At 42.8% G+C, this 144,179-nt stretch overlaps 7 protein-coding genes across 11 annotated transcripts; 3 read left to right on the top strand and 4 right to left on the bottom strand.

Annotated features, from left to right (window-relative positions):
- Nucleotides 1-64,607: 64,607 nt before the first annotated feature.
- socs9 (suppressor of cytokine signaling 9) lies at nucleotides 64,608-67,221 on the bottom strand. The gene is made up of 2 exons (XM_083685186.1): nucleotides 67,171-67,221; nucleotides 64,608-66,526 (listed from the first exon to the last, which is right to left on the bottom strand). The coding sequence occupies exon 2, from the start codon at nucleotides 66,338-66,340 to the stop codon at nucleotides 64,679-64,681; it is 1,662 nt and encodes a 553-aa protein (XP_083541312.1). The 5' UTR covers nucleotides 66,341-66,526; nucleotides 67,171-67,221; the 3' UTR covers nucleotides 64,608-64,678.
- Nucleotides 67,222-67,791: 570 nt separating this feature from the next.
- samd4b (sterile alpha motif domain containing 4B) lies at nucleotides 67,792-82,283 on the bottom strand. 2 transcript variants are annotated; one of them, XM_083685309.1, is made up of 13 exons: nucleotides 81,654-82,283; nucleotides 78,513-79,055; nucleotides 77,606-78,094; nucleotides 77,219-77,464; nucleotides 76,945-77,054; nucleotides 75,545-75,631; nucleotides 74,895-75,168; nucleotides 74,623-74,708; nucleotides 74,046-74,161; nucleotides 73,361-73,559; nucleotides 72,606-72,732; nucleotides 71,583-71,666; nucleotides 67,792-70,817 (listed from the first exon to the last, which is right to left on the bottom strand). In XM_083685309.1, the coding sequence occupies exons 2-13, from the start codon at nucleotides 78,706-78,708 to the stop codon at nucleotides 70,789-70,791; spliced, it is 2,043 nt and encodes a 680-aa protein (XP_083541435.1). In that variant the 5' UTR covers nucleotides 78,709-79,055; nucleotides 81,654-82,283; the 3' UTR covers nucleotides 67,792-70,788. The 2 variants fall into 2 exon arrangements, with proteins under 2 accessions (XP_083541435.1, XP_083541436.1); XM_083685310.1 differs by having other exon boundaries at nucleotides 81,820-82,283.
- Nucleotides 82,284-85,901: 3,618 nt separating this feature from the next.
- On the top strand, nucleotides 85,902-88,801 carry gmfg (glia maturation factor, gamma). The gene is made up of 7 exons (XM_083685348.1): nucleotides 85,902-85,975; nucleotides 86,548-86,644; nucleotides 86,863-86,912; nucleotides 87,026-87,077; nucleotides 87,308-87,388; nucleotides 87,627-87,700; nucleotides 88,181-88,801. The coding sequence occupies exons 1-7, from the start codon at nucleotides 85,973-85,975 to the stop codon at nucleotides 88,250-88,252; spliced, it is 429 nt and encodes a 142-aa protein (XP_083541474.1). The 5' UTR covers nucleotides 85,902-85,972; the 3' UTR covers nucleotides 88,253-88,801.
- Nucleotides 88,802-88,927: 126 nt separating this feature from the next.
- Nucleotides 88,928-95,156, bottom strand: paf1 (PAF1 homolog, Paf1/RNA polymerase II complex component). 2 transcript variants are annotated; one of them, XM_083685467.1, is made up of 15 exons: nucleotides 95,115-95,156; nucleotides 94,932-94,984; nucleotides 94,613-94,642; nucleotides 94,341-94,433; nucleotides 93,986-94,107; nucleotides 93,651-93,717; nucleotides 93,319-93,420; nucleotides 92,997-93,102; nucleotides 92,679-92,747; nucleotides 92,186-92,289; nucleotides 91,917-92,033; nucleotides 91,492-91,620; nucleotides 91,071-91,176; nucleotides 90,706-90,787; nucleotides 88,928-90,002 (listed from the first exon to the last, which is right to left on the bottom strand). In XM_083685467.1, the coding sequence occupies exons 2-15, from the start codon at nucleotides 94,979-94,981 to the stop codon at nucleotides 89,557-89,559; spliced, it is 1,623 nt and encodes a 540-aa protein (XP_083541593.1). In that variant the 5' UTR covers nucleotides 94,982-94,984; nucleotides 95,115-95,156; the 3' UTR covers nucleotides 88,928-89,556. The 2 variants fall into 2 exon arrangements, with proteins under 2 accessions (XP_083541593.1, XP_083541594.1); XM_083685468.1 differs by having other exon boundaries at nucleotides 94,932-95,155.
- A 1,993-nt stretch (nucleotides 95,157-97,149) lies between these two features.
- On the bottom strand, nucleotides 97,150-113,915 carry taok1a (TAO kinase 1a). 2 transcript variants are annotated; one of them, XM_083684433.1, is made up of 20 exons: nucleotides 113,354-113,915; nucleotides 109,861-110,100; nucleotides 109,523-109,594; nucleotides 108,717-108,818; nucleotides 108,460-108,505; nucleotides 108,221-108,317; nucleotides 107,969-108,082; nucleotides 107,717-107,808; nucleotides 107,315-107,408; nucleotides 107,123-107,204; nucleotides 106,849-107,016; nucleotides 106,400-106,603; nucleotides 105,950-106,081; nucleotides 105,295-105,531; nucleotides 104,878-105,006; nucleotides 104,543-104,746; nucleotides 103,850-104,089; nucleotides 103,521-103,733; nucleotides 103,063-103,245; nucleotides 97,150-102,898 (listed from the first exon to the last, which is right to left on the bottom strand). In XM_083684433.1, the coding sequence occupies exons 2-20, from the start codon at nucleotides 109,990-109,992 to the stop codon at nucleotides 102,344-102,346; spliced, it is 3,096 nt and encodes a 1,031-aa protein (XP_083540559.1). In that variant the 5' UTR covers nucleotides 109,993-110,100; nucleotides 113,354-113,915; the 3' UTR covers nucleotides 97,150-102,343. The 2 variants fall into 2 exon arrangements, with proteins under 2 accessions (XP_083540559.1, XP_083540560.1); XM_083684434.1 differs by having other exon boundaries at nucleotides 113,465-113,915.
- A 137-nt stretch (nucleotides 113,916-114,052) lies between these two features.
- tsr1 (TSR1 ribosome maturation factor) lies at nucleotides 114,053-121,783 on the top strand. The gene is made up of 15 exons (XM_083684436.1): nucleotides 114,053-114,361; nucleotides 114,646-114,749; nucleotides 114,951-115,179; nucleotides 115,849-115,983; nucleotides 116,207-116,661; nucleotides 116,878-117,022; nucleotides 117,340-117,524; nucleotides 118,754-118,959; nucleotides 119,059-119,218; nucleotides 119,340-119,450; nucleotides 119,750-119,882; nucleotides 120,035-120,151; nucleotides 120,309-120,449; nucleotides 120,692-120,766; nucleotides 121,156-121,783. Exons 1-15 carry the CDS (start codon nucleotides 114,142-114,144, stop codon nucleotides 121,332-121,334), a joined length of 2,595 nt encoding a protein of 864 aa, XP_083540562.1. The 5' UTR covers nucleotides 114,053-114,141; the 3' UTR covers nucleotides 121,335-121,783.
- Nucleotides 121,784-129,002: 7,219 nt separating this feature from the next.
- On the top strand, nucleotides 129,003-139,099 carry hic1 (hypermethylated in cancer 1; the record flags this gene model as incomplete). Of its 2 annotated transcripts, none has more annotated exons than XM_083684811.1 (2): nucleotides 129,003-129,036; nucleotides 136,765-139,099. In XM_083684811.1, one exon carries the CDS (start codon nucleotides 136,782-136,784, stop codon nucleotides 139,023-139,025), a length of 2,244 nt encoding a protein of 747 aa, XP_083540937.1. In that variant the 3' UTR covers nucleotides 139,026-139,099. The 2 variants fall into 2 exon arrangements, with proteins under 2 accessions (XP_083540937.1, XP_083540936.1); XM_083684810.1 differs by lacking the exon at nucleotides 129,003-129,036 and adding an exon at nucleotides 130,876-130,927.
- Between the last annotated feature and the right edge of the window lie 5,080 nt (nucleotides 139,100-144,179).

Raw genomic sequence — 144,179 nt, 5'->3', positions numbered from 1 at the left:
CGCCCGACATTTAAATACTTTTTAACTAGTTATACAGTAATGGCACCCAGCATAAGCTGGTTGGGGAAACGGGCCACCCTTCTGTGACCCTTTTGAATCTTATGGGTAATTTATGGGCTGTGGTTGCATGCAAGCCGCAAAAACAACAGGAATAGTATGTTTCAAAGTATTTTTGAGCTAGCTTCACATTTTAAATCAGCTTCATTGTTGTGAGCAGCCTAGACTCAATCCGGTCAGGTTGCCCTGCAAAAATAATAATAAGATCTATTCCTCCGTCTCACTGAATTGCCTGCTTAGGCACTTCATGACCTGTCAGGTTGATACCTTCACAGCTCAAATGTGGCAATCAACTTGCATGCGATAAACTCCCCTATGAAGAATTACATTACTGCACTTGCAAAGATAACTACAGTGTCAAGCTAATGTAATTGTCAGTAGTCTGTGTTCATCTAATTTCACATGACAAACTAAAGATTTAAAAATGATAACAAACTCCCAGTCACATGTCATGCAATCTCATTACAAACGACTGATTTGCATGATAATGTGACTGCACTACAAGATGAGTGAACTGTGTTGGACATGCAATATTCTCCTGTAGTCCACCATGAATCACGTAGCCGAAGTGTACATCAATGTAATTATCAGGGGGTAAGGAAAATGGTAAAACGGTGATAATGGTTTTGCATTTTTAAGAGGTAGATTAATGTTGCTGCATAGAATCACATTAATAGAAACAGAAACACTGGGTCTCTGTATGAAATATAGTCAGTCAACCAAATTAATCGTGATGACACAAATACATTTCAACAACATTTCATAAGGGGTTAATATGTAGTAAATACTTAGTATGCAAAGCTTGTGTACAAATAGATCCCTGAATCTGAGCATGTAATGTAGGCCTACTTGTGATAAGATTGATTAAGTTGACTAGCCTAGAGCCCTTTTGACATTAAGCCATTGTAAATGTTAGGCCAGACTTTTACTAATGGAAAAACTGGAAAATGCCAACTACAGCATGACCTCTCTATTAACTTTACTGTTCATTACCAGTGTTTTTGATTAATTGTCCATGCTGAGGCGAAGTGGCTAACAGCAGTAATGCATGTATAAGTCTTTCATGGTATGTATCCATGTAATCAGTTACAGAGTCACACAGCCCTACATACTGTATGTATTCATAACCTTCCTTTGAATTTGTTTTATACAAAAAATGATTCATTTCAACCAAATTTGACTCTAATTTGAAATATTTTGAATCAGATAATTGGACAATATGCTTATTTGCAAACTCGTATTTACACAACTTACTGGTACTGAAATTATATAAGGTTATATTGTGTTAGAAAAATGGTGCAACACTATTAAAAAACTATATATGACTCTCATATGTGACTCCATCATTTTCAGTGGCTAGGACCCCGAGTTCTGATGGCTGTTGAAAATATGACAATCTCAGCTTTCTAACCATGCCAAATGGTTGTCTCAGTCAGAGTATTATGGAACACTGAAATCCACTCCTGCAGGACCATGGCCACATGTGAGTCACGGCTCAAATGAAGATATATCAGGCATTTCTTATAACATAGCTATCATAGCTAGCTGGCTGTGTTCACAATGTGTTAGCTTGATTTTAACAGAACTGAACTAATGCAAGCCAGCCAGTTAGCTAGCCAGAAACCTCCTGTGTGTGACAAACCTCAATGTGGAAATAGGCATCTTTGAGACTGACCAAACAACCAATTGTTTAGTCAAATGGCTTCCAAGAGGGCCTTGTGCATAAGCATGTAAAACCAATAGGTCCACATGTGGCTGTTGAGGCGCCAGAGGTCCAATATGGGTCACGCACAACCCCGTTTTCTTTGGCAAAGAAAGTCAAAGTAACGGCTGTAGAACCCCTTCCAGGATTCTTCCTCGGGAACCACTCGGATCGTGCTCCTGGCCAACAGAGAGGAGATTTCCACTATGAGGATTTGGGCCGTGTCACCATGATTGCACCACCATATTTTCTCCACTTGGGTGTGTATGTAGATACAAAAAAAATGTATGTACATATATGTGTGTAGGCTATATACAGTTACACGAATTATGTCCATCAATATGTAAGCTCTTTAAAATACAAAACATGATATTCTAATGATTTTAAGTCCTGACTAAACACAACCAGTTCATTATTTTGTGCATGGTATTGATTTAATTTAATGATTACACTGTTACCTCAACAAATGGAAGTCTCCAGACGTCACTTTAGGTACTTTGCTTGGTAATGAGGGCCCGGGGCTTCTAGTGTTGAAGTGTATTTCGGGGCGTTCAGTGGCGTAGCACACTGGTTCGATTCCGGCCATCGACATATCCTGCATGCCATCCCTCCTCTCTCTCTCACCCATCCTTCCTGTCAATCTCTACTATCTCTATCCCAATAAAGCAGAAATGCCCTAAAAACATATATTTAAAAAATGTTTTTAAAAAAGTGTATTTCAACAACAGACTTTGAAAAGTTGTTGTTCCGTGAAGTCTATGGGATTTTCTATGGGATTTAGGAAAAGTATCACCAGCACACATTCCTTCTCAATTTAACTCATTGGTTGCGCTAAACATAATTGGCTTTCATTAGCCATATTCTTCAAGAATAAATGGGTATGTACCATGATTTGAAAAGACCAGCAAACAGAAGCACAAATCCCAGATTGTGTCCCATGTTCATAGAATGCTACCGTTAAATCCGAGCAAGCATTATGATTGGCAGAGATGTGTTTGAATCTGTACTAAAATAATAATAAATCAGGTAAATGCCTCGTTACTGTTATTTTTTAATTTTCACTGTGCACAATGTAACAAAAAAGATTTTCCCCGTCCCTCGCTTATCTGTGCAGCTAATACAGGAATTGGCAACTCAACAAAATGCATCCATGGAAATATAGACAGGCTGATTTTGCTTTATTAGGTGCATCTGCACACTGAACTGCAAGTGGCAGCAGTCACAACTGGTGTAGTAGTGAAGCCCTTATTGCTCGCAGGCTGATTTCACTTTTCCTCTGGATAATAATTTTTCAAACAGAGCAAGCCACTAAAACCGCTTCCTACTAGTTGGAATGAATGAAAAGATGCTACAATGAGAAAATGTTGAAATACTTTCAGTACTTGAAAAACTCAGTCAAGTAACTCTACAGTACGTATTTTAAATGTTTTCAAATAAATTCATAAATAGGTCAAACATAACCTTAAAGGTCCAGTATGTAGATCAGGTGCTAAATGGTAATAAATTGGCAGCGATCAAGAGATCACTTTCTAAAATATGACGTTGAGGTCGAGCTCTGGCCTTACATTTTTTTTTTTTTTTTTTTTAACTTTTTTTAACTTTTTTTTCGTTTAACAAGGATAAGCACATGTTTGCTGCTATTAGAAAACGCAGCATATGTACTGTACGTTTTCACATTCTAAGTATGACCAGAGAGTGCAGCAACACACAAAACCACATGCTTCACCTTTAAACTGTATTGTCACAAACGCATGGAACAATTTGGAGGACATTCCAAAACAAGATAGGATATTGTATTCTCAGTTCTCAGCTGGAACACCTGGAACAAAGTCTGAAGCTGCTCTCCTTCTAATGGCTGTTGAAGTGTCACATGTCCTCAAAGCCTGAAAGGGGTCATCTACCTGCAAGACTGATTGCACCATACAGTACAGTACAGGAGCTCAAAATGAATCCTCCAACAGTAGAGTCTGTGATTGATTTAATTCCTGGGTAGATTTGGTTTGCAGTTATGCTTTAAGCCTACAAACTTGCTTTCATCGATTCTCCCTCTGCTCAGAGCAAACATCACTACTTGTACAATGTTATAATCTCGAGGAGACAATTAAGTTAAAGGTCCTCACAAAATACATTTTAAGTCTGCTGTACATCTATCACCTTGTGACTTCTGTTTCTTACTGTAAAAGCCCACACAATAAAGCAACCAATATTGTAGAATGTATAGATTTTCATGAATAGACCACCCAACAACGGCCTTTGGCCAAAGTTAACAGTTATACTTTCACCTGTCACCTTTTTTTAAATCCGTCACACTATAACCACATTCATTCTATTTCGACTTTTCTTTCTACAAAGCAGCCATCACAACATAATGTGGAGACTCTCCCATGTGGGAACAAGCCTTTTTACCGTCTGCTATTCTTTGAACAATTTGCAAGATATTGCAACTGAGTTGAATGTAGATTTCAAGGGGCTATCGGGGATACGCATTTTGCTAATCTTTTTTCTTTGTTAAATGCCTCAAACCTTAGGTTTGAAAATAAAAATGTCTCATGGCTACGCAGTCCTCCTCTGCTCATGCTGATTTCCACATAAATGGCATCTTTGAAGACTGTCAAATGCACAACAGATCACACTGTCTCATTGCCAGAAGTCTTCTCCTACCAAAGCTCTCTGACTGACAGCCCACTGCAAAGTCTCTTCCTCTTCTAGTTGTCTGATTTTAAGATCACTGACATGTCAAAGTTCAAAGACCTGCACAACTTTTAACATGTTTTAAAAACACTAATGGAGACATCTGCGCTTTCATGACTTAAATACCCTGGTCTCCTACAATCAACTTGCTTTCGGTAGTTATATTGCAATGTGTAACTTGATCAAACTATTATGTTTGCTAGTAACTGACATTGGGGGACATGAATTTACATGAAAATACAACTTAGATTTAATTACCTACCTAAATATCAAAGAGAACGCAAGAAACAATGCCATCAACACAACCAATGTGCCCCAAAAATAGTTTGCCTCATGTCTATCACAGCCACTTAATCGACTTCTCCCCTACCATGGATCAAATGGGTATCCATGTGCTATTACTGTGCTAATGCCACGTGCGCAGTCCTGTTAAAGGATTTCTCTGCCATTATCTCATTTTTATCCTGTTGGAAAGCCTTTTTCCTCATTTTAAAGAAGCTTACAGCGAGCTCTCATACCGTACTTCAACATCTAATCACCCAGCAAAATAAGTCAGCACCAGAAAAAGACAATTTATCGAATAAACCTGACATTTCACAATACGTGAACATATAATATATGATTTCCAGGGCATAAAGTAAGAACATGAATCATTGTAATCACAGTAAGAGTCTTCATTTGTGTTCACCCTGTATAGGATTCTACATTTAATAATATGCACATACTGTACAGTACAAGTACAGTATTCTTCAATATTTGTGCTGTATTGTCCTGGGGGAAAATGTAGATTTTCTGTTTAACAGTTGTATTGTTTTTTACCAAATAATAATTCAAGATATCAATTTATAATAATGGTGACTTATACAGGGTTTATACACAATTAAAGCTGTTAATAGTTCACTTACGGATACCTTACAAATCACTGATAAACATCCAGTACTGTATATACGTATTAAAGGTTGAAATTGTATAATCAATAGTGGTTACCAAATTGTGGGCTTCTATTGTAGGTCTACTATTATTAATCATTCAAATAGCCATGTGCTAGACTTGGAGGCTCTCCTACTAGTCTGGAATGTGGGTAGTCCATTGTCAGGTAGAGGCACCCACATCCAGGTGGATAGTGTCTGACCAAGAAAGCAGTTCACCTGCAGGTTGTCTAATTGTTTGTACGATCTCTGAACCCTTTATGGACAATGCCTTGATGTAAACTGTTACAGAATTTAATTTAAAAAAAAGTACTTTCCTCAGCATTTAAGAACAATAAGCCTGCTGATCATCTTAAAACTATATCTCAGTGTGCTGAGGGTGGAGGTATGGGGAAGGTGCTGAGGGTGGAGGTATGGGGAAGGTGCTGAGGGTGGAGGTATGTGGAAGGTGCTGAGGGTGGAGGTATGGGGAAGGTGCTGAGGGTGGAGGTATGGGGAAGGTGCTGAGGGTGGAGGTATGGGGAAGGTGCTGAGGGTGGAGGTATGTGGAAGGTGCTGAGGGTGGAGGTATGGGGAAGGTGCTGAGGGTGGAGGTATGGGGAAGGTGCTGAGGGTGGAGGTATGGGGAAGGTGCTGAGGGTGGAGGTATGGGGAAGGTATTTTTTCTTCCTGGCAGATCCATTGCAGCTCATCCTGGTCACCCCGTAATGAGGTCCCTATTCCCAGCCCAGGCTATAAATACTGTATGTTTAGATGAGATCTTATGATAAAATAGACTTCTGAGTGAATAAACACCAGATAAACAATGACTGAGTGCATGAATCATTGACACTGAGCATCTCAAAAGAGGATGTTTGTAATATATCGCATAATGAAATAATAATAATAATAGTCTCATGGAAAAACATCAAAGGAAAACATCAATCAAAATCTAAACGGATGGCTGAGAGGAATATGTCTAAATATCTAGTGAGCTAGATATTCACACAGGCCTTATACCACATCCTAACAATTTTATTATTTAATTAACAATTTTATTATTTAATTTCATACAGATTGTTCTGTATAAAGCTTGCATGCTTTGAGACATACTTGCATCATTCCTATCAATGTGATGGCTGACCTTCTACTTGGCAGTATTCATGCCACATATTTTTCTCTGACAGGTATGACTGTTTGCTATGTCAAAATGCATTTTGAGAGACATGTTTGCTGTGGGCAGAGCCTGTTATGTCAATGCAATTTTCCCTTCCACAGTACATTTTGAGTTGGTGGAGTTCTTGTTTTGCCAATTCACATCTCATGCAAGTCAATGTCACCCATCCGTGTTCGAATGCAGCCCCTTGGCACTGTACGAAAACCTGCATGTCTTGAAAGACAGAGAGAATGTCATTCTTGTTAACCATCTTTGGATCATTTAAAGGAGCAGGGTGTAAGTTCATCAGAAATCTGCCACTTCTGGCCACCTCTGGCCACCTCTGGCCACCACGGCGAAATTCAGTTCAAAGTTCCAAACAACAACATCCTCCCTAATAATAATATAACCCCCCGAAATGGACAGTGTCGGACATTAGCTGTTGTGTTTCTGCATGCGCGCACGATTCGAAGAGGCAGCCACCAGAGACAGGAAGTCGAAAATCGGTTTACTCTCCTAGAAAACCCCTGGTCACAACATGTTTATATACAAACCAAGTATTGGGTAGGACACTCCATTTTAGAAAGAGCTTTAGCGGGACCAAAACCGCGTTCGTAAATGAAATATTTCTCATTCCCTGATCGCTACTGATTAAACATAGTCATTACAACCTTTAGGAAGCTTGAATGTTCCATACTGAATCTTTAACAATGAAGTTGTATTGAATTGCATTGACTGACAGACTTATTTATCAAAACGATACATTTACTGGTTTGAAACTTCAGGAATATTATTAGTCGATTATAATTAACATCAACAAGAAAATAACTTTTTTTTCTCAATCTGCCACAATCTTACATACTCAGTTTACCCTAACATCTAAGTAATGCTACACTGAAACGAATGGTTTAGGCAGTTCTAAATATCCCTTTTTTTTTAGGGGATGGACTAATTTTAGGGGGTGAGATATCTTGAGGATCAGCAAACGCTGTTAGGTCCCTTATCTGTGGGAACCAAGAGCAATGTGTTGAATCAAAACATTATTTCTAATAGCCGATGGCACTGAATTATCAGTTTGGGGATCTTGTATACATTTCAGATACATATCAAATAATACATGCATCAAAGCATCATACGTGTAGTCCATTACATGGATTTAGGTCTGTTGCATATATTCAGTTATAATAATGCTAAGACTGAGTCTCCATTAAAGTTCCTTTGAGCTATTTAATGATTCCTTTACATTGTTCACTCTCTTTGTGATTGTCAATTCCACTACAGTACGTAGCCAAGTAGCAATGCTCTTCGATGGCGTTCTGTACCAGAGATGTCCATTGCTGCAATGCAGGAAAGAGGGAAGACTCATGTGATATTTATAGCTTATGTACGTTTATTAGTGCATAGCACCCCACCCAGTTTACCAATCCTCAGAATTACCCTGATCATATAATCTATGGTAAAAGACAATAACAGGCAATCTCTCTAAAACTCCAATATGCTGTTTCATTTAGTGTTCAAAATGAAAGGAAATCATTGGGAACAGGGAGGCACAATATTACCCATACAGTATCTTCTGATTTATTTCCAGCACACTTTTTTTTTCTTTTTTTTTTTTTTTTTAAATCTCCTTTTTGTGGGTACAGCACATTCATAGTGCTGAGTTGACAATAAGAAGCAAACTCTCTCCCTACCCACAGAGTTGCCTTAGATGAGGCAAGTACAAACACTTGCCACATTTGAGACAATTGGTTAACACAAGTATGGCAACTGACTGACATTATTCAGGGAGTGCCTTTCCTGCTCAGGTAGTCTACATTGGATAAGTTACTGTATGAATATCAGGCAGCCATCACAACATAATGTGGTTGTGCTGTCCCAACACTGGCTGCACTAGGATAGTACATGTTCTTTTGTGGTTTGATTGCAGAAAGCAGACAGTAGAGATGTCTACAATAAGGCCTGCGACAGAACTAGGTGCAAGAACGCTGTATGCTCTTGGCTAGAGTACTAGTTTTTGAGCCACCAATCAATACTTTCAGAAAGAGTGGGTCTTGGCCAACCAGAAATGTTAGAGTGCACTAAAAATATAAGTGCAACACCTCCTCTTATCAAAATGGGGCCCATTATGTTAATGCGCTCATCAGTCCTGGATATCAGGGCCTGTGGACCTTTAATAGGTAGCCTCTAGCCGCAGAGAGCTTAGTGAAGTGCTAGTCTGGTAGTTCAGCATGATCAATATCATCTGATGCAGCTACTGAAAGCATATCAAGATCAATGTCACCTTCACATCGACAGTAGCAGCTACACAGTGGTTAAAGGCACAATCTGGGATCTTGCAATCTCTTCAATGGTAATTTCATGATAGCACTATAAGTGGCCTGCATGAAATACAGTATAGCCCTTGGAGAATATGACTTACACAGTATATGCCCAATGAGCTTAGTCAACTGACTTATCATAACCCAAAATATACTGTGAGGTTGTTTTAGGTCATTGTTTGAAAACAGTCTTGTTGTAAACAATGTATAGCTCAGAAATGTGTATAAAACCATAATTTCAATCATTCATTAACTGTTTGTGAGCTGTCAAGAGGTCTGTCTATTAATTTGAGAGTGGAGAAATGTATCCAGGTCATCGCCCAACATCATACCAAAACAAGTGGCAGAGCAGCCAAATTAAGAATTGCACCTTTAAGAGAGCTTCACTGCCACAATAACAAACACTCCAGGTGTGATTTCTTCATTCTAATGCCCATATAAGGCAGTGACATCCAGCACCAGTTATCAGTAGTCTAGAGCCATGCCAATGGCAGGATGGTCATAGAAGAGAGGTTCCTAGTGGAGACAGGTGCCAACAGTAATCTTGTTATCTATGCTCCATAGAGTCAACAGTGGGAGAGAATGGGAGGCTGGCTGGTATGTGGCGAGTGTACAAAGAGGTTTTTCTCTTTTGCTGCTAAAGGGATGGTTCAGCCTATTTTCATGTTCAGGTGAAATATGATATTACCCTGAGTTGTCCTCATGGGCCGGTATTGAAAGCTTCTCCGGTTCTCCATTCTCTACTTTGCTACCGCAGCAAAGGCTAACAGTTAGCTGCGTCATCTCCAATAGACTGTATTCCAATGACCCTAAAATAGCATCTTCTGAATTACACACCCCAAATCTCATCAGAGAAACATGGAGAAGCTTTCACTTTTGGCCTATGTGGACAACTCAGGGTGCCCTACCACCATATTTCACTTAAACATGAACATAGGCTGAACTGAACCATCCCTTTAAGGTATCAGATGCTCTGAAGAGGGTGGCATGGACAATTAATTTGTCCTCCACCGGATCAAGGTGCTTATTGCCATTCAGCCAGCTCCTGCATTGAGGTATGTATTGTATGTTTTCATTGTTATGTTTATGGATCACAGATCTCCCTGTAAAACGGTGACAATGGTTGCTGAGAGGACTATTCTAGTTAGATTAACACAATTAAATGAGGTCAGCCTAATGTCGTCACCTGCTACTGGTTCCTCCATCTGATTACCAGCTCCATCTCCCAGTCACTGACATCTCCCTCTCAGCATCTGCTACCGCTGCTCCAAAGATAAACCAGTGACGCAGTCAAGGGTAAATAGACATAAATGCTGTTTACACACCTTTTTATGGTGAATAGTGTTTACCCACCTTTAGTGGTAGAATTTCAACGTTAACATTCGTCATTCTCTCCAGTGTCCAGCATTAACCTCATTTTTTTTTCTCACCCCTGCTCCTCTGTTACCCCTCCCCCACTGCCCCTGCTGCCCTTTGCCCCCTGCACCATTGTTGGTAGCTGCTCTCTTGCTTCATCCTACATGTGATCCTCTGCATGCAGCAGGCGGCAGAGACAGCCCTTTGGCATCACAGCTCCCAGGGACCTGTCTGGTTTTATCACTTAATGCCAGAAGAGGCATTGCTTTAGACCTGGATGAGATGCAGGCTCCAGGCATACACTCATCACTCGGTACCCCTGGGGATATGAAGAGCAATTTCCCCTTATTCAGATTTACTACTCAAATGTGGGGGTGTCTAAAGGAAGGCCCTGCGGTATAAAAATGATGCATCATCCAATCAGTCTAGAACTTGTTCACTTAGAATACCAAATTTCATAATAAGAACCGACTACCAAATGTAATTTTAAAAAACAAGGAAACCAAGACATCATCTAACTGTTTATAAACTTTATTCCCATGAGTGTTCATCAAGCAGGTATAGGCTAAAACGGGATAATTGATGCATTTTCACAGTTGTGGAAAGTTATTGTCTGTGTATGCAATGACACTGTCATTACTCATGTTTGGAATTTAGTTTTGTAGTACAAATTGTTGGCAGAACTACAGTATGGGTGTATTTTTGCATTACTGTAATACTGTTATCCTGGGAAGTTGTCTTCATACTAACCTAATTCTATATGTACAATATTAATGGATACTGTCTGTCAATGAATGTATTTTCATATACATATAAAATAAATGTTTTTTTATTAAATCATATGCATTTCTTATATTCTCCCATTTTGAATTCAACAGCTTTGGTGTGTTGTTCTCTGCTTATTTCTGCTGTGGCTGACAACAGCCATATCAGTCCTGGTTTCATAATGCTAACACATGACACCAGTACCCTGAGCAGCTGCTGTAACACAATGCAACAGACTGCCAAGCCAGAGAGACTACATTAATCTCACCCTGCTGCCCATACAGCGACCTAGAAAGCAGCAAGCCAACTTTCCCACATATCCATATCAGGTCATAAATCATTTTCAGGTATTACCTTCTGAGAACAGAAGTTATTCTCACATATGTCTTGATCTTGTGTCATAATGCCCTAAAATACCAAATGAACATGGCCAAACCTCCAAATATATGTAATGCCTGATAATGAGTGTCTGTCTAATGGCTGATTTCATAAGATGAACACCAGTACCCTGAGCAACTCTGTTAACAGAGTGCAATACACTGATACACACAAGGCAGTGATATCCTACTGTGTCTCAACTAACCGCAGTATCGAAGATAGCAAAAATCTAAATACATGACAGGTGTGTCGCCTGCTGTTTACAAATTCGCTGTCAAATTACAAATCTGATAAGGCTCAAGCGAGTAAACCCTCTTAAGAAAAACCTTATTAAATGTATGTAAATGTGCAGATGTGTATCTCAAGCCAATGTAGTAATCGCTTATAATGCAGAGCATTTAGAAAACACAGTCCTGGTGCTGCACTTTAACAGGTCAATGATTCTGACTAACAAATGCTCTAGCATTTGTCCATTCAAATATTCATCCCACAAGCTGAAAGAATACATCTCTTCTAAACTCCAGACTTGAGGCTATTGATTACCATTGTTGTAGTCTTGGTTCCCGTAAAAGACCCAGGCTATGCTCCGCCCACGGGTTTTTTTTTTTTTTCTCAGTGTTGGATACACGCCTGCCTTTTAGAAAAGAAAGTTCTACCTGGAAGAAATAACGGTTCTTCGGCTGTCCCTTTAGAGGGGAACACGAGTGTACAGTATGGACTCATCCTTCATCCAGTGTGGCCAGCACACAGACCATGAGACAGCTTCACTCCTCTCAATGCATCATTTCAATCGGCAGCTGTGAGGAGTGGCTGCTCCTGCTGTGCTTGGGGCACTTTAATTCAAATAGTATTTGAAATCATATGAAATACTTTGTTGTGCTTATTTGAGTTTGCCTGGCACTATGGAGCCAATGGAATAGTCCCCTTAAGTACAAACTCTGCCCACCTGGTAATCCAGGCAGGCTCAAGCAAATGTTCAGTGTTTAATAAGTATTTTGGCCATTTGCTCCCTCAATGCTGTCCGTGGTGCTGAAACTCTGAGTGCTTTTCAACCCAAGTCTGGTGTTAGAGCATGGAGTCCCAAGGCTGATTGGGAAGGTAAGGTAGAATCAACCAAGGTAGAACTAACCAATGACAGTGGCACTGCAAGCTCCTATATAAAATGCATAGTCCTACAGCGTACTGCACTGATATAGCACCTCAGCAAGCCAATGCATACAGTTTCCCCAGGGGACAGCATGGAAAGGTATAGTACAGTTGAACCTGAGTGATATGAGGGATGTATACTTCACTTAACAGTAAGCGTTTTGACATTTAGCCCCACCTGCCTTTAATGGGTTTACAACCTCACTACCTCCATGTCTACAGTACAGTACATCTGACACCCCGTTTTCTTCCATCTACATTGCCTGAGTGAAAAAAAGATATGCCTATAAACTTCACACTAACCTCTTGATCCCTCTCTGCTGTGTTTGAAGGTTAGGATTGGCAAGGCCACAAAGTGGCGCACAGCACTGGTTTGGCTTGATTCTTGAAAAATGGAAAAGGATAGAGGAGAAAATCGCCTTTGCGAAAGTAAGGACCTGTAATCATTTAGGGGCCCCTATGACTGTATGACTACTTTCAACTATGAGCCTCATGAAGGTTGCCTATTATGATGATTACAGTATCACCATTTATTCTGTAGCTGCTCGACATTGTCATGCTTGGCATGTTGATTGGGTGTTTTTAACTCCATCTACAAGTCATGATTTCAGTTTATGCCTAGACAACAAAACATCTCATCTACATTTCAAGACATTGTCACTCATAACTAATTTCTGGGCAGATACATGGGTTGTCAACTCACTCAATGGCTTTTAACAAAGTGTAGGACTACCGAACACATAGGCCTACTGTAGGCCTATTTATACACGTGGTGATGATTGCAACAACATTATAAGTCGACGCATTATGATCATTTGTTATAAGATTGCAACCAAATATTAGAAATTGTTCAATGTTATAAACGAAATGACTGATCATTGTGATTTGTTTGACTAGAAGGGTATATTAAAGTCAATGTACAGATGTATGGATAGAATAAGGAAACATTCACATTCATTACTATCTCAAGTTCGATTTGGTCAGTACTTTACCAAATATTACGGTTCTAGCTTAGCAGTCAGTGTCGCCAAGCGGCCATTGGGCTTTTCTGCACTGATGAACATAGCCTACTCCAGTGCAGCTGCTAACTTGTGAAAGTCGGCGTCGTGCTGATGCAGACACGCCCGTGCCATTCGACCACTTGCGCTTCAATCTGCCTGTTCAACCAAATATATCACTTTGATGGAGGATTCAACTGTAGCCTCGTGGCCCATGAAGGATCTTCAATGTTCCACGCAGTTTCACATTCAAGGCTGCATTTTTCACAGACACCTCTCGTAATTTAATTACACACATTCACGTAGCAATTGCCTAATTAGTGTCCATTACAACGAATCCACATGAGGGAGTTTCGTAGGAAGTCGACTTCTGCTCACGGATGAAATTCCCACACTGGGTGAATGACTGTCAAAGGTCAATCGAAATCCTTGTGTGCTGTACAATGTCAACCATTTGATATGAAAATGGATCAGAAGAAACTATCAACATTTATAAATAATGCTGTTATATCTATTTCTTGCGGATTATATGATATTTTATCTCCACAACACTTCATGTGTATTGCAGTTCGTCCCAATCAAAACATATTATTATAGATTAGCCTATAGCGCACGATCTTAATATTAGGCCTATGCAATTAATCAGTGAATAATTTACATCAAACAGACTATGCGACATGAATAATCTATCCATGACCACCGCCAACCCCCCTTTTTGGTCAGGTTGATCGAGTAGCCACTGTAGTGACAAATATATCAAGATGTTATAAATAAAATCACCTGAACAATGTAGTCTACGCCGTATTCACCCGACGTCTGTCTGCTTTAATGTACACGACATCAACATCCACAAAAGTGTCGGAATTTAAGGAAAGTAGGCTAGGCTACCGCATAGTAGCCTACATTGCTTTACATCAAGGATAGTAAATAGTAAATAGACTGACTTACCTTATCCAATGCAATTAATGTGGTAGGTTCTGCCGTAGTTGGTGAGAGGCAGGTGTTCGTATCACATTGGCATTATTTCCACTGTTCAAACATTGTCTTAGAGAAGCATTTTAGGTCGCAGAGGTGTTATTTGAATGAGAGAGGTACAGTAAGACATCGGGTTGATTTAAACTTTTGAAATGCTCTCCAAATTGGTAATGGCCGGCGAAGTATTTTTTAAACCACCGTTTTCAAAAATCCAGTTTACATGAGCGACAATTGGATACATCTCTTCCCGTTACCTGCATCTGGTTCAAACCCCACCTTTATCCCAATATAATCCAAGTGACACAGAAAAGATATAAATGAAACCACAAATCCAAAGCTATTAGTCCCAGAAAAGTGTCCGGGTTGTCAGATAGCAAGCCTTGGTGCTTGAATTGAATAATAAACGTTGGACTGCAACAGAGCTGTATTGAAATTGCGAATTTGCCAATAATGTCATTATGAGTAGTAGAAAACCATGCAGTTTAGGGTCCTTTTTGAAGCAACGTACAGTTTTCTTGAACAGACGTCCTGTAATGAAGCAGACGCATTGAAGGTGTTAAATTCTGACACGCTCACTCTGCTTCTGAAAAAGCCGTAGATGACCGTCAAGGTCGACGACTAAAAATCTCTCTTATTTTTGAAATATTAATTCACAGCCGACAAACCCAGCACTCCTTGATAGGCTACTGCTGTTGGTTATGGTTTGTTGTCATAACTTCCCTTCTCGTTTGAAGCGCAGCCTAGGCTATAACAAATCCCACCCACGCATAATTAAAACGTTATTTTTCTTATACCTAAACATATGAGAATACATGCGAGCTATTCGTTTTCATACATGGCTTGCCTCTTTGTCCACTCCTTCAGCAAAAACAATGCGGTCGATTTTTCCGGGCAGGGTTGTGGCAGAATGTATCCCGATTCAATCCATGGAGCGGGGAAGATTTTGCAATGCGTCTCTTCCCAACAACCAAGCACCTGCGTAATAGAAGGATGACGACCTAAAATAAATAGCTATTTCCACGCCGTGATGTCTTGAACAAATGTAGAACTGAGAAAAAGCTTACAAAGTGACCCATGGACTAATTCCTGTTTAAAATAAGACCACTTGCGACACCTTCTCAATAGACAAGTAGTCTACAGCAATGCAGCAATGTGATGTCACTTCATTTAAGGTAGCATAATACACCAAACAATGTTGTCTCTGATATCTGGTGAGTTGAGCCATACTGTTGTGGCGGGACATCCAGGGTGATATGGTACAGTATGGTAGTTGAGGATGAGTTGTCTGTTGTGGACCATCACATAACGAGGTGATGCGTGGGGGTTGTCTGAATTCCTGTTGAGCTGCATGTGCGTCGTACATCTGAAGTATGGATTTCACACACCCATGGTACATAATTCTCCAGAGAATCCACACATTAAAGGGTTTCTTTTTTGGACAAGCGGACAGCATCGTATTTTAGAGTTTGTAAACACCCCTGTGTACGATGCTGTGCAGTAAATGATGTTAGTTGGACAGGAGGATTACATTAACACCCACATGATGCTGTCTCTAAGACACCTCATAGGTTTTGACACACTCAAGTCCTGGCGGGATCAATGGAGCTGGCCGCACAGTGCATTGAGAGACAGCCTCGTGAATATCCATCCACCCACCAGAAGAAAAGAAAAAAACCCAATAGATAATCCACTCAGTGTTGTTGAGTAGCCTAAGGTACAGCCACAGCAGCTTATGAAGAAATGAATTGTGTGCACTGTAATGTGTTGTTCTCTCTGTAAGAGGAGGAAGAGGTTTTCCAGCTGAAAATACTGTAGACTATTTATGCCTTTAAGCATGTTAGTTGTAACAAAGTAGGCTATGGTATACAGGAGACACTGCTGACAGTGCAGATATACTGTACTGTATGTATAGTTTTAATTTGGTAGAGAATAGTTGAGTACAAAACTTACACCTTCTAAAAGTAAACATAGGATGGCAACAAAAATACCTGGTTGTAAATAGTCAGTCAAATGTAAATAGTCAGTCAAATGTAAATAGTCAGTCAAATGTAAATAGTCAGTCAAATGTAAATAGTCATGGCATTGTGTGATTGCATCAGACCATGCTAATGACATTGTTATAAACATGTAATGCTGCCTTATGTAGGGTGCTAGGGTCTAAAAATCTTAATCTGCTACTTTGTATTGTTTGAGTAAACTACATAAGAAATTATTTGTTTCAATCAATTGTTTGTTTCTTTGTTTATTATTAAAGGCATAATCTATGATTTGTTCTGCTGTTCAATGGTCATTTAAATTAATGATACAGTATTGACAATTGAAGAATATGACTTACCAATGCCTAGTGAGCTTAGTACAATTTACCTTATTTTAACCCAAAATATAAGGTAAATTAAACAAAAGTAGCAAATCCACCATGACCTTGACTAATAGGTAGCTTCAGCATCATAGAAATATTTTCACAATGTAGAAGTATGTTGCCTAGAATCTAAAGATCAAGAGATGAAGAATTTGGACTCCATGAATGAGCATGTTCATGGGCTTTGGTGAACGCATAGGCCCATGCTCTGCATACTGATAGACAGGGCAATGAAGGAAAACCAATCCACTATTTATGTCAGACTGCACTCCATGGGGCAAAGCTCCCTCTCACAGTAATGCACTGTAAAAGTGATTGATTGGTATGATATTGAGAGATTGTCCATCTGAACTGTCTTCACTCACCAAAGTGATGAAATTACTCCAGAGCACTGGTCTTTGAAAGCATAGTTGCAGATTAGGTCAGTGCTATCCATCTATTCTAATAAGGAAACATGCCATTTTCCTGAAGTGCAGATCATAAAAGTGAGGACTCCACGCACAAATCCCGAAACCCACCACCCCGGCCACTAATATCCCTGAGAGGGTGCATGCTTAATGTTCTGGAACATATTAGAAGTTGATGTTTTCACCGATCCTGGTTCAGGTGCACATGTGCCTGATATTGGTCCAGCTCAAAATGCCATTTTCTGACACAACATAGTTGCACTTGCTGCTGTTAGAGCAAATGGCTTAGATCAATTTCTATTAAGAACACTGAGGTCTCCAATTTCTGCCTCATGACTGAGCCCATAGGACCACTAATCTGACGCTCCATCAGTTCCTGTGCTCTGTGTATGTGGCTTGAATTGTGAATTATTCTTATCCAAGAGGTTTACTACAATGAAGGCTGACTCCCATGAAAACAAGTCATAATGAGTAGTGGTCATACAGTAGGGGTAGATCTGCTTTTGTACAGTATCTCAGTGAGCGCATTATTGAATCACTGGTCAAGATGCACTCTCATTGTGTAAGATGTTCCCCTTAATGCAACTTAAAATCCTTACACTTCTGGCGAGGGCTGCAGTGGCATCACTGTGTTTTCTATTATACAGGACCTGTAATTGGCTTGTCAGCTGGGTTCTTTACACCCTGGTGAAAGAAGTATCCTCTGAGAACAGTGTGTTTCCTCAGAGGTCAGCCTGGCTGTATGTGGTCCTCTGTGTTCTATGTAACTTCTGTAGATTAGAACGTGCCGCTTGTGGATGAACACAAATATTTTATTGTGTTTTTAAATAGGTCATTATGGTATTCATTACCCATATTATTCGTGTGGCATTCCACAGGGGTCTCTGGTTTTGTATTGTCGCCTCAGCCTGCATTTGGGAATACTGTAATGATGTCTCTCAATCATAAATGATTCAACTGGATTTACATCAATTTGAACTGGAATACATTGTCCCCATAGACCCTTGAACATAATTGAGTATTGTTTACATACAGTATATTTAAATCCTCTTGTCTTTTTTGCTATTCTATAATCTTGATTTTGTAAATACATCTATTTGATGTTTTGATTTATGAAATAAATAATTGACTCGCAGTGACACCAGGTGGTCATTTCATAAAACCATAAGCCTAATCAAGTCTTGATTTAATTGTTTTTTTATGAACCCCCAGAACAATACTTATTTAAATAACACAGTTATTTGAAATAACTAAAACTACAATAGAAGGTGTTTGGGTGCTGGTGTTATTCATCAATTACTTTTCCTCAAATTAAATGTTTTTCACCTATTGTGTTGTAATATTGCCCAAGTAGAGCCAAAGGTCTGTCTTTCTGAAGTAGGCAGATATAGAGAAAAAGTCAGGATCCCTATCTGAGGGAAGAAATCTCAGCAGTACATTTTTCAGGGTACCATGGCAACCGGGCATTCAAAAGAATTTTGATGAGAGCAGCAGGGAAGGAGAGGCTGATGACAAGGGAGACAATTTGTTACCCCAATTGCGGGAGCAACAGAGCCTGATTGCACACACAAGCATTGTGCCATAGTTCTTATCCGGACCATTGAGCAAAAACACTGTTGTCTTCCACTGTCCTATCACAAAAGCCCTTCTGTCAGTGGATGACTGAGACGGGCTGCAGCATCTTGATTTCCATGGAGATCCACTCAGGTAGTGTTGCTGTTGTATCAAGGAGAGTGAGGCTGCAAAAGCGTTGGCATAGAGTTAGGAGGTGGATACTATCGTGATTGGCATTGCAGCAGGATGAACAAAGAACATGCAATGGGAGGAGACCAGCAGTGCTTTTTGAGAAACTCAATTTCAGATCGCACGGGGGGAAGTGGCAATCACCATAGCGGTCCAGCTGTCTATCTTGGGCAGCCATTCTATACCTTCCAATCTCACTCTTCAGTGCTTGGCAAACAGAACAACGTCCTGACAAACATAATCACACACAAACACTGAGATCCAGCGAGCGTCTGTCAGCACAGCACCAGACGAAAAAACGCTACACATGGCCACAGTTACACACTCGTCAATAATACACAACCCCCAGCTGAATTATTATCAGTTGATGATTTATAACTGGGAACACTTTCAGTAAAGTCTGTTTCAATAAAAAAGAAAACAGAATTAGCATTGTTTAACATTCATTAACATTTTTATGTGACAAATATTGTACAGCTTCATTTCCATGGGTGTAAACACGCTGAGCCTTCATTGAAGGTTGGATGAATATTTATGTCTGGTGTTTTGTGAAGTGTGTGCGGGAGTCATGAAGACCTTATGTCAAAAAGCCTAAGTATTGCCTGTTACAGTGTCATTTGATCACATGCTGCACCTTCATTTGTACATCGCATTTCTAGAAGATCCAAATACACTATTACATTTCCGTGTTTACTTTGTTGGCAATCTACCAACAAAGTGTGACCAAGTCTTTTAACATTTTGGGAAAATGTTTTAGTTAGTTAAACATTATTTGTTGTTGGTCGTTTTTTTTTTTTTACATTAAGTTGTGAATCTGGTAACAACACTGTGTAACAGTACCATGTTTTTAACCCTTTTTTTTTTTTTTTTTTTACGTAATCCTCATATTACTTTGTTATGCAGAATTTGAGGTCAGACAAGAAAAGCAACCTAAAGTCTACTTTGCAATGTAATCTCATCAAAATGGCAAAATCCAATCGAATAAAGGCTTAGAGGTGCAACTAATGAAGCAGCTAAGTTCCCTCCCAAAGGTACCAAATTGAGCTGTAAAGTGAGGAGAGAGAGGGTGGGTGACTAGATGAATGTTGAAGCCGTCTTCGTATTGGATGATGTAGGGTTCCCTTGTGGTGATTTTATGGTGTAACATAGATGAGTGTTAGGGTTCAGTGGGTGTATGGAATAGAGGCTACCAAGGTTAAGGTAGAGGAGGATGCTGGCGAACACACTGGACTATGGCAGTGACAGAGAGCCGTACCTGAGCACGGTGCTACATAGTGCAGGCCTGACCCCCTCTCCTTTCTCCTCTCCTCGGGCTGAAGCTCTGATGGAGTGTGCTATCAGTGCATGCAGGCAGGCTCAATCACTGGTTGAGCAAAGGTTAGAGAAACTGGACTGTTCTTGTGCCTGGGAGGGCAATTGGGTGAGTGACAAAGCATCCTGAATCACAGGGGGAATACTCTGATAGATAGATAGATAGATAGATAGATAGATAGATAGATAGATAGATAGATAGATAGATAGATAGATTACAGCAGCGTTACAGCAGCTCACATCACAAACAACAACAACAAAATAAAGTGACAATAGTAGAATAAAATAAAATTGACATCTGAAACATTATATACAGTAAGAACAGTCAACTATGATTTAATATCCCCCAGCCTGATCACCCCAATCGAGTCAGCCGGAGGAGGAGTTGTACAGTCTTATTGCGGCAGGCAGAAAAGATCTTCTATAGCACTCCTTAGTGCAAAGTGGTTGTAATAATCTGTTGCTAAAGGAGCTTCTCTGCTCTGCCACGGTGACATGTATGGGACAGGAGGGATTGTCCATGATGGCCAGGAGTTTGGTCCTCATCCTCCTATTGGCCACCTCCTCTACAGTGTCCAGTGAACCAGCTGTCCTAATAAGCTTGATCAGCCTCTTGGTGTCACCTTCCTTGATGCTGCCCCCTCAGCATACCATTGCATACAGCACTGCGCTGGCCACCACTGACTGGTAGAACATGTTTAGCAGAGTTCTGCACACGCCAAATGACCTGAGCCTCCTTAGGAAATAAAGCCGGCTCTGGCCCCTCTTGTACAGGACATCTGTGTTACCAGTCCAGTCCAGTTTATTGTCCAGGTGCACCCCCAGGTACTTATAGCTCTGGACCACCTCTATGTCCTCTCCCTGGATGGAAACAGGAGACAGGGGGACCCTAGTCCTCCTAAAGTCCACCACCATCTCCTTTGTCTTACTGATGTTGAGTAGCAGGTGGTTCTACTCACACGACTCAACAAAACTGTCCACCAGTCCTCTGTACTCCTGACCTCCACTGACTCCTGACCTCCACTGACACATCCCACAACAGCAGAATCGTCCGAGAACTTCTGCAGATGTCAAGTATTTATGTTGTGCTTGAAGTCCAAGGTATAGAGGGTAAAGAGGAAGGGAGCCAGAACTGTCCCCTGGGGGGCGCCAGTGCTGCTCACCACCCAGTCCAACACACATCCCTGCAGCCATACAAACTGTGGCCTGTTGGTCAGGTAGTTTGTATTCCAGGAAACAGTGGGGGGGTCCACCTGCATCCTCAGCAGCAAGTAGCAAGGGCTGTATGGTGTTAAATGTACTGGAGAAGTCAAAGAACATGACCCTCACAGTGCTGCCAGCCTTATCTAAATGGGAGTGAGCTCTGTGTAGCAGGTAGATGATGGCATCATCCACACCAATGTCTGCCTGGTAGGCAAACTGCAGGGGGTCCAAGGATGTCTTCAGGAGGTGGAGGGTGGAGGGTGATGCTAACCTTCCCTAAGCAAACACTGTGATTTACACATTACTAATGCTCCATGATGCAATGCAAAATCTAAATCAACCATATGTGTGTAATGAATAATGTGTAATACCACCAAGTTTCCCCACTGTTGATTGTATGAGTAACAAATTAAAAACTATGTTTTTCAAGCTTGATGTCACAACAAAGTGCTAAAAAAAAATACAATAGTACCTTTACATCTTAAGACTGTTCACCTTCTCACAGTCAAGCACAGTCATTTGTAAACATTGTCAGAGTGATTAACTGAATGGCCAACTCTGTACTCTATGGAAGCATAGTTTAACTAGATTAGTAATACACTAATCCACTTCAGACTTTTTACTTGAGACTAAATACTTCTACAGAAGTACACTTTAACTCTGCATGATTTGTATGTATTCTACTGTTAAACCTAGTTTACTAATTATCTTGGTTTTCTCAGACTTACTGTATCCCTTTCTCCTGCTTTGACCTCAGATGACAAAAAGATTGTGAAAGGACATTTGTGATCAAGTAATTGCCAATCCTAATTCGTCTGATCTGAGACCGGTAATACATGAAACTATGCAGGATGCTATTAGTACAGCTGTTCAACAGAGATACATTCTGTTCAAGACTTCTGTACTCCATCACTGCTATGGAAATAGTAAGTCATTTGACCATACAGCTTATTCTGCTTTATTCCAGCAAAAAAGATCTAATGGGATTCCTCTGTGTCATTATTACTGCTTACATCTTTTACTACTGTACTTCCTTTGAGGGCATGTTAAATCACTCTCTTAGATGTTGCTAGTTGCAAAAGACGAGTTTATATAGCTGTTAGCCACACAAAGAGCTTAATCCTCATCATTATACAGTACATCAGCTCATGCTAAAGTGTTCCCTGACTGACAATGCACCATAGGCTTCACACTGTGCCGCATTTGATAGTCCTTTATCCATGAATCCCCAGTTGGACAGTGGTGCTCCAGGTCAAACAGCTGTTGTTGCTCTTTCTGCAGCGCCGCAGAGTGTGTATACAGGAAGAGTAGAGAGCGCTGAATGGCTCAGAGAGACGGTGTCAGCCCCAGGCCCCGTGGTCTCGGCAACTTCAATAGATAACACTCAGTCCTCTCAACCATGTTTTTGCCCCTGGTTCTTTTTCCCTTTCCGCCACCCTTTCATTATTACCAGAGCTGCGATAGAGCCCAACCACTGTAATACCCCATTAATTTCCCCTGGTGCCCATCATTCAATATTCAATAGCTACTGTTCTGCGGCGCCAACTGTGGATCAAGCTGTTGAGGTTGCTTCCCTCCGTTTTCTATCTGACGTTATCAATGCCTAAACAGGCATTCCTACAAAGGTGTACTGTATCACTTGCTTTTAGATACATACGGCGTTAGATACAAACTCACCAGTCACGATTCTTCAATAAAGGTGCAAACTTTAATTCAAACAACAAAGCGGGCTCCTCGCCACTTTTTTGGTAAACAGCTGAGGGATGGGGCTGGGGAAATGTTAACACTCTCAATTTCATGGACCCATCGATGCAAGGACTGACCGTTAATGAGAAAAAATAATAGTTTTAACCATGTTTTGAAGCTATAGACCCTTTTCACTCTTTACAAACATTGTGCCATGGGGGCAATGCACGCACGAAAATAGGTTGCAGAAAACTAATATGGAAACTGCTGTACATGTATGGCTGAATATGCACCACAAACGTTACCTTCCTAACATAATTACCTGTACATTATTACTCAATGAAGTGAACCATCTTAGTTTGTGTCATTCATTTTCATATGATGATAGACCTTCAGTGATGCAGTGGTGATAAATTCAACCACCTATTTTGCCAGACTGTTTATTGGGGTTTACTTACCTATTGTTTTTACCACTACATCCCTAATTGACTTGCTCGGTGGCCATGTAGTAGCCTAATTTAATTAATCAATTATTATCTAATAACTGCAGGTTAGGGTCATGCTGCAGTCATGCAGCTGCACTATTGTTTAAAGTTGAGCTATATGTCAGGATGGGAAGAACAGAGAAGGCTTGTATTTCAGGTGCATGTATGCGGAATGTGCACAGGAGAGAGGTGAAGCCAGCCTCACTGAATTAGATCAGCTTGAGAAAGCCTAAGCCGGTTGACAGGCAACTCCAGGCAGCCATAGCAAAACATATAAAGCTCAATGTCAGAGGCATATAATAGCCCACTTGCAAATCATTACGTTCACTCAGATAATACTCTATGAAAACTGCATCATAACTGCAAAATGTACGCCATCACCATCCACTATCACACATACAGTAGTTACCATAAAAACATGTGACAGTTACATTGTGCCATGGAAACAGCTGATGATATGTTTGTTTACAATTTTACAATTCATAAGAGTATTAACCAAATTAGTTGTCTAACTTATCTTTTATTGTTTTGTTATTATCAGAGCTGACAGATGAAGACATAGCAGAGCTGGATGCCCTGGAACCCAAAGCAGCTGTGCTCACCAGCATGGGCTTCAGTGACACAGATACAGTGTCAGAGTCCAACACAGAGACCGGGGACCCGCCAGAGCAACTTGCAGCTCTGTATGACGCCAATCTAAGAGCCCTTTCAACACATGAAGTACAGGAGAGAAGTCAAGAGACTTTCCACAAACTGAGGCGAAAACTAACTCATGAGCAGTGTGTAAACCTTGAACTTACCTCTAAAGAACAGGACAAATGCCAGGCCTGGCACACACACAGAATGGGATGAATAACAAGCACCACCTTCTATCATGCATGCACAGTAGACAAAGAGACAGCCAAAAACTCACTTAATTAAACAGCTACTGCACTACAATGACAAATAGCTGTATGTCCCAGCAGTACTTTTGGAGAAGAGAGATGGAAGACATGGCCAGAAGCTCTCTGGAGGACATGGTTGTGAAGTTGTCTGGTCTTGTCTCAAACAGCATCTTGGGGCATCGTCGGATGGAATGAACAAACTGTTCTTGGTGTGGGAAATACATACAAATACTGTGATGGCCTTGACTGGATGTAGCGACGATTCACAGTTTTGCCAGGACAAAGACATGCATCTAAAGAAGAATCATCAATACTTCTACCAAGATCTACTTCACATGTTTATTTGTGATGTCCAGTACTGTGACTTTGTGGTCACAGTAAACAATCAAGTGTTTTGCCTGAGCTGGAACACAAAGCCATGATTCTCTCATAGAAACATCAAACAGACTTGGTAAGATGATTAACTGTGTCAATTGCAAGACCCATTTCCACTACACGTGTGCACAATTTAAAAGGAGGCCTTTGGATTGGCATTGCCAACTATGTAAAAAATGAACTGAACTTGAATGGTTTACATGTACATAATATGTAACTGACAATCAAAAAGAAAGGAAACATTTACTGGACTAGAGAACAAAAATGCGTTTAATGCTGAATGCTTTAACAATTAATTTCAATAATGTTGCATTTAAATATGTATATCAATTATTTTCAATAAAGGCAGAATGATATTTCATATTTTGACATGGGTGTTGCAGTTTGAGTTATTTGTTTGCACACGCCCACCTTAACCTTGGGACAGAAGGGAAATAGCTCCTGCAGGTGTAATTCCAACCACATGCTTGATAGTGTTTATAATTAGACCATGTCTGTGTTCTAGAGTTGAAATTCATAGGTCTGTTAATGAAAACCTCTGTGCAGTCAATAATGCACCTGCATTTCCTTTTTCTTATGAAACATTTGGGCATGTTCTTTAAAACTGAATTCTTGCTTGGCAATCACAGGGAGAAAAATTCAAAACCTTTCAGAGATGACACATTCTGTAACATTAAACCTGAATGCCATGTCCTGGTTGCTGAGACCTATTCAGAGTTTCAATAGGACAAGCAATAAATTATCCTCCAAGCTCAGATATCCACATACCTCCACACTGTTTTTAAGGTTTTGGAACAAACACTGAAAGATTACAGTGGTTAGACCTGTGAACAACAGAAACTGCACTGCTTTATATTTCATAGAGCTAAAGAAAAAGCAGACATTTTTGAGTGTTCCTTTCGTTGCTGGTTCTCAACTTTGAGTGTGTGGATGTCTGTGCGTAGGTTGAGACACTCAACTAGAATGTCAGTCGTGCTTGAGTTTGAGATCATCATAGATGACATTTTGGGACCATGGCTTCTGAAAGAGAGAGAAGAGCAAATAGTAGTTTAACCCTAACGCCAACCACACTAAACCCTTTTCACACTACATAACCAAGCTGACGTGAGCCAAGCTGTACAGGTACGGCCTGGTTATGCATTCAACACAGTTGCTGGAACCATGTTGAAAAGAACAATATGAAACCAAAATATCAGAGCTACAGTACAGTTCGGGTTGGCCGAATCAGGCTCAGGTCAGCTCAGTTCAGTTCGGCCTAGTAGTGACTATCCTACAGTACGTAAGACTAACGTAAGTATGTAATTTCCCAGTGATGTACTAAATCAAGTGGCCAAATGTTTGTATTACTTAAACGTGGGGTGTGTTGATTTCACTCTGGGATGAGTAGGCAGGCAGAGAGGGGACAAAGTCTGGACTGTTGGTGTCTATAGATGCCGCTCCTACAAATAAAGTGTGGCTGATAATTTCAGTGGCTGATGATACATTTTGTGTAAGAATGCAGAGGTAGGACAACTAGTCGCCAAATCTAGCTAACTGTCTAGCTAGCCTAGCCAAGACAACAATAACAACAACAACAACAACATGGCTAAGTTAACCTACTAGGCTCACATTTGTACAATCTATTGACTACATCGACGTCTAGCGAAATGGCCAGCTACAATTTTGTTAGTTATTTTTGGTCAATCAGTAACTTACCTGATACAGTATGAAATGAACACTGCAAAGACGGGCATTCTACATGAGGTCATCTGTCCAGTCACTTCTTCTAAGTGCTTGCAGCCACAGATGTCGGCGGTTGGCATTAAAAGGAGTTGTGAGTTGAAGGTATGACATTATATATAATTGAAAGTCAAAAAATGTATGTACTGGTTACCGATTGCCCCTTTAAGCTTCTATTATTTCCAGATCTGGGTTCAAATAATGAAAGAATTTCAAATAATTAGCCATGCTTGGTTGAGTTTGAATGGCACGGAATGGCATGGAACCAATGAAATAGTCCCAAAAGTGGATCAAAGGAAACACTCAAAGTACCGTAGGTCTATTATTTCAACAGGAAGCAGTTAGAGGTCGCAACAGGTTATCTGATAGTGCTGTTCGGTCAGAGACAGGCCTGGGAGAAGTCACTGAAACTTTATACAAAGAATGGCAGCATCAATATAGGGTGACATTTGCTGTCACAATGGCCGTGCAGTGATAATGGCTGTTGCCACTGCCAAGTCTGAGGAGGGTAGTGTGGGATATGGTGCAGATCGAGTTGTGAGTTGTGCAGTCCAAGGGTGACTGGATGAGTGCACAGTGGGGTATGAAATCCAAGACAATGTGAAATCTGTTTTTAAAGCCACTGTCTAGGATATTTTCCAGTATTTTTCAAATAATTAAATATATATGGTATACCCCTTAATAATAATACACATTTTAGGAGACAGAGGAGACTATAAATAAATTATGTTTCGTCTCAAATCATGTCTTTAAAAAGTCATGTTGCTCTCACAGAAAGTCACTCCTTGAGCACAGCAGATATGCCATAGCCTCAAGTGCTATTTGCATGTTAAATGCATCTGCTCCAATATTTACGTTCTGTTGGCGACACTGCATACAGAAATCACTGACAGTGTATTTTAGTGTAGAGATTGCACTCACACAGCAGAATCAGATTCAGATGAACGAGAAGAGAAAAAATATCAGATTACATTGTGTGGTAGTATTCAAATGCATTCTCCTCCCTGTAGACTGCAGATACTGTAAATAAATGAATATATACAGGGGTGTATCAGTAAAGACAGTAGATTAAGGTCAAGTTGGTCCTCTGTGGCTCAGTTGGTAGAGCATGACCCTAACAACGTTTAGGTTGTGGGTTCAATTCCTGCTGGGACCATATATACTGAAAAATGTATTCACTCACTGCAATGTAAGTCACTTTGGATAAAAGTGTCAGCTAAATGGTGTATATTAGTCAAGTTGAAAGGCCAGTCTAGACATTAGGCTAGATAACAGACTGTCTGAGTGAACCTGCTATAGGTTCCTCTGTAGGTTGCTAGCTTCTCTGAGGCACTAATTTCAAACTGCTAGAGTGCCATCTCAGTTAGTGTTCTGGAAAGCCTTGGCAAGGTTAAGATTCCAAAATATAATAGTTAACGTGCTACTCTTAACTTCAAATTTAGTTTTTCGGGGAGGGATTCATTAATCACAATCCGGTTTAATGAGGGCACAGCTACATACCGTTGTACTTTGTTCTCCTACTGGTACGACCCAATTGATGTTCCTCTCAGTACAGATCTGCAGGGGAGAGATTCATATACTGTAACTATACAGGCTCAAGGTTTGGTTCGTGCTGTGAGTTCATGAATTCCACATCGTATCTCTACTGAACTAAAGAATTCTTTCTGAAATCTCACCGTGGGCAGAATATTGCAGAAAGGCACAAAAGGTGTTTACTTCAAGCAACAAAAGAGAGCCCAGTACTCGAGATGAACAAATTTGAGAGGCCACTGGAGAGACTAGCTGTGATGAGAGAGAGGGAAAAAACCCAGAAATGAAAGCGACTTTTACAGCTCACAATCTGACCTCACATATATAGAGCCAATACAATCTTTAAAGGTATGGTTCACTATTTCTTCGATCGCACATCATTTTCCACTTACTCTGGTTGTGGACTATGACCCCCCCCCCCCATAGCTTGTTATAACTAGCTTTCTAGCTAGGTGAATCACTTACTGTAACATTAGCAAACATTTGAGATTTTTTCTGTGAGGGAACTTTGCCACGGTAACAAGATCATTTTAGTTACATCATTTTCTGCAGTTGCAAAGCTGAGTTGCTGTGTCCTATCACAACGTTCTGACACCGGGCAGTTTTCATCTCATCTCATCGTGGTGTACCCGGCTTTACAGTACCTTAAATGAAACACTCTCTCTGAAACTCTCTAAATTGCAATTCTTATCAGTGTTCCTGCTTCTCACTGAAAGATGGAGAGATATTAGAGTTTTTAAATACCCATGAAATTTGTGATGCATTTGATGTCTCTTGCCTCAGCAGAAGACACCAATATTTATTAAACATTGTTTTGCATGTTTATTTTTGTTTATGTTTCTGTAAGGAGAAATTACATCTTCAGTAGGGTCTTCTGCCACCCTTAAAAAAAAGCTGATCTGTGAGTAAAAATGCATAATTTAGTCTACTCTGGTGTAACTTTTAAGAACTGCCTAGTGATTATTCAGTTTATTTAATTGTCCTCCACTAATGAAAATTTCTTCACAGCTCATTACCAGAATAACATTAGTTATACTTCAACAAAGACAACAAAAATGTGCTTAGGCAGTTGAACAGTCGAAAGGGCAAGTTGAAGCCCCTGGGACATGGAGGGCTTACTTGCATGGATGCAGTTTCTTGTGCCGTTGGCTACCACCGACCTCCAGCACTAAAACCTGGTACCTGGTGGAAGGGACTAAGGGCTTCATCCCTCATTTGAGATGAAGCATTTGAGTGAAGCATGCTGTTAGGATGTTAGGATTCTGACTAACGTATCTATAGGAAGGATAAGCCTGTATGTATGTCCAGTTTAACATTTCATAGAGTGTAATTTCCTTGTTGTAGATGGCAGATACTGTATGAGGTGAAGATACTGCTTCTTAAAGTACAAGTAACAATTTGTGTTTGATGGAAGAAGTAGTCATCAGACAAACAACAGCTAGTAGGATGGATTCTTGGGACCTGGCGGGCACTGGATTCAGAGCACTTGGGAAATTAAATGGCGACACTCACTAAAAACATATGGCATTCCTGAACTATACACCACACCTTAAGTCGTCCTAATATACATACTGTATATATGATTTTATTTATTTAGAGTTTGTTTGGGCAGGATGAATTTATTGAATTAATCAAAACTGATTCATCTTTGTCTACCTACATATTTCCAATTAAGCAACTTACAATTCAAGGTCTTAGAAGGGCAAGCATGCTGACAATAATCACAAGATGTCTCACACAAAACCCACTCTGTCGCTAATGACCTTGAAGCAGCAATTATCTTTGAGCATCTAGGACAGACACTTAGAATGCTACACCGACTTCCGTTAGGCCATGACTGTAACACAGACTTATGAACAACAGCAGATGTGTCAAACAGAACGATTCCAAAGGGCATCCCTGGTATTTCTCACCTATCACCAGGCTTCCTAGCTGTGTGTTCAGAGAGGAGGTAGGTGGAGGTGCCGCCGTATCAGAGTGTGCCTCAGTGCCTCCAGCTCCTTCTTGATTGCCTGACATTCTTTATCAACAGTGAGGTATTTCTGTTCCCTTGGCAACGGCTTCCCACTGATACAAAGAATCAGCTCTCACCTTGAAAGTTTAGAGAGTGCCTGGCAGCCCTTCTGTTTCCATACACACATCCAACTGCACTTCTGTTTGCCAGGAAAGGTCTGGAGTTGTAAGGACTGATCCCATTTCAGCCCCCAACCATCATTACCTCCCCCGTTTAGGTCATAAAACCCCTGGTTTCTTCTGCCTTTCTACTACCATTGGCTGAACATCACTTAAGGACAGGATTTCTGCTCTATTATCTCTCTTATACTGGTACAGGTGAATGGCTCTGCATTTTGCACAGCCTGCAGATTGGCAATATAAATGTCTCTGCATTGAGGACATGATCTAACTCTGACTGAGTCGATATGATGTACGTGCAAAACTTGTATATCTGAATAGTTTTGGCTATATCTTGTCTATCAGTATTGTTCGGGTCCACACATAGGCCTACTGTTAAGTGAGGAATGTGTGAAGACCACTTCCAATATCCACTTGGCAGACTGGAACTCTCATGCATTTTAACACTGTAATTCAACTAAATTTGTTTTGCATTATTGGACCCCGTATCTGATCAAACTGAATTTGTTTATAATTTAATCTTAATTTACAATACTCAAATAATACACCAATACAATTTTCCATTGATGCAGTGATAGTACTGATTGAATTGAGTTGGATTTCCATTTATTTAATAGCATCCCACTGGATATTTCAGAACACCTTCATGTGACACATCATGCAAAATACTATTAAAGGTGTTACATTGTTTTTAACCCTAACCCTCATTTACTGTAATATCACTTGTTAATTGCAGTAGACTTTATAGTCGAGACCGGGTGGGGTCAGTCATGCAAAGCACTCCCGGCTTGTTCCGCGCGTGATTGAACAGGGTTTCAGAGAAAAGGGAACACAGGAGTGCATATCCCATGTCAAACCGAGTCGACTGAACAAGAACTGCTCCTCAAACAGCGAAAGTGCCAGGATAAATGTCACAAAAGTATGTGAATAATTAATTTTTTCCTCAAACTGAAAAAGGTAAGATTTGTGACTACATATGCAGTATTGATAACAAGCATTAATGGTTCCCAAGGTGGTAAAAGAGAATCAAGAGACTGAATGATGTGGCCTTCTCTGCCCTCAGGTCCCTTACATACTCCTGATGCTTCCAGTTGGCCTCTCAATTATTCACATCTGAAAGGTTAGCGCGTGTCAAACGTTATCAGGAGGAGCGACCTCCCAATCTCAGAGAGACGACTGAACTCACAAAGGTGGCCCAGAGGGCTAGCTGATTATCACGGGTCAGACTACTTTTTGAGTATTCACTCGACACACTGTCATGCGCATCCACATATATGGCTGCACTCATGTGCACGGACATTTTAGTTTTAAGTTTATAAGAAGGCTATAATTGACTGAATTAATGCGTTGAAACATTGAGTTAGATTCACCCAGGCAGTGCGTGTTTGCTTGTGAAACGGTTTAAGTGCGGTTGCTCTTGCCCATGTAATGCCCAAGATGTAGCCAAGGCGCACAACCCAAATGAGCTGCTGTCAAGAAAATGAGACTCCCTGTGCTTTAACCACTGATTCGCAAATAATTCCCTCCAGTGGCTTCTTTCAGATTCAACATTAGCTACGCTACTACAGGGAAGACATTGAGTCCTCCATCTTGTCTTACCCATTCTCCCAACAGCAGCTTGGAGGTGGTGGGGAGGGCAGTCCAATTGTGGTGGTGGTGGGGGTGGGGGGGGGGTCTTGTGAGAGCCGCAGGCAGCAGGTTTACAGCAGACAGGGGTGTCACAGCAGCCAGGAGATCGGAGGAGTTTGCTGGGCATGTTGATCGGGTGCAGGACTCTTGTGCCATTGAGGTGGGTGGTGGAGGATGTGGGGGGTCATGAGCCCATGGCCCCCCAAGAGGGAGAGTATTAGAGGGTTATTAGAGGAGTATTAGAGTTAGTAGAGCAAACCAACATAAAAAGAGCGTACCATGGCCCACAGTCCACCCATAGCCCATAGGTTTTGAGTCTTGATTTGAAAATTGAGACTGAATCTGACTCCTGGACATTGTATGGCAAGCTATTCCATAGAGAAGGGCCCCTATGGGAGAAGGCCTTTTCCACCAGTCTTTTCTTTGATACCCTAGAGATGACAAGGCATTCCGGAATCTTGGGATCTAGGTGATCTTACAGGACTGCGATGAATAAGCATGTCATTTAAATAGGCATGAGGGGACGGAGAGCTTTACAGGTTAGCCTGTAGTTGTTCTTAATCTGAGCGATAATGGACAGGGATATGATCACATTTCTGGGTTCTATTTAGGACTTTGGCTGCTGCATTCTGTACGAGTTGTAGGTTTTTGAGCGAGGTTTTTGAACGGAACAGCCAAAGTTCTAACCGAAATGTAATGCAGAAATATGTCATTCGCAGTGCCATCAAAAGATTTTAACTTCATTCTGGAGAAGGAAAAATGCTGCCCTAGAGATGTTGATGTGAGCACCAAAGGAGAGATCAGGGTCAAGTGTAACACCAAGTGTAATCAAGTTTACTTGGCTTAACAGTAGCAACTGTGGCAGATTAAGCAGTTCTATGATTTTTGGTCCTAAAACACTTTTTTCAGTTTTGTCTTTCATTTTCATTCATTCAGACTTTGATATCAGAAGAAATACAAGCCTCTAAGTGATGTGTATATAGTATAATATATGACAATATATGCCATAGCGCGTTATATATGCCATTTTGTACTGTAAGCCTAAATATGAATTTGAGGAAGGGGGGTATGAGGGCGAGCCAACAACAGCTCTTCTTAGATCTCCCTCCTCTGCATCATATGGCTAACTTATGTTTGAAGTGATTTGTATTGGAGGAAAACATATTTAAACTTTCGGAATGAAATACAACTGCTTGCTTCATAAATTTCTTACAGAGGGTCCAAAAAACATTTGTGCCAGACCACTTTGTCATTGGCTATTCAATTAACAATGTAATTATACAAGTGTAAGAAAGAGATATGGAAGATAAGAGATGAGAGAATTTGGATAGACTGTAATTGGTCACATTGTAATTGTTGAAAGTCAAACATTGTAACCATCGCTTTTGTTGTAACCATTGCTTTTGTTTAAACTAAGGGGCAAGCAGTATTGTGTTAATAACTGATAATATTACATTTCATTTAATATTTTCATACACTTCCAAGAAGACATTTCCATTTTTACCTCATACATTTATTGTATTACTGTGGGTATAAATCTATTGTATTAGAGATGAAGTGGAGATGTACTGAGGTCCCAGCTCATGGATTGCAGGAGCTGGGTCACTGTCAGGGCCAGGGTAAGCCAACACCCTTGGCTTCAGCCCCTTTAAAATGTGATTCCCATTTGAAGAGAGATTTGTCAAGGCATCATTGATTGGAGGCCGTGGTTGGGAGGGTGACATGCAGAACATGCTGAAACAAGCATCTCCTCAGCCCCTTGAGCAGCAATGCCAATATTTCATCCTGATCTCTTTCCAATAGGGACTCACATCCACAAAATCACAGACACACCGGATTTACTACCGTTCAGAAAAAATGCAATTACAAATGTTGATAATGAAAAATCTCTTATCTGTTTGTTTGTAAGGTTTGGTCCACAAATGTAGTGGTAAAGGTCTCTCATATGTGGCACTATTCAGTATTGTGGCTAGTGGTTATTTATATTCGCAATAATATATATATGCAATAATATATACACTTTATTAGGTACACCTTGCTAGTACCGGGTTGGACCCCCTTTTGCCTTCAGAACTGCCTTAATTCTTTGTGGCATAGATTCAACAAAGTGCTGGAAACATTAGTCAGAGATTTTGGTCCATACTGACATGATAGCATCATTGCTGCTGATTTGTCAGCTGCACATCCATGATGCGAATCTCCCGTTCCACCACATCCCAAAGGTGCTCTATTGGATTGAGATCTGGTGACTGTGGAGGCCATTGGAGTACAGTGAACTCATTGTCATGTTCAAGAAACCAGTTTGAGATGATGTGAGCTTTGTGACATGGTGCATTATCCTGCCGGAAGTAGCCATCAGAAGATGGGTACACTGTGGTCATAAAGGGATGGACATGGTCAACAACAATACTCAGGTAGGCTGTGGTGTTTAGACGATGCTCAATTGGTACTAAGGGGCCCAAAGTGTGTCAAGAAAATATCCCCCACACCATTAGATATTTGCATTAACGAGCAGTAGAACAGGTGTACCTAATGAAGTGGCCGGTGAGTGTATATATATGCAATAATAATAATATTATTACACCAAAACAGAAATGAACAAATGACACAGGGCTAGTGTTTGTCTTCAAATTTTATTTTATTTCCTGTGCAGGGTGTAGCTATACTGTCTCTCAACTGAAGATTATTAAATGACTTTGACTGATACCAGAGGGCTTTTGGGAAGTCACATCTGGATACAGAGATAGATAAATAGATTTTCTGGGTAGATTATCATGCATATTCAAATGTAATGAATTCAAATATATGTACTCAGAACCTAGTCAGCAGAGAAATGATAGCCCAATTCTGGCCCAACTCTCATCCAGGGCAGGCCCCCCACATTCGATCAGGTCTGGCCCATATACCACTTGCCGTTTCCGGCACTGAGCCATATGTGTCACCACAAGACCAGATCTGGCCCACAATTGTCTGCTGACTGGATTGTATGCTGACTGGGCATGTGCACATTATTTGACTTTTTAGTGATATTTATAAATTCAACTACATTTGTGATTTGCTATATGTTTCCTGAGTATTATCCCATATTGGCATTTTCCAAGTGTCCTTCCACAGACAGCAAACCTGTATATAAGCACAATAACAAGGACCTTTTTTATTTCATTTTATTTTATTTTCAGAGGCATTGGTTGCCATGGTAAATGTGTCACATCAATTTACAGTACTGAAGGCTCAAGTGACATTCACAATTAGTATACATATTCTGCTCCTCAGACCACCCAAGACTGCTATGCTTGGGAAGGGCAATTATATATGAATATGTGGACAATTAAAACAAATTGCACTAATTGCTTCAATCATCAATCCAATTTTAGTTATTTATGAAGCCACATAATGGTTAATTTATTTCCTTGGGAAATGAAGGCTTATAGTGGCATAAAGCATTTGTTCCACTTGCACTTGAATGCTCCCTAACTTTCTGTTATCCTCTGAGCTTATACATAAACAGCAGTGAAGATTTAAGCATTTTATTTCATTTAATTTCAGTATGCACACAGCATCCCTTCCTCTAAAGCCTGTAACAGAATGCATGCACCTGCAGTATTATGTGAAATTGACTGAGCACGACAAACAATCTCTTGACCCAGAATATACCGTTTGAGTAGCTCACCGTCATTGTGAACAAATGTTAACAATAACTATCCCCCTGAGGTAAATTGGTTGGATTGTCCATGGTGAAAAAAACATAGGAAAACAAATACAAATGTGGAGGGCCAGCAGCAGATGCCATCATAGAGGGTTTGTATCTACTGTATCTATCATGCAGGGTTGAGGTGAATTCAAATTTCAGTTAATTCAAAGCACAAAGTAAATTGAAATTCAATTCATAAATTCAATTCAATTAATTACCCACTGTTTTTGATTTGTCAATTCATGTATTCAATTTCAATTCACTGTGTGCACCTAGTGATTTGAAATTCTGATTTACCCCAACCCTGTATCATCACCTATCTCCGTAGAACGTCAGGCAGATAATACTTCAGCACTACAGAGTGACTAGGAAGCAAATGGCCAAGCAGGGGTCATGAGGAGCTGATGTGGTCCTATCTGGAGTGCGAGATAGTTGGGGTTTACACTTTTGGGACTGTTCCATTGGTTCCATAGTGCCAATCAAGCACAGCTACAGTATTTTAAGTTGTATAGGGTTTTGGAGACATGAGACATATGGTCTGGTTTGAACATGTGCCCTAACCCGAACCCTAACCCTAACAACAAATCAAAAAAATTAAGAAAACAATGCTTTTAAGTATTTATTTTGTGAAAGATTGTGGTGGTTTCTGCCCTGCCCTGAGAAATATAGAAAACAACTAATGTTTTCAAGGCAACGTGATAAACAAATATACTGAAGCTCATTGGCAATACTCTTCTACTGTCCCTTCTAATATCCCACTCAGGACACTCCTGGTGGATGTCCTTCTGTGACAATGATGTCATTAGAAAAGACTGTATAATTGTAATTGTGCTATTTGAATGTTTTAAAGATCTTCTGTAAGGATGACTAGTTTCATTTTGAAGCGTATCTTACATTGACAGTTACCTTATTACTTTCAGTTTTGCGCCTTTGATAATGTTCCACGGTGTTTATTAGTCAAGTCCTCTCATCTTCCAGGCGGATCTCCTGCCTCGTCTGTAGCAAATGCCTTGCTTAATGTTCCGTGGTTGATTATGTATGGTTTGCCAAAAGGTTTTGCCTATTTGATACAGTATTTGATGTTTATTGTTCACTGGGAAGGTATGGTGGTACCTGATGAATTTAGGTCTGTGAAATAGTCTCAGTCCTGCTAGAATAGACATGAGTCATGTTTTTCACTGTGTCCATACTGTGTTTTAAACAGTGACAGCCCTTACAAACTGTAGCAGAGCAGAAAGCTTCCCCTGTAATGATGCAGAGCACTTTTCTTTTTTATGATATTTATTATTTATTTATTACATTGATGTATTCTTTTTTTTTCAGGCTTAAATCTAAATTAATCACCCTGTGAAGGCGTCACGCACCAGTAGCCCTGTGGATTTCTGCCTGAGGCTCCAGACCCAACACCCAATCAACATCCTGTCTCTTATCACAGTGGACATTAATCCCCTGAACTTCAGCGCCTCAACTCTCGCCTCCGACAAACGAGTGAACGGTTGATAAGGATGTCCGGAAAGAATCCTGCGTACTAGTGGATCTTAGCGCCATTCCACACTAAAGGTTAGCTTTTACCTTTTGTGAGAACTTGCTTGTCTGTGTCGCAAAAAATATGGCGTTTTTTTTCTCCATAGATGTCAATACAAATCTGCTTCAATCTTGCACCAAACATCTTCCATCAGCCTCAACACTCGACTCTTGGTGCGGTCGGTCAACCAAGCTGACTGTCTCCAATCTTTGGCTTGTTTTACCCCAAACTTCCGTGGCGTAAGTGGAACATTTGTGTCCCGTCAGGGTTGCTGGGGAAGCTGCATCAGGCCGGTAACAGAAGCGTGCTGTCTGTAAAGCAGCAGACCAGAGAGAGGTTTAGGGCAGACTGAACTTATGTTGTTTCCATCTGGATGGCTATCTACGCGCCACTTCAGTCTGGTGACTCACTCCCAAACCACACTGGACACAGCAACAATAGTTACCAGTCCACAGGTGTTCCAAATTGCGGAGCACTCAGTCAGAGCCATTTGATCCTGTAAGTTCCCTGAATAATAGAAGACGCATGCAATAAATCGTGTGTATCTGTGTGTGCACTGTGTTGCTTGTGAAACAGCAGAATACTCTTTCTCTGAGAAATTGTTTTTCATAATAACTTAGTACATTACATCGGGCATCAGTGGTAGACAGAAGCTGAATTTCTTGGCACAATTTACAAGTTTGTAAATAGTTGAAATAGCAGCGAAATACACAAGAATACAACAACATAATAAAAGGACCATGAAAAACAAAAATGTGTTCAAATGTTTTTTCCTGATATGGTTGACATGGTAAGTTTTACGCTGCACTATGAACGATAATGAAACAATACATCATTTACCATTTAAAAAGATTGAAAAGTACAGTACGGTCCATTAAAATCTTAATTACACTTTTTCAGTTGTTTCCCAAAACCCTCCAAAATGGGAGTTGCCAGTTTAATCCATCAAATTTTAGGGTGTATCAAAACACTTTTCTTGAACAGTGTAGGCCTTGTGGAGTTGCCTTAATGAGCTTCCTGATGTAATGCAGGTCGATATTCTGCTCAAAGAGTGCACTCCATACACTCCATACACTCCATACACTCCATGCACTGAAGGCCCATTTCCCCCTTAACCTATAAAGTGTCTGCTGCTGTGCTTTAAAGTGGAAGGCAGGAGAGGCAGGAGAGCATTTGTATCATTTTACCCTTTTTTATTGAACCTGATGTGTGCATTTTTTCCCCCAAACACCTCACAGCCTGAGGTTTCAGTGAGAAGTGTACAGAAAAACACGCTGTTTCAATACTTAAGTCTGAGGCATGTTTATTTTATTGATTTGTTTTATTGACATGTACAACATGTCATTGTACCAGATTTAGCTAAATAACTAATTTTCATCTGGGCTTCCCCTGGGAAGGAAACAATCAATATCAATACATCACCAATACTACAATATAACATTATTTAATGAATTTAAATATACAATAGACAATATAATCAGAGTTTAAAATGCCCCTTGGTCCTGTCTGACAGTTGGAATCAGAATGTCTTAATGTTCAAATGATTGGTTTGCCTTTAGCCAAAGTCTTGAAATTAGCAAGGGTACTGCAGTCTCTCACACTGGTTGGCAGGGTGTTCCATAATCCAGGCGCTCTGATTGAGTAAGCAGTCTGACCAAATTTAGTGGACCTAAACTGTGCTGAGCAGTCCCCTCTTGTTGAAACTCTTGTTGTCCTGGTATTGCCCTTGCAGTACAGAACAAACCACTTAAGAGGTGGTGGGGAAAGGTCATATAAGAAGCTGTCAAAGTAGGTTATATTTCTTAATGTTGGCACTGTGTGTTCGCCAAATGTGAAACGTAAACAGCCACACAATGTTACTGTTAAATTCCATGACTGTCATGAAAAAAAATCTGTTACTTTACTTGTTACTACATTACTTGTTATCTGCCATACATCTGGGGTCTCTGTCTCCAGCCCTTGGTGCCTCTAATTAAGAAAAGAAGTGTAGACATGCCAGGCAAACAAACTAATTCATACAGTATCGTGTGCATATGCATAAACTACATTTTACACATTCTCCAATGTTTCACAAATACTTTCGGTTTGTAATGTTCAATGTTGGCTCCTCTGACCATGAATTCCCAGAGAGGGACTGTGGTCAATTTCTAAAACATCCCTCGGAGGTCTGGGAAAGTTCCTGGACTCACAATGATTCTAATCCAAGACCCGCAGGGGGGAAACTAGGACAGAGATGAACCAGACAGAGAGGCTACGCTCACCGGCTACTAAAGTGAACTCCAATGTGGGGGCACAAAAAGTGTTAACAGTCTGGGCACTTGGTTCACTGCAGCATGTCATAGCTCTGCACCCCCGGCTGCATTTATATTTCCCAGTGGCCTCAATTTGTCAAAAGGGATTCTGTAAGTGTCAGGAGTTTCCCCCCTCACAGTCACCGACAGCTCGGCAGTGTGACAGAACCCTGTATAAACAGCTGCAATGAAACTGTTCTCATGCCCACCCTCCTCCTCTTAGGAGAATATAATCACTGTCAAACACTGTGCACTGTGCTCCCCTCCTTTTCCACTCGGCTAGATTAGTCTAAGGGTGTTTGCATGTCATGTCCAGCATGTAAATAGAAAACAGCACTTCCATCTGTCTGCTAAACTACCAGGGTAAGCTGTTACTTCACCCCCATAGACCTTGTTATAGATGAGCTCCTTTTGTCTATTCAGAGGTGTCCATGCTAGGATGAATTGAATTCAGTTTGTTTGACATTATCATATATTTGATTGTAGGTCAGGGGTCGTAATATTGCATGAATGAGTGAGGATGTATTTTATTCTGTACTTTCGCCGATGCACAAAACAAATACTAAACAAAGAGGCCCTCCATGTTTGAATAAGTACATGGTCGTATGAATTTGCAGTCCTTCATGATGAAAGACCATTTCACATAAAACTATTTATTTCGGTGCATTTGATAGAAATCAAAATTCAAAGGCCCTCTTGCATATGAATAGTGTTTTCCAGTGCTTGGAACTGGAGCGATAACTTGTATATGCCTGATAAGTAGTTTATTTTAAAAGGCTTTTGAAGGATGCGGATGCTGCTTTGATGATTAACGTGCTGATATGAAACCAAGTAAGTATGAAAATAATAGGCAACAACATACAGTACACCCTGTCAGAGGCACCCCACAATCTGATACTAAACAAACCATTCAATGACAAATTGTAGGACTTACTACATCTTTTGCATAAGGATTTACTAATCTTATGCATAGTGGAATTACAGTATATCTTGATGGATAATTTTGGGACAAATTAATATGATGTGGTGACACACAGAGGCTTAGTAGCATACACTTTCTTTGTGTCCCAGTACTTCAGAATCTGAATCTGAATTATTTTATTTGGTAAAAGTATATTTGCACATACAGGAAATTTACTTGGTGAGGTTGGTGCATGGGACATAAAGAACAATATATGAGCAACATATTAACAAAAAAAATACAAAATAGCAAAATATTAACAAAATAGCAAAAACTAATTTACAAAATAGAACAATAAAACAATAAATGATGTAAGCTGTGTGAGGCTAAGAGGCAGTGAAATGGGTAGAATAATTTATAGTAATGCTATAGTAATTACTCATAAGTGTGCATTAGTCCATTCCCCTGCATGGATTTAAAAGCATAGCATTGGTGTAAGAGATGTGAGGTAGTGCACAATTCAGCTAAAAGGGTGGAGAATTGGGACCCAATGCCTGACTATTACTATCCTGGGCTGAATTCCCAGTAAGCTTTGTCACACTAAGATCATCTTTACCTCTGGAGCCGACAATGGCTTTCAGGAAACTCATCCCTGTTTAAGCAAAGTAGGGCTTCACTGAGGAATGTGTTAACTGTAAATGACACGTGTAACAAGGACAGGGAGACAGCTATGTTGTGGTAACGTCGATCAAAAGAGGCAAGGCTGACGGCATTGCAGATATGACAGTCATCTCTATACAGAACTTATTAGCTAAACTAATCAGCCACCCCTGCTGCAGGTAATCAATGCAGACGGGAGCATATGGCCACCCCTTTGATTTGTTTTCTATTGGGATAAGACCTGCATTACAAACCCCACCACCAGTCAATGCTTGGCAGACACTTCACACACAAGTGATTGCTTTTGGGGCTACCGACACTTGTAATAACAACCAAGAATCCATTCGACTCTGTTCATTGGAGAAAAGTTGGGCCGCAAATAGGCATTTTCTCTCCCATCAAGAGAGAGGTAATTTTGTTGTGTTGTGGAATCAAATCTATTTCTTATTACAGAGGCTGTGTTTGAGAGGGGTATTATGTACCATTTCCATGGGACACTCTCCATAATTTAAATGTCAAAAGCATTTTTTTCTCCCCCAAATTCACTAGCTCATTTTCTGTTTTTTAAAGTCTACCAGCCTCAGTCTACCAAAGACCTTAATAAAGCAGATGTTTCTTGACTATTTCAACCGTTTCAGTATTTAAATGCAAAACATGCTATGAGTTTGCATAAACACTGAATTTTAAATACAGAACTTTAAATACACTGTAATGAGATTGAAATTGCCCACAATAAAAAAACTATAGAAAAAAAGCACTATCTGCCAGTTTGATAACTTTTAAGCTCCTTGTTGGCACTGACATGAGCCCTAATTAATTACCAAAATGATGTAATGAGTTAGGGGAATAATGAAATACAGCTTTTTTTTTTTAATAGATACAATTATTATTAAAACAGATTATATCCTGTCTAGACAAAGACATAACATACTATTCCTACTGTGAAACTGAGAGAGACAGTGAGAGCAATAGAGAGTGAAGATAGAGAGATAGAGAGAGAGAGAGATAGAGAGAGAGAGAGAGAGAGACAGAGAGAGAGAGAGAGAGAGAGAGATAGAGAGAGAGAGATAGAGAGAGAGAGAGAGAGAGATAGAGAGGGAGAGAGAGAGAGATAGAGAGAGAGAGAGAGATAGAGAGGGAGAGAGAGAGAGAGAGAGAGAGAGAAAGAGATAGAGAGAGAGGGTGGGGGAGAGATAAGCAAAATCAACAGTGCAAGCCTTACTACCTCAAAAAATACAAAACCAGGGTTCCATGCACTGCAGTTGTCACAACCATGGACTACAGAGCACTTGATTTAGTTTTCAGTTGTTGAGTGTTCAATTCACAGAGAGAGATGATTAGGACCAAAGGTCTGATTGAAGGCTAGATACTGTAATCATGCTGCAAGGCATTTTTATGTTTTTGTGACAATCAATTTTTATTACAGTCAGTCTCAGTGTGCCGCTGCGCTTTCATTCAGCTTTGCCTTCAACGTCAAATTCAAAACATAAATACATCCTGATGTCGGAGTTCAAACAAATCAACCCACATATGGAAAAATAGCTTTGGGTCATTACATTTGTGGAAATTAGGGGGGGGGGCTGATCTATTAGGGGGGGGGGGGCTGACTTGTTATCTATCCTCTTCACGTTTCTGCTGCTTTTACGACACCAGAATTTAAATGCAGAAGCAGACAGTGTGAAACTGTTTCCTCTGCCAGCCGAACACAGGCATCATTCATTTGTCGTCGAAACGTTACAAGTTTATCCATATCAAGGACTCTCTTATGTTTATAAATAAGAGTTTAAACATTATTTACCTCTTTGTTTTTTTCTGTGGTGATAGAACACTTGGAATGTTGAAGAGTGCTTGTGCCAAAAGGTGCTTGTGCCAAAAATAAGTGAATGAAAGCAGTCAGAAAATTAGTGTTGATGTGATCATTGTCAACTAACCGGCACTAAAATACACTTTAAACACACGTTATTCACTTAACTGATTGTAGCGTAGGACTGTGACTTATCTGTATATAAACTATACGTATGACTCATGTATCCTGCACACACGTCTATGTTCTATGCAACTGCTGTTATTATGGTGATTACAGTTTAATTTAAACCTTTTAAATATGTATATCAACCATGCTCCAATGTTTTTAACTTATAACACTGTATACATGTAGATCAGTTATTTATCCACTGCACAGCCTTTTATACTTTTATACTTTGTGTTCTTGTACTTTGTTATGTTTTTGCCCTTGGCCTTTGTGTTGTGATTATGTGTCACTGGTGGCTGCAACATTATCATTTCCCCCCGGAGATCAATAACCTGTCTGTCTGTCTATCTATCTATCTATCTATCTATCTATCTATCTATCTATCTATCTATCTATTTATCTATCTATCTATCTATTGTGGACCATTGTGGACAGCTAAGATATTTCTTTCTAGCCTGAAACGGCAAACTGAATAAGTTATAGTAGAGTGTATGGGATTACATTAGGATTGGGTCACACTGTGCAAAAGCAATAGATATATTGTTGTGACATTTGTTATGGCTTTCAGATTTATTGAGATGTTTGGTAGGTTCCACTGAACCTTGGTAGCTTAGGTATCAAAAAAGACAATGAGTTGGTGAATGAGTTTCCCTCTCTGTTAGACACCTTGATGAATACACATTTGAAATGAACAATGTGGCGTTATTGATATGTATGTCCAGCACACACATGGGTACGCTGCAACTCCCAAATCAAATTTCAGTGAGACAAACAAAATATGATCTTATCATTGGAAAGAGGGTATAATGCCTGGTACTGCTGTGGTTTCCACACAGGGGGTTTAAAGGAGGTTAAAATAGTACCAAAGAGAATCCATTCTCTTGACAAGATACCCACATAATGGATTTCTCAACAGAAAATCACTGTTTGCACTCGAGAAAATAGGTCTATACACACATGCTCAGTGACAGTGTGTTTGTCAGAAAACATGAAAAATGTGTTGGGCAACACCGCTACAGAGGACAGTGACTTGTTAACTCGTAATCAGGCTTGGTTTTGGTGTGTGTAATTACTTCCAATTAGAATAGAAATACCTGCCAAACATTTCCTGCTATTGTTACAAAACTTGTTTTACAGTTGGGTAAAAAAACTAAACATCAAACAAAAAAAATAACAAGAGTGGAGGGTATGTAAACAATGAGGTACGATCTTGTTTCTGCAGCCTATCTGTCAGTCTTCAACCGTCTCTTTCTGCTACACTGATGTTAATGGTATCTCAGTGGCCCCTGCCAATAGCTACAGCCCCAGCAGCCAATCCTGGCTGGCGCTTTGTAGATCTCATTTGATTTTCACTGCCGATAGTGAATGCGGTGATTTATGCCAGCGTTCATTCAAGGAGTTGGAGATCAAAGAACCTCTTCCCCTCCCCCACCCTCCTCCTTCTTTCCCTCCCCTCTAACTCCACATCTCTGGTCTCATCAGATCCGCAGCAGGACTACTTAGAGAAGCTTTCTGATGCACCACATAAATAAGGAGGGTCAAACTCAATTCCTACAGCGCAAAGTGTACGAAAATGTTACCTGCCAACAGCTGCACTTCATGAATTTGCATTCGAATTAGCATGTTTGTCAATCACTGGGTCGTTTGAGAGTGTTTCAAAGTGAATCTGCAATCCCCTCGCCTCTAGCTGTAGTTCACACTCGCCTCTAGCTTGAGCTCAATTACTCAGACGAAAATACTAGTGTTTCTGATAAGCATATGTTGAAATTCAGCCTTTTTATGGATTTTTGAGATTTAAATAAACATCCATATGCTCATATGGTGCTCATAATTGCAAAGATTGCTGTCCATGATTACTCATACAGGTATATTACCATCAATTCACTTCATCTGTCTGCATTGTGTTCTAATTAAGGTTCATTCTGAGAAAAAAAACAACATTAAATTAAATTGTTGCTGCTCACTCGCTTGTTTCTTTATGGTTGATGTATTTGTTTTATCTGTACCTAAAAAGCCAATATGAAAATGAGAACATGGTCACAACCTGTGTTAGTTAATTGGCTGAGAACGTGACCATCTAAAATGACATGCAGAGTATTAATGTAATTTTGTCCAGACATGAGTTCAAATAGTATTTGAAATGATTTCAAATACTTAGCTGAGTTTGCCTGGCACAATGGAATCAATGGGATAGTCTCAAAAGCGCAAACCCCACCATCTGGCACTCCAGGCAGACTCTGAAGTAATCATAAAGTATTCGTCTGGTATTGTCACATCCTTACAGCTCACTTCTGAGCCTACTCTCAGTTTCAGATTATAATCGTATTTCTGTAAAAAAAGAAAAAAGAAAAAAAGAAAACAATGAAATATTAATCAAAGTCATATTCTTCACTTTTATTCAGTTTGAGATGCACTTACAGTACATAGAAAGATAAACTGAGAATGTCGTAATAACAACATGTCCTGTAGTATTTAAATCAGGGATATCCCACCCTATTCTTAATTGCTATTGGGATTCAGCAGACTCGTTAAAGAGGTTGTTTATAGATACCGCAAATGGTCTAGACTCACAATTTTCTAAAGTAAATTTCATTCATATATCATTTTCTTCTTCCTGAAATGCTTGTTGACATGTATATAAACAAATCTGAATTCAATTAGCGGATCTAAATTGCATTTGTTTGTGTCCAATCTGGTGGCAGGTGTCTATTTTGATTGGACAGGGGGAGGAAACAAAATGTTATTGCTTGGCATTTGATAACCGGGACTATATTTGTAAATTATGGTGCCAAAACTTGATCTGACAATTACAAATATACATGTAATTTGGAATATCCCATCTGCCTTATCTGTATGATATGGCAGGTTATTGTCACAAGCCTTTTTCTATTCCAAGTTCTAGCTTGCAAATAACAATAACAAATCTGAGCGCTCTTCTATGATAGAGAGTGATGCTAGCAAGAGAGATACATAATGAACACTTGCCCAGATGCCGTATACTGGATCTAAACATGAAAACCAGTATCAGCGAGTCAGCAGGAGTGAGAGCTGCAGAGCACACACCAAGGGTATACAAACAAGACCTGACACGTAATAGACCATACATTACATGAGATATTGACCCTTCTCTGCTGTAGCATTTTGTGTAAAAGCAACAGTGACCAAAGAAAAGAAAACCGAACAGGCCTGCAAATGTTACATCTTGTTTGTATGCAATTATAGAAAAGTGCAGATGTTGGTCCCCTAATATTTGTGAAAGTAACATTAAATCTACACAATCAATCTAACAATAGCAAGAGCAGAGAAAAAGGAATTGTTTCCACATTAGCATATGCTGAACATAACAATAGTGGCCAAACACAGGGGTGGTGTATACATAAATACTACTTAAAGCAGCCGTTCTTGGTCCTCAGAGCGAATGCCCCAGTGGTCTATACAAAGAAGACATTCAAACACCTCAGAATAGAAAAAATGATATCCTGGAGGCCTTATCGGATATCCGCTGGGAGGCTCTTCTGGCGTAGAAAAGGCAGTGACGGCAACTAACAATGTGTTTTTTTGCAAACAATGAGTCTTATCAGACAATGAGGTGCTCATCGTAAACTCTTGTGCTTCGAGGTAATTCATGGAGGTGTGGAAAAGACAAGGCGCCATGATTTATCTTCACATTATCGCACACAGCCCTGGTTCAGGATTACTCTGTGGGAACCCGAATGGAGATTGGACCTGGAGAATATCTCATGTAGTGGGGTTCCTTATTAAGCAGATGGCGCAAAGTGTACTCTTTTTGATCCCCCTAAATGGCTATTGTGGTAGATAATAGAGCTATTACTGGACATGTTGTATTGACTAAATGGAGTAACTCCATCCTGCGTTCCTTGTGGCATTGATAACGACACAAAATGTGCTCATACCAGAGAGGACATGTAATTGGGGTGTGCAATATCATCAATAAATTGATAGCTGTAGCATGCTGTTTTGTCTTCACATTCAAGGTGTTTTATACCTATAATATTCTTTCCCTTGTAAGCTCCAAGTTGTGTGCCTACCGGTTTATATTGGCTGTGTATCTTTTCCTCAGATTGTATATATCAGAGTGGTGACACAAACAGGAAATTGTTGCAAGCTGTGAAAAAAAATAAGAACCAAACAAAAAAACATGAAGAGGGATTGGTTCCCTTGCTTCTCTTGCAGTGACTAAAGCTGCCCGAGTTTGACTTTCAGGTGTAACTTTACCTCAACGTATCCACTTGTTCTGGGGTGTCATAAAAAGTTCGACCTTTAAAAATGTCAGATGTGTCCTACAGGCCACTGTAAAATAAAAATTCAGTGGACATGGTTCAGGCTGCACCAAACACAGAATAATTTCTCTCCATTTGGGTCATCTTAACAAACAAGCATCAGGGATGAATGTCTTACAGACATAGTAAGACAATAGTTCTGGGTCTGGCATTCCAGTGGTTATCCATGTAACATGTTGGTCACACTTAAAAAACACCTACAGCTTTAAAGGCTTTGTGAAGCCTTCACAGCCCCTTTATAAGTCCTATAGATGCTTCATAAACCATAAGCAAATGTCTTGCTACATGGCAGTTGGCAAAGCCACATTTTGCAAAGCGTCAGATGCCAGGATCTGTTATAACACCCTTAAAGGGGCAATCTGTGATTCAAACAACAACAAGGCAGGGTGAACAGTTGAGGGATGGGGTGAAGAAATGTAACCACTTTCAAATCCATAGATAGAGCTATGGATGCAAGGACTGACCATCTGTGAGACCAAAATGATGAGCTTATTGCTCTGTGGGCAATAGTTATGCCAGCTAAACCCAACTGAGACACACATACAGAATTTAGACTCACAGCTGCTTAACCGTGATTGCTCTGTACTCATCACCTGTGGTTTAGAGCATGCTATAATTTGACCTCGTTGCTAGGTAATTCAGAAATCAACTCACTTCCACAATCATGCAAAGTTGCATTCTTGCTTAAACTATATAACGAGATGGTTTAAGCAGAGATAGAGCTATTTTATTTAGGAATATAAACCACTTTCAGGGGGGATTTTTCTGAAAGCTTTGTAGTGTTTGAAGCCACTATTGCGAGCCTTCGGCAGTTCAAGCTGGTTTACCGAAACCCTTTGTAGTTCATGTCGTACTTCAGTTCTCTTGTGAATTCATGAGAGTTGATGACCACTCATGGAGCAGCCAAAGAGCATCGTGAGGTGAAATTTGCACTCCTGATTCACTTTACACATTGACAATACACCATAAACCTTGCGGACTCCAAAAAGTAGGTCTTAGCAAGCAAATTCTTTTTACATAAAACATGGACGTCTGTGAATATCTTGATTTATTGTGGGACATATTATTGAGAAAAAAAGATGCAGCTTCTTTTTACAGCTCAGCATAAAGTCTACATTTTGGATAAAGCATTGAGTGTATTGCCTACATTTGAACTGAATGGGAAACACTCGCCCAACTACATCGCATGTTAGCGAAGTTCTTCGTGAAGTGATTCGTGAAACCCAATCGGAAAACTCACCCCTTACATATTCATTATCATAATATTTAAAACGTCCAATCATGTATTGGCTTGATTTTGGAAGTGAAAATGTCTTTGTGAAAAACAAATGTAATTACATATTGCCATATTATTTTGTGAAATAGGCCTACAAGACTACACCCAATACATTTCACAAATTGCATAGTCTACTATGGACATTTTCCCCTTTAACTTTCTTTTTTTGGAATGTGTGGTTAAGTTACTGTGACATTGAATTGCATTTGCACTGTACTGCAAGTGTAATAGAGTTATCTATCTAGCTACTGCAGCCGCAGTTCAACACCAATTTTTTTTAAGTTGTAGTGACCCCTTTTTGCTGTCATGTAGAACCCTCTCTATGGAATGGGTTCTATATGGCACCAAAATAACCCTTTTTGGTTCTAGATAGAATTTTTAATAACATTATTCTTTTGGTTTCAGAGAGGTCAATGCACACAAGCTATAATACTACTACTACTACTACTACTACTACTAATAATAATAATAATAATAATAATAACAATAATAATCATATTCATTTGATGGCTCTCATGAAAGGTTGTCATCACTGATGCTTTTTGTGCCTGCTCAATTTTGTTTCCTTAGCTGTCACGTGACTCCACACTCAGCCAGCTACAAACAGAAAAGTGTAAGCTTTGGAATTAGAGCCCAGGGCTGTAGCTGCTAGACCCCTCTCACAGTCTTTTGTCACCCCACTGTGATCCGGTCTCTGGTACTCCCGTATGCTGCTGTCCTATCATCACCCACACCCGAGGGCATGTTTCTGTTTCAAAATTGATGATGGCTAAGCCAAGTTTTGAAGCAGGAGCAAAAGCAGCTGGAGAAAACAGAATGGTTTGTGGTGCCACGACTAGGGTGTAACGACCTGCAGAACATGTATCATAACTGACTTCCTGTTTCCCTCAGGCCGTCCCCTTCCTGGACTGTGGTAATGATCTATGGGTCATGGCCGACGGAGATCTAGAAGCAGGTCACTGCAATAGGGCTTACCAAGATAGCAGTGAATCCGGATTCTCTAATCCTACTATAGTGGGGCTGTATGTTTGTTGCTAACCCGTTAAGTTTATCAGATTCTGTAGTTACGCTGTTTACATAGCAGACTGTGAAAATGTTGTGGTATTGTTTGGCATGACAACGACAGCTAGCTAATAACACAAACAGTCCGGTGAGACCAGGCAAAATGGTACCCACTAAAGGGTAAATTAACATGTATAGATTATGCAAAATCTCTCATTTGCTGACCAAATGGTCTTATAGCAAGCAACTGAATTGGTAATTGATACTGACATTGTAAATAATTAATCAGTAATTATAATCAAATGGATTCATCCTTTAAAAATGTGCAGTCAACAACTCAGCGCAGTAATGAGCATCTTATTGCATTTATGTAGAAAAATGTTTATTAGTTGCTATTGCAAATATTCAGGGGGCAATGGCACAAATACATTAGAAATGATTACATTTCAGCATTATTCAAATAACAAAGCTGTTACATCTAATTCTATTTGTTAATTATGTGAGCAAAGGAACATTCTTTATCATGAACGCAATTACAATCCATTATCTTCCAGTCAGAAACCACTTTCTTGCACTTTGCCATCATATTGTCTGTGTGGTATTTCAAATGGTTGTTCTCATTTCTCTTAAAAGCTTAAAGTGATGCCAGACTGAGAGAATCAAGTGTTTGAATTAGTGCTTTAAGTGGGGCTTGAAAGTGCTACCTGCAGGACGGACGTGGTGTCAGATGCCACCTGCTTGGCAGTGATTGACATCAAAGCACTGAGCCATGGCACCTTAGACAGCTTGTGGAGGAGTGTCACTTGAGACTTGGTGATGCACAGATCATTTTCAATCTTAGTAATCCCAAGTGTCTTTTACAGAGAGAAGTACAGCCTTGCTATCTCCAGTAAAGCATTGATCTCATAGTCTCAGGGTAATTCCTCCGGAATATCACCAGATAAGTAGGTTCATTGTCCAAGATAATTTGTTTTCTTTGCAAAAAAGTGGATCTCAGGATATGAATTATGCATCCTGTAACTAGGACTCTTTAATGAGTCCCATTGCTAATGATAACCTCCTATTGCAAAGAAAGACCCAAACACTACACTTACTTATGAATTATAAATGATGTTGGCTTAAACTCCATTTAAGGCATCAATGGTGAAAACACACACAGAAATGGCTGAACAGTATTCCCAAAAGATAGTTCCACTGGCAAGTTATTGAAACTGCTCTCTTGCAACAGTAGAACAAGGCAAGAAATGAGGCCAAACCACTGTACTATAAAACTCTTCCTCTCAGAGATGTCTTATTCTGTAATAATGTGATCATGATTTGTAATAAGGCCATACAAACTTGATTAACTGTTTAACAGATGCCGCACTTTACTTAAAAAGATGATCAATTATTATTAATATAGTTAATGCATCGTTTTCTGATCGGCAAACATGGGCAAAGTATGCGATCGCCTATGGCCCCCAAATTAAATTATTTATTTCAGATTATTTGTGGCTCGTGCTTATTGTTTCAGTGTGAGCCGTTTATTTGCCACGACTAACAGCGAAGCAGCTTAAACGTGAAAGGTGACAGTGGAGTATGGATGGGAACCCAAGACCTGCACATAAGTCAAGACCAAGACAGGCGGTCTGACTGAGGTCTGAATCCCAATTTGAATGGAACCTCCACAGGCGCCTGTGACACTTTATAATAAAATACCCTGCTGTTATGAAACCCATGTCCCCCTTCTTTCCTGGCTTTTCCTAAAAATGTGTTTTTAACATAATAGCATTGTTACAATTTCAAAATCACATATAGAAACAAATCTGGAAGCATTTTCATGACTACCACTGCTTTTTTTGATAGCCAACATCTACAAGTCATAGGGTTAGGGTGTGATTAACACCTGCTCCGAAAAGGTGCAATTGGTCCATTAAGGCGCTCCTCACCGTAGCCTTATCATCATGGTAAATCGAAACTGACCTGACAGTTATGAACGTCTTACCCAATCTATCTGGCGATATCAGCAACAAAGACAGAGAGACAATAACAGTTATCTGCATGATCAAAGTACATCTGAATAGAAGCCTGCATAGCGCACACCCAGCATGCGAAGAACAGACAAGTACCCATCATCACACCTGTATCATAGGCTTATTCCATTTGTTTTCCTCAAGCCATATATTTGCATCAGTCTGTTAGAACTTATTTTTCTCCGCCTGTGTGTGTATGTAGGCTACAGTACCCTGTGTGTGTATGTAGGCTACAGTAGCCTGTGTGTGTATGTAGGCTACAGTAGCCTGTGTGTGTCCGATAGATGATAAGGGCACGATTTAAATGCGCAGGGAGGCAGACAAATTCTTCCAAATTACAGACATTTGGAACACTTTTGTGTGTAATTCAATGGCTTGTTGTTGTAAGCCAGGAGACAACATCAAGATTTGTTTTGAATGTGGTTTTCATAGAGGAGCATAAGAGCCGCCGGATTTGTCTGTGGACTTTACTGACACATTTGCGTAAAGGCAAATAAAAGAAGAAGCAACTACGTGTCCGTGCAAAAAACCTGCCCCTTTGCCCTGCTCTCCGGTATGGTGTTTTATTTTTTATTTTTTTGTTGTTCGCATTGCAACACAAGGGGGAAAAGCACCTGCCCTTTCATAAGTCAGTGCACGTCCCTGGTGCCACTAGTTAACTCCTGGCCTGAGTCCCTTTTCTTGCTGCTAACAAAATGATAAGTGTAGAGTAGAGTAGAGTAGAGTAGAGTAGAGTAGAGTAGAGTAGAGTAGAGTAGAGTAGACTAGACTAGACTAGACTAGAGTAGAGTAGAGTAGAGTAGAGTAGAGTAGAGTAGAGTAGAGTCAAATGGTATAAGCACAGCACACAGACTTGAAAGTATTTTCAAGAACTCACTGAATACTGTATGTTCAGAAATAATACATTTGCCTACAAATGAACTGGAAGGGGTACATTGAGGAAAATTATGCTACATTATTGTAAAAATAGCAAATCTCATTAGCTCCAGTATCAAACTGCAAAATGTCTTAGAATGTATCTACGTTAATCTAACTGATCACATCACAGCAGTAGGCATGGTGCCTTGGAACTTCCTCAGTAACTAGTCCTAAATCAGACTACTGATGCTTTTGATCCTCCAGCCGTCGTAGACATGCCTGCAGTGCTGGCAGCAGGTCGTGCTGTGAGGGTGAACAGAACACAGAGAAAAGGAATGAAGGAAAGGGTACCTTATACTGCAGACCTTTACTATTAAAGTACTGTAGCGCTCAAGATTGCCAGGATATATCATTGTATTCCAGTATAATAGTGACTTTTAGTATCCCCTAGGCTCGCCTTCTGGCGCTGTGACCCCACAGGTTATAGTCACCTAATTAATTTCCTCAGTGCAGGGAGTTATATTTATCACAACAACGAGGAGAGCTAAAACAAAGGGTCTGTGTAATCATGTTAATGAAAGTATTAAGGAGGAGTGACAAGAGGTCTGGAGCTTGGGGCTAAGTGTCGCCTCTCTGACTCACCCATGCAAATCAGGGTTAGGGATATTGGCACCACAGGCTTTCATACCCCTGCAGCTTTTCTTTTTATTATACTAAGAACAGGGTCAAAACACTGAGACTTTTCTCTTCGAGTTTGAATCAAGCAAAACAAATATTTTAAGTTTTTAAGATGCAATTGTGACTTCTCAAAATGTTAGGTTTAGCATCCATTTATATACTCCCCGAAGAAGTCGGTCCATTCAGTCTTGTTGGAGTCTAAATGGCAGTGTATGAAGAGAAAGATGACTCATCTAAGGACAGTCTTTTGAAGAATGAAGTAACAATGCTATGTGCCTACCGGGAAAGAGAGGCAATTAGCTAATAAGTTATGAGCTAAATATCTGATTAATTTATGGACGTTTATAAGCTACTAATTAAGTCTTCATAAGCCATTATAATAGACAATTCTGTAACAGTTTACATTAAGTTGCCCCTATACCTATGTAGTCATTTTGTTGTAGTAACTGAGATAGTAATGCTTTGTAATTGCATGGAATTGAGTAGTTTGTGTTATTACACAGTTACTTATTCCACTAATAACACAAAGCGCTCAACTCCATATACCCCATGCAATTACCAGACTATTAAACAGTGCTGGGACAATATGAGTTCTCAACAGATTTTTATCTGATTCCTATCTGTCTGTAAACAAATGGGAGTTGTGTGCCATGTGCCTGCTGCCATGGTTGTATCCTACTCACATGATACATATATATATACACCATTTAGCTGACGCTTTTATCCAAAGCAACTTACATGCTTAAAATACATTTTTCAGTATATATGGTCCCAGCGGGAATCGAACCCACAACCTAAGCATTGTTAGCACCATGCTCTACCAACCGAGCCACAGAGGACCATATGAGACAAGCATGAAATAACTGGAAGGGACCATTTGTGAGGAGGGCTGGCGCTCATTAACATGCGAGCGCCTGACCGACTCACTCAGCTCTGACCGACTCGTGCACATCATTGTCATTGTGACCCCCCCGCTTTAACATTTTAAGCATTTTAATCTCACTCCTGGTTATCTGATCATGATTATCATCCAATTACAAGTATCAAGTCCTAATTAACAAATACGAGGGGCAACTTATTAAAACAATTTTGACATGACGTGTGACTTTAGTAATCCTTGTAATTTACCCGACAGTAAGTGTATGTGATCCCATGACTCATCTCTGCTGTAATGAATGGAGCATGGAGCTAACAGTGTCCTTGGTTTTATCCTTACATGTAGATCTGAATAAATTACTACAGCTCATGTTTGTAACCATTTAATGTTGATTGTGTTCAGCTGGCTGTAACAGTAAGGTATTTAGCTACAATTCTTACACCAGTCATACAGGTGACATTTCCAGGGGGCCTGGACCATAGATGTTTATTTAACCTTTATTTAGCCAGTCATTGGGAGCAACACATTCTTTCTTATAATATCAACCTGGTTAAAGCACAATGTGAAGCTTTTGGATCGGCCCAGGCTATTTGTGAAGCTCAGAGATTGCACCATACAGCGTGGCCGTTCTCCTGAGAACACGGTGGAAACGCTAGGACAAGGATGAATGACTTAATCTTATTTTATTTTAAAAGGTTATCCTTTCCTCCACCTCTTCGTACCCCTGGCCTCTTCTAGACCACCCGGGGTCCCTGTCTCCCCTCTCTCGGGCGAGCAGCAGTGTGCCCTATTTAACTAGACATTTAGAAATGTCACAGGCATTAACAATCAAAGGGCCTTTTTATAGAGCACTCTTGCACAAAGGCTTATTATAGATTTCATACATTACATACAATGCACTAACCCCAAACTCCTAATTTATCTGTATTAGAGAACATTAGCCATCTTTACACAACATAAGCCATGTCAAAGCCGGCTCAGATGCTGCTGTAATTTGGGCCAGAGCATGCTTTACACAGAGTTTTTGGCAGTAAGCCAGCTTAAAACCTATTTACACTGAAGAATTCAATTTGGCGTTTGGCCAGTTGTGAACACTATTGATTCGCCATGTCCCGTCCTTAGGCTTGTGTATGAACGCCATCATTTATACCTGCAAATGGCCCATCGGTTACATTTCCGTGGCTGAGCATGAAATTGTGCTCTAACACTGATTGTTTATCTAATTCTAAGGTATTGTCAGGCAGACAAATAAGAACTGAGCGGAAGTCACTCTCTCCCGCTGCTGCAATCAACCATCAGTGGCTCCCCATTGTCCTCTAATTCCCCCTGCCATGACAGCGCATCTCTAAAACCTTCCTATGACAACTTAACTCACTATCTTCACTAACTACTGTACTGTATGTGAAACCAGTCAGTGGAGCAACCTCAGAACTATAAGAACCTCAGAACTATAAGAACACTAGAACTATAAGAACCTCAGAACTATAAGAACCTCAGAACTATAAGAACCTCAGAACTATAAGAACACTAGAACTATAAGAACCTCAGAACTATAAGAACACTAGAACTGACATGTAGGCTCCAGAAACATGTAACGTTGTGGTATAGTAAGCGGACCCAGGTGCGGTGCATATAAAGGGAGGCAGATGAGTAGGTAGCGGTACCAAACGAAAGGATCTTTACTTAAAGAAGTGCAGACAAAACAGGATACAAACACAGACTTAAGCTCGAAAACAAAGGGTGAGAACAGTCTCCATAAACTCGTATAGTTCTGTAACTCGTAGAACTTACGTAATCTAAGTGACCAACAAACAGTGAACACACGGTGAAGACTAAGCGGGGAGTGAAGGGAAGTGAGGGTACATAAAGCATCAGTGCCAATTACACACAGGTGCAGGTGATAAGTCCGTGACTGAGGCGGCACAGTGGACGGCCGTCAAAAATGTACATTTTTGACATTTAACAGACGCCTTTATCCAAAGCGACAAAAAAAGTATATTTGTCTAAAGTAAGTGAATCATCTATACATCAGTCATCATAAGAAAAACACATCTATGCTAGGACCAGGGGCCATTGGCAGTCACAATGCTAGGAGAAGGAAGGATTATTGTTATTTTTTTTATTATTTACAGTAGAAACACTGTACAGGGTTGGCTATTTGAACTGCAGCTATACAGTGTATATACAGTATGTGAAATCAATGGGTGATGACGACAATGCTACTTTGACATAGTGTGATAACATGTTCATAAAGTCTTTGTGTGGGGAATGACCTTCAAAATCACAGTTTGTTTTCACACACTGTCCTCACCCTGGCAGACCTGCATGTTTTTCCAATATCTCGTCTTTTGACTGTGGAATGTGTTTTATACTGGAGCTGCTATCTTGGCCAGAACTAACTTCAGCCTAACTCTTGGAAAATAAGTATTGAATCAATGGAACTTCAATGGAAAAATAAAGGTTACATTAAAAAAAAAAAAAAAGATGAATTAAATCAATAAAACAGGCTGGACTCAATCTCTTCATAAATCCTCTGCATTAGTAAGGGGTTCTCAGAGTTACATAATGAGACAAGAGGATTAATGCCACAATGCAATACCAGTACATCCATCTAGGTCTATCCTGCTCTATTCCGAGAGACACAGTAGGATGGAGATCGTTATGAGCCTTAAATAAACATTTAATCACGTCATAATCCCAGAGTATGAACCATCATCTACAACATCCTCTCAATAAATTTGAAGGCCCCGAAATCTGTAGATAGACATAAGGAAACTGGCCTGAAACTCATGTGCATGCCAAAATTAAACAAAACCAAATGGTTGGTTTTCTAAGTAAGTGTTCCTCAATTGTGAATACAATTTAGTTCCACACTGACATTAGTGAACTAAGCAGGAACTAAGAGAATCGCTGGTCCCTGCCCTGGAAGGTGCAGTGAGCAGATTTCATTTGCAATGTCCTCCAAAGATTCACCATTTAATTCAAAGTAATTTATGAGCAAATGAGGTCCCTAGCTGACAGGTTATTGTACACTTTGAATGGGGAGAGCCCAAGAATTAAATTTTGAGACCATGAACTTGCTTGAGCTTTCACTAGTAATTAAGGTAAATCAGCCGGTGTTGGGATGCACTGCATTTAATCAGCTGACTTGAAGGGCTGGTTGTTTTGAGTCGCAGTTGTGAGGCCAAGAGGTAATTTGAATAGACACACACAGAGCATGCTAATGGCTGTCCCTGGTTCATTACCTCAGTCTGGTCTTGCAGTGCTGCTGAGGGACTATAATTGAATCTCTCTCTCTTTCTCTTTCTCTTTCTCTCTCTCTCCCTCTCTCTCTCTCACTCACTCACTCACTCACTCTGTATTTCTCACTCATTCTGTATTTCTCACTCACTCTCTTCTAAAAGTAAATGTCCTTTAAGCAGGCCAGTACATGATAGTAGCGACCGGCTAAGTGTGCGCACGCATGTATCAGGCAATAGCAACCGGCAGATGCCTACCAAAAGGAATATTGGCTTGCTAGGTGGTAGGTTGGGGTTGGCGAGTGGGCGTATTTCTAAGACTTGCGACCAAGGACTATATTTTAATGGCGTAAAAACCAGCGCAAACCCGAGTGCTGTCAAGGTGCTGGCGGTGGCGCTTAGGGGGGGGTGTCTGAAATACAAGTGCTATTTTCAAGGCCAGATTTCAGCGCACATGATGGCACTTGACTTGCTTATTGTCATAAACATGCTTCTATTTACTGCTGCTCCACCCACATGAGCACAGGCTAGACAGCACAGTGCAGTGGTATTTTAACCTATTACTGCTGACACAAATTGCCAATATGCCTGCGTTTGGACTTTTGTGGCAGGAATATGCCTGCATCAGTTTTGCGGCAGCTGAAAATAGAGCCCCAAGTGGGCGTTGGGGCAATTTTGACAAAAGTGCTTTTAGTGATTTGGTTTGCCCATACCAACATAACCCTAGCTCTGACCTTAACCACTCAAAGTCAACGTCCAATATGAAGTATTCCGTAATTGCGTTGCTAACACAGTGATTTTGTTGTTGTCCAAACTCACACCCCTTAAGTTGACCTATGACCTCTTTTTCCTGACCCTTCATTGTTTTTTACCTTTTAGTAGTGCTTTGTGGATATGTGCAGATTCCGCCCCACATTAACGTGCAGATAAGCATGAGATTCAACTTTAGGGGGCTATTATTGTGATGTGAATGTTTGTAATGTGCTGGATCGGCACACTTAATTTACAAAGTCATGATTAGATAGTGGATTATGTAGAAATGAGAGTTGCTCTTTGTGAAGTGTTGAAGATAACAGTGTGGTGATTCATAGCCTTTCAAAGGAGATCACAGCTTCCTGTGCTTTTTTACGACAGGAATTTGGGATTTCCTCAGTGTTGGCAGTCAAGGGCGGAAAGCCAACAAGAGTCCCAGTTGGAATACAAAATGAGCTTTGGTTGAAGAGTAAACCTTGCTCTCAAAACTCATTATGAATTGTTTTGCTATTCACTGTTTCATAATTCTGTCATGTATTTGTAATTTAGATGCCAATTAAAAAGCCAAAATGTACTATTGTACTATACTACTAGTGTAACTATTTGATGCATTTTCTATGAAATATACTACATTTAGAGCTGGAGCTGATCAGACATATAATAACACAAAAAGCACAGAAAACATATTCCAATTTATTTGTAAACATCTAACTCCATACCAGAGGATGCTAATACACATTGTGCAGGATAACCCAAAACAAGTCAATTGGGAGACATGGAAATTCAGTGACAAAAAAACAAGGAGACGTAAAGGTTAAATACATCCCCTTCCCTCCTTCCTCCCTGTTTCTAATTATTGAGCAAGTGTGTGAGAGAGCAGTGGTCCTGATTGCGCTTGCCTGGTGGCTGCAGCATGAACCAAATCTGCTCTGTCGTTTAAAATAATGAAAGTGACCAAAGCCACAAGCGTTCCTCATTCCTCTGTGTTTCCGTGGACTGGAGAGACTGAATGGCTTCTGCTGTTGTTGAGCACTGATTCTAAGTTCAATGTGTCCATTCGACAGACCTCCTTTCTTTACAAATGAATCAAGCTCTGTCTTAATTTCTAGCCTACATCACGACACAAGATAGGAATGAGAACGTCATGTTGTCAGAATGTGAGTGTGTATGAATGTGCACTGCGAGTCATATAATGACATTTGTATTGAGACAAGATTGTCAAGTAAAGCTACATTTGAATGAGTCTGTAAATGCATATTGGGCAAGTGTATACAGCATGTAATGATATACTGCCAGAAGAGAAGATATACATGTCAGCAGCACTTAGAACTGTTATCCCACATGGCTTTATACAAGAGCAACACATCGGTAACTATGGAGCATATTGCTCTTTGAGCTTAGCATAGTTATGACCACTGACTGTAAATAAGAATGTACAAATGGAAGTCACCTGATTCATTTCTATTAGAGTAGCTTGTTGTTGTGCCACGCTGTCATCGATCTCATTTGGCCAGGAACAACACAGATTCTGCCATTGGGATTAAAACAAGATTCGCATGGGAGAATTCAGATAGGAACACGAAGTAGAGCAAACCTAGAAATAATGAGAAGAACTAACTAGGGGTGAGTTTCCCGAAAGCTTTGCAGCTAAAGTAGTACTTTATCTCTTTTGACAATCCCGGCCCACTCTTCCCCGAGACCGGAGTTCTTCATTTAACAAATGCTGTTAGTTAACACACAGAAAATTGACCTGCAAACATTGATTCTCTTGTGGCTTTGAGGCTGGGTAGCCGGGGAGAAAGCTACTACTACTTAAGCTACAAAGCTTTTGTGAAAAAGTTGGACTACTTGCTGTTCTCCAGACAGTTCTGCTGAAGGTTATAAAAACCCATGATGATTTTACAGAGCAATGACAGTTTACACACTCACAGGTGCAGCGTAAACCAGTCAACTGTCAGTTCTTGGGGAACACACTCACAGAGCAGCTGACAGAGCAATAGGGTCATCATGTTGATCTCATAGATCAAAATGGTCAGTCCTTGCATCCGTCTATGAATTTGAGTGGTTACATTTCTCCAGCCCCATCCCTCGCTTTTCACCAAAAACAGAGGCGGGGTCACCACTTTGTTGTTTGAATCCCAGATTACTCCTCCACCAATTGGATTTGTCAGTAAACTGTAAATACAATTCTGTCAAATCTTTATTACCAAATTGTAGTAATGCAAATGGAAATTATGGTCCATATTAGTGTAATATTCATTTTACAGTAATAATAATCTGAATTGTATTACTTTCTATCAGGCACATACATATAACACATTATAACTTGTGTGATGCCTTAAAATGTCTTCATGACATTTTATAATCATATAAAATCATATAAAAGATCATAGTCTATTGGACGACTGATGGAAAATGGCTGATTATAGCTCAGGATCTATGAGATAAGACAATAAAATGTAGTTATACATGCACAGAGCGCGTGTAACCATCTGAATTGGCAAAGCTTTACAAAACAAACACAAATAAAAGGATCACAATACTTCTGAAAGAATTCTTCTCTAACACATTCCCTTGGTGAAACAATTTCCGGGCTATGTGCGGTATTTGTTACCTTTCTATCACGTCTGTGCACCATCCGCAGACTTGAAGTGGCATAAAGGACGTCACTGCAAGATAAATGGAGGGGTTGAACACTGGCAGGAAACTCTGCCTTGAAGATCCGCCAGATGGAAAGAATAACGGAAATGCAAACTATGAAGAAAAGTAAATGTGGTTCTCTGTGCCAAATTACATAAGACTCTTACAGAACGAAGAAATTAAAAATGTATTTGATTACAAAAAAGGAAGTGGTGCTCGATGGAAAAAGTTTGCAGGGAGGAAGACAACTGTTTCGAATTCTGTCACTGCTGGACAATATGGAGTTAATAAATAAATGAAATAGTTCTTGGGGAAAGCTGTCACCCAGTTCAGCAATGTTTTTTAGACATCTGTCAGTACTGCAACTATAATGATGCTGCTATAATGTATTTGCTGATTGTGATGAAAATGTACCAAGTCAGAAAAGGTTCAGTGATTCAAAATGCATAGGATTCTTCCAATTAATTCGCGAGGCTGAATTTCAGTACGATTCATTTACGAACATAGGATATGTATTTGACAGCTGCAGCCATGCCAATGTCTCTCCTCTGTCAGTAGAACTCCTGCTTTGTGGAATATACATTCCCACTCTCTGGACATAGTAATAAGTCACCACTTTGTTGTTTGAATCCCAGATTGCCCCTTTACTCCTCCACCAATTGGATTTGTCAGTAAACTGTAAATACAATTCTGTCAAATCTTTATTACCAAATTGTAGTAATGCAAATGGAAATTATGGTCCATATTAGTGTAATATTCATTTTACAGTAATAATAATCTGAATTGTATTACTTTCTATCAGGCACCTACATATAACACATTATAACTTGTGTGATGCCTATCTATTTTGTGGAATATACATTCCCACTCTCTGGACATAATAAAGACAGACACCATACCACTCCTGAGAGACCCATCCCCTGTTGTTCAAATCTCACTCTCAAATGAGTTGCGTCTGTTCCAAAGATGAGCAATTTCAGACCTGTTTTGTTCATTATTTGTTGATTGTTGTGATAACCAAGAGATTATTTGAGGTTTGTATTGTTTTCAGGTGTTGTGAACATTCCAAGCTTACTCTCTCCACCCCCATGATGTTCCACTCTGTAGATTAGGCTCAAAGGGCTGAACATCTTCTCCCTCCAAGGATTAGGGGAAGAAGAGGGGACGATACAGACACAACAGACTTAGTATGTGTGGCCAATCAGCTTTCTGCCTTGCTTGTGCCTGATGTTCCCCCCTGGGCATGTTGATCCAGGCCCGGTAAAGTCCTCCCTCTCTCTACCAGTGCCTGTAATACCTGCATGATGAGAGCCAGGGTTCTGGCAGCTGCAGCAGTCACAACCACCCCAACACCCCACCCTAGCACACCCACGCATGCACACACATACACACACACAGGCAGGTTCAAACAAACACACACACACACACACACACACAGGCAGGCAGGCACGCGCACACGCACACGCACACACACACACAGGCAGCTGATATGAAGCTCTTCAGAGCCACCTACTGTATTCCTAGCCGTACAACAGCCTTATTGCATTATCTATTTGGGTTATTGCACTGTTGATGTAAACCAAAATGAGAGATTGCAATCGGAGGTGTTGATTGAGGTATCTAATTAACTCTATGGTAGATGTCTGGTGGGATGATTCCAATAAGGCTACATTTGGTGAAGTATAAAATCGAATCGATAACGAAGACAACCACAACAATACAAGAGGGAATTCATTTCCTCAACTATCTGGAATCTCTCCTGTAGGCTATGGATGGAATCCTAACTGGAGATCCGCACGCATACATTGAATCATGCAGATTTCCCATTGACATCAATGTAAGGTTTACGTGAAACCAAATGCTGTTCACACACAGCAGCCAGGCACACACACAGCACTCCAGTGCATAGGTAAATTATGCAATTAATCATTGAATACGCGTGCAGATCTCGAGTTAGGATTCCATCCTATATGTTCCCCCATGTTGTAACCAAAACATCAGAAGAAGATACGATTCTATTAGTGACTGAAAGCCAGCCTCAAGCATAATTCAAGAGTTCACATACATTTTTTTAATCTGCCTGGGCTTTGCAGTAGAGAGGGAATATGTTAAAAAGTCAAGCAAGGCACCATGGTGTCAGCATGTCTCAATCCCCCATATGGACTAAACCTCTTAACCTTTCATTAACCTCACACTTCAATTATAGCAATGTGTGCTTGGGAATGTTTTGTTATGTTGTTATGTTAAAATATTTATACAATCCCTTATGGAAAAATGTATGAGGTCGCCTCACAACATGCATTTTAAATGCTGGCTTGATCGCTAACATGGAACTGCCATTACAATATGTAACATGGAGCACCCCCAATCCATAAGAGGTTGTTAAAACAAACTTGCAAATTTACTTGTTTTCAAATAATCCATCTCAAATGGTGCATACTGCCGTGATAATTCCAGAGATGGTCGCCCTGCAGATCCATTCTCCACGCCCACTCATTAAAATTGGGATGGCTGTCCACTGCGATTATTGCTTAGTGCACACATCAATTAGCACTGGGGCCTCTCTTTGTGTGTTTTCATTAATACCAAATGCTGTTCACACACAGCAGCCAGTCAATCACCCCAGTGCATAGGTACATTATGCAATTAATCCTTGAATAGGTCCCAGATAACCAGTTAAATGAAAGTCCTTCCAGCATGAAATGTTGTTTGCCCTCTGGCCAACTCTTCTTTGGGAAAATGACACCAGAACATTTAATTTCTTTAATTTACTAAAGGGACAGAGTTTCGATTGAACTATGCAAATACGTTTCCTGTCTGTCACAGGGGAAAGTGCAGATATCAGATAAATACAGCCTCTGAAGTCCAAACACTAAATGTGATGTAAATTCAACAATAGCGTTGGTGTGTGTGTGTGTAAATGTCAATGACAGGTCTAGGGTTTTTTTTTTTTTGGGGGGGGGTGTAGATCGGAAATTACTAGTCATCGTGGAAACCAAACAGTGCCCTACTGCCCTTTGGATGATACCATAATTGACAAGGAAACATAAAATGTGTTTGTAAACTGACAAACCACACACACAAAATACAATCCCATGGTGATAAAATGATAACATATTTTCTTTATGTCATAACATAACATTGGGATGTTGTCTCCTTTGGACCATTGCAATATGAGGCATGTGTTAAAACACCACCCTCTTGGAATGTCTATTTTGGACCGAGCTATTGCCTCCTCGATTTCTTTGAAGGTAAATTCAAGAGGTACTGTAGGGTCGCCGCTGCGTGCTTACATTCATCATTCCTTTAATTCTAACACAGGCTTAATGGGTAGGATCAAGGGATCAATACGCCAAAGAGTAATAGATTCACTTCCACACTTCATAGAGGGTGGAGCTCCTCTCAGCAAGTGTCTCATTCTCCGCACCAGACTGATGAACAGCTCTGTCAGTATCAATTTTATTTCGCTTTCACACTTGGCCCCAACTGTCCTGCAATTAGATCACGTTTGTGTTCAGCCTTCAGCAACGGCTTCATACAAACAAACAAAAAAATGATGTAAATGGAACTTCAGACCCTTGTAGATAGCAGTTTAACATTCCTAATCGTTACTATAACATACATTTTGGTCAGAGCCATTTCAACAATTATAAAAATTGTACTCATTAACCACATGGCTGGATTCTCCTCAATACAACTCTGAGACAAAAACATAAATTGGGTTGACTGTTAATATCTGGTAGCTATAGAATATAGATGACTTGAATAAATTGATACATTTCTACACACATTGTACCATTAGAATGAGCCAGAAGTTTAATGTGAGCAAAGACATTTTGAATGTGCATTGTTGTTACTGAATTAAACATATGATCCACAGCGTTTAAGACAAGTGTAAGACATATACATCAAAAAATAAATAAATAAAACAGTTATACAGTGTAGTGTACATTAATAAATGGAAGATAGTGGAGTGAATCAACGCATTGTCCCCCCCCCCTTCCCCCCGCCCCCCCAATCATGCTTCCATGATGTATTAAGTAGCTGTGGTGTGTAACGTTAGTTCAATTATCTATCAAGTTCCTTATCTATTCCCACCAGGTGTCCATTCTCCGTACACGTACTCTCTGCTTGTAGTGGTACTCCTTCAGGTGCTTCTTCAGGGAGTTGGGGATGGGCAGCACATTGATTCCGTCGTAGGTGGTTCGGCTGCTGATGACCGCACGGCAGACGTGCTGCATGCTGAAAGGCTGGTTGCGGTGGATGGGGTTGGACAGCAGAGGCTCGAAGAACATGCAGGAGTTGGGGTCTTTATAGTGCTCCAGCAGGCCCGTGACCGTGGGCGCATGGAACACGCTGGGGTCGTGCACGTCGAAGCTGAAGTTGTGGTTCCACTGTTCGATGCGTGCGTGCAGCGAGCGGCCGTAGCGGCGGAAGCTGACAGAGAAGAGGTAATCTTCCTGCGCCGAGTCGCGTAGCAGGAAGGTGCCCTCAGGCTTGCCCTCTAGCAGTGTCTCTGCCTGGTAGCGGTCCATCACGCCCCAGTAGCAGGGCAGGTTGGTGATCTGGAGCAGGTCTGGGACCAGGCAGTGGATGTAATCTATTTGAGTGTGAATGCGATAGCCGTCCTGGGATTTGGGACACTCTGTCTGTGGGAGGACAGCTCTGGCAGACGGCTGGCTAGCTGGGACGTCTGGGTCAACCACAGGTTCAGGGATGACATCACAGGAGGGGACAGGGACTGAGGCAGAGGAAGCAGAGGAAGCAGAGGAGGAGGCCACCACCTCATCCAGGGTGTCAAGACAGCTCTGCAGGAGCAGCTGGTGCTGCTGCTGCTGCCTCTGGAGAAGGAGCTGCTGTTGCTGGTGGACGGTGGCCCTGTCGTCACCTGCCAACTCGTTCATGCCATGTGCCAGTTTGGGGCCCAGCTTGTAGAGAGGGTTTATTTGGGCCGTCACCTCAAACGTGTGGATCTCTGCGTTGGGCGGCGGCTCGACACCTTGCTCGATGCTTATGCGCCTGCGCTCTCGCAACCTGTCGTCCACGTCCTCCACCACAGGAGCCATGGCCGAGGGGGACGAGGCGCCGCTACTGACCACCGGAGAGTCCAGCAGAGGGGGTTGGGAGATGGGGGCTGTGTGCTGCTTAATGAGGTACCACTTTTGTGCCAGCTCCGAGCCAGGAGGGAAGGGACAGTCGTCCAGCATGAGCTCAGTGAGGTGGATCTTGCGGCGCGAGGAGGCAGCTGCAGCTGAAGGTACAAGGACAACCTGCGGAGTGGATGATGCGCTGTGGGTCTTTATGGGGAAGCACTGCCCCATGGCATCCTGGATTTTTTGGCGGAGTGTGCGGCTGCCACCTGCTGGCCCCTTGCCCTCAGCCTCACTGGGTGGCGATAGCTCAGAGACTGTGCCTCCTGTCCCTTGAGCCAGTCTGGCTGTTCCCCTGCCCTGTCCTGGTGAAGCTGTAGCCTCCATGCCCTGCCATTGCCTGCTGCACTCCTTTAGAGGTGAGGAGGAGCATCGGTCTCTGGACTCCAGACCACTCAGCAGCTCCCCGTATTGAAACCCATCACTGACAGGGCGCTCGATGGCTGGATCTTGGGACGTCAGGCCTTTTTTCTTTCCTCGTCCTCCCTTTCTCCCCCCACCAGCGTCCCTTCTCTCCTCAGATCGGCTTTGTCTCACCTTGGGGCGGGCGCCGCGCTCCCTGTCTTTTCCACGGTCACCTGACTCTTTTGGTAATGACATGACAGTTTAGCCTAAATGATGGGCTTAAACAACTGGTAATTGCAGTGGGGGGTCCACCTCTAGCAAAAGGGAAGCTAACTGATGATTTGTGGTGGCAGTCTGTTCTCAGCAGAAAGGTTCTCATCCAGAATTTTCCCACAGGCTGTCAATATCATTTCCTCTGCATTGCTGTCCTTTACTTTGGGGCTAGAATGGAAACAAAACCGTTTTTAGCTGTAGCATTTAATATGAAATTATCTAGCACATGTTGTGTGAGAGTGAAACAGTGTCTGTATAAGCAAACTGAATATCTATCTTCACATATAAGATTGTGTAAGAACACCGATATCTTCATCGTTTGGATTGAGCAAGGTTTTACGGCTGTCGGGACTCTCAAACTTAACAAAAGAGCTTCCGTGCCGGGTGAGTGGTAGTGTGTTCCGAGGTCTACAGACTATCACCGTCCTAGTCTACTAGTAGAGAAACAAGAGTTACTAGATACACAAAAGCCTGCTGCAGTCCGTCGACTTCGGCTATATTGATGCAAAGGAAGCCGGCTACTTTACGTTGCCAGGACGTATTTGAACCTCAGAAATGTAATGAATGACAGAACTATTCTGTTTCTTTCGAACAACACACTTCTTCAGAACTGTTCGGTGTTACGCTAGCTACCAGCAACGGTAACAACAATCAACAGGAATGTAGCTTAGCTAGCCGTACCACCGTCTGTCGCTCAGTATGTGTCTAACAACTTCAAATGCAAATTGACCCTCTGCATATTTTCATGACATTATGGTATATTGTGTAACTAAATATTTGCATAATTCCAAAAGAAATGTACTTAGGCCTACCTCAGAAATGGTTTCACTTTCTGCTCTTCACAAAGCTAATTAGCAATATTGAAACCAGGAAGAGGAAGAAAAATACCCAACCCGGAAGTGAAAATGATCTTCAAAGTAAAAGCTCATTATAATTGGAGCCCTTTCTGAAAGCAGTCTCCTCTTTAGTAGCCAAGCATAGCAGAAAAACACAGCAGCAGTAGAAAGGGAACGTTCACTCAAAGAGTTCCAAAGCACCTCAACCAAGGACACAGCACAACTAAGAGTGAACATTGCTTTGCATAATGCAAACTCAATGAGTATGAGAGATGGAGCAATGTATTAAAAATGTATCAGGGTGGAATCATTGTGTGGCTGGCAGTCAGAGGACATAGTATGCCAATATGTCAGTTGGATAGTCTCCAGATGTTGACTGACTTGGCTACATGGAATGCACTGAAATCAGAAGCGTATCTACATCTCAAATACATCTTTCTTAAATACATCTGCTCTGACTGAGATGATATGCACAACAGAATTGAATTTTAATGAGTGGCTTACTTAAACTCAATATAATGAGACATTATGCTGTTATAAACTGTCCCGTCGTACTGAGCCAGGAAGGAACTGTAAGAATGACACCACAAACATAAGTCAAGTAGCAAAAATGTTTAACTCCTTTATTTGGACTGTCTATCTGATCAATGCTGCAGTTCAGATCATTCAAACATATAATGTGTGACAGTAGAAAAGTAGTGTGTGTAAGCATGGGATGCAAAATGTTCATTCATAAAACATTAGAAAATGTTTGGGGAGTCATTAGAATTAAATATAAATTGTACTAGACAGAGATGCACAAGAAGCCTACGACTGACTGCTTATATCAATTATGCCAGGCAGGGACGTTGACCACATCTTGGTAGAAGGAGTCTTTATGACACAGGCTATATGTACCTTATAATAATTCTGCTTGGCATGTGAAAATATACCCAGACTCATGAATGAAGTGCATTTTATAACCCATTTCACGCATCACTGGAATGTAAACATGGGAGTAAACATATTCCTTTGCCTGTTGTTAGTGTTAGGCTATACTCACAATTGCATACATTATGGCTCAGATTGGCAATTTCACTTCCCCCTGCATCTTAATAAAGCCCTGGCATGTGTGGACTTCAATAACCAATGAATCATTTCAGTTGCCATTTTATGTATGAACAGACAATGGGCTAGAAAATGAGAATCTGAGCCGGTATACATGCAAATATCAATAATGTATTATCATACAATGTATTATCAGTTATCATCAGTAAGTTAAGATTGAAATAATTGGTTGGCCTAAATGAATCTGAAATTTTTCTACATTTTCAAATATATTTGACTCTCCGTGGGATGAATCTGATGCATTAATAAAGTCAGATCTATCCAAGAGCCAGCTCTAAAGAAAACCTTGACTACCAGGACACTACTCAGGCTCAACAGCCAATCAGAGACAAGAGAGGAAGCTGTGGCTGTGCATTTCAGGTGACACATCCAACAGTTTTATCAGCTTCTGGCATCTGACATTTCCAACCCACGACGCCAGGTAATATCAGTCTTCTCGTCACTCCGACACTCCAGAAAGGCAGACGGTACCTGCCCCACACACAGGTATCACATGACAGATCTACTGTGAATCATGATTACAGAGCGTAGGGGGTAGAAGGCATCTGTTGTCATTCTCCACCCAGCCAGCTCATTGGTTAGAGGGCTTACGTACTTAACACATTACCGAGCGAGGAGATGAGATGGGAGTATTCATGAGCACTGCCAACCAGCCGTCTTACTTTCAGATCCAATATACAACACACAGCACGGAATGGGAACATTCCTCCAGAAGAAGTAAACAGTGCCATCTCAACATTTAAGTATTAGTTGCATAATTTCTGCTTTGAGTATTTGGTGAAATTGAGCATTACCGTGAGCGTTCAACACTGCCCTCTCACAATATCTAAAACAAGTGTTCACTTAGTGAGGAAAGACATGCAATTCTGGGGGGGGGAAAAAAAGATAAGTTATTCATATCAAGGGGAGAGTAAAAAATACAAGTGGAAAAGAGAAGTTGGTAAATAACCATATTTACTAAAGAAATAGACCAGCCATGGCTCTGCAGAAATAAAATGCAAATGGATATCCCTGCCTTGTGATGCAACCAAAAGTGATCCAAGAAGTTAAGACCATATACGTACATGCACCTCCGCTCTGCCACATTCAAAGACAGAGGCTGTATATAAGACAGTTTCTGATTCAACACTGATACCACATGATAATGTTAGGGGGTTTACAACTGGGAACATATAAAGACACCCAAACAAAAAAGATGGACATATTTCCAAGCACCTTAAAAAAAAAAGTTATGATTCATCAAATCTCCACACTTTTTGAGGAGAGGGCTTGGGGGGTGAAGAGGTGTGTACTGGGTTCATTCTGAATGGCTTCATTTGCATTATTCAGAACCAATCATCATGGTGCCAGAGGCTGGAAGTGGATTTAATTAAGCTTCCTCACCCGGCATTACATTTGTGAGGTAAAGAGCCTGGCTCCCTGAAAACTAACTACTTGAAAACAGACACACTACCCACCCCCCCTCCCCTTCTTTACCAATGCAATATCACATCAGCTCCCACACAGTACAGACCTCGCCAGCCCCTATTCAACCCTGTGGGGTTTCCTCTGCGCTTAAACTTGCAAATGAGATTCATCATCATTTGTGTAGAAGGGCACAAAATATCAATGCAGACAAGTTGCTTGCAGCTGGCATATTTACTTCAAACTGCCATTGTTTTCAAACAATTACCATACCAGACAGTTGCATTGGCCATTCCAAAATATCATTCTAGCATCAGAATGCACACAGTGCCCCTTCTCTTTGGCCTTGTAGAGGTGGGGTAGTCAGCCATTTCTACCCATTTTGGGGCTTTAATCTATTCTGGGTGCACTAGGGGATTGAGCTGTGGTTGTGTTTGAAGATCAGAGCCTTGCTACAGGCTGAAACTGTGTGTGTGTGTGTGTGTGTGTGTGTGTGTGTGTGTGTGTGTGTGTGTGTGTGTGTCAATTCCACAGCCACAGGGTCAAAGGGGGTGTGTGGGGACAAGTGCCTTTTGCTCCTGGTTGGGAGGCTGTGGCTGTACAGTAAACGGACATGAGGCATGGCTCTCAGTGTTTTTGGATAGGGGCCTTGCTTCAAGGCTGTTCCACCACCTTTTGCATTTTTTTTTTTTTTGCTGGGAGGAAAAGGGGGAAAAACATGTAGGGTAGAACCCCTTTAAGACAGCACCAATCCTCCATTTTCCTCTCAGAGCTCAGCAATCTGAGCCTCTGCTCGTGTTAATGTCACAGTCCTGCAGAAGACATTGAGCAGTTTGCACACCTAACCTCTTCACTCTCTCCTGTAATATAATAGTCATCTGTATTCCATTTATAATAAACTTAGTTAAGTATAATAAAGTAGAAAAATATCAGAGAACATATACACAGTTAGTTTTTGTCGTTTTTGTAGTGACCATTTTCGCTTTGTTTCGGTTTTTTTGAAGCATATATTTTTGTGTGCTGGGCTACGAGTAACTGAACAGGCCTCAGTTGAAGTGAAGTGTTGGTTTTCATTTCTTTTTTTCATATTGTTGACGTTCGGTCCATTCCATCTGAGAAGGTCGATTGGGAAACAACAAACATATTCAATCATTAGTGCTGTATTTACATTTGCCTCTCTGGTCTACAAACCTGGGTCAAATACTTAAGTGAAATGCTTTCAAAAATAGGGCTGGGCGATATAGCCACAGTTTTTCATATAATAATATGAATATATTTTTTCATATCAGTCGATAGCTAATTATCACGATATGCATTAAATAATGTACAATTTCATGAGCATGTTTCACTTAGGTCTGAAGCCTGAATAAACCAGAGGTTAAATATAATTATTTGTTTTCAAAACAGTAAAGAGAACCAAATTGTCTCAAGGCAATACCAGACAACCAAAAATAGGCGTGATAGGCAGAAGGCGTCTACCTAGAGGTATCTTTATCTGTTATTCTGTATGCATGAAATTTTAAAAAGCCATTAGCCATTTTCAACCATATCGGTCACTTCACCAACTTTTATTTATAACTTCATGTGAATGAATAAATATATGTTCCCAACAAATAGGCGAAAGATCGCTCTCCCCACATTCCACGGCTCTCTCCGCTGCCTGTGTGTGTGTGTGTGTGCTCAGCAAAGGGAGAAAAAAAAAAACCTCATGCGTTCTGCCTCAGACAGAACTCCTCAGAAATAGAATAGAATCAATGGAATAATCCCTAAGTTGCAAACTCAATGTAGTTCAACATATCAGTGCCCATAATTTGCCAAGCAGGGATGTAGTGGGTAATGTGTGTGTGTGTGTGTGTGTGTGTGTTGAGGACACTCACCCCCTAAGGCATGCTCTGTCATACTGAGGCACAGTGACTCCAGCGTGGGGTTGATCTCCAGGTCCGCACCTGGTACTTGGCATTCTGAAGGAGTGGAGGACAGACAGAACACTCAGTTACAACTGTGTGTGTGTGTGTGTGTGTGTCTGTGTCTGTGTCTGTGTGTGTGTGTGTTTGTGTGTGTGTGTGTGTGTGTGTGTGTGTGTGTGTGTGTGTGTGTGTGTAGGATTAGATAAGGAATAATGAAAAGAGATTGGATGTATAAGGAATTATACACGGAGATCATTGAGATGTGCGTGGGACGTGTAGGGTGTGTGTAGGGTGTGTGTAGGGTGTGTGTAGGGTGTGTGAAGGACGTGTAGGGTGTGTGTAGGGTGTGTGTAGGGTGTGTGAAGGACGTGTAGGGTGTGTGTAGGGTGTGTGAAGGATTTGTAGGGTGTGTGAAGGACGTGTAGGGTGTGTGTTGGGTGTGTGAAGGACGTGTAGGGTGCGTGGAGGGTGTGTGGAGGACGTGTAGGGTGTGTGGAGGACGTGTAGGGTGTGTGTAGGGTGTGTGGAGGACGTGTAGGGTGTGTGGAGGACGTGTAGGGTGTGTGTAGGGTGTGTGGAGGACGTGGAGGGTGTGTGGAGGACGTGTAGGGTGCGTGGAGGGTGTGTGGAGGACGTGTAGGGTGTGTGGAGGACGTGTAGGGTGTGTGGAGGGTGTGTGGAGGACGTGTAGGGTGTGTGTAGGGTGTGTGGAGGACGTGTAGGGTGTGTGAAGGACATGTAGGGTGTGTGAAGGATGTGTAGGGTGTGTGAAGGACGTGTAGGGTGTGTGAAGGATGTGTAGGGTGTGTGTAGGGTGTGTGGAGGACATGTAGGGTGTGTGAAGGATGTGTAGGGTGTGTGTAGGGTGTGTGGAGGACGTGTAGGGTGTGTGTAGGGTGTGTGAAGGACGTGTAGGGTGTGTGGAGGACGTGTAGGGTGTGTGTAGGGTTTGTGGAGGTTTGGGGCGTGGAGGGGGCTGAGATCGCCCAGTACCTTGCTGCTGGAACAGGAGCATGGTTTGCGGGGAGGTGTGGACAGGGAGTGAGTGAGTCCGCTGTACAGAGCTGCGACTCTGGCTTGGCATGCTGTTACTGCCCCCAGGGTTGGCGAACCACAAGTTCTACAAGGAAAATGTCAGATTTCATTAAAAATACCCTACTCATCCTCAATGTTCGACACTTTTCCCCCGCACAATGATTAAAGTCTCCATGCTCTGATAATGAGTAAATATTGAATCAATATATCTCTGCCCTTGCCTTGTTTATGGCATTGATTAAACTGTCAGCACTTTTTGCAGTTTCACTTAATATGTCAAAACACATTTTCACTTGGGAGGGTGATCACTCTTGGCCTTAATAAAAACATGCAGATCAATAACTTGGACAATAGCTAGCTGAAACTCCTTGTAACCTTTCCTGGAGGATAAAATATCTCACATTCATATGATTTGTTTCACCTGTGAACATAGACAATTGTTTTTCAATGGTGGGTGTACATAGTGTAATGCAGGCAGGATGATAGCCAAATAGTGCCCAACCCTATGCAGACCTTGACTGAATAGTATTTTAAATACTTTCTAATACTTAGCATTGAGCGTTTGCTTGAGCCTGCCTGGAGTGCCAGACGGGCGGAGGTTGTTGCACCTCGGGGCTATTCCATTGGTTCTATTGTGCCAGGCAAATTCAATCAAGCGCAGATCAATATCGGAAATGATTTCAAATTTCTGATCCTATGTTCGGAGCACTGACCTGTCTGCCTTGCCCCCCCAGTGCAGGGCTGGTGAGGGTGTGGCGGGGGGAGGCGCCCCCAATGCCACCTGGACTCAGAAGACCCATGCGCCCGGCTGGGAGCCCGCGGGGGGGCAGCTGGAACTGCCTCTGCCCCCTGCGTGCCAGACCCCCACTCACAGAGCCTGCTGTGGGGAGGGAGTTGGACCCATATGCCCAGCTGGGGGAGAGAGGAGAGAGAGATAGGGAGGGAGTGAGAGAGAGAGAGAGAGAGAGAGACAACCCACAGAGAGAACAGATGCAGAGAGCTTGATGTACAAAACACATTGAGGTGTTCAATAAAAGATCATTATTATAATCATAGTGATTACGTCTTCATTATTGAAGAGTCTGAGAGAGAAGCACATGCAAAATTACAAGGTAGCAGAGACAGAGAGCAGTCCATGAAATCTCCTCTGCACTGAAATCTCTGCTTCAGGTGAGAGATCAGCGTTGGGTGCAGTTGAGTTTCAATTCACTCACACTTCAGGAAGTCAATTGAAATTGCAATTCAATGATTCTAAATCTGGCATTTACATGAAATTATAAAAAAACTAAACTGTTCAACTTTAAATTCAAATCTCTTCCTGAATTGACTGAATTGAACTCATCCAAACCCTGTGAGAGGTCGAAGGTAGAGGAGAGCGTTAATGGCGGACTGGCTCACCCTTTCTGTCGGTACACAGGCATGTCCAGCATGGCTTTCCTCGGGAACAGGCGGAGCAGCTTCAGCACCTGCTGCTTCCAGGACACCAGCCTCTTCTTCTGAGTCTCTGTGAAAGCCTGACACACACACACACACAGGCACAGGCACAGGCACACAGGCACACGCACACAGGCAGGCACACGCACACAGGCAGGCAGGCACACACACACACACACACACACACACACACACACACACACACACACACACACACACGTGATTCAAGAAGCAAACAGAGCCACATGGTTTGTCAGAGCCACAAATGGTTTAGAAACTCCACTCCAGTTGTGAGGGAGAGCTACATTTATTTTAAAATAGAGAGAAAGGTTTTTGAACTCTTGGTCATGGTTAGAACCCCCAATTTCCACTAAAAGACATTCCATAGCTGAACATGTTCCCTGTGCAATAAAAAATCCCCAATGCAGAATACATTTATTTATTAGGATACATTAATTTTTGTTGGGAGCACTGTCACATTTTGTATTCACAGCCATGTGTGTTAGAACAGTGTTATATTCCCGGATTTGCAGCCTCTCACCTCATGTGTCAGACACTTCTCAATGAGCTGCAGGTAACAGCTGATGTTCTCCTCGTCTGGCCTTGACACCAGCAGCTGAGTGCACACTGCAACACACGGTCAGGGGGTGTTCACATTGCTACATCAACACACAGATGCTCTGAACATCACACACATTCCTAGCGATGAACACCAACACCTCTACATGCATCAACGTCACACCTCTAACACGAAACAAGAAGAAACCAAAGCGCACAATCGCACGCCCAGTAAAACGCACAGTGTCATCTTACCTTTACCCATGACACGCGTGAACTGGCCAGCAATGTCGCCGTCTGAGATGGGTGTGGCTGAGGACTCGCCATCGCAGGGAGGGGGGTTGTGGGGTTGGAAGCCCTCTGAGGCCAGGTCCTTGTCCTCCCCGGGCTTAGAGGCCTCTGAGGATGGGCTGCCGGCCTCTGCGTCTCTCTGGGCAGCGCTGGGGGGGCTGTAGGATTTGATGGGTGTGATGATGATCTGCTGCAGCTCCTGGAGGGCATTACGTAGGTTTCCCCCCTCCAGAATATCCTGTCAGGAGCAGACCGGGTTAGCACCGTAGCATCAGCTCATTAGCAAAACTCGGGTTAGCATCGTAGCATTAGCTCATTAGCAAAAACTCTAATGGGGATCATAAATTAAGTCTAGTTCTGGATAAAATCCCACTCTCAATGAAGATTCTCTATTGAAAATGCAAACTGTACAGTACTAAACACACCCATAATAGCATTAGGGACGATGACATTAATTCAAATGTACTTCAATTGCAAAAACATCAAAGCCGCGAGCATAAATAAATTATAAGTGACAAATAGGAAGCTGTTCAGAATAGCACGGGAAAAATAAAATGTCACTGACATGCTTCTGAAAAGCCTCGGGAACGTATCACCATCCGCACGCCCCTTACCTTCTCTAAGGACTTGAGAACACTCTGCCTCTCTCTCAGTTTCTGAACACTCAGGGCTATCTTGTGCCGCGCCCCTTTAGTCACATTCTAAAAGGAAAGGAAAAAGGGAAGAGGGAAGAGAATAGGGAAAGGGCACGAGAGGCAGGAGGGATCATTTCACAAGGGAGCTCGGACATCCACAGTCACTAAATAACGACCCGAATCACCATCTGTTCCTTTAGAGCTAGGGAGCAACGCCAGAATCGTATCGTTTATCTGTGCAGGTCGCCCTTTATAACTGTAGGGTGCATTGGTTAATTTCATGCCTCGTTAAGAGTTGAGGTATCACCATGCTGGAGGACAATAACATTTAACACTGGAAGAAAGGGGACTTTACGAGCCGACCTAGGGCTGAGCGGTACGGCCAAAAATGTTAGCACAATATATTTGTTCATTATGGTAGAGAGCGATAATTATCACAATATACATAAATAATGCTCAATGTCCAGTTTGAAGGGCATTTTTTGCTTTGGACTGAAGCCTGAATAAACCAAAGGGTTCATTGTAGTTTAAAATCACACATTTTTACTGTGTTTAAAATCACACACAATAACTTTTGCAATGATTTTCAGAACATTAAACAGAACCAAAATGTCTCAAGGCAACACCCAACAACCATAAATAGACATGACTGGCAGAAGGTGTATAGTTGGCACAACCATCCAGATCTTTACAACTAATATAATAATAAAAGCTTAATGATAAAAGAAAGTGGTGCTTATCAAACATATATTTTTGTATAGGGCAAAACTGGAAGCTTTTAAAATGTTTTGGTAAACCGGATGGCTTCCTTGGAGAAACAATTGCCAATGTTCACTACTTAGCTGAAAAGCTAGCCATTTTCTGACTTTTCAGTCACTTTACCAACGTTATTATCCATAACTTGAAGTGAATAAATAAACTGGCATATTTTCCAACAAATAGGCAAACAGGGAAAATATCGCACGCTCCACAGCTCCCTCCACTAATGTGTGTGTGACGCTCTCATCTCAGCACAGGGAGAGAAAAAAATGCGTCAGACAGAACTGTACTGTACAGAAATGATACATGATGTCTAGGTTGAGGAAAAACAGACACAACTAAAAGGGAAAAAAAAAACATTTTATCGACAATGAATGCCAAACGTTTATTATCGTTATTGTGGCATATTTTATCGTGATAATTATCAAGATAAAATGATCTCCCAGCCTTAGGCCCACCCGAACCTTAATGTGCTGACTTGGATGTTTTCCTTCCAGCAGTGTTACAGCAAGTGCAGCTCAGCACAGCTCAGCTCAGCTCAGCTCTGCACAGCTCAGCTCTGTAGTGTAATGAGGGTAAAAAGGCTGGGCACAGAAGATGTGAAGAATTGGCTGACAAACCTGTGATTCCAGGTGATGCTCCGTGAGAATCATCATCTCCTCATAGGTCAACTGGGAGAAAAGTGCTGCGTATTTATGAAGACGGAGACTCTTCAGCCACGTGGGAACATCTAGAACACACACACACGCATACACACACACACACAAACACAAACACACACACACACACAAATCAACAGAAAATCAAGGGGGTGAGGAAACATCATTCCGCTACACGTAATGATTACGTAATCCTGTGGCTGCCTGCCCCTGGTATTGGGGTTGAACTCTGAACCTTTCATGCCGCTGCCATCCTCCTGGAAGGTGTTGCGCGTCAAGCCCTGGTCCTCTGTCTGCTCGCTGCCTGAGGAGGCTACGCTGCTCTGGGGGGAGAGGGGTGCATGGTCGGTGGGTAGAAAGGCCTGCCTGCCACCCCCCAGGTCGTCCTGACTCAGCCACTCAGAGCCGCAGGCCTGGGGACTGGAGGGGATCAGGGACATGGACCTCTTCAGAGGGCTAGGCTGGCTCTGCCCACCCATGCCTGACACACAGGAGAGACAGGAAGGAGACTCAGAACACAACCACAAAAAACATGGAAACTCACTGAATCCTGTCACGGTATATCTCTACCAGTTCCATGTCTTTTCTCTCCCTCTTGTCTGGTAGGAGATGAGAAACTGACCTGCATTGGTGATGCTGTTGATGGGCGAGGGCATGCCTCCCTGGAAGGAGAGGTGTCCGTTCTGTCCTGCAGGGGAGGTGCTGGAGGAGGAGGGGCTCTTGTCGTGCCAGGCGTGGCCAGGTTCCAAGCCCTCTGCAGAGCCGGGCCACTCATCTGAGCCCTGACGGGGGTGGTACGGTCCGGAGGGAGGCCGGGAGGAAGGGCAGGGCGCGTAGCCGCTGGAGAGGTGCTCCTCCAGGTGGTTGAGCCACATGGCCAGCGAGGTGCGGTCGTCCAGGGTGGTGGCGGGGTGGATGAGGGCGTAGGATAGCAGCTGCCTGCTCTCCTCCACAAACAGGCTACTCTCGATGGTGTGGCTCAGCACCTTCTGCAGGAGCTTCATGTACTCACACTTGGCCTCGCTGTTGCGTGGCTGCAGCAGGGGGAGGTGAGACAGCAGCAGAGACACCGCCTTCTCCTTGGGCTCCTGGTGCCACTGACTGACAATGGCTGAAAAGAGAGGGAAAGGGAGGGAACTTTTGAAATTAAAAAAACACCGGCTATCTGATTACAAGCATCCTTAGACGAGACACCGAAAGGGACAATCTAAAACTAATTTGGACTAATCCAGCAGTGTTTCAACTGTGTCACCATGAAGACCTGTGTTCAGTATTTAAAAATACGTTTTCAAAACGTAGCTGTGCTTGATTGAGTTTGCCTGCACAATGCAGCTGTACAAACCCCGCCCATCTGGCACTCCAGGGAGACTCAAGCAAACGCTCAGAATATCTGAGAGTATTTTTAAATACTTCATTTTGATCGAGGTTTACCACATAAAGACCACAGCCAATATGATTCGAATTAGAATATCTCTCTGGCTATTTTTCATAGAATAAAAGGGAAGGGAATAGAATAAACAATGCATTACCTGCATTATTGGCCTCTGCCTCCAGGATGTGGATCTCTGTACAGTCTGCGAGCCAATGCTCCAGGCAGATGTGGAGGAAGCGGGCCTGGGTGCGAGAGGCCCTTTTCAGCAGGGACAGCAACGCCACCGTCTGCTCGCACTCATTCCAGCCCTTAAACCAGTCTGTAAGGACGCCCACCTGGTCTCGGAACATCATGGCGAGTCCCCTTGGGAATGGGGAGACGGGAATCTGTGGGGTGGGGGGTAAGGGAGGGAGGGGGGGTGGGGGAAGACTGCTTTGCTCACACCACTGGTCAACTCTGGCCCCGCTCGGCGGCGGTGGCGGCTTTTGCAGAACAGTCTTGGGATCCCCTCAGAGTGGAGCAGGGAGGGGCCTCACATGGTTCAAGTGCAGGAGAGGGTGCTAGTGGGGGGGGGGGCCTTGGTAGGGACGTTGGTAGGGGTGGTTTGGGTGGGAGCTGTGTGCCTCCAATCCAGTGGGTAGTGTCTCAGACAGGGGGAAGAGTCTCTCTCTGGTGCATCAACGCCAGCATCATCCAAATCCTGCAGAGGGATGGGAAAACAACATGTGATAGATATTTTATATCAATCCATTTTTAAGGGTCATTCTTATTTAGGTGTTTGGGGGCGCTGAACCCTGGTCATGGGCCTGATTTGCTGATAAATTATAGATATAAATCTATAATTTTTAATATATAAATCCTAAATGTTTGTATATATTATTTCTTTCCTTGAAAAATGATTGGCTTATGTTCAGTTCATACTTACAGTGTCTGTAATGTGTCTAATGAGAAAATAAATGTTCTATCATCTTTCAAAACCTTTTAACCCTGACACACACAACATGGGCCGTGAAGGGCTGTCCCATAAGGTGGTCAACACACATTTACTTTCACACACTTACTGTAACATAACATCATACCTCATAACTCACTAACCACAGCTCAACATAAACATAACCATAACTCAATGTTACATAATATCACACAATTACACAGTACAATTACCATGAACTGAAGTATAATAGTCAAACATGTTGATTTAAGCCAATCTATCATGGAAGCCAGAGACAATTCAGGGGATGTGGGAAGACATTTAATTTGTACGTGCCGACATTATATAGGTCCTTATGGGAAACGTGTTTATCATGAGGAGATGCATGTATGTCCAAAATGACATGACTGTAGCTCGAGATATGCTTGTCAAAGTTCTAAAGAGTCTAACGAGCAGAAAATCGAATGGGCGGGGCTTATAGGTCCTTATGAGAAACTTGTCGCTCATGAGGGGCGACAAATATGTACCAAATGTCCTGACTATAGCCAGGAAATATGCTTGTTCAACTTTGGTAATTTCAGTTGTTCATTATAGCAACCCCCTTGGGCCAATCAGCATCATTTTGTAAATGTCGGATCTCTATGGCAAGATGCATAATTCACCCAAGTTTCGTAAAAATTGTCCCAGTGGTGTCTGACATATGGCGTGACATACAAACATATGAAGGGACAGAGACAGATCCACATACCCTTACACAGGCGTATACTTTTGGACTGACAGAGTGCCCAGCCATGAAAAAGTTGAGGTTCTAAGCCTTTTAATTGGATGTTCACATTTTTACCATGGGAAGATGCTTCTGTCCTTAGGAAGCTATCACTTTGACAACCCAATGCTGAGGCCTCATGCAAATGAACAGAGCTAGAAAAATTCCCATTAGATTAAAGCAATTGACAGCATTTTTCCACAGTGCAGTCTTGGCTGCAAGCCTAGTTTCTGAACAACAACAAAAATTAAGAAGCTTTTGCCTGTATAGCACTGAGCTGCACGTGACTGTACATGGACTGGAGTTCTTGTGCCCAGTTTCTAGAGTAACTGGCATTCTTGTTGGCACATCTTGCCTGGTCCTTCAGTAACTAGCCAGTAATTACAAATGTTTCATCAGTCATTTGCTTGTGCAAAAGGTCTAATGTGGCACTAACGATTGTGGCTAGGCCTGATATAGTTTATTTATTTATTTTAATGGCCAGTATGCCTCTTAAAGTCCTTTATGTATCAAGTGCCCTGATATTGGGTCCATTCCCTAATGTAACCAGCTTACAAGTGAGTTTCAATTTCTAAGCAGATGTGCCACATTCATTCTAATGGGGAAGTTGTTGTTTTTTTGCAATTACAGCAAAGCTTAATCACTAAAAACAAATGTTGAAATGTACATTGTTGAGGGTCACTGTAATCTCATGGTTGTGATAGAAAGCAGTAGGTAAAAGACTGGATACATTGATACATTCTACAATCTAGAGGCACATGAAAGATGGTCCTACATACTCTTATGCATGTCCTTTATTTAGGCCAGCTAATCATAATGCAGAGATAATCAGCTTCATGGTGCAGAGAAAGTAGAGCACATTATTGCCAGCATCATCACTTCCCATAACACATCATACAGTCGATTATTTTCATGCAGTATGCAGTCTTAATACGCGTTTCTCCTTATCCTTAGGCCAACACCCTGTAAAAGAGTTCTCATATCTCAAATCCAGTGGTTATCTTGCGTATATTCCATGGTGAAAATGTCCGCATGGCTGTCAGTAGATAAAGCTTTTAGGGGGAACGATTTACCTTGCAGCAAGTTACCTGGCAGAAGTAACAACTTTACAGTTAGTCAGCCATGATCAAACGTGAAAGCTTCCATCCCTCGCAGTGCCCACCGTAGTGAATAGTCAGCCTCTAATTGTGGCGAATCTGATTCCCATTCCATGTTAGCAAACCCATGCTGCAATATTCTGGATCTTGAAATCCTGGCCACCTAATGTTAACCGTTACTTTACTTAGCTCAGATCTGGGGTAATTAATTAGAGTTGCTTACTTACTGTGCTGTTGTGGTAATTAGCCAGCTTGCTTACTAGCCAGCAATCATCAGACACTAGCTAGCTTGTTGCTGTCAGGCGTAGGTAGCTGTACAAAACCAATTAAACTGACAAGTTTGGTATTTGAGACTACACTAATCTGTATCACAGCTAGCTAACGTTACTCCTTATGTTAGCCAGGTAGCTAAATTATGTTTGACACGTAGCTACCTAGCTAGCTACTCCAACATGTAGCTAGTAGGTTAGACTTACGCTAGCTACTGAGAAAACGTAAAACACAAACCTGGACTGACAGTGCAGTGGTGTTTTCAGGGCACTGGCTGGGCTGTTTTGGTTACTCGAGCACAGGGGTGGGTTTGATGGGCTACCGTAAATTGGCTAGCTCGTTAGCTCAAGCTAGCATCACAACCAAAGGCCCTCCGCTGTGACACAAGTCTGATGTATTTTACCGTGCAAATGGATGAGTAGGGATTCAGGATTGGTATTGTTTTTCGTTAGCAACGTAGCTGTCGGAATCCCTCTCTCGTATGATTTGTTAAGTCTTCAAGGCGAAAATGTCCCCCAAGCTTCATTCCGTAAAAAGGAGGCCCATCACGTTACATTAATTATATCCACATTATGTCAGCCGAAAGCTTCTCCCTGTTGGTTTGTTTACGTTTGTGAATTGTCACTTGTTAGCTTGATAACCGATTAGCTTAGCACTAGCAAAGCTAGCTAGCATATGAGCTAGGCTTCATCCATAAATGAAATATCTTAACTGGTATAACCGTAGATTTCGATCCAACCGCTGTCGTGGTGCTCTTTGTTTAATGACTTCCGATTGATTTCAAAGACATGTAAAATAATCTATGTACAAAAATGTTTATTTGAACACAGACAAATATGGAGAGTACGCTTGGAGAAATCTACTTCGACTGGACGCAAGACGTATCACGTAGGGATGAACGTGATGACGAGGGGCCTAGACGCGAATAGGTTGTGCAAAGCCTCTGGAAGCCCGTGTCACTGCCCGGTTCACTGCCGCCATCTTGGCGACGCCTCTTTGGGCGCTCATTTTCAACAGAGAGACCAAACGCTGGCTGTGCTCCAAAATGTGTCCTTGCACTCTGTCTAGACTCTAGACTAGAGCATATACCGTACTTGGTATAAGCTCAAGATAGAGTGCAAGAACGCATTTTGGAACACAGCCGCTGTTTAGAAAGGTCTCCTTTGAGAGGGCAGTACCAAATCTCTTTAAAAAATGATAGCAACTTATCCTTTTGGTCTTTCATACCACTTAAGTGTGTAGAAACCTTTCGTGCAGTACATTTGAACGTTAAAAGTTGTTGTAATGGCTTAAATAAATAATAAATGGTTTATTTATGTCATAGCCCTCCCTTATCCCCTCCCTCTAGTCATATGGGGCACATTTACATTTACATTTGACATTTATGGCATTTAGCAGACGCCTTTATCCAAAGCGACTTACAACAAATACATTTGTTTCAGTAAGTGAATCATCTACCCAACAGTCATCATAAGACAAAGTAATCAATGCTCACACCAAGGGCCATTGGCAGTCGTAATGCCAAAAAGCATTTTTTTTATTTTTATTTTTTTTATTATTATTATTATTCTTTTAAAAATCCACCAGATCCGACTTCGGATGGCGATATATTGTTTCCATTCATTTTCTATGGAAGGCAAGCAATCTGATATGCATGACGGTATTGTGCACAGGCGAAGTAGGCTGGGCGGTGCGATGAAAAATGTTGCATATGGCTGAATATTATTTAAATTAGTGTGAACTTCTCGCCGCGATGACCAATCAGGTGAGTGCAAAGTGGCTTCTGTCTAGTTGTCATCCGACCAGAGATCCGTTTGAGAAATATTGGTTCCGCTCACCCAAGTTCCTACTTGACAAAAATAATGGAGGACAGAGAAGTTGGTTGTAGCTGTCATGGCTTATCCCGAACTGTACGATGCCTCTTTGCCAGTGTACAAAGACAAAGACAATGACAAACACTCGTTGCCTGAGGGAATATGTTTTTTTGTATTGTTTTTTTTAATGTTTCTACATAATATAAATTACTATTATGCATTATCAAATACATTAAATCGACAATGTATTTACATGTTATAAAGACATGCAAACTTGATTGCACAACAAACTTGAACCCGAAGCGTACACTGACAGCAGTGTTGATCTCCTTATTGAAAATAAGCGCCCAAAGAGGTGTGACCAAGATGGCAGCGGAGTGAACCAGTTTCCTTTAAAGAGGCTTTGGTAGTGCTAAATTATAACTGTGTGGTAATGGGTCACAAATGTATCCCTATGTGGACTGGCACAGCTTCAGCATCTGCTGCTTCCAGGATACCAGCCTCTTCTTCAGAGTCTCTGTGAAAGAGACACACACACACACACACACACACACACACACACACACCGAAGCCATGGTGGAAAATTCCAAACATGGCACTCCGCATCAGAATTGCATGTCTTTGTTGTACATAATGCGGAAATGCGGAATGCCATGATTGGAGTTCCCCACCGTGGTTTTCGGTTTTGCCAGAGTGGTCTTGGCTTGATGTGGAATGTACACCACTGTACACCACATCACAGCTGATGACTCCCTAGGGAGGTAGAAGGATTGCATTTGATTGTCAGATGTTCGAGGTTGGGTGAACAAAAGGTCAAGAGTATCTCCAAGTCAGAGCACCAGGAGATGTTGATCATAAAACATACCCCTCCCCCTCTTTTCTTCCCCGAGTCCTTTGTCCAATCCATCCGATGAATGGAAAAACCCTCAGGTTGAATGGCCGAATTGGGTATCGATGGGTCAAGCCAGGAAAAACCAGGACGTTGCAATTCTTACTGTTCCGTTGGAAAGTAAGCCCCCCTGAATTCGTTCATCTTATTGTCCAGTGACTGGGCATTGCCAGTCACTGGCCAGAAGAATACTCCGAAAGGGGGGACGATTTCCATGTCGTTTTCGCTTCACCACAATGCCAGTTCGCCTTCCCTGCTTGCGCCAGTGCCACTTACGACTCCCACAGGTAGAGCCAGGTATGCAAGTGAATGGATATTCGGTGGTGGCAGCAGATTCCAGGTTTGGCAAGTCCGAGTTGAGAGTTGCTCTTATGTCCAAAAGTGCTTAGCGGTAACAAATGGTCAAAGAAACAGTATGTACAAAAAGATGTAAAATTAACACTAAGCAAAATACAAAGTTGATGAGGAGGAGCTTGTAGATCAACCATCAATCGTTGGCGCCATCTTGGACACATGCAGTGTTTGTCTGACAATTAAAGGCCCACGCCAGTAAGCTTCGCTTCTTGACTTTTCTTGAAAAAAATGCTCAAAGAACAGATGGTGATGTTAGTCATTCACAGCACTATTTGGAAAAGTAACAGATATAGCTAGGAGCAATTCTCAATAAAATGTGTTGTGGGTTTAGGAAGCGCTAACTTTACAAACAAGCAAGCACAGTCACACCTTGGAGCTCTGTAGCTGTATGAAATGGCATATGACACAGCACATGGCACAGTGCGTTTTAGGAGGAACTAAGAAAATCTTATATATCGCCCAAAATACACATACTTTGATCTAAATGGCAATTTTCTGACATGAATCATTGTGCAGCACCAGGATGTCATATATCAGCTAAAACATGTCAAATTACTAAATTACAACAAAACACAGTGGAATAAACAACCTGTTGCCTCCCACAAATGGCATAGCTCCCGGGTAACCCATATGCTGAACTATTGGCTCTCCGAGTCCTATAGACAGAATGGAAATATGACTACTCCTCTGAGCCCCCTTTGCTGATTCCTCCATTTAATTCTGAACCCTACCTACCTAAACTCATCATTTGGCAGAAGAATGTCTGCCTCCCCGGAAGATTATTTTCTCCCCTCTCGAAGTTCTCAAAAGCTGGATCCATTTTTCCAGACATACCACATTAGCTGGTACGGAGGGCTGCAGACTAATGAATCACAATGATGAAGCCCAAACCACATTGAAGGCTTTGATGATGTATACACGGTTAAGGTATAAATTAAGCATTGAATTTGGAAATTGTCTGATCCATTCATGTTTTACTGAATCAAAGAATTGCCATCTTCAAATAATGGCTATCTTCAATTGAATCAAACAAACCTGGGTAAAGATAATATACAAATTATTTTAATATATATAAAAAAATATATATTATTTTCTCACTATTGCTACTATAATAATATTCTCAATATACACATATAGGCCTATAGCAGAATTTTTAGGGATTATATACCAGAAATGTACATTTTGAGACATCTCCTCAAATCATTGTCTTGTACATAGGCCAACAGTACATACATGTACACACAAGTTGTTTCTTTTAAGAGTCCTATTTATTAAGCAGCGTTGTTTCTGTTTCTACCCTACCCTACCCTACCCTACCCTACATTGCTACATTGTTACTCTATAAATGTCTGCCCTTCCCGATTCTCTGCGTTAAAAGGGGAGGATCTTGAGAGTTGGTTAGCATCCTGTCACAAGGTTTTGGCAGAGAAGGAACTACCTAAACAGCAAGGCAGTGTCATTGGTGACAGGAAGGCAGAACAGGACCTCTTCACTTCAGAATGGTATGGATGACTGATTTGTATGATGTTACACCTTTTTAAGAACATGTCTTCAGGTAGGGTAGGTGATCTTTGCCAGTATAAAGTATGTTAAAAAGATTTTTAAGCAGGTGCAAATCTATCTTTGCGACCCTTGAGCCATCTCTCATTCTCCCCACACACACACACAGCCTCTTGACACAGGAAGCTGCATCGTCCCATGATGCAACAAAAAGCACTTCCTGGCCTCAATCTGTCACTTGATGATTTTGTGAACAGCTCACAAGAATGTATTCAGGCAATCTGCTCATCTGAAATTAAAAACTGATGCTCTAAAATGCCTGCCCCGCCCTCCTCCTCTTTCTCTCTCTCTGTTTTTATGTGCTTATAGACTCAGTATAATGTGACGTTGAGATCAGTGTTGTCAATGATGCAGTTTGCGATAGCATCATGGGGTTGCTAAGCTTTAGTTGATAATTCTACATTGCAATAATCTACAACTTTTTGTGATATATGCCATTTAGCAGACACATGATAGAATGTGTAAAAACATTTACAACCAGACTTGAAACACTTGTTTTTATTGTATATTTCAGTCAAGCTCTCTTGTTGTATGCGAGGTGGATGACAGTCTGAAGGAAAAACTGAAGAAGTTCAGATTCCGAAAAGAGACTAACAATGCTGCCATCTTGAGTAAGTGTAATGGTATATCTGTTCATCTGTTTTACTCATCTGTTTAACTTCCAATCTGTTACTATTTAATTACTATTTGGTTTGGGTATGGTCTGGTAACCAAGATGAATCTCAGTTATACTTGTCAGACAACAAAAGGCTTATAAATACAAAAGGTTTTATCTAGCAAGCCAGTAAAAGAGAAACAAACATTTATAATGATTATTCTGTTCTCTCAGTGAAAATTGACATGGAGAGACAGATTGTGATCCTGGAGGAAGAGTATGAGGCAAGTCATGAAACCTATTGAATGTTCACTTCTGAGTCAAAAATATTCACAACTTGTATCAATACAACTGTATCAATACATGTAACACCCGGAACGCCTCTCTCAAACTTCAGGATATCTCCATGGATGACTTGAGGAATGAACTTCCAGAGCGGCAGCCCAGATATCCTTACAGAATTGTGGGTCCATAGAGATAGACACAGTAGAGGGGCTGATGTCAAATGGATTCAATAGTCCAGAATGGAACAATTTGTCTGCCATATTACCTAACCCTAACCCTAAGGTTGGGGTTATTTATACAGCACAGACATGTATTACCTTAAGATTCAACAACACTGTGCCAGTGTTGGGTTAGTATTGTCCATTGATTGGAGTTCCTTGACAAAAGCGCACATTCATTGTCTACAGCTACAAATACATCCATGCAGACGGCAGAGTGTCCTATCCTCTGTGTTTCATATTCTCAAGTCCAGTGGGTGAGTGATTCGCCATGTTTCTGTTAACAACAGAAGTGGGTGAAGTATCTGCACTGCTATAAAGTGACTTGTGGAACGATTGTGGATCAATATCTTTGTTGAAAATAGGAAATGATGATGACTAAAAGTGCAGCCATCAACTTTTTCAAAGTTTATTAACCTCCAATATAGTGAGATCTTGAATAATAGGGTCGGTGGACATTGGTCTTGGTCTAACAATACACATTCATCTTCACAGGGTGCAAGCCTGAGCAGCAAATGATGTATGCAGGCAGCAAGAACCAACTGGTCCAAACAGCAGAACTCACTAAGGTGGTACTCATTTATTTTTCTGTCAACTTAAAGGAGCTACACATGACATTTTCACTGTACTACAGCATATAATGGGCTTGCAAAATCTGCAGTAATTGTGGAGCGATTGTGTTTAAAAGTAATAGCTCCCCACCAATGTTTTGATTGGCTATAGTATTGGCGTATTGATTTCTCCTGGTCGATATACCGCCACTCTGTTGTGAAATCGTAGCTCGTTACAGAAAGTAGGCAAATCAAAGCTATCCGTGGCAAATATTTATTATTACCTGTTCACTTGACATGCCCACTAAAAGTGAGGAGTTGCGCAGCGCTCTTTAGCGGAAGCAAATTGGGGCCCATGGTCGCGAAGACCCCATATTATCTCTTTAATGGCTTACAATAAATACAATGGATTGCGCATAACCCTCAAATTAGAAAAAATAAGGTGTTAATCACAGAAACATGCATGTTTAATCTGACCCCTCCCTGTTTTCTCAATAGGTTTTTGAAACCAGAAATATCGATGACTTGTCAGAGGAGTGGCTGAAAGACAAATTATCTTTCTTTCGTTGATGACATTTTCTGTTGAAGGCCTGTGTGGACCTACACTTATCCTTTTCGTTTTCTTTATAATCACGTCATTAAATGGCCTGCTTGAATGCTTGATATTAGCTGAACTTTACTGATGTACGCATACATAATTGAACAAGTCAATACAATCTGGAGAATGGGAAGTTTCAGTTTGTACTAGCCTTTGCATCTCTTTGACTGCTTGTACCCAGAGCTCTGTATCAAACTGATATATGATTGCAGCTCTGCCTCAGGTCTCCTCCTTAACCAGTCTAAATATCATATTCATCTGCAAAATATTTGGTCTTCATCGTAAATCTTTGCAAACATGCATGCACTGGTAATACTTAATTAGTTCTGCAATAAATGCTGTTTGTGTCGTGTTAATGTCAAGTTTACTTCAATTCTTAACTTATTAGTTGTGAATGGCAACGTTAAAAAATAAAACGTTGCCACCACAACTGAAAGAAAATATTTAACATTTAACAGTACCTGCATTTCAAAGAGAACTTTAGAGAAGGTGGAAGCAAACTGCTGTTTATATACAATGTCTATCTGTTCATAAGGGAAATGTGTCAATCATACAGGTTCACTGTAATTTCTGGGGAAAAGGACTGAACAAGAATCGTATTGCAGTATTTTGACACTACAAAAACATTAAAAAAGCAACAGTTCTTTACAAAATCTCATCACACTTTATTCGCTTTTCCAAAGACATTTATAATGCAATGTAGCCTCAAACGTTAGCGAAACAAAGAAACAAACTCCAGTTCAACACGTGAATGCATTGAAAAGTCCAACCAAAAATTTTCCTCTGCTTCTCTCACAACTTTAAAGGAAGGATCGTGTACAATTATGTACTGTACACACAACTACTACAATGCTGGCTCCAGCTACATCAGCAGCAAAAGTTATTTTTGTTTACAGAATTGAGTAACTGACATTTACAGGTACCCTTTGTTGAAATCCCTCAGAATTTGTATATCTCTCATTAAAGGGATAGTTCAATATTTTACAACTTAATAGTCAGATGGTTCCAAAAATCAAAGGGAGCGATTAGGGAACAACAAAAAAGTTCCCACGGATAACAGTTTCTTTTGGCCCATAGACTACCTGACTATAAAAGGTGTAAAATATCCCTTTAGAAAACAAACACCAAAGAGACCCTAGCCCAAATCTGAGCCAGTAATAGAAATAGGACTGTCATGATGAGGGTGGAGCTCTTCAGACAGGACTGGTTGGGGCCGGCACTCAGGAGAGAGGCGTGGTAGGTCGGTTTTGTTGTCACAGCAACAAGGCAAAGCATCTCATTCGCTCTCGCTGCCGTCGCTGGAGTCTGAGCCCTGCTCACTGCCGCTCCCGCTCTGGGCTCGGCCCTCCGAGCGGTCGCTGTTGCTGCTGTGGGCAGGGGATGGGCTGCGGCTGCCACTCCTCCTCCTCCTCCTCCCCCTGTCCCCCTCCTCCTCCTCACTCCCGCTGCCCTCCTCCCCACTGCTACGCGCGCCGTTCTTGGGCTCGTCATTGTTGTGATCTTCGCTGTCGTCGTCGCTGCCGAAGATCTCCTCCTCATCCCGCAACTCCCTGTTCCTCTCCTCGCTGCTTTCGCTTCCCTCACTGGTCTTCCTTCTCCGTTTTCCTTCTTCTTCTTCCTCCCCTTCTTCCTCTGGCCTGCGCTCTCCTTCCTCGTCCTCCCGCTCAGACTCGCTGTCGGAGTTCTCCGCCTCGCTCTCGCTGCCTTTCTCCTTGTCATCACCTAGGGAGAGGATGAAACAGGAGGATCCAGACGCGTAAGGAATGACGATGATGTACCCAGACATAACACAGGAACCACGCTGGCAACAACATGCAAGCGTTGCTTCGTCAGTTTATGCTCCCATTCTATTTCAACCGTCTGCAAGTCCCCCCCCCCCCCCCCACGTCTCAAATAGAATGATTGGTGCACGCGCCAGTGTAGTTTCCGAGTGACACCTGATATAATGTTGTGAAGACGTAGTGAATCACAGAAGAAGACTAAATTGAATTAACTGTTGTTGTTAAAAGGGGTAATCTGGGATTGGTTACATTACTTTTTGGATTTAAATCAATGATATATAGCCATTGGTTCTAGAAGAACTTATAAATGCCTCATGGGCTTAGTTCAACTATCTTACCATGAACATATAAGCATGTTTTTACTCCATTGTTTGGTCTTACACTATGTAAGAGCAAACAAACTGTATAGCTTCAAAAACATGGTTAAAACTATCGTTTGGATCTCATGGACGGTCAGTCCTTGCATCCATAGCTCTGTCTATGAATATGGGAGTGGTTACATTTCTCCAGCCCCATCCCTCAACTGTTTACAAAAAAAGGTGGCAGGGTAACTGCTTTGTTGTTGTTTGAATCCCTGATTGCCCCTTTAAGAAGTAGTGGTGAAATAGGGAAGAGACTACAGTATGCAGTCAGAGGAGACTGACCAGAGTCCTGCAAGTCTTTTAAGTCCAGGTCCTCCTCCTCATCTTCCGGCTCATGGTTCTCCAGCTGAGCCTTGCGCGCGTCCTGATGGCCACAAAGAAGAGGGTTGTCATCATTACAACTCACGGATTTGAACTCATGTTCAATATGTGATAAATTGCTTTAAAACCATTCAAATAATAACATTTTATTGTTTTAAATATACAAAAAGTAGTCAACTAGTACACTTTAAACTGATCTATAAGTAATGTTCTGTTGAAAGAAAGGTGGCAAGTAATGTACATCCTGATATAGCCTGTGAAAGGAGTCCGACACAAAGACGGGGGGGGGGGGGGGGGGGGGGGGCTACAGTAGGTAGAAATCTCACCTGAGCTTCCAGCTCCTTCTCATTCATGTCTCTGTGCTTACACACCAGCACAGCGTTAGTGGTCGACATCGCTCCAGCCTTAGCTCTCCTCTTGCTCAGCCGCACTCTGCGATAGAGGACAACGGTCAGAACACAAGACGACCACCACCACCACCAACAACTGAACTATACAAACCCCAAGGTAAAGTGAGAATACTGTTCAGAATATTACAGTTCAAATAACATCTTCAAGGTTGAGGCACATTTTCTATTGAAATGTATCTAAGATGAAATGACTTGGCATGGGGGGGGGGGGAGAAGCACTGTGTGTACATTCACTCCCGAGCAGCTTTTGTTTGTCGTCCACGTCCACTTCACCCTCAGATAAATCCCATTTTAGCGTGAATTAACAAACAAGCCCCACACTGTGCCCTGTGGTTACCTGGTCTCCAGCTCGTTGTAGTAGACCCCGTCTCCGTCTCTGAAGATAAAGAAGTAGTTCTCCTCGTAGCCCTTGCTAGCTTTGTTCTTCACGTTCCAGTTGTACTCCCTGGCTATCTTGTAGTCATACCTGTACCGTGCAGAAAACATCCTTGTGATCTCAAGTGCAAAGTAAACGTTTTTCACAGCCAGTCAAAAGTTACGTTATCATAAAGGCTACATGGAATGTCCGTGCAGTCGCTCAAATTGCAAGGCAGTATTTGGACAATGTGAAAGAAAGTAATGCAGGACTACATAATCAAAATAGACAGGCGCAAAATCAGCAGGTGCAAGTCCACAATGTAGGATACTGGATAATACAGTTCACATGAAAATAAATGGGAGTGTGTGTGTTCTGTCCACTTAAGATCCCATTTGATTACTCACAAGTCATCAGGCATGAAGTCCAGCTCCTCTTCCACATCCCTCTTGCGTTTGCGAATAGTTTCCTCATTGGGCAGGAAGTAGGCCACAAACTGATTTCCTTCCTCATCCATCATACCTCTGCAGGGTGCAACAATAAAGACTGGAATCAGTAATCCAATACACGTTTCGCTTACTAGACAGTAAATATTATGGACATATGTTTGGATATTTGGACACGGCCAGAGACAGATATATAGGCGAAAAAGGTGCTGATGTTTTCTAGTACACACCTAATCATGGCTTGTGACATCATCTCCACACCTGCAGGTGCCGTCATGTCTTTGGGCGCAGGGTCGGAGTCAAAGATAACTTGAGCACATGGGTTGATCCACATCTGGGGAGCAGAGAGCACAGCGCACACGCACACGCGCACACGCACACGCGCACACACACACACACACACACACACACACAATTACTTTACCAACAGCAACACCTTCAGTTCTAATGTGGGACAGCAACAGGAACCAATGAGTTCCCACTGGAACAGAGCCAATGGGAATGAAGCAGGTGGACAGTCAAGGCTTGTGCAGAAGCGTGTCACATTCTCAGTGTTTTACACCCTTTTCCAACTAATGAGCCAAACCGAGCTAAGCTGCACTGTGCTATCCTGGATACACATGCACCACATTCGCTGCAACAGTGTAAGAAAAGTACATTTTGAAAAGAAAATATCCAAACACTGTGTATGTAAAGAGTGTCTTGAGTGTAAGTGAGGCTCACCTTGAAGTCAGGGAAGACAGGCATCACCTCCACGGGAACGACTCTGGGTTTGCTGTAGTGCTGTGCGATCTGGGGGGGGGGGGGGGACCAGAGAGAAATACCACCGTGTATATTCAAATGTCAGTTTATAATGATGATCTGAGTTTATAATTTCACTGCAGAGTAAGGGTGCCTTGCACTTGGTGTGGGTGTGTGTACATTATGGAATCTCTGTATAGCTGGGCATAGGCATGTGTAGTTAGACTTATGTAGTTTGATCTGTATGAATTGAATATGGAGTGGGTTCTGTTTGTGCAGAGCTCAACACAGCTCACTTACCGGTTTCTGTGCATCCTCAAACGTCTTCTCAATGGCAGCAATTTGGCTGTCTCTGTCCTTGTAGATCTCCTCCTCTGTGAACTGTTGTTTGACAGACACACCAATCCTGAGGAAAGATTACATATATCAGAGACAAATTGGGATGCAGTTCTTTTCAGATTATTGCCAAGTGCGGCACAAAGGCTCCCGGAAGCTAGATCCAGGCCTTTTTGCACCAAAATTGTCAATAGAAACCAAAATATTTCAGGGGTGTGGGGTGCATTATGTACAGGGGAGTGGTCCCACAATGTGGAGGGCAGCTAGCCATTTAGGTCATACTCACTTGACTTCCACCTTCTCGTTGGAGACTCCATATCTGTTGAACTCTGTAGAGATGTACTCTGTTTTCCTCATCCATGGGACCACCTTGGCATGCTGCTGAGATCTGAGTGAAAAACATTTGAAGGCTCACATTTACATTTATTTTATTTTTTTTGTTGACATTAAGCAGACGCTTTTATCCATTTGTCTAGGGTAAGTGAATCATCTACACATCAGTCATCATAAGAAAAAAATCTATGCTAGGACCAGGTGCCCATGGCAGTCACAATGCTATAACAGTTATACCACCCCAATCATATTCAATACTACATAATGTGTAGTTTGTCTCCAAACCTTTTAGAACTGGACGGAGCCTGGATGTCCTCTTCCAATAACTTCTCATCAGCTGGATCTAAAAGAACTGGGGGGGGGGGGGGAGGGGGGAAGAAATGAATCTCAATTATCACTGCTTCTCAAGCACAAACCTCAAGTAGCCATGGGGAAAAAGACACTGATGTCTAATTATCTATCATTTCCATGAAATGTGCACTGGTGAACTCATAAAGATTTAAAAGCATGGACTGGGTGTGAGCATGGGCTATTTACAGCATCAAAATTCATGTGGGGAGAGTGCACAAGTGTTACATGAGTGGTGTAATAGAAGTGCATGCTCCGTTTCAGAGACGTACTGCTGGGGTCGATGCGATAGGTGTCTGGATTGATGAGGTCTATGGTGACCCCGAGGTCAGGCTCAGTCAGCAGTTCATGTTTGTGTTGCTTCTCTAACGACGTGGCCTTGTACTGCACAAACCTGTCAAAATCAAGGTAAAAAAAACATCTCAATTCAAAATAGTTAGCTGTGCTTGGATAAGTTTGCCTGAGACAATGGATCCAGTGGAAAATTAAAACATAATTGAATTTATTTCTATTAATGGAATAATCCCAGCAGTGCAAAACTCATCCATCTGGCACTCCATGTAGGCTCAAGCAAATGCTCAAAAGTATTTGAAAGTATGTCTGCTGGTTAGTGATACTGGCATTTACCTGTGCTGGTCAAATGGATATGTGATGAATTTAGGATCAAAAGGGATATCAGGCAGGCTGTTGCAGTACTTCACCCGACACACCACTCCAGACCTAGGAGATGAATTGGGACAATCTCAGTCACACATGATCAAAATACACACAACTCATGATAGTAGTTCAAATCAAACGCAAAAACATGGATCAAACATGTTCAATATCAACGATAACGGCTCGATGATGGAATACAGAATTGCTGACATCTTGCAGAAGGATTTTAAAAGTTTACTTACCTCTCTGGGACAGTTCTGTGCGAGGAACTCCTAAATATGGAAGAAATAGACTCATCTGAATGACTGAAATACAATTATGAAAAGCTAGATATGAGTTTCTCTACCTACGTTATGTTATGTTATTATGCTAGCTGCGTTCACTGTTACGGTATTCACTGTCGGTTAGCTAGCTACCTAGCTATTACACTACAGTGAGCAATTGTGAATATATTGTGGTCGCATGTATGAGGCTGATGCAAAACGTGATGACTGATAACTCATAATTGACCTTATCAATAAATCAAGTAAGCGTATTACTTAGCTAGCTAGCTGGACGTACCTGCTATGACCGTCCTCTCGCTGGGCTTGTGTCTGGATAGTTGGAGCCATGGTCTTCGAAACCAGCAATAGACAGTGCAGTTAGTTCAAAACAACCGACCAAGTCACCCTTTACCTGACCTGAAAAAAATACAAACTTGTTTGACTATACACTATAGCTAAATACAAAACAATCTGTAAGTACTGTGCGCTCTTGAGTCCCTTTTCCGCCCCAAACTCGCTGGCTCCTAGTAAGACCAAGATCCATGGGTAGCTTCTGAACTGCCTGAGTAAAACTGCCGCCAAAGAGAGTAAGTAGGAAAGAGAAGGCACTGTTAGCATTTTCCAGAGCATCGCATAACGCCAAAGATTTGTTTACAAGATGGTTGAGTGACTAAAAATTCAATTGTAACTAGCAACCTTAGCCACTGCAGGCTACACTGTCAGTGTATCAGTGTCAGTGATATATTTCGTAATATGAATTTGTGAAAGTAGCTGGACAGGAAGTGCAAGTAAGTGGGAAGATATTTGAAATTGTGTCACGAATGTTTTTATTCATGCATATCGGCCAGACTGCGCATTAGCCCGAGCAGACCTCACAACTGTTCGTTTTTGGGGGTCCGAAGCTCCCCAATGTTGGCAGCCCAGGGGATTCACTCCTGTGGGATAACGTTGTTCTACATTACAACCCAGAAATAATTTCATCATAGCAACATATACAACTTTAATTGTAGTCCCCCCATCTCACCCGAGTCCAGTGGCTGAGGAGGACTCCAGCACCATGGCTTAAGGTCTGACCTCCGACAAGCTCTTTCGACAATGGCCTGACCAGAACACTGTCAAAGCTGGGGCTCTGAGAGGTCAGAGCAGCCTGCAGCATACCCGCAGAGCCAAACTCCTGTAGAAACTCCTTGTAGACTTTTTTGTATATTCTCTTTATTATTATGCCCTCAGGGTAAGTGAGGTTGTGGAGGCCTGAGAAACCATACAACTCTAGCAGGATCCTCTCTGCCAGACCTCTGGCTATCTTTCCAATGTCAGACCCCATCAGCTGGGAGGCATTGACATCAGATAGTAGCCTCACCAGCAAAAAGGTAACTAGGGAGGTGTAGTTGTCACTGCTGGAATCTAGAGTCAGGTGAGGGAGGGAGGGTGTCACATTAACCCTGTCTGGGCTGCAGGAGGCTGGGTCAGCTGCAGCACAGAGGACAGGGCTCTCTGCTATGCAGGTCTGCCCAGAGATCACTGACTATATCCCTGACAATGGTGGGTGATTGTGAGTGGTCTGACCCCTGAGGTGATGGTGGACGATACTTGACCATACTTACCTGGATGTCTGTGTCACTGTCTCTCCACATCACACTCTGTTGTGGATTGCACAAAGCTTGCCACATTGTTAGAGAAGATCTCAACAATGTCATTGGCAGCCGCATCCACATGCGGTAACAGACTGGCGTTAACAGAGGACAGGGAGGTCATGGTAACCATGGTAACCCTAACCCAGTGGTGATTTATCAAATTCGAAAGCATGAACCCACACATTTTTTTTCCTTCGTACAATTTGTAGATACTGGCTAGAATATCAATCTGTGAAATTCCTGTAAGCATTGAACATTGAAAATTAATGTGGAGCGTTTTCTTTGAACCCAGAAGTGAAGACACACCTCCGCACTCTATAGCTGTTTGAAATGTCATACGTCACGGCACGTGGGAAATCGTTTTAAGACCTAAGAAAATAGAATGCATCGTCCAAAATACACATACTTTGACCGAAATGGCAATTTTTGGACTTGAATCATTGTGCAATAACATCTGCACCTAGTGACTCAAGGATTTTGGGAGTTGAACCAGACTCCAGCTTTCAGAGTTTGATGGAGTCGACTCTTTCTTGACTCCAAAATAGCAAACTGTCCCAAAATGACTAAAAACCGTAATGTCAGGATGTGTGCATATGTGCATAAACACAAATTGATTGGGCTAGCGATGCATTGCCATTCTCCACAAACATTATCTACCGTTTTTGTTGCCTCAGACATAAATTAGCAGGGAAATGGAGTCAGAGTCATGAGGGTCGCCTCAAGCGGGACAAAAAAATGACACCCTCTAAAATTTGGAGTCAAGTCGACTATTTTGGAGTCGACTGTGCTGTATGTCTTATGAATATGTATAATGCAGGCTAAAGATAATCTGTGATTTTCTGCTGGGACCTCACGTTTTAAATTGAATGGACAGGACACAAGTTACTAAAATTACTTTATTACAGCTGATTTTCCGTTCAATATCCCCTCCTCCAACACAATAGTAATTATAATACAAACAAAATAGTACATTTGATCCTAGTTTTTATTCTTCTCTTTTATGAATATTTTTACACAATTTCAATCCACTTGTATTTTTTTTAATTTTTTTATTAATGTTTTTTTTTTTTTACTTTTATGTATAATCTTCATAATCTTTCTGACATTCAATAACATGTTTCACAATCTATACATTTTAATACAGGTTATATAATATGAGTTGTAGTGGTAATGTTGTGCCAAGGAAGAATACTGACATCCTCATATAAATGCACCCTCTCTTTTCAGAATTTGCCAGTCACCACACCATTTTTCAAGCCTCTTTACATTGACCAGAACCAGTTGGCTCACATGCTTTTTCTCAACATTTCATGCCATCAGCCCAAGGATGGGTAACTCTGGAGATGAAACAATGCAGTGGTGTCTGGGCTTGGCAGCTCTGGTATGGCACAGTGTTTGACCAGAGGGAGGACCTCCATTTTCTTTTGCCTGTTTTCACTCAGTATCCCAATACTTTCAGTCAGTAGGACAACAGTTGACAACATCAATGTTAAAATTATAATAAAAAAAGTATCCAGGTTGGTGGAGAATCCTTGTAAATGATTAAAACAATTGTGAATAAAAATATCTAAGTAGTCTCCCTCACACAAAATGTATTTATTAAAAAAAAAAGAAAAAAAAAAAAAGAACATGAACAAAAAGGTGATGGATAACTTACTGTTGGCATTAGATCTCATATGAGATGACATTTAATTGGCCTGAACCATTGACCTATAAGATTTGGACTTGAACAAAGGCTGGGTCCCAATAGGCTCATACCCTTTCCTCTTCTATCCTCACCAATGACCAGAGAAGACTATTAACCTGTTGAGTCTTTTCATCTGTGGTTCCAACAGAAATAAGGCAAGAGGTGGAAAGTATTTTAGAGTATTGGGACACAACCATTAACAAGATCATGCTTGCTTTCAGGAGAAGGAGGAGAGAATATATGCAAGTAGTTAACAAACCTCTCCTATATCTTGCCAGCATCTTTGTGCCCTGAAGTGCACAGCGGCAGCTCCACATTCAACAAAAACAAACATGAGAGAATGGTTATCTGGTGGATGTGAAGGAGGAGAGGGTGGAATAGGCAGAAACAGTTCGTACAGGTAAAGACAGTACAGACGTGCCGCAGTGACGGGCTTCATGAGAGGGCAATGACTAACAAAGTGAATAACAGTAAAGGAAAGAGACAGCGTATGCATGCACAAGGAGCAGTAAGAGTCAGTGTACACACAACCAAGCACATTTTTTCATCAGCTACTGTACTTTCAGAGACCTCCAGACCAAACTCATCTAAAGACTCCTTTAAAGTCAAGTTTTTTTTTTTTTTTTTTTTAGTTTTCTTTTTTTTCTTCTTTTTAATATTGACGTAGTTTGTCAGTTAAATAATGTTAGTCTTAAAGATAGTCTCTTATTTCCATTGCAACAATGCAAGTTTAGTTTTTAAATGTTTTAATCTATTTTAAATTGTAAATATAAACAATATGACAATTTAACCCCACTTTCATGATTCATAGGATGATATAATTCACATCTAGAGCTTTTTAAACATTGATGGCCTATTCAATGTGTTTTAAAGTGTTTAAACTTCCATTATGGGAATAGTTATCCTCATAGAAAATGCAGGCTTAGTGTGTGGGGCAAAGCAGTTTGAGAGGGGAATAGGTTATCTGCAATAGTATTCACTAACTAACCAATACAAAAAATGTTAGGAAAAAGGAACAAAACAGTGAAAAGTAACAGGTTCCGGGAAGCTAACTTGCCTGTGCAAGGGGGAGAAACCATTTTGGGTGTCAAAGTAAAATGACTACATAAGTGCTTTTCCACCTCGAACCACATTTAAAACAGCTCGTCAACATACTTGTAGCATTTTTTTTTTTTTTTTTTTAATTTGTTTATAAATATATGTATGCTAAACAGCCATAATCAGTATGTGCTTGATTCACTGACGATTGTGATGAGGTCATGTAATGTTTTTTTACTGATTAGTAGCACCTTGAGTTCTTAGTGTTGCTTTGTGTGCCATACCATCTTTTTGGGGTCTTTCTGCATCACTTTAATCAGTTCACATGAACACGTCCTCCATGTTAGTGCCAAGCCTGCTGTCATGGTCAAAACAACATTCATATAATTCAGTCCTTCCCCTTCTGCTACATCTATTCCATATCCACAATCTTTTCCATGTCCTCAATCCATCTTTTATTTGACCCAAACTAATAAGGGAGGTCTGTTGTCTTTGTCCAATTGTGTAACCTGTCATTTTGTGAATAAGGTGTTTTTCAACCATAGCAGATGCAACTCCTATATGATGAACTATGCCATCACTCTCTCTGATCCATTTCACTAGTCACCAACAGAGCAAATATCTTGACACCGGTCCAGTATGCCGCTGGTTACGGTCTTAAAAAAGGAACTACAGATAACCCGATTCCTGACTCAGAATCTGACGGCAAGATATCAAAAAATAAAGAAATTGAACTTAATCTTAATCTTTCCTCACCTCTACCACATATCCTCCTGACACACATGATGCATCCCGTAAGTGCCTAGCAGAACGTCAAACTAAGTATCTGTTTTACTGTATACATTGTTTTGCTGTATAAAGTGCTTTGACAAGGCAGCAGTTTTAAAAGGCACTAAAATAAAAATAAACAGATCAATTCCATGGTTCCTATTGAAGGCATTGAAGGGTCTTATTCACTCTTCTACCACACAATCATATAGCCAAGCACGGTCCTTCCTCCTCTGGGTCCAGTATTTCAACACTTTTATTCTAGATCACAATGATCCATTCTTTTTTGCTATCAAGGATCAGATCTATCTGGCAGATGTTGAGTAGTATAGGGGAAATCAGTCAGTTGGATCTGATCCCTGGATAGCAAAAAATGATCTGAATCATCCTGATCCAGATTAAAAGTGTTGAAATATTGGGTCCAGAAGACGGAAATCACATTGCCGGTATGTCATCCTCCTCACAGCCTTGAGGAGAATCAGGTTTTAAGTACCCACATCCTTAACGTCTGTTAAACTGATCTCTTAATAACTACTGTGCTGATATGGACAAAATAGTTTTCTTTGTGCTAGAATCTATATGATGAGATCCCATATTCACAAGATTAGTCACCACACCTATAGAACCTATTTGATGGAGAGATGAAAACCTATAGGACAGACATTACTTGGGATCATCTTTTCTGATGTTTCACCAAGAGTGCAAAGTACATGGAATGGTCGTTTGAAATGTAATAAAACATTGGCAAACAATTCAATTTATCATTGACAGGGAGGGGTGGATGTAAAACATTCAACAACACGTATGTTATATACGGAGACTGCATTACCAACACTAGGGCATAAAAAGGCACAATCTAAGTGAAGTCGTAACGTAAAAAACTAACTGTTTAGCCTATAGTACAGGATATCGTTTATTTTGGCTCTGGACCGGCGGTGTCCAAACAGTTTTGGCTGATGTATAACTGATGTATAACTGATGTATAACTGAAGATCAACTTGGCACCGGGTTGGCCAGTGCTAGACAGATGGCTATTGGCTAAATCTGAAGCATTCATTTGCCTGGAGCCTAGCTTTGCATCTGTAAAAGGGTCAAATAAAGGGATTGAATGTAAAAAAACAAAAACATTCATATACTGCTTTTGTATTCTTATTGGCAAATACATGAATTAGCAGCTTTACCTCCCACAGGGAGGTTTCAACTAAAACAAGGATCAGTAATGCTGGCAAAATGCTGATCAATATAAAAAGGTTTACTTTTTTTTAAGGTCTCCAATGTTAGCTAAATGTAAACATTTTAATCTACTCAAACTGCAAACTAAGTTCAAACTAAATTCGCCACCACAAAAATCCCACCTCAATGATATAAAAAAGGAACAAACTTTTTTTAACAGCTACACTTCCTTAAAACATTTTCCATCCTTTCTTAAAAACAAAACAAAAACGTAGGACAAATAAAACACTTTTCAAATCTAATTCTTCAAACGCTTGGATTTATGTGTAGAGTAACTACTGAAAACTAAACTAAACTCTAGATTCTTCCACTTCACCACTACAGAGAGTGAGATGGTTAATAACAACTGCCCTGCGTAACGTAGATGTAGCGACCAAGCTACAGGACCAGCTAGTTTCTATGGATACTCAAGGAATCTCAATCTTCCTGGATAACCAGTCTTGTTCCTTTCAGCCGAGATAGTCAAGTTACATCAAAACATTTATTTTAATATCTTCTTCTATCACTGTTAATTTTAGATCTAATCTTTTAAATGACCATAAGAGCAGGCTGGCAGCATGGAGAGTTTTCTTTTCTTTCATTTTTTTGAGGACAGCAGAGCATTGGAGAAAGGATTTCTGGTATTTTGACCACCAATTAACTGGAAAGGTCAACGTATTATACAATTTGGAGCAGGGGATTTTCTGGAGTATTCTAGCTTGCTGTGATTGCTTGATATGGAACACATTTTTTAAGTAACACACGTCAAAAGGATTCTTGACAGTAGTTTCTCTGTGCAAAAGGGGGGCAGTGGTTGTGAATAGCACATATATGTACATGAGTGAAAAAAAGTGATTTCCAAAAGACAGCGCGAGACAGGGCTGCAAATAAAGAGAGCTGGAAGTATTAAGTGTTGACACTGAATGGTTTATATTAGAAACAGATGAACTGATCTGTATGTGTGCTAATAAACTGCTGTGTAGAGGTGGGCGCGTGCCTCTTTCAGCCCTTTTGACCTGAGCAACATTTATTTCAACACACATCCACATCTGTACATGGGGACAGGAGAGAGGGGGGGGGGAGGGAAAAGTGGGAAAGACAGGTGGAGGAGGTGTAGAGCTCAGCCCAAGCCCATACTTTGTCCCACACGGTTCTGTAGACTCAGCTGTCCCCTACTCTTGACTCTGACTCCGGGGCTGGCTGGGAGCCTAATACCCTAATTACACAACAGAGCCGAGCTGAGCTGTACTGGAGCGGCCTGATTCCGCATCCACCATAGCTGCTGAAACAGTGCTGGAAAAGACCATGTGAACGGAAAATATCCGAGCCAGCACAGTACGGTTCGGGTCAGCCCTGTAGTGTGTAAAGCCCCTATGTGTAAGACAGGTGCGACCCATTGGATATCTGTGAGGTGACGCTGGTGCTCCTGCTCATGCCCTGCTCACTGCGCCCCCCAGAGGCGGTCCTGCTTAGTGCCTGGGGGCTGTTCTGCACGCCTCCACTGCTCCGGGACCCCAGGGGGCCTGCTGACGGGTGACCCCACGGCTGGGGACCCCCTCCGCCTCCCTGCATGCCTCCTTGGCCCCAGGCTTGTTGCATGGGGGCCCCTCCTTGACTGGAGTGGTAGTGGTGTTGGTGGTGGCTGCCTTGGTGCCCCCCTCCTCCTCCTGCGCCCTGACTGCCCCAGTGTGACCCTGCCTGGGAGCTCCCAGAGTGGTGCTGAGGCTGGGGGTGGGACCAATTACCGGGGGCTCCGGGGAAGCTATGGCTGAAGGCCTCTGGGGAGAGGTTGGACAGCACCATGTTGCTGAAGCCCAGGCGCATGCTCTCAGAGTCAAACGCCTCGATCTCTCGGGCCTGGCGCTCCAGTAGGCTGCGGATCCGCTCCAGGCGCTCGTTCTGAAGGGCAAGCATCTCCTCCTCGATCTGAAGACACACACACACACACACATCAGTACATTTCTATGGCATCACATCACTGATTTCAGTAATGACGACACCGATAACATAACAGCTTTTTTCCAACATCTCATCAATGTTACAGCAGGAATTAAAATGACTGGATGGTGACAGAGGTAGCTAAAGCAGACCTTCTGCTCCAGCAGGGCCCTCCTGAGGGACACCCTCTGCTCCAGGTCCTTCCTCTCGCGGTCGTGCTGGGCGTCCGTCTGCATCTTGATCTTGCTCTGGTAGGCGTTAAGCAGCTCCAGCTCCTGCTGCAGCTGCATCCTCAGCACCTGGCACTGCGCCTCCTGGGCCTCGTCCAGACGCAGCTAGAGGGAGAGGAGAGGAGAGGAGAGGAGAGACAGTATTTGAAGATGATTTCAAATACCATTTGAACCCAGGTCCTGGTCCTGATGCCCCCCCCTCAGATTAAAAAAAGGGTCCTCTACTTTAGAGACTCCAACACACACACACAGCAGCACCAATGACCACAGGCTATTATCACTTCCCATCACTCACAACCAAGCCAAGCCGTCTGTCCCCCACACCACCTTTTACTCTACACTTTCCAACTCAAACACATTAGTCTCTCTCTGTGACTCACCGCCTGTGTGGACAGCATCTCGTTGATGGAGTGGTCGTACTGCTCGGCCAGGATGGCCAGTTTCCTGGTCTGCTCCTCCTTCAGCCTCTTCAGGACAGCCTTGTGGTCAGACTTTGGTGTGCTCTCCAGCAGGTGGTTCCTCAGGGCCTTGTACTGACGCGTCTGGATCTTACACGTATCCTGGAACTGCTTCTTGATCTGGAGCTCTTTGGACTGTTACACATGGGTGTGGGGAAGAGGAGAGGGGGTTATATTAGTATACAAATACTAATAAACACAATAACATTGAGTGAGGTGGGAGCTTCAGCGTGTGAGGTCCGGGCTTTCACCTTGAGGCTCTTGGGCTGCTGGCGGACCTCCATGACGTGTTTGCGCCTGAGTTCCCTCTCCCTCCTCTTGTTGTACTCCTGCTGGTTGGTGAGCTCCGTCTGGTGCTGCAGACGGATCAGCTCGGCCCTCATCTTTTGGATGGTGTTGACCTGGCGGAACTCCAGCTCCTGCATGGACTCGTGGTGCCTCAGCAGCATGGCGTGCTCCAGGTCCTTCTGGGTCTGCCGCTTATTCAGCTCCTGAAAACACACACGCAGAAGTAAGCTCGACGGTTGTGTTTTTGACTGACGGCCATTTTCTATTGTGATGCGTTGTTTGGGTCTCGTTTTTGGTATGTTGTTTTGATTTCCGTTTTTTTAATCTTTGTAAGTGAAGCTGCTCACCACATGAATTTCCAAACTATGGGATATTAATCTGTCGTACCGAACGGGCCCAAATATGGTCCCAATCACTGCTTTAATTTGATATGTTTAGTTGAACTATAATCTGAGCATATACACACAAACTTTCAGGTGTTGCCTATCAAATGGCATCCTGCTTTTGCATTTGATCATCATATTTCTAATGTTATCAGCAGTTTAGTTTGGATATGGCTTTTAGATGGAAATTAGGCAAATAGGGCTTTCAGCTTGAGAGGAAACTGTACTTGTGAGAGTATCTGTGTATAAAAGAGAAGACTGTTGCCTGCCCACCTCTCGGACCAGGTCCTGCTCCACGTTGTGCCTAGCGATGAGGATTCTCCTCTTGAACCTGCGACACTCCAACTCTAGATACTGCCTCTGTCTGCGCAGCAGGTTGGCCTCCTCCTCCGCCTGGAAGTGCTGGATGTTCTCCTTCTGCTTGGACAGCCACTCCTGCTTTTCCTTCTTGGGCGTTGACTGGTTCTCATTCAGTTCCTACAAGCACAGAGGCGAAGGGTTGAGCGTGACACCTGCTTACTCCCGCTGCATTACGCTTGTTTACTGTGCATGTAAAGCCTGCAGTGTTTTTGTGTTATTCATCTGTGAGACTGTGTGGGTTTCTCTACCTCTTTGAGCTGTTCCTTGCGCAGTTTGTACTCCCGTTTCTGAGACTCTAAGAAGCTGTTAAGCTCTTTCTTCTGCTGGCTCTGGATATGCTGTTGGAACTTCTTTTCATCGTTGGAAAAAGTCTTTGCCTGCAGAAACAAAAATAGAAATTATAGTTATATTGCATCATCTCAAAAAAAGCGTATATGATATTGAATGCAGTGAGGAAGAGCATCTATCCCTTGGCAAAGAATATTTAGCTGTAGTCAGCTGTAAAGGGATGTGAACTTAGTTTCTATCTCTCCCATACTCCCTACAAGGTAATGAACCTCACGCATTAGGTCCTTTTAAGACATTAAGACTAAAAGAAAGTACAACAGCAGCAGAACGTTGTAGCCTGGTTGCCACTAAGAGACAAGGTAATAAAATGACAATACATCTTTCTCCATGGCAGCCTGGTGCTTCTTGATGAGTTTCTCCATCTCCTGGGCGAAGCTGTTCCTCTGGTTCTCCAGCTCCTTGTCCAGGCGGAGCCGGTGTTCGTCCATCTCCGCCTTCAGCTTGTTCTCCAGGGCCATCAGGTGCTTCTGGTGCTGCCGTCTCATACGCTTGTAGCCCGACATCTGCTCCCGCAGCTCAGAGTCCTGCTCGTGCTCCTTCATCTGACGCGTCACCTGGGGGTGGGTGGTGGAAAGACAGACACAGGTGGTTTGTCGCAGGGCTCTGGGTCTTTGCTTGGTCTCTCTTACAGGAGGACAGAACCATGGAGGGTGTTTATGTACAAAGGCCCCATTTTGCTTGAGCAAAACCGTGCTGAACTGTGCAAAATAAATACCTAAAACATTGTTATTCTCTACTGCATGATTGTTTTGGTGCTGTGTCTTCGACCATGTTTGAGAAACAAGTAAACAGTGCGAGAATGTATTGTACGCCATGAAATAGTAATCAAACTCCTATTGGATTATGTCCCATCCCGTCCATTTGAAATATTATGGTTATTTGGGGCAACTTTCCTCACGGTTTTGCTCAAGAAAAAGGTGGCCCATGGTCTCCTTAAGTCTGTTGAATATACTATCAATGTGCTCCTCTTACCAGGGAGGCTGTGCGTATGGTGGCAAAGTGCTCGCGGTTGCGGTGTTTTGGCCGTGGAGTGTGTGCAGGGGGAGACTGAGGCTCAGTGGGTCGGCTATGTGGCTCAGAGTCTTCATGGTAAGTCTCTTCCTCCTAAGACAAATGTATACAACCCATTAACACATTAGTGATGTAAAAACAGAAACATACCAGTTGCAAAAAACAACAAGGGAAATATATATATAAATATAAAAAATGAAAGAAAAAATAAATAAATAATTATATCTTAGATTCCATCGTATCATATCAATATTTCACATTACCAGAGGGCACAGTTGCACACAGGACTACAGCCTAGTTTCCCATTATCCTGTGAGTCCAGCTCTACCCAAAGACCCCGAAATATTCATTTTTAGGACAGCAAGCTGGCGAACACATTGGCTTCCAGGAAAAGTCCCCTGTCCTACGCACCGGTTTAAGGTGAATGACGGAGCTGTTGGACATGACAGTGTGGTCTCCCTCCATCATGTCCAGCTCACTCTTGTCATCTGTGGCGTCAGTCAGGCTGTTAACGGAGCTGCTCTGTGAGCTGGCACTGATGGACATGCTGGGGATGGACTGGTTACTGCCAACACTGTTCACTGTTCCCGTCCTGCCCACACTGTGCTCAGGCTCCTGGGGACAACACACACACACACACACACGTAAGGAAAATACTCATACAGACAGATTAAAGGTGATTAAAGAAAATGAGTCATTCGGCTCCACTAGACCACTCATTAACCTTACGGGATTATTAGAGACATTTTATTTCAATTTGGCTACTTTTGGTTTCAATTGCCATTTTCCGTGCTAGAGGGCCTGGGTGTTGGCCTCTGAGCCTCCGAGCTTAATAATCTAGGGGGAAACAGTGGACCGACCTCATCCTCGTCTTGAGCCTCGGCTGCAGGGCCGTTGTGGGCCTCCTGGAACAGGATCTTCTTCATCTTGCGATACTGCAGGTTGTCCAGCTCCCGCACAGCATCCTTGGTCCGCAGGATCAGGTCCATCAGAACAGAGCTGGGCCGCTCCCGCTGTACAAACGCATGCTGGGGGAAGGAGGCACAGGGACTTTCAGCATTTCCTACTTGGTACTGATTCATCATAATCATCAAAAATACCAATTCTTTGCAATCCACCATCTCCTTCTTCTACCTTTAACAGCTCCTCAGAGTTGGGCCTGTCTTGGGGGAATTTCTGAAGGCAAGAGTCAACAAAGTTTCTGAAGTAATCCGACCTGAATTGAGAGTGGGGAGACGAGGAGGAGTTAAGTGTTACAGTCTGAGGTGATGCTCACAAAACCAAAAATATATCTGTCAAACATCCAAGTAAGGCTGAGGCACTCACCAATCACTTGACTGCAGTGTTGGGCTCTCATTCTGCGCTATGTGGTATAAGGCACTCATCGCATTCATATTGAACAGTGGAGGTTTCCTCTCAGCTGTAAACACCCACAACACATCAGATCAGACAGGGCTCGACAAATCCACTCACAGAGCTAAAATGGAGACTAGTAAAAAATGATGGCGGGAAGGAGAAGAATGCAGATAAAAAAATATAATATTTGAGGGCTGGATAGAAATGGAACTTATCAGATGTATAATCATATCATGCACATGGGGGGGGGGGGGGGGGGGGGGGGGGTATGACAGTGCTACTTTCTTCACAGGAACATTTTGATAAATGAAGGAGAGCTGTAGAACAACAGGAGAGCAAGAACTGAACCAGAACACAGAGGAGAACACTTACCTAATTCAATGCAGGTTATTCCCAGAGACCAGATGTCCACCTTTCCATCGTACTGACCCTCGTCCATAGCCAAGATTACCTCTGGGGCCATCCTGAGAACAGGATAAAATAGAATAGAACAGAACAGAAAAGAAACATGTTTAATGACTGGGCAGACATACACACTGCTTTTGATTTTATGGCAAAACATGCAGTGAGAGGCTATAGAGACCAGGGGTTCCCCATTTTATACATCGGAGTCTTGCCACTGACCAATATGGCGTCCCCACAAAAGAGTTGGCTGGAGAGGCAATGGAGGCCGAACCGAAATCTGCAAGTTTCACCTGCCCAGGCTCTGTCAGCAAGACGTTCCCCGCCTTTATATCTCTGTCAGACAAACAGAAGGTAGAGGTGTAGAAACATTGAGAGTGAATGGTATTAAAGCTTTTTTTCCGCAGGCAAACTCCCGCTGGGTAAATGTGGTATTCTGCCCACAACACGTCGAAACATACAACAAGCACTTACCGGTGAATCATGTTGTGGGAATGAAGATAAGCTAACCCCTGCAGAGCACCGTGGGTAATGGCGGCAATTTCCATTTCTTGTAGGGGTTTCTTGTGAACTGGAGAGGAGGCACAGAGAACACAGACAGGAAGAGAGTGCTGCAAATCACAGGAGCATCACAAGGGAGCGCTGCAGGAAAATAAATACTGCTTGCTTTAGTCACAATAGTCGTCATCATTATACAAAGACACCCATCTTACCTTCCAGCACATCTGAAGCTGAGCCTAGACAGTACTCCATTACCAGCTACAGAGAGAGAGAGAGAGAGGGGGGGGGGGTTTGCTTTTTGTCCATTTGCAATGATATGAAATGAAACGCAATGAAAATGAAAATGCTTCGTTACAATGCAAGCTTTTCACCACACTGATACCAGCACAGCACAGTTCATTTTGAAATAGGTACATTTTCAGGTACATGCGTACGGTCCCTTTCGTCCACAGTGGAGTTGAGGTCTTACCCAGGCAGTGTGCTCCCGCAGGTAACATCCTTTGTACTCTATGCTGTTTGGGTGCTGTATTCTTTGCAGAAACTTCACCTCCTTGATTATGTCTTGCCATTTCTAGGACGACGTAGAACAGGGGGGGGGAAAATAATCAAATCATGTTTGCATAACAAGGAAGTAGGTGCACACTGAAGCTATTAGGTGTTCTCCATGACACTTACTAACTTCTGTTTGATGGGTTTATGAATTACCCAAACTAGCCATTCTGCCAGGTTCCAACCTGATTATCAAACCATTTCAGACTGGGCTTCAGAGAAGACACCACTGAAATACAGTTTGAGGTAAGCTTATCTCCGCTAAATGTTTTCATTTGAACTGCAGACAACCACAACAAACTCCTTAAGAGAGACATCCCTCGTTTAAACTATAGTGCCCCAAACTCACTGATGACAGGGCAGTAGAGAGGAGGAGTGCTTCTGTACTTGTCAACAAGCCTCTTCACTCCACAAATATTAAGAAAGCAAACAAATCTTCAGCAACAACCCTGCACTGTGTCAACTCATTGAAGTTGTGAAACCTTGTGCAACCAGGCAATTATTGGACTGGAGAATGCGTGATGTGTCATCATCAGACCAGTGATTAAATAAAGCATCATGGGATTGTTGGGTCATATCCTCTGTTCTAACATTGTCGCGTATGTCAACATAAAAGCCAACTGTAAAAAAAAAAACTAAATAGGAATCCAATTTGAATGAGGGAGAGGAGTACTTCAGCAAAACAAGTGCTTGCAAAAGCACCCATGTAAAAGGAAAGTCTCTTACCTCAATGGATTGTTTTCCACTGTATGACATCTTCTTAATGGCCACCACCTCAGTTGTGCGGACATCCCGTGCCTGAATGAAAAACATCACATTTGTTCTCAGCTATGTGTTGGAGTATAGCAGACCTGGGCTCAAATAGTATTTTAAATCATTTCTGCGTGATTGAATTTGCCTGGCAGAATGGAACCAAATTTAATACTCCCAAAAGTGCAAACCTTGCCCACCTGACACTTCAGGCAGGCTTAAGCAAACGCTCAGAGTATTTGAAAGAAGTGTATTTTAAATATTTTATGACCCTTTTATGTAAATGGTTGTGTCATGTCCTGGTAGCTACTCACAAAGTACACAGCTCCGAAACTGCCATGTCCGATCTCACGGAGGTCTGAGAAGAGCTTCTCAGGGTCCTCCTTAAAGAAGAGCTCAGAGATCTCAGGGTCTTTCAGGCTCCCCGCCCGACTGGTGTTGGGCATACTGAGGTGGGGAGGGTGGGGCAGTGCCGCTGCCAGGGAGAGTCTGGATCTGCGACAGCCCCCACCGATGGCTCATCTGCAGGACTGTGGCCTCATACGTGTGTGCACCTGGGGGAGGGGGGGGGGTCACAGAGTGAGTGGTGTTAGTTTATTCTGTGGGACACCGATTATCCAAAAGTAGCCAGAAAGAGCTTGATAGAACTGATGAGGGCATGTATTGGGGAGTTAAATAACAAATGCTGTAAAAAGCCACCATGGGGGCAGACCTGCACTCCTAGTACCCTTTTTGACAATTTTCCTGCCACGTCAACTTTGACTAAAAAGCTCAGTTTTGAAAAAAAAAAAAAAAAAAAAAAACACACGTCTTCAGTGTCATTACTTCTCTCGTCACATTCTTGTTTGCTCCAGAATGGTCGGTATGCCGGAGAGGAAACGTAGAGGAGACACCCTCAAGTGGTAGACACAACACCCACAGCACAGGCTAGCAGAGATCGACGGTCCCTTGCTGCCACAGGACAGGAGGGCCTAATAATAGGGCAGAGATGGTGGGCACAGATGTCAGACTGAGCTCTGGAGAGTGACCAGTTATAGCTCTTGGTCCATCCTGGTGAAGTAGAGAGACGAGATCAGTCTCCTGTTTCCATAGTAACAGCAGCAACCACTGTAGGAAAACCATTGGACTGTGTCCTGACTCCTGACAACCTCCCCTCCCCGACACAGTCATGCTACGACCAACGTTTGTTTTTTTTGGTATGCAGACAGACGATTAAAGGTGGAAACAAAAGAAAATACCTCTGCAGCTGACAACAGAAAGAAAACATTGCAACAACATACTTGAGTAAAACATGACGTGAGCTATGCGTAGCATGACAAGCCTACTCGCTCAACCTGTACGAACATGTCCATGATCTGTTGATTCAAACAGCCAACCTCATTATCGCAGAATTTAGAACAATCTCTCCTGGTTGAATATTTAACATAAGTTGATGAATCAAAGCTGTCATTCTTAAATGACTCACAATACATGCTTTCTGGAATATTTTCCATCCTCACCAACAACACCAGGTAATTGACGACATTGCCAAAGAATTTCTTTCGTAACAAAATACATTCGGAAACACAGCGTCACACTGACTGTATCCCTGTGTTAAAGATAAAAGCTTCATTCATGTAGGCCTATTGGCTGGTTTCAAACAAGATATTATGCATTGTGGTTGTAGAGAGACCTTAGATCACTGAAGAGAGTTGACTGAGCCTAGCTCAGATGATCAGCTGCAGACGCAGGCAGCACTGACGCCAGAGTCACAAGACTGATCCTCTCCTCTCTTGTCCTGGGAGGAACAGCCCCCAGTCCCTTAAGCAGACATCTTTTGTCCCACAACAACCCTGGACAACTCACTACCCTGCACAGATGCAGCCACAGCCCTGAAATAAAGCTTCTCATTAATGCGCAAGATTGACCGTGCCTCTTTACTGCCACCATTGTTGTTGTTTACGACATTGTTGTTAATGAATGAGCCTTGTTGTATTACGCCTCATGATGAACTGCGGACATGTGAGAGTGACAGCATGGACAACTGAAACACTATTGCGTGCCACCCCACATATACAGAGGCAGCAAGAATGCAGGCGGACAGGTCAACAAAGCTGGAGGGCTGGAATTCCCTCTGCTCTCACTGCACTGCATTTTTCAGCATTTCCTGTTCACTCAGCTATAGGGGCTAGGGACAGGGCCTGATCAGCAATTATTTACTTAATCAGTCCACTTCTAGCATTGTGCCAATTTTTTTTTTTTTAAAACCAGAGGTGCATTTTAACATTTTTGTTTCATATATTTAGGCCTAATTGCTTCGACTAGTACGACTCACAGAGGTAGTGGTAGTAGAGTTAGTTTGCTCAAGGGAAGACACTACTTTACTGGATGCTGTTTAATATAGTGAGGGGCCATGAGACTAGACAACATGAATGGCTTCAGGAGAGGCTGAGCGGGCAGCCTCGAGGACAGGGAGAGAGACGGGCAGTGATACCACCGTGAAACAGGGGTATCTAGGCCTAGGTGTCTCTGTCTTGGGCAGATGCAGTGTCCACTATCCAGACTCACTTTTTGCGATTCAGATTTCAAGATCAGGCTGTAATATACAGTACACCCATAAACAACAAATGACGAGAGCCCTACACTCTCATATGCCCCAATGTATCAAATACCCTATAGTCTGATGGGCATGTACGACCACACACTGAAACAATTAAATGACTGTAATGGATCAATATTCCTGGGCATCATATTCATAGTGAGCTCCATAATTCATGGGGCTCTTTTAGTTCAACGTTAATGGCCTGGGCTGAGAAGGGGAAATGAATATCACATTGCTAACAAATCCAATCATAGAGAGGTCTGTATTCAGATAAAAGCAGTTGGATGGGAATAAACATCGTCTCAAATGCTGTCTCACTCTTAGTGTTTCTTGAAACGGTGTGGTCTTGTTCAAATGCATTTCATTATATTCTGTAGTTCTGGTGATATTTCAGTGCATTGCAAATTACCCTAACCCTGAAGAAAAAAAGAATGGTCAAAATAAACTAGCCTAGTTATTTGGTAACACCCTAAAATACTCTTAACTTATCTAGAAATAACAGGAATCTGATATAATCATGGAAACAGCAACAAAAGAGACAGAGTAAATTGGCTTCCCATATTTGCAACAGCAGAGTCAAAAACAATTTTCCAATAGATAACGTACACATTAGTTAGCAGACTACAGACGAAACTATCAAGGTATCAGCTTGAATTGGCGGATGACGTCCCAAGCATATCATGGAAAGTACTACAGTATGACTCTCCTAGTAGTAAACTACATGTCTCGAACCATTGCTGGCAAGCTGCCTGGTGTGTGGCCAAGTAACCCAGCGTAACAAGCTCAGTCAGACATTGCTCAAATAAAGTTCTGATTCTGACGACTAAACGACCGAGAACCAGCCAATAAAAATTGCATCTCTTACTAGCCAACTGCTAGAGCTAATAAGCAATTCGAAGTTGCTAGCTAGCTACACACCCCACACCCAGTAGATAGGAAATCATGCTAATAAATTAGCTGGCAAGCTAACCTAGCAGGCGATTGTCAGCTAGCTAGCTAGTACAAGCAGGCGCTAGTTAGCTAAGCAAGCAGGCTTCATACAAGACACTGCTTGTAAAGTGCAAACAATGTGATGATATGACAAGTTATGTAATGTCACACACTCACTTTCTTGGAACTAGTTATCGACGTATGTCGTGAGCATTGTTTACCACCGCATCATCCACATTTTGGTACGTGTAAAAAAAACGTGAAGCTAGGTAGCTAGCTAGCCAGTTGAAACTCACCCTTCCGACAGGCCAGGCAGGTTTAGCGGAGCAGAGAATGTCGTGTGGTTTGGGACAGGAAGACTAGTACTGGCCCTGGGCCTGTGTTTTTTGGTCCTGTGCTTTATTTACCTTATGCTGACTTCTGATGTTTTTCAATGCTGTCAACTGATTTGTCGCTTTTAAATTGACTGTGTCTTGCTGGCTAAAAACTCCACCCTTGGACTAACGGGGGCCCAGAATCTCGAATCCCTAACCAGGCAGGTCCCAAAGATGGCGGCCGTGCGTTCCGCCGCCTCCCTCCGTGACAAATACGGCGGGGGAAAATGTGAGGGATGTCCTAAGAACACCCCGAAAACACTCCAAACAAACTGCGACCGCACCCTTGATGTCGTCGGAAGATTTGAGAGGCCTCCTCTTTGAATGAGACTTTAGTATTTCACTGTGTTCGATGTTGGGGCTGTGATTTTCTCTCCCGTCCTCTTTCAGTCTGTTCCTGGAACGCCAGTTCCGCCCTATCGCTGTAAACAGAGAATTTTTTTGCTGTAAACTCCCTCTGACCTGAACCAGAGGATGGAGCGAGAGAGCAGCAAAGCAACCCCAAGCGGCGAAGACATTGTACAGTAGCTGCTCTGCAGACTACGGCGTAAATATTAAAATAATATAAAAGGTGATAATGTTGCTTTTGTGTCAATGTAGCATTCACATGGACAGTCTTCTAGCAACATTCTTAATTCAGGGACGTTGTGTTCAATAAATGTGTGGACAAATAGAAAGATTATGCCTGCAGTTATTCAGAAAAACAGTAGATGGCACACCCACTACTCTATGACCAATACTCTACAGCAGTAGCGCAAGAAGAAGTTTGCGTACGCGGAAGCTGGATACTGTTGGTCGCATGCTGTGCGAAAATGTCTGCTGTCGGAGAACAGCAGCAGGGCCATAGAGCCGGAGTTTATAAACAGAAAAATAAAGGTCATAAACATGGCAAGCATCGGACGAAAGGCGAAATCGAGCGTGAGAACAAGGGTAAGCCGTACAAACACCGGAGTGTGGCCATAATTTAATGACCATGATTTGCTGTTATAGCTCGATCATAAACCATGGACCACACATGCTGCCCTGCAAACACGTGCTTCTTGAAGTCTAGTCTCTACCTATATCACAGCTATGAAATATAGGAACTGCATTAAAACACCTACTATTTTCAGCAGGTCTAGCTATTTTTTGTATATTCTAACAATTGTGGCCGTCTGGTTTTATACCAATGGCAGTACTGGTCATAAATGTATTTGTATGTCGCCTTTGAACAGGTAGAGTTTCGGTGACGGCCCTCACCAAAAAACAGAGAAAAGACCAGAGGAAGATGGACCGAAGACACAAAGCCAATCAGCTGCGCAGGAATAAGAAGGACCAGGTACGATGTTTACACATCTGGCATAACTGTGCCCCCTATGGTCATAGAGATGCCATAGTCTGAAGCAGAGAAGTTCGCTCTCATAACGTTCCAATGTCCACACTAGCACACAGTATAGAATGAAGCAATGTATTGACCATGCATTCTAAGTGGTATACTAGTGTGGACTAGTGTGACACAGCTGACGTCCCTCCTCTTTAGGTCCTGACAGAGAAACGCCGCCTGGGCAGCAGGGATGGTCCCCCCCACTTGGTGGCTGTGGTGTCCCTCCATGCTGGCGTTGATGCTGGGGCTGTCACCAAGATACTAAAGGGAGAGGGTGCTGGGGGTCTCGTGCGAGATGAGCAGGGTGTGAGTGGAGTCAGCGACAGCTTTGGCCTGGTTCTGCCTCGCTTCAAACAAAGGTTCACATTTCTACGTCCAGATCCAGGTAACCCTCGGACTTTCATGTCGTGCATAATTAGCTCTGATGTGACACTCCATATCATTTCATCAGATGGAGTGTCGTGGTATTGGCTGGCCGGAGCATGTGACTTAATTCAACATGAGTGCCCTTATCTGGCTTTTTTCTCCGGCCCCACGAAATATCCAAAAGGCTCCCTAATATCCATACAGATTAACGTTATACCCGTCTTTAGCCAAAGCCACAGTGGCTCTCCGCATCACAATTGAATTTCCGCTTCTTCATTTACAATGATGGAGTTTAGCCAGTCACCCTCTGGTTTACCTGCACACTATGTGGAAATGCAGAGTGCCATGAGTTTTCTAACATGGTTTCGGGGAATGACGTGTATAAAATTAATTTGTATGGATATTATGTGGGGCCGGAGAAAATCTCAGATGATGGAGAGTACATGGATACTTTCAAAACTGGGATAAGTGATGCAGAAACAGGTAAGGGCACTCATGGTTGAATTAAGTCGCAAGCTCCGACAAGCCAATGAAATGACATGGAGTGTCGCGTCGGAGCTAGTCAGCATATCGATAATGAGCTCATAGGCCTTCTAATAATTTCTTAGCATTTATTGAAGCATTTCAGTTGTCATACTTGCGTACAACATTGGCCCTGACTCAATGCCCTCCCTCTCGGTCTTTATAGCGGACATGCACTCCCTGCTGGATGTGGTGAAGGTTGCAGACAGCCTGGTGTTTGTGATGGACTCCACAGAGGGCTGGGACAGCTATGGAGACTACTGCCTTTCCTGTCTCTTCGCACAGGGTCTGCCCAGCCATGGTGAGCTACTTCATGCAAAGCATGAACATACACATGCTGGTGTTCACTGTGGTGTATCCCCTGCTAATGAGCTACAGTACATTGATTGTACATTTAAACATGTAAAATTTCAGCTAAAGCTGAAAGTATTTTTGAAAGTATTACAAATACTTATTTCAACCAAGGTATGGTATGTCCATCCTTCGCTAACCTCCACTGTCTTCGCCCCCCCTCCCTCCCCCAGCTCTGGTGTGCCAGGGTGTGTCAGACCTTGCTGTGAAGAAGCGAGTGGAGTCAAGGCGGGCACTGTCCAAGAAAGCAGAAATCCGTTTCCCCAGTGCGCGCCTCTTCCCTCTGGACTCGGAGCAGGATGCCACGCTGCTGCTCAGACACCTGGGAGCACAGAGACAGAGGAAGCTAGGCTTCCGCTCCCGACGCCCACACCTTTTAGCCCAGCAGGTCACCTATACCCCTAACAGCACTGAGGAGGGGACTGGGGGTGTTCCCACGGGCCTGGGGACCCTGTGTGTCTCCGGGTACGTCCGTGGCTGCCCCCTGCAGGTGGACAGACTGGTGCACATCGCTGGACATGGGGACTTTCAGCTCAGCCAGATCGACGCTCCCATCGACCCCCTGACCCTCAATACCACAGCCCCGCGCCCAGCGAAACCAGGCAAGGCAGGAGACATGGACATGCAGGTGGGTCTGATTTAGACTTTGATGGTTGAGATAATTGTGTATCTGTTAAAGTTGACTGTGGTTTTTAAACATGCTTAACGACGAACTCAATGTAAAGTTACAATAATCATTTATGGGAACTAGGCATTTACATTAAAACGGCCAACGCTAATAGCCCTAACGTGCATATTTTCTTGTGACTTTATATCCTAACTGTGTGCTGTGTGTTCTTCACAGGATGGTGTTGACGAGGCAGCCTCTGTGCGGGTGCTAATGAAGGCAGATCCGTCTCGCAGGGAGACCCTGCAAGCTGAGGCAGAGGTAGACCCCATGGACGGGGAGCAGACCTGGCCCACCGACACAGAGCTTATGGAGGCTGAAGGTATAGGCAGAGAGCTGAAATTATTGAATTACTACACAATCAAAGTTGGTGGTATTTGCTTTCCATACAGCATAGGATAACACTGATGAGGAAGTGCATAGGTTTAAATACAGAGGGTTATTTAATACCTAAAGACATAGACTACGATACCATAGACAGACAACATCAGTCATTCAGACTTCTGAGATTTTGGCCTTGGTGAAGTGTGCTGAATCTCTCTCTCTCTCTCCCTCCCCCTCCCCCCCTCCCTCCCAACCCCCCCCTCCCTCCCAACCCCCCCTCTCCCTCCCAACCCCCCCCCCCCCTCCCGGGGTCAGAGGCGAGAAAGAGCAAGCGAGTGATGAAGGTACCCAAGGGAACATCAGACTACCAAGCCACGTGGATCCTGGATGACGGAGAGGAGGATGAAGAGAGCTGTGACAGTGAGGATGAGGAGGAGGAGGATGATGATGGAATGATAGATGAAGCCATGGACGGAGATGAGGAGGAGATTGATTCACAGGTGAGCGCGAGGAAGGCCCTGGGAAACTCCGCATTGCAATGCACGCAAGCATTGTTTCCAGGCATATCGCTATACAGAAGAAAGAGTCAAACACTTTTTATGCTTGCCCCATCCTGTCCTGGTGCAATGGGTACATTGTGAGGTTGGCTGTGGGTTTGTTTACCTACTCTGTTAATTGCCATGACGATAGTCACTCCTCAGTCCTGGGTAGGTTTAGTGTAAGGAGGGGGGGGGGGGGGGATGTTGCCTCATCCCGTTTCTTCATCTTTTTCCTGATGTGTGGACTTGTGCACTCCCCCACATGGAACGTACTCGTGTAAGAGAGAGGCTTCCAATCCTGTTCTTTCTAAATCATAGTGCACACTTCGGTCTGGGCTGATTTGCCCTCAGTGTGAGGGGGGGGGGGGGGGGGGGGGGTGATCACGTAGGAGATCCAGCAATTGGTGGAGAGGATGCGACAATGCATACGTGACCTGTGGTTAGTGCTCGGCGCGGCGTAGCGGTGACACTGTTTGTTTTCTCAGTGTCTGCCTCTGGGTCGCAGTGCCAGGCTGCTCACCGCAACAATAGTGTTTGGAGCAGGGGTCCCGAGAGAAGCCTGTCTTCCTGCCCTGTGGAAAGGGCTTCCTGTCTGGCCAAGGGGAGGGGATGGCCATTTATTTATAACAGCCCTTGCTTGAAAGAAGGGGGGAAATTCTTCAACGTGTTCCGCAACATTTATTTTCTTTAATCGTTATTAGCATGTGTTTGATGTCGGGGTTAGCAGCCCACAGGGTTTTCTATAAGATGTTAACAATGGGGGAAATGGTACCCATGGTGATAATGGGTATTATTATTACAGCTGGGATTGTTCTAGGGGTTGTGAATCAACCCCATGGTGTGTGGATTCCCCCTCATGTATCTCCTCTTTTACTACCGTGAGAAACACAGAGTGCAACTTGTTTTCAATGATTTTCTTCTGCAGGCAAATATACTATCAGTTACTGGAAATAAAGAGTAGAGCCAGGGTAGAACTTTTTTTCAACCAGAGGCGCCCGGAGTGACGCTTCGGTGGAGGAGTTAAAAACAATGGAAAGAAAGGCGCAACCGCTTTGATAAAAATGTAGAGCGTGATCCCAGACCAAGGCGATGCGTGAGACCGTAGGCACATGCATAGTCTTTGCTTGATCCCTATTAAGTTAAGAGTTACGCAAGTGTCCGACGAACTGTACGTTTCCTGTTTTGTTTAGGATGCTGGTTCAGGTTGTGCCTCTGATGAGGAGGAGGAGGAGGAAGAGTTGACCTCCACTGACCATGGTGGAGCAGACCAGCGCTATGATGAGCACATGGATGAGGCTGAGGAGGGAGAGGGGTTGAAACGCTACCGTGAAGCTCGGGCCAATGAGATGTTCCCTGATGAAGTGGACACGCCCCTAGACTCTGCAGCCAAAACCAGGTGAGACTCGGTTCTGCTCTGTCGTGTGATTAGGGGACAAGAATGGCCCGACGTCATCGCATTGCTGTGAATTGACACCTTTATTTCTATTGTGCCCAGGTTCCAGCGCTTCAGGGGTCTGAAGAGTTTCCGCTCCTCCCCCTGGGACCGCATGGAGAACCTGCCAGTCGACTACTCCCGCATCTTCCAGTTCCAGAGCTTTGATCGCACCCGTCGTCGTGTCCTGGCTGAGGCTGCGCAGGAGGTAGAGGGGGCCATGGTAAGGTGTGCATGCGTGAGAGAGGGAGAGGAAAACAATAAAATAACCGTAATAATGAAATAAATCAAATAACCCTAACCCTAACCTGTACCCTGTTACGTCCCTCTTCTCCTCCCTGTAGGTCGGCTGGTATGTGACCCTACACATCATGGATGTTCCCCCCTCAGTGATGGAGAGTGTCCAGGCAGGCAGGCCTCTGGTGCTGGTCTCCTTGCTGCCCCATGAACAGAAGGTACGGGTCCCGAGAGAAGTTTTAGTCTTAATTCATCATGTCCCATTAATGTTTGAGCCCACTGTTCTTCTGAATGGGTTGGTACAAGTGTGGTCACATGTGTACAGTATGATATTTCAAAAGGGATAGTTTACTCAAATTACAAATGAATTTCCCCACATTGATTTCCCCACATACCTTGGCTTTGGTCAAGACAACATTTCGATTTTTTTTAGTTCCCTTGCTTAGATACTTCATATCCCTTTAACGAAATGCTTCTTGCCTCACCTTACCCCGTGTTTTGTGTCGCCGCTGAGCAGATGTCAGTGGTCCACATGCTGGTGAGGAGGCACCCCAGCAACACAGAGCCCATCAAGTCCAAAGAGGAGCTGGTGTTCCACTGTGGCTTCAGGAGGTTCAGAGCTTCTCCCATCTTCTCCCAGCACACTTCAGGTACCATAGCCCCACACAGAGCAAATACTTGGTTTACACTGTAGCCTCAACACATACACTTTAAGAAAGGTCTGGAACTGTGGATTTTCTGCTTCATCTAGGCGTAGGATGGTAGGCTCAGTGTTCTAACCTGTGATTGGCTCTATCCCCAGCTGACAAGCACAAGTTGGAGCGCTTCCTGCGGACTGAAGGCCCCACCGTGGTGTCTGTGTACGCCCCAATCACGTTCCCCACTGCCGGGGTCCTGCTCTTCAAACAAAGGGAGGATGGTAGGTCCCCACAATATGGTCATGCTGCAAAGTAAAAAACTTGGGTTAGGCATAGGCTATACCTCTCCCTATATCTGAACCTGTACCTCTCCCTATATCTGAGCCTGTATCTGAGCCTGTATGTGAGCCTGTACCTCTCCTGTCCTCTCTCCCCAAGGCATGCAGGACCTGGTGGCTACAGGTAGTCTGCTGAGCTGTGACCCCCAGCGCGTGGTGCTGAAGAGGATCGTGCTGAGTGGACACCCCTTCAAGATCAACAAACGCTCTGCCGTCGTTAGATACATGTTCTTCAACAGAGGTAAGAGGCCTGACACAAAAAGGACTACACCCCCCCCCCCCCCCCCCTTTTCCATTACAAATATCAATGTGGAGAATAATTTAGTTAATAGACGTTGGGCAACCCAAAAGTCAATGTGTAGTTCAAACTATGCCTACAATAATGACACTACCAACATGGAAGGAAAAAGAACTAACTCACCTCTGGTTTTCAATGATCAACTTCATTGTTAACGGAACCCTCTTGCCCGCCTCTCCTTGCAGATGACATCCTGTGGTTCAAGCCTGTTGAGCTGCGGACCAAGTGGGGTCGGAGAGGACACATCAAGGAGGCCCTAGGTAAGAAAAAGGCTAATCTATACTGTAATCACACTACAGGGCCAAACCGAGCCGTGCTATGCTGGCCTAGTTGCGCTCCCACCATAGTTGCTATAACAGTGCTGGACAGGACAGTGTGAAAAGAAAATGTCCAAGCCAGCACAGTACAGTTCGGGTCGGCCCTGGAGTGTGCAAAGTCATCTAGGTGTTACCTAGTGTTGCAGTGAATACTATCACATTTCTTAATCACAATATGGGCCCACACTAGATAATGTCAATTGTTAAAGTGTGTGTGTGTGTGTGCGTGCGTGTGCGTGTGTGTGTGTGTTCTTGCATATATAAGGCAATTAAATGATCTTGACAACACACTAACTTGATCACACCACTTCATGTGTGGATGTTTTTCTCAGGTACTCACGGACACATGAAGTGTGTATTCGACAGCCAGCTACGATCTCAAGATACTGTCATGATGAACCTATACAAGAGAGTCTACCCTCGCTGGACATTTGACCCTTATGTGCCCCTGCCCCTACCCTGGGTCAAGAGAGAGGGGGCTGAGGTGGTGGAGGATTTTGACATGGACTAGTAGGGTGCCATACTGAAGTCTACTAACTTAGAAGCCTGGCATATTGGTTTGATTAAGCAGACAGACTTGCATGGACTGTGAAAATGACATCTTCACTCCAAGAACTGTGTTGTTATTTGTATTAAATAAAACACATTTGATCAAATGTTGGGCGTTTTGTTTAATGTAAGTTATGACATTGGAAAGCTTCCTTTTAGATTAAGTTTGTTCCACCGCTGGCCATTAGATGGCGACCATGTATCAGAGTTTTGTTACGTTGGCTGTGATGAACAGAACTGGGTTGAACTGAATATCAAGCTCAACGGATTTCTTATGTCACGGACTGTGCTTCTATAAAATGCACTTTTAAATGCCTCTGCCAATCCTGAAGACAGATTTCTGAATCAAATATATTATGGTTAGATCAATACTTGCTCAAGGATCCTTTACCAGAAACCTGAACAACATGACTGATAATTAAAATGTATGAGTTTAAATTAAACTTCCGTGTCATTCTTTCATGCAACCATTGACCCAGATTACACTTGTATTTTGTATTGTATTATACTTGCTTCATATTTGTTTATGTGCCATCTGCAGAGCATAGTATAGATCCTATTGAAAATGCCCACAGTGATTTGTGCATCAAAACACTGTTATAGTTAACAGTAGACTACGCACGAGTTTAGTATTAACAGAGCCCACACACCCTAACCACCCCCCACACACACACACTCCCTGGTGGTCTCCCTCTGACCTGAAGCCCCCTTTTCACCACCAGTCAGACTCACATGCAGAGAGTGTGACCCCTCACTTGTTCTCTCTCAGGATCTCCAACGCAATTTTACATCCCTCCCCATCCCCAGACTTTTTTTTTTTTTTTTTTTACTCCTCAGAGAAACAATGATTTATGAATTGTAATATTTATCATAAAACTGCGCTCTCGCATGCTCGGAGCTACATGATTCATCCCAGGGCTCTGTTGGGACTGCACCACAGAGGCATGCCAATATGTCTGGGAAAGGAGAAGAAGGTGAAGACTTGGGATTGGGAGAAGAAGAGGAGAACATGATCCAAGAAATCGGGGGGATCAAAAGTTCACTGTGTACATTTTTTCATACTGTGAATTAGATTTTTTAAAAATAAAGATAAAACAATCGTGCAAGAGTAATGCCTCTTTATTGCCCTGGGGGAGGGGTGGGAGGGGGGGGGGGCAAGCTGGGAGCCCTGGACAGCTTTGCTGAAACACTCCATTTATTTTCTACTTCATTTTTTTGTGTATTGAGGCAAGCAAGGGTACTGAACAGTGATGTGTTGAACACATCTTGTTTAAAGCTGAAGGGGTGTGGTGTGCCTGGCTGCCTATTCACAGAGGGGGGGGGGGTCGTTGGGGGGTTGGGGGGGGGGGAATTCGATACCCCCGCTACGGAGAATGTCCTTAAAGTAACACATGTAAAGAATGGGATTGTCTTCAGACTAAACTGAATTTTTTCCCCTGACTCTATATCAATTCGAAACAGATAAACATTTCGTTGTTGATGGACCAACTGCGACGTGGTGAGGCAGGATCTGTCCAGCCCATAACTAAAGTGTGTGTTTGGCGCTGGCCATGGTCAGAAGGAGTTAACACTGGTGGCTGAGGGCTGTTTAGATCTGGAATGTCCTGTGGTTCCCAGTTCACTGCCACCACACTCAGCTGGCTCCCACTGAAGATATAATGGGTGAGAGATTTTTCCGTTGGATGCGGATAAAGACAGGGAAGGAGAGAGAGAGGGGGTGGTAAGGGGAGCGAGAGATAAGGGAACGACCCATCGAGGGTGTTCAAACTGAATAAAACCAGAGATGGAGAGAGAGAGAGAGAGAGAGAGAGAGAATGCAAAGGGGATCTATAGAGCAGGGAAATGAGAATAAGAGCTGTTGGGGAAGAGAGAGAGAGAGAGAGAGAGAGAGAGAGAGAGAGAGAGAGAGAGAGAGAGAGAAATAAAGGAGTGTGAGAGAGGTTGAGGCGAGGCGGTGTGGGCGAGGGAGAAAGAGAGCGAGAGTGGCTGGCGTTTATGGATAGCAGATGTGGCGCTGTGGGGTTTTGGCCGGGGTTCGAGTGCGCCTGAATCCCGCACCGGCTGGGTGGCACCGGGGTGAGGAGGAGGTCACTGCACCGCAGCACACAGCCCATAAAACACTGAGAGAGGGAGGGAGGGAGGGAGGGAGGGAGGTGGAGAGGGGGGAGAGGGGGGAGAGACTGTGCCCTAAAGACACAGCAGCACCAACCTGGGACTGCAAGGCAGTAAGGGTGTGCAAATCCCAATCACAAACACATGCATACGCTTCACACACATTCTTAGATTGAGGCAAAATCATACAAATCTTCATCGTTAAGGAGAACTGCATAAGAGGGGTCCTGATTACAGACCGTGTTACTGATCCCAGTGATTTGTGTCAAGATGATTCCTCAGTGGTAGGTTCCCCCAGTGCAGTGAAAGATATTTTGAGAAAGTGTGAAATGGAAATGTTCCGCCACCTCATTCAGATTCATACTGAATTCATTGCAAGATTCCACTGACACCAGAATGAGGGCCAGCCGCATGTGGTTTGAGCCAGGCAAACACTGACTGTTTCCCTTCACCTGTTTATCCATCCATGCATGTATCTTTTCAACCTCGTCACTTCGTTTACTTCGTTTCGTCCGTGCGTCCTTCTGCTGGTTACGAAAAAGACAAAATCAAAGTGAAAAAGAGGATGAGTTGATGTTGTTGGCGAACCTAAATGAGTGTTAGTGACATCACACATGGCCCACCCACCCACTGTTGCCCTCTTTCAAATCTGCTTATCCTGCTCATCCTAGAACATCCTCGAACATCCTAGAACATCCTAGAACATCCTAGAACCTATTCAAACCCTTTTCAATACTTACTCTACTACTTCTATTGGCTCCATTTTTCTTTTGGTCTTTCCTTTATGGTATCCCTCCCTCCCTCCCTCCCTCCCTTCCTCCCTCCCTTTCATTCTTGTTCCCCTTTTCTCTCCCCCTTAACCTGGTCCTGACTCCGTGGTTCCTGGGCCCTGGCCAAGGCATGTGTCCCACGAGGAGCCAGCGAGGAGATGGAGAGAGAGAGAGAGAGAGAGAGAGGAGATGGAGAGAGAGAGAGAGAGAGCGAGAGAGAGAGAGAGAGGGGGCAGCGAGGGGGTGCAGAGACAGGCTCCAAAACCACAGCTGCAGCAGCCTTTCCTTCCCTTCCCTTCCCTTCCCTTCCTCTCTCTCCTCTCCCGTCCTTTCCCTTCCCCTCACCCTGTAAGGAACTGGCCTGGCACACTCCCCAGCTCTGCCATTAATCAGTGAGAAGGGTAGTTTAGTGTGTGTGTGTGTGTGTGTGTGTGTGCCTGTGTGTTTATGTGTATGTTTGTGTGTGCTGATAGAGAGAGTTGGATGGAATGGGGGTGATGGTATGGAGACCAGGACCTCCCAACAAAGCTGAAGAGTTCACCCAGCGAGCGCATAGGGGGAGGGAGGGGAGGGAGGGGAGGGAGGGGAGGCTGACAGACAAAAAGCCTGGTGCACAGATTGTGACTGCCAGTAAGGGGGACTGAGATGACGAGATAGATGATCTAGAGGAGTTCCAGGATCAGAGAGAGAGGGAGACAAAGAGAGGGAAAGATGGTTTAGGCCCCATCCCTAGGTACATGGCTGAAATTCCTCAGTTCGAGCAACGGTGTCTACTATCTCCAGATTTATGTTTTTGTCTACCAAGATCAACAGTATTTGATAAACACCTTTTTTTTTTTTTTACGAACTCTGAGAATGTGCATGCGTGTGCGTGCCAGTGCAGATTGACGACAACAAGGCCCAAGCGTGTGCGACTGGTAAGAAAGTACAGACATCGCTACACAGACATCTTTTCCCCTGATTATCCAGGTGGGAGTGAAATCTATTAAAACCAACCTGCTTCCCCCCCCCCCCAGCCCCCACCCCCCCCACACCCCCCGCCACCAACACCCAACCACCCCCCAACGGGCCTCCCAGAATGCCTATCTGCTGACATCACTGTGCAGAGACCTGGCAACCAATCTCTCCCCTGCTCTCCCCTCTCGCACTCCCTCTCCTCTGCTTCCTGCCCTCATGATGTCACACACCATATGGTTTTCAGCGAGTATCAGAGCCGGAAAAGAGATTTAGTCGGTTGAGAGAGGAGAGGAGAGCAAAGGAGGAGGGGATGGGAATGGGGTGTGTGTGTGCGACGCGTAGGACATAGAAAACAAAAGGTTGTGTTTCCTCTGTGTGTGCCATGAGTGGAAGGTAAAAGGAGAGGGGGTGAGGGGGAGAGGGGGAGAGGGGGTGAGGGGGCGAGAGGGAAGGGCTGTACTGTGTGAGGCTAATGAGGAGAGACCAGGGAGCAGAGACCACTCAGCGGACAGCCATGTGCACCACAGACGCCCAGCAGGCAGGCCTCCACACACACACACACAGACACAGACACACACACACACAGACACACACACACACACACACGCACAGGCGTGCGCACATATTCAGGCATACATACACACACACACACACACACACACACACACACACACACACACACACACACACACACACACACACACACGTCACCGATACCAGCAACAGAACCCTCTTATATAGCAGCGAGGCAGAGAACAAGGGTAGATCTAATGGGGGCAACTCCCTCTGTGATAGTTCACATGTGAACTGCAGGACCTCATTACGGTTTTAAACCCACTAACTCAAGTTACTGTACACTTAAAAAAACGTGCGCAATAGGATTTGCAAACATATTACAGTCCATTCACATCACAAATCCCGACCATTCATTCAACGCCACCGATTTACTTAGCCCTATCTCATCCTCATCTGTAACACTATCATATACAATATACATCTCCATCTTTTTATATAAGTCAACCAAAAGTATTTTTAATCTGCCTTTTTATGGCAAGAAAATTGCTCATCACCAATGGAGGGCGAACTAGAATAGCGTCCGAACACACAGCAGCTCAGCTCATCCTAATGACATGCCTTGCACGCCTAACCTCTAAAGCTGTCGAGAAAGGTGCTCATTTGAGTGAATTAAGAGAGGGGGTGTAAATGTTGAGCCTACCGCTCAATTTTTGGTGAAGGGCTGGCTCTCCAGGGGGCGTGTCTGGTGTGGAGGGACGAGGACAGTGCATCTGGCCATGTCTGTGGCCATGCCCACAGAGAGGAGGAGATGGAAGATAGACAGAGAGAGAGAGCGAGCGAGAGAGAGAGAGAGAGAGAGAAAGAGAGAGGGGGGGTATATAGAGAGAGAGGGATAGAGAGAAAGGGGGGAGAAAGAGAGAGAGGGGGGGGGGGGGGGCAGAGAGCGAAAGCTGGCAAATTGAACTAGCAGATTGAGATCGACATACTATAGCTTGTTTTGCATTTGTTGTCTGAGGCAGGGTGCTAAGATGATTTCAGACTAACCCTTCTATTCCCTAAGAGGTGACCTTATCTGTGACCAGATGGTGTTAGCTCCCCGAATGAATGCCTTGGCTTTAGCTCACTGAGTTAGTGCCTGTTTTCCATGCAGGAGACCCTGGTTCGAATTCTGCCTCGGTCACATCTGCACTGTCTTGACTGCTGCAGGATACCTGCCAGACAATAATGGAGCAATAATAACTTGATTGGAATGTTATTAGTCATGTGGAGAGTAAATTGAAACGAGGCGCTCTGGGCCTTGGCGGGCTGGCGCCCCCATATCTCCTCACACAACTGTCTTGAAAAAAAGAGCTACACTTATTGTACTCACTCCACCCCCCCCCCCCACCCCCCCCCCTCCAAAAAACATGCAGCATCACACACAAACATGCAACCCTCGACACACATACAAATAAGAGAGAAGGTGTGTGATTTAGGAGGTGACAGCAGACTGTTAAGTGCTTGTAGCTGTTTGGCTGCACCAAGCCTGCCTTATCTCCAGGTCTGCTTCCCTAAGTGTGGTCCTGGAGGAAGTGGCCGTGCATGAGCTCTCGCTCTCTGGTTTGTGTTTTAGCTCAGCTCTCACAGCTCTTAACTGAATCATTGCTTACATCAGCAAATTTGGGAGCTTTTTTTCAGTTCGTTAAGAGTTCAGCGTTTCAGCTTTGTCGTCGCACATTAGATTATGTTAAATTGTGTTGTGACAAGCTGAAGTTTAAATGTCCAGTGTAGGCCTCCAGAGAGTGATTGACATGTAAGATAAAGCTTGAACCACACTGTCACAGGTCCCATATCCTTCTGCAGCACGGTTCTGCCCACCTCTGTGAGGTTATCCACAGTTCATCATGGGAAACTGGAAGTGAGAGACAATACCTCCCTCCTCTACACCAAGGCTCTGACGATGACTCGGGCCTTTAATGACACACCAGCAGCATCTTGAATTTGGATAATCTCAAGAGGAAGGCCCTGGATTAGAAGATTGCCAGATGCTATTGTTATCTAAAGACTACACCACGTGTCAGTTGGGATATGAATAGGCTTCAGCTCGGTAAGTGCCTCAGTTAATTAATCAACATCTTTTGTCTGTGTGATGAAACACTGATGGCAAAGTAATCAGCAAGCCTTCAATCGGTGTGTATGGTAACCTGCAACCAGCCTTATCATTAACACCTTGGTGTTGGACAGACAATGGGAGGATTGGGTGTTGGAGGGAGTATCAAAAATCCATATGGGCCTGACTAAACCGTTAGCCCCTATAGGGAAATAGTTACTATGATCAAAGATTATAAGAACAATTGAAACCCTCTCAAGTCTCATATCTGCGAACAGTGATCAGTGAACTTCAGTTAATTAAGATGTTATGGTAACCTTGTTTATTGTAATTGTATTGTAATTCAATGTTAATGAATTTAAAAAGAACAAGCACTCATATTATTTTGAGACACCTGATTATTTTTTTCCACTGTTTAGCAGAATGCCAGTGGAAGTCAGATGAGATTCTGGGTTCTGAGATTAGCAGTGACCTTCTTTGATGAAACACCTGTAGATGTTAGAATATTTTACAAATATTTTACTCAGAACTAGAATGAAAGGAAATAGGCAAAGTGGGTTTTTTGGTTCATTTACCCCAAAACAATATATTTTAATAATTGCATGCTCAGGTTTAGATTGTCTTAAAATGCAGGGAAATAGTCATAATTAGGTCAGGTTTTGGAACTTTGTGATTTGCTTAGGTGATGTAGCCTATTCATTGGCTTTGGAGTTGTCCAAAGACGCTGGCAATGCAATTTATCATGTCGGGAAGGGATATAGGGATATACAGCTGCTCTGAAATAACAGAAATGACATACACATTTTTCAGTATTACTAAACTCGAGTCTACAAAAGTGCTTGGATAAACGCACTTCACATTGAATAGCGGCAGGGTATAGGCCTACCTTTACGCACGGGCCGCGCAGCCCCTGCATTCGCACATTTGAACCGAGGGTGCCAACCATTGGGTGTCGCTGTGCGCGCATCCACCCGATTTGCGCCTGGTCCGATCGGACCCCAACAAAATCTTAAGAGGTGTCTGATAAAGTACTGTTGCACGTGAGAAATAAAAGACTGTGTGGGGCAGAGAAAGAGGGAGAGAGGGAACAGTGATAGCGGATAGCAGAAATCACGGAAGAGGTTCATAGCACGGAATTTTGGGCGAGCGAGGAAGTCTGGATGGGGGAATCCCGTGAAGGAGAGCTTACAAACGGCCACGACACCAGACATGAGTCGGAGGTGGGTTGATGATAGAAAGGAGAGAGAGCGGTGCCTTGCGTTAATATTCACACCGCGTCCGGATACTTACAGCGGCTTAAGGTGCAGTCAGTGTATATGCTACACGAGCTGTCCTACTTACTTATTATTTTATTGTTGGTTCTGACAGTTGGCATGTTTAGACAAAACTTAAGCGTCCGGGTTGACATTAAGCATTTTGTCTCAGCTTTAAATGCCTTGTAGTAGCATATAGGGAAACTGTTTAACGTTTAAATCTCTCTGAATCTTTAACTAAAACAATCAATAGTAGACAACTTTGAATTCTATGTGCAGATGCAGGACACAGGAGTGGAATCACTTATTCAAAACAGTAATCTTATAAGGCCCATTCGCAGTGACAACTCACAGATCATCGTTAAAAACAAACAATGATACAGATACCACAAATGCCCTATGAAATTATTCTTCCTCAAAAAGAAAACTCTTTTTTTGAACTAATGGAAATAAGCTAGTCCAATGGACAGCTGTCATTATTGCTGTAAACCAGCATAATTTTCAACCGGACTATGGAGTAGGCCTCATATGCTCTACAAATTATTTTAATACATTTCATAACAATATGCTACATACACCCATGGGTAGTCTGTAAAAATCACTGAACCATTAGATGCAATGGTGCTGTCTGATATTATTTTAGGCTACACTTTGTTTGTATTATTATTATTATTATTATTATTATTATTATTACTATTATTACTATTATTATTATTGTATATGTGTTTACAGTTAATCATCAAGCCTATGTGAATGTTGCCTGAATGTGAATTTCCTTTCCTGTCGTTTTACGCATGGAAAAAAAGACGGTCAATAAATGCACCAATATGATTTCATGTTAAAATTGGACGGGTGGGAGAGTGATGGATCGTTGTACAGCGCTCTGCTTATCTCCGCCAAGTCTGTTATTGCTCCAAGTCTCTCAGATGTGGACCGTGACAGGCTGACAACATACAATAAGCTGTCATCTCACTTGTCTCTACCTGATAAGGGGAGTGCAGGTAAGACTCACACGTGGTGGGCCTATACTGTAGGACGTAACACCCCTGACTTGGCCAGGTAGGCTACATTAGGAGTAAGGCATATTGTGGATATCCAAAACAGTATAATGCCCAACGCTGACATATTGAAGCAGTTATCATTACACAGCCTAAACATCAAATTATAATATGAAGAGGTAGCTTTAATTTCGCCTGTCTTATTTCCCCCTTTCTAATTGGTGACACTGCGTTTTAGTTACTGGCCCTATGTGTCCTAACTTCGAGTCAGCGAGGCACCACAGTGTGTGTGATATACAATAATGGCCTGTCTCTTTAAGACGAAGCCGCGATGTGTTGTGATGTTCAAGTTGGGGTCACTTGAAGTTCCTGCCCTTGATTTTACCTTTTAGTTTTATTATAGACTGACATCACACGGGGCGCTAAAACACTTACGCCGCATAGAGGCTCCATTATCATCTCGGTGCGCGTTATTGCCTCGACACAAAAATAGCCAAGGAAATTACTAAAATAAAAAATAGGAGGAAACTGATGCTGGACTAAGCACGTATTTTTATAGGAGGGGGTGAGAAAGAACGCGAGTGGGAAGGGGGCAGAGAGAGAGAGAGAGAGAGAGAGAGAGAGAGAGAGAGAGAGAGAGAGAGAGAGAGAGAGAGAGAAAGGGGTGGGAGGACGAAGAGAGTAACAAGAAATTCATAGCAATTAATAATAAAAAGAGTTGGCAGTTGTGCTTGGAAAACTGGCATGGTTTTTGGAGGCTGGCAGTTCAGAGTTGAAACGTCAGAAATGACTCCAAAAGACTATTGAGATGATCATTAAGGGAGACTTAGATCGGATGGTAGAAGACATCGGGCATCCAGGTAACGTTGAAATACCCACTTTTTAAAAGTCCAGTACCGCTTCATGATAATAGGCTACGCAGTGTTGAGACCATATCTAGACAGATAGGCTAACTGTTTTTTTTTATTATTTTTTTTAATTTGCAGTTTTGATGTGAACTCTGCTTCATTGCCAGTTTGACAATATCTATAGTAATTGCACTTTTGAGTTTGTATTCATGTTTACCACATTTTTAGATGCTATTTTTATAGATTAACTTTTTAATTAGAAACTAAATTTTGTTCAAACCTTAACAAACCAGCATTTAATATTTTACATAATTTTATCATGTCAAATGGATCACTGGACTATTCAGTAAAAGCTCTAATAAGGTTGACTATCGTTTGGATTATTTAATGTGAAGAAATGTAGCCTACTGTCATGGTAAGATATCTTAGTTTGGTAAAGGCCTATCTAGTTTATTATAGGCTACAGAAAACAGTATGGTTCAGTGTCTTAGTGTTCAACAGCGTGCCCCTCTCATCCCCAGTGGTTACTGTGGTCTTCTCAGTGCAACTTTAACACCCCGCTGCCGTCAGGTCAGCTCGCATCCGAGGGTACATGGCGTTTCACGTACCGATTTTAGGGAGAATGACAACGACCACTTTTTCTCTTTACTCCCCCTGTCTCAAAATTTAGGCTTAACGCCGTTGTTATGTCAAAACGTGACATTATTCATCTTTTGATATAACTAACACATTACCCAGGCCTATACCTTTAATTTGTAAGGCCTATTTCGAAGAAATGTTACTCTGTCTGTTTCCTCACTTGGCCTATTTCCCCAGGAGCAAATGGATAGGCCTAGACGTGATTTGTAGAAGAAGATGGGCTATATAGATTTTAAGGAAAAGAGTCGTTTAGGTGGTTTAAGGTAGAATACTTATATTGTTTTTTTACCTCAAAATTCTATAGATCCTTAAATAAAAGAGAAGGGGAAGAATGTTACAGCCTAAGAGCTTGTATATCATAGGCCTACCTGTCAAACAGTTTGCTACATTGTTGCTAATAATCATGTCTGGTCATTAACTGCGCAACAAGTACGTTACAATGTGCCTACGTTCCTTTATATTAAAAACAATATAGAATTTGAAGGTATGTTTACAATTGTGAATGCATGGGACAGAAGTATATCGATTTGTCTGAGAAAGTTAATCAGCAGAAGCCTATTTTGTAGTCATATGCTATACACCAGCCTACAGTTTACACTGCACTTCCCTCTCTGTCTTCCCTCTCTGTTGCCTAATGATTTAGCAAAACATGGTTGCAAAAGCTAACAATGAATTTCTGATTTGCAACGTTACAATTTTTATTCCAGACAAAACACGTTTTATTTAGTGATTATACAATTTAGTGATGGCCTACAGGAAAGAAGAACAAATAATAGCTTAATGTTTCCTAAACAAAACCTGAGTGATTAAAAATATGCAGGGCTTTTTAAATTATTATTAAAATGTCTATCGATATTGTGGGTATGATTTGTTTTTTGAAGCATTTTGGCTTATAGACTAATGATAATCATAACTGCCGTGAGGCCTCGTATCGGGGCTCGTGTGTAGCCCATTTTCCTACTGATTTATGAATGGAAATCCAGGGGTCTTCTTGCTGAAGGGGTAGAGCTCCTCGCGAGTTTAGGCTGATAGTGTCGCATGTACAATAGGGGGACTCCACAAGAGACAGTAAAGCACGTCGAGGCCGTGTGATAACCTGACACAGCCTCGTTCTGATGATCAGACAGTTTAGGCTATACTTTTGATTGAGGAAGTATGAGAGGTGCTCTGCAAATGTGTCTGGCTCTGTCCAAAACAAACCAACGTTATAATTCGAGCCATCTCTCCGCACTGTGAGCGGCAGGACACTCACCCCAGGCTACGTTTAAAGCCTCAAGTGTGGTTTTCATTAAAGAGGGTTTCATGCTCAACTGTTTATACATCCCATTCAAAAAAATATATCATGCTTAACCTATAGAGCTCAGTCAGAACGGGGGTTACACGCGCAACACGTTTAGTTTCCCCCCATAGGTTTGACACGGTCATGCGCCCCCAAAGAACACGAGAAAAGCAATTAGTTTAGTGACATTGGTAACCTGGCCCAAACATTTTGGTAACATTGGCAAAATGTTTGGGCCATTTTAAAAGAGATGAATTAGAGACCAATATTGGTTACAGACCAGTACTGTTTTGTGCATTGCTCTTAATGACTATATCGTAAACAATTTACATTACCATGGTAAAAACTTCAATATGCATACAAAATCGTTTAAGCTTACAAATCTCTCCCTGAACAATCTGACAAGTAGAAAGGCGGAGATAGGAAGTCTAGAGGGTGTTCTTAACCCAGAGCAGACCCCCTCAGTCTAAACCCTGCCTCACCCCCAAACCAGGAAAGTGACAACACAGACAAAACACAGGGATAATGAATACCAAACTGTCCCAAAAATGACTCAGGCACCGTCTCAAAATAAGTCACCCCCTGTATACCAAATATAGCATTCACCTAAAGTTCCTTCAAACAAATCATTGCAATCTGATTCAAAATATGTATACTTTGGGTCAAACTAAGAAGGCTCTCTTTATGGACATGAGGATCCAATATAACTATTTAACTTTATATGATAGGTGAGACTGTTAAAATCATCTAATTTAGCCAACTTTTGAAAATCCTAGTTGGTTATAAACATTAGATAATTCGTTGTCATGATACATATTTCAAAGTCAATAACTTTGTATGTCATGAATTTCATGTAATGCAGCCTATGTGTAAGTAGACAACTGACTGTTGGAAATAAGCCAGACTTATTTTGCTCTGGTAGAATTTTGCAGGTTAATATTTGCACAGTTTGGTTGTAAATCTGAATGACATTATGCCTCTCACTCAATCACAGGTTGTAAGGCGTTTGATTGGCTGAGTGGAACAGAAGGCTGTCTTGTTGATAAGTGTTGATACAGGATGTTTATGTATGATGCTCATGTTTTTAAAACATGATTTAATGTGTTCGCTACTTCCTTCTCTCTCACTCAACCCTTCGACAAAGAAAAGTGGCATACCGTAATGAAAAATGAAACGTTTGATGAATCAACTCTCTACCATATCGGTGCTTCAAAGGAGTCTATGTTCACAGTCAACTTAGGTGAAACAAGGGTTCAATAAATAAAAAAGATGATTAGCAATTAAATTTTTAAATATGTTGCTTAGAAGAGGTATCCTACCTCTAATAACATACTGAAACATTTCTATGCGCAAGCTGATATTTATTTATTTAGTTTTTAAATCACTTTATGAAATATTTATGAAATCGAATCGATGCTGAAAACAAGGAGTGAAATGCATGCGTCTTGACGCTGCACACGGTATGAGTGTAACGTCACATTTAGGAAAAGGATACAGCCTCTTGAACTATCAGCCTGTCATAACTCATTCAACTAGATAACCTGTAATAAGGTAGCCAACGTGTAAAACATCATAGTACGATGATTACTGGGTACATATTTTATTTAGCATAATTGTGCCATAAGCACGCTCTCTTGAGCTGCGCGTCGGACAGGTGCGCATGCAAATTTACGAGAGCAGAGACTTCTAGCGGGTTTCCAGCTATGAACGTTTTGCTTAAAAATAAGTTTCATTAGAGACTAGTGTATGTGCTGTATTTTCTAAATTGAGAAAAGGTCAATAATAAAACCCTTCAACGCAATTCTCCAAACCCTTCAATGTAATTCTCCAAACAAATTCGTGTGGTATTTTCGTGATTTTTTGTGAATACTTTAAGCCAGCATCCATCAAGTGATCTATATTCTATAGACCTATCGCATTTTTATTCTCTCAGGCTGTAGTCTCTGTAGTCTCTCGCAGAATAACGGCGAGTTGGTGCCCTTCCACAGTCACGGGGAAGAGTCAGCGCCTCTCCCAACCCAGTGAATGTCCCAACCTCGTGTGTGCAAATAGCTTGACTAGGGGGCTGTTCTCTGACGCCTGGAATGTTTAACAGAAGAAGAGGTAGCCTTACTATCCCATCGCTCTGAATATAATGATCAATCGTAGTATTCGGCATGTGCGTTTTCTTCGATTTGTTCCTCGAAGTAGCATTTATTGTAAAATACGACCTTGGAGAAATCAAAAACAGCAGAGTTTTAGAGACCTGCCGTGAAAACCTGTTAATGGTTAGGCTATGTGTTTTATTGCACCAAAACGAGACCATGTTTTAAATGGCAGTTCCTGTTCAGTAATACTAAACATGTATTAAGTACACCGCAAAGTCCTAAAGTCTGAGATGTGAAGGTGGGTCTCTAATGGAAATGGAAAGATAGAGCCAGAGTATAGGAATGATCACAGAGCTGGACTCTTGAAATGTTAGTGTCTAATGTGCTGTGTGAGGTTGTTGCACTTCGATGAGGACAGAACAGTGTCTTAAGGATGGCTCAGAGTGGGTAATTAAAATGTCCTCTTGCGATCTCAGAGTTCCCTATTTCCCTATCTGCGGGCTAATATTCAATACTCAATGAAATAAACAAGGAGAGGATGAACTTATGTCAGGAAGACCACGATCGGACATATTTATTTAGTTGCTTGTTTCCCATCACTGAGACTAAGCCCTTGGGGACAGTTAACAAACTGTTTCATCTCATAAGTAAAGTATCCTCAGGCTTCAGTGTTTGAACAATACATCCTGCTAAATTTGTTCAGTTGATAATGTTTACTTAAGAGTTAGTAAAACAATACACAATTTATGTGTGTGTTTAAGTGATTGTGTGTGTGTGTGTGTGTGTGTGTGTGTGGGTGGGTGTGGGTGAGAGAGAGAGAGAGAGAGAGCGTGTGGTGTGTGGTGTGTGTGTATGTACATGTCTACGTGTGTACGTTGTGGTGTGTGTGTGTGTGTGTGTGTGTGTGTGTTTGTGTGTCTGTGTGTGTGTGTGTATGTGTGTGTGTGTGTGTGTTTGTGTGTCTGTGTGTGTGTGTGTCTGTGTGTGTGTGTGTGTGTGTGTACATGTTTACGTGTGTACGTGTTATAAGAGTTACACTAGTGGACCTTTTCATTTTGCTATGATTTACATCCAGCGTGCTCAGAGTTCCTTATATGACTGGGCAGAGCGGGAGCTCAAAGACCTATCTTTTTTTGGACGTGTCTTTTTTCCCCGCAGGTTTATACCTGCTGTTCATCATACTTGCAAAACATTTACTCTCACTTTGTTTAAAACTCTGCACACCACCTCTGGAATATTTTATCAGGAAGCCTGCAACTCGAAAACACATTTATATCTGTACCCCCCCCCCCCCCCCTCCCCCCCTCCCTCCCTCTCTTTGCATTGCAGTGTAGGAAGTGAATGTGTAGTCTTGAGTTTCTGATAATGACAAAACCATTGCAATCGCTCACCCTTCGCCATAGCTCACTTTTATAGAGTGGCTCTATAGTCTGCACTGCCCATACTGTAAATCATATCCAGCTCTCTTCACTTCTCCTCTTAAAATGGAATCGATACAATTTACTGGAACAAAAACAACAACAGGAAAGGACTATTGGGGGCATGATTCAGTTAACGGATTTAGTGGTAAAGATTTTAGTTCTCTTTCTTACTTCAATGTTATTTTTACTTGGCAATTCCACGCCACGGTAAACCCTGTGTACAGTAGTGTTGCCGTTTCTACTCATGGTATAATGAAAAAAACATATTTAATATTTCTCACCTGAATAAGCAAAATATGGGGAGAATAAACGTGTGGAGAATCTGCACAGTGGGATTATTACAACATATACAGCATTGACTGATTGTTTTGTGGCCTGATATGATGGCTACTGCATGACGTTTACAGATATTTTCTGTTTTAGGTGGTGGTCTGAAGACGATGCTGGATGCCATGGAAGTCCCAAGTCATGCTAGGCACCTCCTCCTGCAGCTCAACACCCAACGCACCAAGGGCTTCCTGTGTGATGTCATCATCGTGGTGCAAAACGCCCTCTTCCGAGCCCACAAGAACATTCTGGCTGCCAGCAGCCTCTACCTGAAATCTCTGGTCGTCCATGACAACCTTATCAACCTGGACCACGAGATGGTGAGTCCGGGGGTGTTCCGGGTCATTCTAGACTACATCTATACGGGTCGCCTTAGTGAGGGAGACCACACCTCGCCCACAGAACCCAATCTAGGGGCCGTGTTAGCGGCCGCCAGCTACCTGCAGCTGCTGGACTTGGTGGCGCTGTGCAAGAAGAAGCTGAAGAGAAATGGGAAGTACCCTCTTCGCCCTACACCTTCTTTTTTGCCCTATGGGAAGATGAGCAGCAACAGTTTTGGTGGCAGGTATAGGGCATCCACCCCTGTCATTCAGTCCTGCTTCCCGGTGGGAGTTGTGAACACCCACACGCCCCGCGCCCCACCACAAGAGGAGCTAGCACCCCACCCTTTAGCCACCCATGCTGGGGAGCTGTTCGCTCCCACCTCTTCCCAGGGCTCCCAGGTCTACCCCCCCACACAGTCATCCCTGCCCGCCCAGCCTGGCCTGCGCTCGGCCCACTCGGAGAGGAACTGCTCCCCCATTTATGGCCTGGACCTCTCCAAGAAGAGCCCCAACTCCCAGTCCCAGCACACGCCCTCCCACCCCCACCTGGCCCACGCACTTCCCCACAACGATGAGGAGCGGGAGGGGGGCCTGAGCGACCGCACCAGCCCCATAATAGGGGTCAACGGAGGGGCCCACCCAGTGGAGAAGATGGAGACGGCTGACCATGCAGGGTCTCTACCCCCTCACCCCTATCCCCACCTCAACCAGCCCCTGGGACCCCACCACCCCCACCTTCACCGCTCCATCTCCCAGGGCCCTGACCACTACCCTTGTCCCCCCAGCCCCGACACCCCTACAGAGACAGGGGGGACAGGCAGGGACGTGGGCAACATCTACCGCTGGGTGAAGCACGAGCCACTGTCATATACACCTGAGGATGAGGAGGAGGATGAAGACGAAGAGGACGGGGGTGGAAACGGAGACCAAGAGAGCCACCACCAGCATCACAACCACCACAAGGCCGGGGGTGAAGAGAGCGAGGGCGGCTACCGTGAAGATGAGAAGAGTGGGTCGGGCAGTGAGGAGACAGGCAGCAGTGAGGGTCGACCGTCTCCCAACGGAGCCATGGGCAGATTCCATCTGCCCTACGAGCCAGAGAGCTTCGGGGACAACCTGTATGTGTGCATCCCCTGTGACAAGGGCTTCCCCAGCTCTGAGCAGCTCAATGCTCACGTGGAGACCCATACAGGAGAGGAACTCTATGACTCTGGGGGGGAGATGGACGGCAACAACAGCAGCAACACCAAAAACAACAACAGCAGCAGCAACGGCAACGCTAACGGAAGCCTGAACAGCAACAGCAGCCTGAGCAGCCTCTCCTACCTGGAGAGCAAGACCAGCCAGGGGCTCACCTCAGTGGGAATAGGTGAGATCATACGGCCCTACCGCTGCTCCTCATGCGAGAAGTCCTACAAAGACCCGGCCACGCTGCGCCAGCACGAGAAGACCCACTGGCTGACGCGGCCTTATCCCTGCAGCATTTGCGGCAAGAAGTTCACGCAGCGTGGCACCATGACGCGGCATATGCGCAGCCACCTAGGCCTCAAGCCTTTCGCCTGCGACTCCTGCGGCATGCGATTCACGCGCCAGTACCGCCTCACCGAGCACCTGCGCATCCACTCGGGGGAGAAACCCTACGAGTGCCAGGTATGCGGGGGCAAGTTCGCCCAGCAGCGCAACCTCATCAGCCACATGAAGATGCACAGCAGCGGGGGGTCAGTGGGGGCTGGGGGTCTGACGACCGATGGCAAGCTGAAGCTGGACTTTTCAGAGGGGATCTACCCCCTGAGTAAGTACACGGCAGAGCACCTGGTGCTGAAGCATGAGAAGGCCTCAGAGCTCCTCGCCCAGGCCCAGCAGCAAATTCTGGCTGATACTAAGGCAATGGAAAGCCTGTACCCGCTGTCCAAACTGGCGGCTGAGCATCTGGGCCTAATCCACGACAAGATGGACGTCCTGGGTCAGCCGCTGCCCCCTCCTCACCAGTCCCTGTCAGAGTCTCGCACCATTGACCGCTACTCCCCCAGCTAAGACCCTCTGACCACTGTCCACCAGCATGGCTACCACACAGGTCTGTGTGCACACAACTTACTTACAGTATTGTAACGCCGTTCACCTCAACTCCATACTGTATGTATCTGCACCTCATACTGAGGCCAATAGCTATTGGCTCCAAAATGCACACAAACTGTGTAGAGACTTGTTTAAGTGCCTTCCTTTGCAACGTTTGCATTACATGCATTTCAAAAGCCTTCCTTGTGCTATTTACAGTCTATTTTGACCAAGGAATACCCACTCAAAACAGTGCAGTATTTATGTATATGCAAACAATTTTTTTATAAAACCACCGAGCCAAAGCAAATTGAGAACCAAAAATAAATTGTTTTTTATTTATTTTTTTTGTAAGTAGTGAAAAGCCAAAGAGAAACTGTTGCAAGAAAGTGTTGCAATCCAACCCTAAACCTGTGTACTAAGTGTATTGCAAGTGTATATAAAAGGAAAAAAGCACATATGGACAAGATTCAGGGCTCCAGCCCAGAAAGGAGAGGAACTTTGGCAAAAGAATACGCCAAAGCTCGGGGACTTTTAATTTTTTTGTTTTTTTCGGGGACTGGATTTTCTCTATATCTCATTCTCCAGCTTTACCCCACGCTCCAGCTCTTCTAGTCAAGAGGGAATGATTAACTGAAGACAGCAATTGCTCCTGCATTTAGGTAAAGTGATCTATGTTAAGATTTGTTGTGTAAAGCGAGGCTCATATTAAGTGACAGTAATAGTACCTTAATGACTCCAACACCCAGTGCCATAATCTTTTGAACCCAGCATAACCCTTCTTATATCCATTTTTCCGATGTATTTTGTGCCTTCAAATTGTTATTGAAAAGTAGCAAGCACAACCCTGTGATCTCACAACTGGGACATGGTTGTGCATACCCAACTGATGACATGCTAATCCTCGTTCATCAGTTTAAATCCATCCAGTGGTGTAGACTAAGCATGGGTGTTGCCTGTGACATTGTGTGATATTTACAATGGTGGGTACAGCTGTGGAACTCACCAGAGGGGAGCATGGAGAGGACATCCAAGTCAGAGCCAAGGGCAGAGGCAATGACAATGACAAGGACTCAATCACTGGCTATCAATAGCAATTCCATTTAATTGAATCCATTTGATTCTTGACAATCCGCATACAGTAAACTGTACTGCTGACAGAAAAGTACTTATTATTCTGAAACCTCAGATTTGATCTGTCTGAGAGAGAAAGCCTTGCTACTATTGACAGGCCAAAGTAAGTGCTTCTCACCACTGCCATGACAGCTCCCCCCCACTCACACACAGACACACTGACACAGACACACGTACACACACACACACACACACGCGCACACACACACACACACACACACGCGCACACACACACACACACGCACACACACGCACGCACACACGCACGCACGCACGCACGCACGCACGCACGCACACACGCATGCATGCACGCGTGCACACACACACACGCACACACACACACACACACACACACACACATAGGGAGAGCTGCTAATGCGACAGCACTCTGGACATGACAGCGGGCGCCTGGAACTCCCTGGTGAGCAGCACACCCCAGCTGCTGTGCTCCAGTAATCCCTGTGAAATCTCACATTGGCCCTGACAATTCACACTGTCTGCCGGCCTGACGCCCCATTTCATGCCTGCCATCCAGCCCCTCTGATCCACACCATGACATCCGAGCCGAGCCTCCATCCCCCGCTAGTACCCAACTCTGTTAACAGGGTAGTGGTTGACCTGTTCCTTTAGAAAACAAAGAGCACTTATGGGTTTTTGGGTTGAAAGGCACTTATTTGTTTTCTTTTAACATTTTTAAATGTTTATTCCAAAGAGAATGCTGGCTTTTTCTAGTTCCACTTTGTCGGACCTTGTGTCAGATTTGAGTTTATTGACCACTATAGTGCCAATGCCAACCTCAGTAGGTGAATGTGAAGACTAAAGCCATGAATGCACTGTGATAGGATAGGAATCTTACAGCCTTAGACTTTAAACGCTTGAGACAGAGAAGGTGAGCCCTATTGGGATTGTTTTATTCATATGCATCAGTAATTTAAGGGCTTCATTCTGTAGCATAATATGAGCATATCAAGGTGTTATTTTCTTCCGTCACATATTTTTCTTTTCTTTTTTTTCATTTGATTTGAACAAAGCAAAGTGAAACTGGTGCTTACCTCAGGACTGAACCCAGCATGGGGACTCAAAGCTTTAGCTACACAACAGCCAAGCAAGCAATACACACACACGCACACACACACACACACACACACACACGCACACACACACACACACACACACACACGTACACGCACACACTTGCACGTACACACACGCACACGCACACAGCACAATCGTATACACCCTTTTTTTTTTTTTTAAGGGACAGTAAGTCCTTTGTTAAACCTGTGGTTATTTTGTTGTTATGACATTTTTACTTGTGTTACTGTTTTGTTGGAGAGATGATAACATGCAATATTAACATTTTTTGCTTTTATCTTAATATGATGTGTACATTTTCCTTTTTTACTGTCCTCTAAGAGGTTTTCTGTCGGTTTGACCAATGACAATATCATAATAAGGCAAAGTCAAAATGGCTACTTCTCTGAAACTTAGACAAAAGTGTTGATAGCAATTCAACTTGTGCTTTGCAACCAAACTGCAGCAGGAAACGGCCTTGCAATGCAATGCAGAGGAATCTTTGACTAAACATGAACAACACATACATGCGTTCAAGGTGAATTCAGCATTTTAGCACATGAGGCATGGTGGTGTGTTTATCAATATTTCCCTCAGCAGATAAACAGTGGCTTTGCTGTGAGTGGATGAAACCTTGCCTCAAGTTTTTTTTTTACCCTGTGGAAGTGTCGTTGTGAACTGATGATGATATTTTCAGCGTAGGGCTATGTATACACAAACACAGATTAAGCCAAGCTTGTTTTTGGACGCCACTATCCTTCGTTTCCCAGCAGCCTACTGAACGTGGAGTAAAATCCACAATTGGGTCCAAAGTTGATTTTGCTAAAATACATGGAAACCGTCTTGATTAAGTTGTTTAGATCTCTAACAAAACCAGTTTAAATTACTTTTGAATTGTTCCGAGGCAATGGACAATATTACAGTTACCATGGCAATGTGGGCTTGGACCACGGATATTTGAACACCCATTGAAAAGTAGTAACTGTCCATTTGAATGTGGATGTCAGTGGTGGGAATCGAAATCTCCAGAGCTCTCTCTCTCTCTCTCTCTCTCTCTCCTGTTCAGTAGTTTACCATCACTGAAAGTCTATCTCCCTCTTTCCTCTTCTCGCACAGTTAAAACAAGAAAAAACATCTTTCCACTGCCACTCCAAATCTGTGCAGGAAGACAGAGCGAGATAAAGTCCTGCGTTACTGTGGTGGGCTGTGGACTGTTTACCCTTAATATAGGGTGTGTGTGTGTGTGTGTGTGTGTGTGTGTGTGTGTGTGTGTGTGTGTGTGTGTGTGTGTGTGTGTGTGTGTATGTGTGTTTAAAGGGACGTGTTGGGTTGTCTGTTTGTGTCCATATGCTTTTTGAGTTGATTGGCTGTTAAATGTACGCTCTGGGAATAGGCCTGGTGTGAAGGAGAGGAGTCGGGGAGCGGGAAGTGAACTTTTGGCGTGTGTAGCGTCGTCGTGGTGTGGTAGCATCCAGCAGGATGTGCAGCGTGTTTCTGCTCAAAGCCGGAGAGACAGGAGATTGTGGAGGGAGAGCGGAGCATGAGGGAGCTCAGCGGGTGGACATGAGCCATTGTCTAAATATGAAAGACGACTCGCACTTCTAAACCTCTCCATTCAGAAAAAAAAAAACCAAAGGGCTTTCATTTGACTGTCGTTCTTATTTCTTCCTTCCTTTTTTCTTCTTTTTTTTTTTTTCTTCTAAGGGAGTCAACCACCGGTCACTTTCATGTCAATGTTACACAGTGGGCACTAGGCAGTACAATAGCAGCTTCAAACGTTACGTTTACTTTTATAAGCATATCACAAAAGGAAACGCAGGACTCGGTTATGTTCCATTAGTAAGGGCAAGGGTTTGTAGAGGGCTCACTCTGACAGAACTGAACATAGAACTCAGAACTGTTTCGGAAAAAGAGGAGCAGTGTCTATATCACCACTATTATATTTGACATTTACTGAAAAGAACGTGCCAAAAGAATGTTAGTATTGAGCAGCGAGTGCTCAATACAAAACTGGAGAGAAAGAAATCTCTGTTCGATATATTGATGCAGACACAATCTTCTCTTAATTTAATAATCTTTATCATGATATTTTAAAGTGCCCCATTCTTACTTCACAGACTCTGACTTTGCCTTATTTGAAAGAGACATTATCTAAGTAAGCATTATTGATAGCATTCAATGCATACCTGCCACTTGCCAGGTCAGTGTTCATATTGTTGTTGTTTTTTGTGTGTTTTGTTAGTTTTCTTTTTTTTTACTTATGTGATTTTTTTAAGAATCTTGTTCAGATGTAAACTCATGCAATCATGTATAGGGGTTTTTGAACCCAAGGGTCCACCATTACGAATGACTGACCCATAAGCCAGCTATTACAGAAGTGCCTGCAGTATGTTAGGCGTTGTCACTGATCCTGTGATGTTTGTGTGTGTGTGTGTGTGTGTGTGTATCTGCAGCGTGTCCACAGTGCACCTGACCATCTGTGTGTTTGTCTGCCGTTCCCACAGTTGAGCAGAGTGAAGTGGAAGGGAGGGAGAGCTTTGACACTTTCAAGGGTCTTTATTGCAAGCAGCTGCCTGAGATTTATTCCCCCAAACTGCACTTTTCTGGAGAAATCATTGAATTATGATTTTTATTACCCGTGTGACCTCCTATAACTCCCCTCAATCGCCTTTCCTCTCGCACTTTGCTTCCTCCTTGTCCTCCTTTTCCTCCCTCCCTCTCTCCTTGCTCAAACCACTGGCCTCCCTATTTTTTCTCCCGTGTTACCTCAAAGCGCAGCTCTCTTTCCCCTCACCTCTCCGTCTCCCACCCCCCTTCTTGACACTCAGCACGAAACCACTAGCCCACACCACCCGCCCCCCCCGCCCACCTCCCCCCCCTCCCCCCCCTCCCCCCCCTCCCCCTCTCCCATGATCAAGTCGCTTC

The sequence above is a fragment of the Argentina silus genome (genome assembly GCF_951799395.1).
Source record: "Argentina silus genome assembly, chromosome: 14".
NCBI lineage: Eukaryota > Metazoa > Chordata > Actinopteri > Argentiniformes > Argentinidae > Argentina > Argentina silus.
This window is presented reverse-complemented; position numbering and strand designations above follow the sequence as displayed.

Bases quoted from the DNA above. Each gene is read 5' to 3' on its own strand.
- tsr1 (XM_083684436.1), top strand. From the start codon at position 114,142: ATGGCACACCCACTACTCTATGACCAATACTCTACAGCAGTAGCGCAA. The intron at 115,984-116,206 runs GTGAGCTACTTC...TCCCTCCCCCAG, and splicing joins ACAGGGTCTGCCCAGCCATG to CTCTGGTGTGCCAGGGTGTG. The intron at 117,525-118,753 runs GTGAGCGCGAGG...TGTTTTGTTTAG, and splicing joins AGGAGGAGATTGATTCACAG to GATGCTGGTTCAGGTTGTGC.
- paf1 (XM_083685467.1), bottom strand. From the start codon at position 94,981: ATGGCTCCAACTATCCAGACACAAGCCCAGCGAGAGGACGGTCATAGC. The intron at 93,421-93,650 runs GTTTGGAGACAA...TTTTTCACTCAG, and splicing joins GCTCCGTCCAGTTCTAAAAG to ATCTCAGCAGCATGCCAAGG. The intron at 91,177-91,491 runs GTAACCACAGGG...CCTCTATCGCAG, and splicing joins TACAACGAGCTGGAGACCAG to AGTGCGGCTGAGCAAGAGGA.
- taok1a (XM_083684433.1), bottom strand. From the start codon at position 109,992: ATGCCCAACACCAGTCGGGCGGGGAGCCTGAAAGACCCTGAGATCTCT. The intron at 108,506-108,716 runs GTAAGACCTCAA...CTCTCTCTGTAG, and splicing joins TGCGGGAGCACACTGCCTGG to CTGGTAATGGAGTACTGTCT. The intron at 107,809-107,968 runs GTCAGTGGCAAG...TCCTGTTCTCAG, and splicing joins TTTGTGGGGACGCCATATTG to GATGGCCCCAGAGGTAATCT.
- socs9 (XM_083685186.1), bottom strand. From the start codon at position 66,340: ATGTCATTACCAAAAGAGTCAGGTGACCGTGGAAAAGACAGGGAGCGC.
- gmfg (XM_083685348.1), top strand. The intron at 87,078-87,307 runs ATCCTTACAGAA...AAAAGCGCACAT, and splicing joins TCCAGAGCGGCAGCCCAGAT to TCATTGTCTACAGCTACAAA. The intron at 87,701-88,180 runs GTGGTACTCATT...TTTTCTCAATAG, and splicing joins AAACAGCAGAACTCACTAAG to GTTTTTGAAACCAGAAATAT.
- samd4b (XM_083685309.1), bottom strand. From the start codon at position 78,708: ATGATGTTCCGAGACCAGGTGGGCGTCCTTACAGACTGGTTTAAGGGC. The intron at 77,055-77,218 runs GTTCAGAGTTCA...TGTGTGTTCTAG, and splicing joins GGATGGCAGCGGCATGAAAG to ATGTTCCCACGTGGCTGAAG. The intron at 74,709-74,894 runs GTAAGATGACAC...CGTGTGTTGCAG, and splicing joins CACGCGTGTCATGGGTAAAG to TGTGCACTCAGCTGCTGGTG.